The sequence below is a fragment of the Palaemon carinicauda genome, chromosome 38, assembly GCF_036898095.1.
Source record: "Palaemon carinicauda isolate YSFRI2023 chromosome 38, ASM3689809v2, whole genome shotgun sequence".
Lineage (NCBI taxonomy): Eukaryota > Metazoa > Arthropoda > Malacostraca > Decapoda > Palaemonidae > Palaemon > Palaemon carinicauda.
In genome coordinates, this window is record NC_090762.1 from 21,551,716 (window position 1) to 21,693,528 (window position 141,813).

The window sequence follows — 141,813 nt, forward strand, 5'->3', positions numbered from 1 at the left end:
AGCTGGTCTAACCTCAGAGTCCTTAATGAACAAGTAGCAGAAGGTTGAGGGCATTGTTACCCGGTTTTAGTCTGTATGAATGAAAAAGTATGTCTGGCCCTTACTTTTTTCTTCATCCTCCCCTCTCTTGGGGAAATCAGCATCCTGGGTTCTGTGCACAGCTGACCTCAAACCACTGCAGGTAAACCATGCTTCCTTGTGTTCCTAGTATTAAATAATGCTGTCGCGTCCCCCATACCCTGACGAGGTGGTATTGGGAACGTCCTAGCCTAGATTTCCATCTAAAGGACTTCAGGTCAACTTCCTAGGACGAGTCACACTTCTTTCCTTCACACGCTAGCATATGTAGGCCGCACGTCCTTGCGGAGCAAGGAACTTGCGAGGGGCAGGGACTCCTTTTCTCGAGTGTTACACACTCAGATCCTGAGTCCCCGGGCAAAGCCAAAACCAGTAAGGCTGGGACTTACCACCCTACCTAAGGGTTAAGTCACCCCATGTAAATAGCGTGGTTTGTATTTCGGTTACGGAACAAATGACAAATTCGGAGATAATTTGTATTTTTCCTAACCATACAAACCTTAGCTGTTTACACATACTTGCCCGCCAGCCCTGTCCCTTGTGAAGTCCTACCTCTAAGCAAAGTGAATCAGTTCACCGGTGTGAGAAGGGGGAGGGGTAGCTCGCTAACTAGCGAGGGGGTAGTTAACCCTCGTTAAAAATCTAATGGCTCGTCATTCAGCTACGCCGAAAGTAATGCCCAAATGTAAATTGCTAAGGTTTGTATGGTTAAGAAAAATACAAATTATCTCCGAATTTGTCATATTGGAATAAAAAAGAACATGACCGACTTAAAAGCCAGGTTCCTTTTTATGGAACACGCTGAAGAACATAGGGAATCTACTTTTATATATACTGATAGCTCCCAGTCTGATGTTGTCATTGAATTTGGAGTATATATTAGTACTTTTAATTGTAGAGGTGCACTTTTTCTAGCACTGTCTATATTTACTGCCCAACTATATGGCATACTAACTGCTAATGAAAAAATAGCATTGAAAGAGGAGGGCAATTTTGCCATTTTTAGTGATGCAAGAAGTGCCCTACAAGCTTTAGAAATTTTTAATTCGAGTAGAACTTCAGTTTTAAAGATTTTAGAATGACTTCTTCTTATTGGAGTGATTGGTATAACACTGATTTTCTTGCTGGGATCCAGCACACGTAGGTGTGTCTGGAAATGAGAAGGCAGATTTACTGGTAAAGAATGAAACCAAGAAGGTATCTCATTCTTTGTCATCTCCGCATTGGTCATACTCGGTTGACACTTGAGTTTCTGCTAACTGGCCCATAGCAGCCTTATTGCAATGACTTCAGTACCGTTGACAGTGAGGCACTTGTTGACTGAATGCCTCAGTTTTAGCACCTTAAAGAATAGATATGTTTGAGGCTCAGGGTGAGGATGGCAGGCATCCTTGCCAAGATTCTTAGACAGGATGTGTGTATTATGCCAGTGGTATTTTTAGATTTATTTCGGAAGCAGTTCTTCTGAAAGCTATAGAATTTTATAAGGGCATCTTCACTTTTTGTTTTAAATTTAATACTATTTTATTCTTTATTCATAACAAACTATATCGGCGATAATGACCTCCGATGTCCGGATGCCAGAGATTTCTAATTAAACCAATCAATCTATTAACCAACCAGCACTACCAAGATCCTTGTAAAAGTATCTTGAAATGGTCCCAATGCAGTACTATAAATGCTGATTTCATTTCAAAGACATTGAGCAAAAGCTTCTCTACTGCTGACCAGACAATTGATGCAACCATGTCTCCCGACCCTTCTTTCGATGCATCTGAGAAGAGTTGGCTCTCCAGGTGGAGAGTTCAATATGTCTCCCCTAACGAGTTTTTCTTCCTCCAGCCACCAGCAAGATTGTCCCATACCCACTGTCCCACTGGAACAGGATCCCTACTGATGTCAGTAGGGAAAGAGCTTCTCGAGTCAAGGTGACAGGGAGGACTGTGCCAATTTAGAATTGGAGGTAGTCTTGGCCAGAAATGGTTACACTACCTCTGAGCTTGCTGATGTGATCCTCTGACAGAAAGAATTGCTGTTGCTTTGTTTATCAGCAGGCCCAGATACTTGTACCTCATTTTGGGTGTGATATTCACCTTTTCCCAATTTATCACAATTGACAGATCTTGACTAGAGATAAAATTATCTTTATCTTGTATCAAGTGCCCCTCAGAGTAGTCCAAGAACCACCAATCTTCGTGATACTGATTAAGAAAATTGTTCCGAGTGGGTGGCCCCAAGCTGACACCAGAGTGAACATGCAAGTGAATTCCTGGAAGCGTTGCGCATTTTAAAACAAGTCTTGAACCCATACACCACTCCATTGAGGGAAAAGCAGAGGTATTCAAAAAGGATATATGGCCAAGGTACTTGGAAGTGCTCATCCTTCAGACCCAGTGAAAACATGAAATCTCCTTTTCTGATGGCAGTCTTTACAATTTCCATCCTAAACTCCAGTTGACTACTTTCTAGGTAGAATTGGCCATGGAAGCTGGGAGATCTATCTTAAATGACAGAGTATTCTTCTCCATCATCCCTTTGACCTCAGCTAACAAGGCCAGAGATTTTGGTGATGTTGGAGTTTAAGTTGAGAACTCGATTAGTCTACAAGATGAAGTGGATCAGTGCCTCCTTAAAAGGGTAGCACATACTACAGGGATCATTATGGGAGTTGAGGGTCTCGGGGCACAGGCATAGGGGACAACTTTTTAGGCCTTGTTGGCTTGGTTGAGCTAATATTTCTTAGGCCTCACTGGCACTAAGGACACCATGGGAGAAGTTGCATTGATACCGGCTCTTTCAGTCAGGTTACAGAAGGCCTACTTTAAAGACCTAAAGGCCACAACTTCAGGGTAGACTTTTTGGCAGCAGCATACATGGTTACTGTCGAGCTTTCAATGGTATTCTCTGGGAGGAACACCACCAAACTCCAAATCCTGAAGAACTCTCTTTTATACAGATAGGTTTCCTAACAATTGACAAGTAATTCCAGGCACTGAGCCGGGGCTATACAGTATATGTTAAAGTTTCAGGAGCTTGCTAAATTAGAGAGGTGAAGGAGCTATAAAGCTGCTTCTTCATTAGCTTACGTATTGCCTTGGATAAGGCTGAAGAATTCTTAAGCTTCCTCCTCTTCTCCAAAGGAAAAACTTGCCACTGGACACGAGACCACATCTACAAAGGGAGATGATTGCAGGAGCATGGTCCAATTCCAACTAGGGACAAATTACTCAATAAAAACTACTGTTAATATGCTAAACCATAACAATGAAATATGTGTAAGTGTAAACTCATTAAATTAAAAATAACACTCTATAATAATAGCACAACTACATTCCAGGGAAAGGGACAAGGCTGAGAGATTTGGACACTGATGCCATGATGCCAAGACAATTGACAAGAAGTGAAATGTTTGAGCATGTACAGCAAGTGCCTTCTCGTTATTGGTGGAATCAAGATTAGTCAGTTGGAAATGAAGCAACGTGTGAGTAAGGTTGTACTGAACAATTTATTTGCTTCTTATTTTTATTCAACATTTTTATGAATAGTACTTACCTGGCAGTTATATATATATAGCTTAAGTCTCTGACTTCCAGCAGAATTTATTCGAAAATCGCGGCAACAGCCTAGTGGTGGTTATGCGGTTAGGTGGTTAACAACCCTCGCAGGGTGGTACCTGGAATCATTCGTGTTTTTTGTTCCTCAGATTATCTCTGCCGGCCGAATCGACAACATTGTTGGTCCGCCATTAAGAGTTTTTCGAATCGCTTTCCCTACATTGCTGTTTTGGACTTCGTTTGGTGAAGTACACTGTGTATGTGCAAGTGATGTATGCAAGGTGAGGTTACCGAAAGTGTCTGTTGACCTTCACACAGTTTGTATGGGTTGCAGGGGGTTTGAATGTGCACTAAATAATAGGTGCAAGGAATGCAAGGGTTTAGATGAAGATGATTGGTTAGCTATGAAGCGCTATGTGCGCAAACTAGAACTCGATAGAGTTAGGAGAGCTAAATCAAAGTTAAAGTCTGCTAGTGAAGCTAGTTTAGATTTATCTATTGACCCTTTAATTGTTACCTCTTTGGAAGTTGTTCCTTCCCCGAAGGTAGTAACTCCTGCCCCTTCTACAGGATCTGCGACTGCAGATGACCCTCGGTATGCCAGGATGGCTGCTGAGTTGGAGGCCAATAAATTACAACTTGGGGCCTTTAAAGGTAAGGGTGAAAGTGATATTAGTGCTTGTGAAAGTGCAGTGGAGGTGGCGGCTGATCGAACCTGTCATACCCCTGAGTCTAGACCTCTACCAAACTCCCAGGACCAAGGGAGAAGGTACTTCGAAAACCGAAAGGGGGTGAGAGGTGCTTATCCTCAGTCAGTCGTCGGCTCAGACAGTCCTGTTGCGACCTCCCAGGCTGCTCTTGACCAACGTCTACCAGGATGTGAAAGCGTGGAGTCAGAAGAACACGCTCTCAAGAAGGTGCCCCTTATCTTCCTTCTATGGAACTGAAGGACTACCTCTGGCAATTAATTTACAGAAAATTCTGTCAAGACAACTTTGGAACTAAAAAGCGATTTTGACGAAGGAAAAATCTATTTCTGGGGAGAGACCTGTGACGCCCGGTGAAAAGTCCTTCTATCTAACTTTTCTGATATAAATCTTCCAAATATACTAGAGAAAAATAAAAGCATGGAATGCAGAGGTTACTACCCTCGCACGAGCACCTCGTGGGTGTCGTGTCTACATCGGGGGCATGTGTAAAACCACTATTCACAGGCTGTCTTCCAATTAGATAACTCCTTCATCAAAGGGAAGGGCCGTAACAATGACCCCAGAAACCACACTTGTACCACGCCACCGCCACCCACACGAACAGCCTCCAGGTCATCCTTCTGCAAGAACACATGGCTTGGCAAGGAAAGGGTGGGTCCGTACAAAAATAACCGGGAAGGGTTTCACCGGGCGTCACAGGTCTCTCCCCAGAAATAGATTTTTCCTTCGTCAAACCTGAGACGTAGGGGCAGTGCTAGTCGAGCCACTAGGAGCTCCAGGGAGGGGAGCCTTCTTGGGCTTCGATGATCTGGGTAGTGTAGGATTCTTACGAGTCCTCACTAAAGGTCTCTTCTGAGATTTGACCTTGGGAGGAACCGAGTGCGATCTCAGAGAGGATTCGCGGTTCCCTTCAAAACCTAGAAAGGAAGAATTATTAGAAGTTGAAGAAAAAGAGGGGCTAAGAAGAGAGGTCTTAGCGCCAGACCCACCTGCCTCACTTACCACCTTACCTGTTTCTGATTCGTCTAAAACCATGGGCTCTATGTCTAAGTTCAGAGCCGCAACATTGTCTTCAATGGGGTCCGGGTCGTCAGCGATGTCTGTATCCTGAACGAGATTGAGTTCTACGGTTTCCGCAATGTCGGCAATTATAGGGGCCGCCACTTCCCTAGGCACTGCTGCTGAAGATTTTGCGTTCGGGTAGATAAGATTACAATAATCTTCTGAGAGGACGTAGGGCTTCTTGGCCTTTACGTTACGGGCGAAGCCGCCTACCCACAATTTCAAAGTGGCTCTTGCTGAAGTTTTAGTCGCCTGGGAACTCTGAAAGGACGGGGATAAGGTTAGCAAACCCGAGGGACAAAATGCTGAATGAAACCGAAGATTCATAATAGAAGGCAAAGGAATGTAAATACAAAAATGACTGAAAGAGGCTCACCGAATCTGAAGCGAGGGTGGAGATAAGGTCATAACAGATAAGGCAGTTGTCAGGGTGCCATACAACAATATCTTCCATCTGAATCCCACAGTCAGCGTGGGACCGACAGACCGCATGTCCGCAAGGCTGTTGAAGGACGGCCGCGCAGGCTGTCATCCGGCAACGGACCACCTGTAAAAGGAATAGTCTATGAGCATCTACTGGTTTCTCTATACGGGGTCCCGGAGGGTCCGGGGCCTGCCAGTTAATAAAATAAAATGTATAGCCTTAGACTAAACATGCAGAGAACTGAGACTATTCCAAGAGCAATCCGGCAGAGCCGGGGATGAAAAAGGATGCAAAAAACAGTGATGAATAATTATAATCATAACCAGTTCCGGGGCCCCCGGGGCCGGGGAACAGGGTTGGTAAGTAAACTTAAAGTAACTTAAAGTAAACTTAAAGTAACTTAAGATACATCCTTAAAATACATAAATAGAGAACTCCAATTATGATCTAAAACTAATGTCTGAATGAATAGGGCTCCCGGAGGGAGGATATTAATCAAAACTGTGTCGGTGTCAACAGATCTTGTAGTTAAGAGCCCGGAGGCTCCGATATCTGATGACGGGAGGGTACAACGGGAGAGCGCGGGGGGAGCCAATGGAACCCTCACTACCCTACCGGAGGTACCGGGACGAAGGTAGAATATAATATAATGATATGGGATATTAATAAGTCCTATGCAGACGATAATAGCAGGAGGTACCGTAGGTGGGGACACTCCTAATATAAGTGCTCATTCTTACAACCATAGCTAAAAGCAAGGTTACACCAAGGTGCAGTTATACCGACTAATCACGTGTGATAGTCCCCGGTGGTCCCGGCCCTCCCCCTCCCCCGACCGAGGGCCAATCGGAGCGACGGGAGGGGGGGAGACAAAACCGCCCGGTATGAATGAGACTAAGTCACACCCCGTGGGTACACTCAGTCCTCAATATGTCGGAACGTTGAGGGAAGACTGAGGAACAAGCATACTTGACCCGTATGTCATAACCAACAACCATCGAGTGAGAGGAAGGGTGTACACTGGAGGAGGGGGGGAATGGAAAAGCCTCCCCAACCTGTGGGGGGGGGGTTATGGTACCGGGGAATCACCAGTGCGTAGTGGTAGACAGGGCTACCAACTGGAGATCCCCTCAACATGACATGAAAATCCCAAAAATATGATCATAACGGAGTAAAGCAATAAATATAATATCAATGCACAAATACATAAAAATAATTAATGAATTAAAAGTGAAATCACGTAAGTAAGGTTAGGCATGCAGAAATAATATGGCGAGAGAGGGACTCGGGCGAGTGGTAAGGGAGGAGCATGACGCCATCAGCAGATGGAAAGCAGGGGTACCAACCTAGTTACTGAAGCGGTAGATCGAACAGTAAAAACAAAAAAAAACAAAAACGCGAGAGTCCCACTCGAACCAAATGTAAAACTAGGTGGAGCGTAATAAAACTAAAAGGTTTAATAATAATAAGTGAGATGGTCGTCTTTAACGCTCCTAAAACTAGCGAAACAATCTCAATGGTGACGCTATCCACCAACATGCACGAATGCAGGCATACCAACATAACCTACTCCTGATGAAACGCTAACACTGATATCATAGGATAACATAAAATAAATGCTATATGAAAGCATAAAGTCGGTGTACTATATAAATGTAAGGAAAAAACTCCTAAAAGTTCGAACGAATATTAATGACGGACGAACTAACGAGAAAAAAGGGCAGAGACGAACTGTGAACAGTAAGAACGGGGACGCCGCTCATATATAAACACTTCTCAATTAATAAAAACAAAGTTTACACTGCCCAATCTCGCTAAAACTCATGGATAAAGTACTTAACTTCGATGGGGTATCTTGGGAATCGGCCATCGAGAGAAAGTTGATGATAAATCCAATGGTAAACACGAGAAAAAACATGTTGGACTTATACGCAACAGGTGCTAGAAAGGAGTGTTGGGCAAGCGTGGGTAGAGTTAGTAGTACTGGTCTGCGAGGCAGGGGAGGTTGAACTGCACCTCACTATTGAGGGATTTCGAAGAGAAGTCTAAATGGTACGAGACCTCTGGTATTTCGCCCCAGTCTATACCGACACCATTAGGCGAGCGAGCTAGTTCAACCTAGCATTCCTATACATTTTTTCTCTGGTAATATTAGCAGTTATATTCCTTAGAAATGGTGCATAAGGAGCAATTTCACTGGGCGGCACAGGGATTGAGCCCAGAAATAGATTTTTCCTTCGTCAAAATCCCTTTTTTGGGTCGACCTGTGACGGCCGGTGAAAATGTACCAGAGAATGCCTTCCAAGCCCCATAAAGTAATAACATAATGAGGAGAATACAATCATCATGTACAACAATAATATAATATAATAATGTAAGAAACGTCCAATTACCAACTAGCCAAATGACATAGGGAACGCAAGTCTAAATAACTAAGACGACAAGGAATCAACTAAAAAGGACCATTCCCTCAATACTCGAAAATCAAGTAATTTGGGCAACATTAAGAAAACAAAATCCTGCATGTTACCCAAATTGCATTAGACAGGTTATGGTGTGATATATAAAGCATTTGAATGTTACAGCTTAATGAAAGAGATAAAGAATGCGACTCGAAGATGACAAATGGGATTCTTGGATATCCTTCAACACTCATGATAAAGTATTTAATGCAATATGTAATATTATGAATATTAGAATAAATAATTTGAATATAGATGGTACTTAGTGTGATGGGGTACCTAAAGATCTCGATGTGTACAAACCTGAAGATTGGATAGATAAAGATATGAGAGATCGATGTGCTCTCCTGGAGAAACCCAAAACCACCAATGTGGCTTGTTACTCGATCAATAGTAGGTACAGGGAATTACTTTAGGATCTGTAAATTTCTTCAGAAGAAAGTAGGAACGATTGCACCTGGAGATATCTCATTAATGGAATTTATAGTTTTCTCATACATGCCAAATCATACACCCAATCCTCTATATTATCCAATTTAAAGACAAATAGCGAAAATATAAAGTTTTTAATAGTCATGAATTTACAGAAGAGGAGATACTGGCCATGTTTCCATTAAGTAAGGAAGGTGCATAAAGTTTCAGACACATTCATGATTATCCTTACTTTTCAGGATGCTCTGATGTACCTTTCCACATTGTGGTTAAAAATGAAAGGATTAAAGATTAACCTTTCAAAGAGAAGCCACTACAATGTTTCCATTGTTTCAAATTTGGACACCCTTCTAAAGTCTGCAAAAATGAAAAAAAGTGTAGCACCTGCTCCAAACATTACCATGGGCAGTGTACTCTTGAGGCCAGGTGTTTAAACTGTAATTTGTATTGTAAATCTACTGACAGGAGTTGCCAGAAATATAAATTAGAAGAGGCTGCCCTCAATAAATCCAGTATTGAACATATAAGTGCTGGGCATGCTAAGAGACCATTGAATAAATCAACAAGCTAGCTATTCCAAGGGACTGAAATCAGGAGGAAAAATGCTGTAGGAGACACCTACTATGAGATTCAGGGCCCCTGTAACACGGGTTTTTCGTAATAACTTTTTTTCTATGAATTTCATAAATATAACGCTTATTCAGAATGCACATTATATCTACACATAAATTTTGACTTTATTCTGCATTACGTAGGTTGAATAAATTTGGTACTTTATTAAGTAAAAGTGACGATTTTTGAAGACGGGCCAACTTACTCAGAGAAAAGGTTTCGAACGCACTCGTTACGTAACTTATGACGGCATTTCTTCTCTCTTTCTCGATCGATGATTGGTTATACGTAACGAAGGCTATACCTCTGTAACCAATAACACAAAAGTGTAAATAAAAGCAAAGCAGTACACCTTTATGAACTCTGAAACCTCTCCACTGAGAATTGTCATAATGAACAAACGAACAAAATATGTTGATAAATACAAAAACACTTTGATTATTTGTCTAACTCCCAAAATAAGTTTCCTAAGAAATTACAGTCTACTTTATAGGTCACAATCAGATTGACAAAGTGTATGGAATAGTTGGTAATTTTCAAAATCGTAGTAAACCAGCTTGATTTGATAACTGCTATATCCAATGTCAAGCAATTTTTATTCATTGTCTATCTACCTACCCATTTACTGTAAAAAAAAAAAAAAAGATAGCCGGTACCGTATTTTCGCTTTAAACCTTCACCAATAATTATCGTCAGAATGATGACTTCATGAGACTCCACCCACTTTGGCCTCGTTATGAATCAGGATAACACTGAAGGCTATCATGGGCATTGTTGGATCAGAAAATTCAAATTCTGGCTATAAAAACTCATTTCTCGAGTAGTTGTAAGAAGTGCTAAATGATCCTCAATGATCCCAGCAGTTGGCCTAAACGTTTAATTCGTGCATACTACTGTTGCGGCAGTACTGCTACAGTAGTATTACTACGCCAGCACTGATACCCCACCCACATCTATGTATTGTTCCGCCATTCATAAAGTCTTTGTCATGTTTTTTCACTGTGCAATAAGCCATGGCCTCTTCAGAAATTAAGTTCAACATTAGATGATAGGTTATTTCATTAAGCTGACAAATTATGGCAACTGGGTATGTTATTGCCGACGTTGAAGCTAAAGATAAAGTATGGTATCATTCCTTCATTGCATTATCATCTTTACTACTATTTGTTTTGCTACATGTAGTAAATATTTTAAAGGATAAATGAATTATGTTCACTTTACTTCTATAGATTCCCATTAGATTTACAAATAAAACTCCTAAAACTATTCATGATTTATTTACAAAATGCAGTCATGCCCAAAACATAGCCAGCACGTTCGTAGGGCCTAAGAAGAAGAAAAAAAATTATATCGGATGATCCGTTGGTCTGATGGAGATTTTAGCACAAAAATCTTATTTTAACAAAAAAAAGTTATATAAAGACACTTTACACACAATCTCTCTCTCTCTCTCTCTCTCTCTCTCTCTCTCTCTCTCTCTCTCTCTCTCTCTCTCTCTCTCTCTCTCTCTCTCTTGGTGGCATAGTGAATAGTTAATGGAAATGTTCAAAAGCCTGAATGACATTACAAGTATTATAATCATGTTACGCTAAATACAAATCAGACCATAAACATTGGATTTAAACTAGAAACTGAATAATTACCTATTCAGGCTATAATAGATATGGCCAAGGGCTTTCTCATGACTGTATAAAGTTGCAAGTCGTAAGACAAATGCAGGTTTGCAACCACGGGGGCAATTCCAAATGCTGTTAGCCATTCTTGACTGTTATGGGTTTCAGAGCAGATGGAAGAAGGTGAATGGGTGTCTGGTGGATGGGCGGGGCAAAATTTTGTCCAAAGGTGTTTACATTGCTTACGTAATGAATGTTTTCGACTCTTGGCTCGGTATCACTGGCCATGGCGTCGGCTGGATCATTTTTACTCTATAAAAATTAAAACCATCGGGTTTAGGTTATTGATAATGCTGACAAAATTTGTGTGTGGTTGTAAAATATACATATGTCAACTTTCAGCTACACCCGATGCTTTGATAAGGAGCAAAGTCCAAAAAACCGTGTTACAGAGGCCCTGAATCTCATAGTAGCCCACCTATTATAACTAGTACTTCACACACAAAAAAAAAGAAAATGCCATCTTCTGGTAACATGTTGCATGATGGGGCAAAAATATTGCTTCCTAAGGCTTTGCCCATCTCGATTAAACCTTTGTCCCCTATTATAAAGGAAAATACTAACACCACTCAGGCTCTTTGCCTGATTGATGCAGGTTTCACTTGAAACAAAAGTTATGAGGTACACCTGTAGTGGGGAAGATGTCGAAACCTGGTAAATCACTACCTCTTAATCGGAAAAGAGAGAGACCTCCATCTCTCGCCCCCTTCCAAAGTTAAAATATCAAATGGATATGTGTAGTTTGTTGATGTTTCAGATCAACAAAAAAACTACTTGCAGTAAATCGATAAAAAATTCAAGTTGAGGTCCACCATCCCCCTCAACAATTACTGTAGGTCAAAAGAACATGAAAAAGACAAATGTAAAACTTAATTTTTCAAGACAATCTTTTAAGAAGCCTACGGGAAATAATGTTGAACCCCCCTCCCTAAAAAAAAAGAAAATGCCAATGGGAAGACCTCATCCAAGATGTCTGTCAGAAATCAAACCAATTTTTTTTTTCCATTTTGCATTGGAATTGTCAGGATTTAAGGTCCAACAATGAAGAACTCAAGCTTCTATTTCATGAGCTGCTGCCCTCTTAATGAGAGAATGCCTAGATGAAGTCATTGAGCTTCAGCACGGCATTTCATCCCCGTGCTGAATCTTGGTGACGGGCAAGAGGGCTCTCGAACTTCAGGAAATTGCTCCCCCAATTCGAATCTAATTTTCTCTCTTTCATCTTTTTCTTTGCTTAATATTACTTCGACCTTCTCCTAATTTTATAAACTTTCTTTCATCTTGCTGTCCTATCTCTATGATTATTATCTTTCTTACTTATATATATATGTAGATGTATGCATATATATATATATTTATTTTATTTGTTCATTTATTTATTTATCAATTTTTTTTCTATTTTATTTAAATGGCGTGGATATTTCCACATTCGTTATTACTGCTTGCTTAGATGAATGGGAGAAGGGATCACGGTTGGGAGGTATTCGCATTCAAAGCTATATATGAGAGTATTGGATGATCTCAGCCATCTCAAAGATGGTTTGGACCTTTTTGGCGGAACTACTCTCAAGGGTTGGGTCATTGGAATCCAGGGGGATCCAATCCTTGAGGTGGGACTCTTGGCTTTTGGCCGTAAGCCCATCATTACAGATATGGGGAGGATGATTCCATATTACCTTGGTCTCAGTCCTAACAGGCGGGTTTAGCTTACACCTGTGCCTCTATATCTCTTTTGATGCTATCCTTCGGGTAGGGTATGGAGTGGACCATCTGGGAAGTATACTCTCATTGTGCCGATAGTGGAGAATACAAATTTCCTTTCCAACGTATGATACTTTCTTATAATTCTCAAGCAGGTAAACCAACAAAACAACAACAAAAAACATGAAATCCCACCCTTAAATATGGACCCTTCAAATACTGACTCCCCATCCCCTGGATTTGCTGACCCCCCCCCCCTCCCCCCGGCATTGTTGACGACTTCTGCTACTGTAATTAAGGAAAATTCTGTTGACGACCTTCGAACTAAAAAGGACCACTCTACTGATGTTAAAAAATCTAGCAATTTGGGTAACACAGGGAAACTACGATTCCTTCATGTTTCCCAAATCCCATTAGAGACAAATTAAGGGATTTTGACGAAGGAAAAATCTATTTCTGGGGAGAGACCTGTGACGCCCGGTGAAAAAAAGTCCTTCTTTGTACTTTTTCTGATATAAATAGATTTATATCAGAAAAAGTACAAAGAAGGACTTTTTCACCGGCCGTCACAGATAGACCCAGAAATGATGATATATATAGAGCATTTGAGTGCTATGGATTGATAAAGGAAATAAGGATGAGACTTGGAGATGAAAAATGGGACTCTTGGATATCTTTTGAAAGTCATGATGAAGCGTTTAATGCCATAAGTAATATTAGTAGTATCAAAATTAACGAATTGAACATCATGGGAGCTCTTTGTGATAAGGTCCCAAAGGAATTGGATGTGTACAAACCTGCTGATTGGTTTGAAAAAGATAGAAATGTACCCATGCCTTCACAGAGAAAACCCAAACCACCAATGTGGCTCTTAGCTGAACCTAAAGGGATAATAGGAAATTATTTTAAGATATGTAAGTTTATCCAAAAAAAAAAGTAGGAACCATAGCACCTGGAGATATATCTCGTTTTGGGAAGAATAGTTATCTCACCCATGCCAAATCTTCGACTCAATCTGCAATACTGTCTAACTTACAGACAGGCAGTGATGATATTACATTGGAAATGAAACCTCATCTAAATTTTAGTTATGGAAGGGGAGTGGTCTTTAATAAGGACCTGTACGAATTTACAGAGGAGGAGATACTTTCTATGTGTCCATTAAATGTATGGAAAAGGCATAAGGTTTCTGGAACTTCAATGATTATACTTACTTTCCAGGATGCTGATGTATCTTTCCATATTTTTATTGAAAATGAAAGGATTAAAGTTCGGCCTTTCAAACAAAAGCCCCTGCAATGTTTTAATTGTTTTAAATTTGGACACCCATCCAAAGTTTGCAAAAATGGAAAAATGTGTGGTATTTGCTCCAAAACTTATCATGGAGAATGTACACTTGAGGCCAGGTGTTCAAATTGCAATTTGAATCATAAATCAACTGATAGGAGATGCGAACTGTATAAGTTGGAGGAAGCTGCCCTAAACAAATCAAGTTTAGAACACATAAGTGTGGGACATGCAAAAAGACTTGAATAAATCAACCAGCTATGCAAAGGCCTTAAAATCAAAGGTAAATTTACCACAGGAGACAGCAACCCCACCTAGCACTACCAGTAATCCTAAGAAAAGAAATACAACCTCTGATAATAAAGTACTGCATGACAAAGTAATCATATTGCCTTCTGAGGCTCTGCCACAGCGTATTAAAAATGGGTCATTGCCCATTTCTGTACAGCCTTCGTCCCCCATTACCAACAATAGTACTAACCTCTCCCAGGCCATGTCCTTGCCTGATTTGATGGAGATGCCACCTCACACCAAATTACCAGGTGCACCTGTATTGGGGAAGGTGCAAAAACCTGGTAGCTCAAAACCTACTAATCGGAAAAGAGAGAGACCTCCATCTCTCTCGCCCCCTTCCATAAGAAATATAAAAATTACGACGTCAAATAAATATGATGATTTGCCTGTTGATATTTCTGATCTGGAAGTCAATTTAAATAAATTGGAAATTCAAGTGGAGGTCCACCAACCTCCTCAACAATCAGATCAAAAAGACAAAAAGAAAATCATAAATGCTAAACCCAATCTATCAAGACCCTCTTTAATAAAACCACCTAAAAATAGTGTTAGATCAAAAACTGCTAATGGGAAGACTCCATCCAAGGGGTCTACCAAATTATAAACCATAGTTTTTTCCTCTATTTTGCAATGGAATTGTCAGGGTTTAAGGGCCAAATATGAAGAACTTAAGCTCCTTATTCATAATTATTTGTCTACAGGAGAGCAAACTTGATCATAATACCCCTTGTCCTCGCGAATATATTAGTTATAGGACACCATATGATCACCAAGTGGGGAGCCATGGCGGAAGTCTCATATACGTTCGTCGAGATGTTCCCCAAGTTTCTCTGTCTATTCCTACACCTCTGCAGACAGTGGTTGTACAGATTGACATAGGGCGAAAATATACAATTAGTTCTCTGTACTTGCCTCCAAATGATAACATTTTGTATGATAACTTAGTGGAGGTGATTCAACAACTCCCTCAACCTTTTCTTTTACTTGGAGATTTGAATGGTAGACATCCTTTGTGGGTTGATGATTTAGCAAACACGAGGGGAAATATCATATCATCAATTGCAGAAAATGAAGATGTGGGACTCCTTAATACACGAGAGCCCACACACTTTCATGTCCAGACAGGTACCTTGTCATGTATTGACCTATCAATCGTAAGCTCTAATTGCCTTCTCGACTTCGATTGGAGAACATTAGACGATTGGCATACTAGTGATCATGCACCAATCATTATAAACACCAACAATGGTCCACCTTTACAGGGATCGCCACGATGGAATCTTGACAAGGCGGACTGGGATAAATTTCGTGACCTAAGCGAAATTGAGGGGGATGCAGGACAAGTTGAAAATATCAATGATGCCATAGACTTACTGAATGGAACTCTCCATACAGCAGGAATCAATTCAATTCCCAAAACAACAGGGTTATTCAAACGACGACCAGTCCCGTGGTGGTCCTCAGAACTAACTGCCCTCCACAGAGCCACAAGAAGATCTCTAACACGATTGCGTAGACGCAGAACTGATGAGAATTTAATTTTGTACAAGAAATGTAGAGCACAGTTCCGTCGTGCCATGAAAGAAGCAAGGCGCCAGTCATGGATGTCTTTTTGTTTCCTCCATTAACAGTAGAACCCCACCATCTTCTGTGTGGAGGAAAGTAAAAAAGATAGCTGGCAAATTCACCCCCAACCCACCACCAGTGTTGAAGGTGAATGGCCAGTATGTAACTGAAGCAAATGATGTTAGCAATGCCCTGGCTAATCATTTTTCAAATGTATCCAGCAAGTGTGAAGGAGCCCCTGGTCACCAGTATAGGAGCACTGAAGAAAAGAAAATTTTAAATTTTGCAACAAGAAGGGAAGAGTCGTATAATTCTCCTTTCACTGAAAGAGTATTTGATTCCGCACTAGCTCATTGCAATGATACAGCCCCTGGACCCGATGGAATTCCATATGCAATGATTAAACATGTACATTTTAATACAAAGCTATTTATTTTAAGCATTATTAATAGAATATGGCATGATCATAGTTACCCAAGTGTTTGAGAACTAGCCATTATTTTAGCCTATTTAAAACCCGGTAAAGACAAGTTTTTAGCAGCAAACTATCGTCCTATTGCATTGACATCTTGTTTATGTAAAATCATGGAGAAAATGGTCAATGCAAGGCTGATGTGGTACCTTGAAAAGAAAGGTATTTTATCACCGATTCAATGTGGATTCCGAAAAATGCACTCAACAACTGATGTGTTGATACGACTAGAGTCTTCTATTTGTGAAGCCTTTGCTTCCAAACAGCACCATGTTACAGTATTTTTTGACCTTGAAAAGGCATATGATACCACATGGAGATATGGTATTCTTAAAACCATTCATGAATTGGGATTGAGAGGGGAGCTGCCACTATTTATTCAGGCATTTCTTTCACGTAGAGTTTTTCAAGTGAGAGTGGGGGAAACTCTATCAGAGAGTAAGTGCCAGGAAGAAGGAGTTCCTCAGGGTAGTGTGCTGAGTGTAACCCTTTTTGCACTAGCAATTAATGGGATATCCTCAGCCATTCCCCAGGATGTTCTCTCAACATTATTTGTGGATGATCTCTCAATATCATTTGCTGGCACTAGAATGGCAATGGTTGAGAGAAAAATCCAACTCTCTATTGATAAAATTATCCAGTGGGCTGACATGAATGGATTTAAGTTCTCGACAAGTAAAACTACCATTGTCCATTTTTGTCGTATCCGGGGAGTACATCCAGACCCGGACATATACATTAAAGGTCAACGGATACCATGTGCAAGAGAAGCTAAATTTTTAGGTTTGATATTTGATTGTAGGCTTAAATGGGTTTCTCACTTAAAAGCATTAAAAGCTAAATGTGTTGAAGCTCTGAATATCTTAAAATTATTGTCCCATACATCGTGGGGGGGCAGACCGCAATACTATTTTAAAATTATACAAGGCCTTGATTTTTTCCAAAATTAGTTATGGTTGCGAGGTATATTCTTCAGCCACTCCAAGCCGGTTAAAAATATTAGACTCGATACATCATGCAGGTATTAGATTGTCTACTGGAGTTTTTAAAACCTCGCCTATCCCAAGTCTCCTTGTTGATGCTGGAGAGTTACCTCTAGACCTTTACCGAATGTCTTCCATTCTTCGGTATTGGTTTAGATTGCAAAGACTCCCTAACTCTCTAGCCTTTCAGACTGCAAGCCTTGTAAGACACGCATCATGCTTTGAGTTGCACCCAAAATCTCCTCAACCTTATGGCTTTCGGGTGAAACGATTATTAAATAGTCTGGATATAATTAGAAATAAGGTACTTCCATTCAAGGTATCATCAACGCCTCCATGGAAGTTACCCGAGATATCTTTTTGTAAATATTTTATTGGAGATAAGAAGAATATGTCAGACCTAGAAGCCAGGTCTCTTTTTAATGAACATGTTAAAGAACATAGAGGATCAACTTTTATCTATACTGATGGCTCCAAATCTGATGCTGGCATTGGATTTGGAGTACATAGTAATGGTTTTTTCTGGGTCGAACCTGTGACGGCCGGCGAAAAAGTCCTTCTTTGTACTTTTTCTGATATAAATCTTCCAAATATACCAGAGAAAATTAAAAGCATGGAATGCAGAGGTTACAACCCTCGCGCGAGCACCTTGTTGGTGTCGTATATCTAACAAGGGCGTTTGTAAAACACTATTCACAGGCTGTCTTCCATCCAGATAATCCCTTCATCAAAGGGGGAGGGCCGTGACAGGCCCTAGAGAATACAGTTGGGTTACCCTACCGACACCCACCACTCGCGCTCACTAGGTCATCCTTCTGTGTTGGACTTGCCAGCAAAGTTTATAAGTGTTTTGCCCAGTGTTTTTCGAAGTGATTGTCGTTTATTCAACATGACTGACGTTGATACTTCACCCTTACCAATGTTAAGTACCATAGTTTGTTTTGGCAGCTTTTGACAGTACCGGGCATTTGTTCTGTTTCCAATATGGTGGTTTTTAGTTTTGGAAGCGATTGTCTTGCCGAGGTATCGGCAGCCATTTTGGGTTATGTTCGCTTCGGTAAATATTCTAGTTAATTTTGCCCATCTGGTACTCTGTCATCTTGGTTATATCACTTACGTTTTATGGCCTTTTATTGTTATTAATTTTTGCTATGGTATTTATTTGCTTGCAAGTCCAATTTGGACCTACGAAGAATAGCGATTTAAAGAATAGCGAATTAAAGTTTAGCGATTTAGTCTGTTAGTTTGTTCTCGCCTCAGAGGCTTCGATTTAGACTATATCCTTGTTTTTTTTTTTTTTTTTTGTTACGTTATTCTTCGTTCTTGGTTATTACTAAGAAAAGCAATCAATTTTATTAATGTTCTTGTTTTATTGTGTGATGTTAGTTTTTTATTATGTAACCTTGAGAGCGAAAACAGAGACTGCTCGTTCCCTGTTCTACAGATATGAGTTATCCCTTCTCTCGTTTTCTTTGTTAGCTCGAGTAAGAGAGGTGAATTTCCCGTTCTCCGTTTTTATACGATCACGAGTTATTCAAGCCTCCTCTTAGTATCAGAGTTGATGATAGTACGTTTAATATTATAAACGTTTTTATTGATGTGGTTACTGTTAATATAGCTAACACTATTAATAGGTACGTTAGTATATGAGTCAATAATTGGGGTCGTTTTATACCGACACCCTTAGCTCCGAAGTTATGCTTAGCTCCGCCTTGAGTTATGCTCCGCTATATGGATACTCATTGGGTGAGAACTAGTTAACGTTCAGGAGCAGATTTTTGGAGTGCAACGGTGTAATCCGGCACTCGGACTCCGGCTGAAGCCTTTTACACACGAACCTTTGTCATGTTTGATCATAATTACACCGTTACGGCCGGCTTCACGGGAGATAACACAATCATTCATTGAGGTTAATGTTATCGTACCGGGAACGGTCACGATATCACGGTGACGGGCCTTTGCTACCGGATCTCCGGTACAAACAGAGATCAAGCAGACGGCCAGAACCGGAGTTAACAATGTGATACCGATGAAGACTTCACAGTTTCATTATTACGGTCCCTTTTTCATCGAATCTCCGGCTTCACTGGAGATAACACAAACATTCAGTATTAGAGAATGTTATCGTACCGCTGAGGATCACGTTTTCACGATGACGGACCTTTGTCACTAGTTCTCCGTTACAAACAGAGATCAATCAGACGATCAGAATCAGGGTATGAACCCCTTTTTCATAAATAATCACAATATCGTTATTACGATCCTTTTCATCGAATCTCCGGCTTAACCGGATATCGTACAGGCGATCAGCATTGAGGTTAATATTAGTTTTCCTCTGGTGTTCACGTTGTCACTATGACGGACCTTTGTACCGGGGATTGTTACCGGAGCTCCGTTACAGACAGAGCTCACTCAGACCACGGGTGGCCAATCTCTTGTTTTGCTGTAAAGGAAAGGATTTAACATGAATACAAAGTAAACTGTACTTACTTTAATGACCCTTTGAATTTGCATTGGTAATATTCATTTCTGGGTCGAACCTGTGACGGCCGGCGAAAAAGTCCTTCTTTGTACTTTTTCTGATATAAATCTTCCAAATATACCAGAGAAAATTAAAAGCATGGAATGCAGAGGTTACAACCCTCGCGCGAGCACCTTGTTGGTGTCGTATATCTAACAAGGGCGTTTGTAAAACACTATTCACAGGCTGTCTTCCATCCAGATAATCCCTTCATCAAAGGGGGAGGGCCGTGACAGGCCCTAGAGAATACAGTTGGGTTACCCTACCGACACCCACCACTCGCGCTCACTAGGTCATCCTTCTGTGTTGGACTTGCCAGCAAAGTTTATAAGTGTTTTGCCCAGTGTTTTTCGAAGTGATTGTCGTTTATTCAACATGACTGACGTTGATACTTCACCCTTACCAATGTTAAGTACCATAGTTTGTTTTGGCAGCTTTTGACAGTACCGGGCATTTGTTCTGTTTCCAATATGGTGGTTTTTAGTTTTGGAAGCGATTGTCTTGCCGAGGTATCGGCAGCCATTTTGGGTTATGTTCGCTTCGGTAAATATTCTAGTTAATTTTGCCCATCTGGTACTCTGTCATCTTGGTTATATCACTTACGTTTTATGGCCTTTTATTGTTATTAATTTTTGCTATGGTATTTATTTGCTTGCAAGTCCAATTTGGACCTACGAAGAATAGCGATTTAAAGAATAGCGAATTAAAGTTTAGCGATTTAGTCTGTTAGTTTGTTCTCGCCTCAGAGGCTTCGATTTAGACTATATCCTTGTTTTTTTTTTTTTTTTTGTTACGTTATTCTTCGTTCTTGGTTATTACTAAGAAAAGCAATCAATTTTATTAATGTTCTTGTTTTATTGTGTGATGTTAGTTTTTTATCATGTAACCTTGAGAGCGAAAACAGAGACTGCTCGTTCCCTGTTCTACAGATATGAGTTATCCCTTCTCTCGTTTTCTTTGTTAGCTCGAGTAAGAGAGGTGAATTTCCCGTTCTCCGTTTTTACACGATCACGAGTTATTCAAGCCTCCTCTTAGTATCAGAGTTGATGATAGTACGTTTAATATTATAAACGTTTTTATTGATGTGGTTACTGTTAATATAGCTAACACTATTAATAGGTACGTTAGTGTATGAGTCAATAATTGGGGTCGTTTTATACCGACACCCTTAGCTCCGAAGTTATGCTTAGCTCCGCCTTGAGTTATGCTCCGCTATATGGATACTCATTGGGTGAGAACTAGTTAACGTTCAGGAGCAGATTTTTGGAGTGCAACGGTGTAATCCGGCACTCGGACTCCGGCTGAAGCCTTTTACACACGAACCTTTGTCATGTTTGATCATAATTACACCGTTACGGCCGGCTTCACGGGAGATAACACAATCATTCATTGAGGTTAATGTTATCGTACCGGGAACGGTCACGATATCACGGTGACGGGCCTTTGCTACCGGATCTCCGGTACAAACATAGATCAAGCAGACGGCCAGAACCGGAGTTAACAATGTGATACCGATGAAGACTTCACAGTTTAATTATTACGGTCCATTTTTCATCGAATCTCCGGCTTCACTGGAGATAACACAAACATTCAGTATTAGAGAATGTTATCGTACCGCTGAGGATCACGTTTTCACGATGACGGACCTTTGTCACTAGTTCTCCGTTACAAACAGAGATCAATCAGACGATCAGAATCAGGGTATGAACCCCTTTTTCATAAATAATCACAATATCGTTATTACGATCCTTTTCATCGAATCTCCGGCTTAACCGGATATCGTACAGGCGATCAGCATTGAGGTTAATATTAGTTTTCCTCTGGTGTTCACGTTGTCACTATGACGGACCTTTGTACCGGGGATTGTTACCGGAGCTCCGTTACAGACAGAGCTCACTCAGACCACAGGTGGCCAATCTCTTGTTTTGCTGTAAAGGAAAGGATTTAACATGAATACAAAGTAAACTGTACTTACTTTAATGACACTTTGAATTTGCGTTGGTAATATTCATTAGTTATTCTTGAAAGTCCAAATAAAAATATATGAACATAACTATGCCTATATTTATGCATATATTTAATTCTAACTATGTATAAATATGGATAAATATCCATACAACATCGTGTTCAAATAGAAATAAATTGATTGTGCCTATATTTGTGCATATTCAATTCTAACTATACCTAAATATGAATAAATATTCATACAACATCGTGTTCATATAGAAATAAATTGATTATGCCTATATTTATACATATTCAATTCTAACTATGCCTAAATTTGAATAAATATCCATACAACATAGTGTTCAAATAGAAATAAGTTTCCACTCAGTACTGGGAACCAAACGTTGGCCCCTTCTAATGAAGGGCCGGGTCGAGACTAACCATGCCATGAGAGGCTATCTACTGTTCCTTGAAACTCTGGTCAGTGAACAGATGAATCAATAGAATACTAATAGCCAGTAAATAATGTTAGACCCGGTTCTGAACGTCTGAGTCAGGGGTGGCCAACCTGTGGCGGATGCGCCAACAGTGTCACATTTCATGAATACAAGTGTCGAACTATACCCCAAAAGATAGTACATTAAATGATTTTTCTTTAAAATTGATTTTTATGAGTTGTACAGTTGATCCCAGCCTGTGAATAGGATCACTAACCAAAGTTCAAGGAACATCCAGACTTATGTCCCCTTTCTTTTACAGAAGGTTCGCCTACATGGTTCCCGTCAGGATGATGATGAATCTCTCTGGCCTGCAAGAGAGGCTCTCCGCCCTTGGTTATCAAGGTTGGGAAGAAATGCTCCATCTAGAGGTCCCTATCTCCTCAGAGTGTCCTCTCTAAGGTTGGACGACGACCCCATGGACGGGCAGGTAGGTGGGGATGAATTTTGAGCCTTCAGCTTTGCAATTACCTACGTCACCGACCTAGGATCCTTAATGGATCCTGATGTTCATGTTACCCTGCATAAACCGTGACTGCTAAAAGCAACACATTCTAGGGAAAACCAAGGGGCTATGACGGAGCTCAAAAGTATGGTAGTGAGTCAGATCCGTTCAGGAACTCAGAAGTTTCCCCCTACAGCCCCGGGCATATCGAAGTAACCTCCTTCGATAAAAACAACGCATAGAGATTTGCCTTACATGTTCCATATATAGATGGTACATAAATCTGGATGGCATAGACATCCTCCCTCTGGGGGACCTAGAATTTACTCCCAGGTACTAGAATTCCCGTTCAACGGATTCATTCGATTGAAAGAGATTGCCTTGGTTAGGTTAGACAAGGTACCGAAGGTAACAGTATTATTTCCTAAAGGGCAGGCCCGATCTGTCTGGACCAGGATGTTGTCAGTCTGGAGGTTACGATAATTCCAAGATCTGCCCTTCCAATTTGACCTACACGTTTGATGGTCTGATCGGGTTAGTTGTGGGAAATACGTTCTGTCTGAGGCCTCTATCAGACAGGAATCGATAGTCGGTTACCCACTCGTCATCACAGCCTCCCTCCGATTCGACGTCTATGCATCCAAATCCCCCTCATCAGGTGGTCTACCTCACTGATTCCCCAGGTACACAGCCCAACCCCGTTGGGATGTTTTACCTGCATACAGCCCTAGATCCGAACCCTCAGGCTCCTCTCGTGGACACCAGAGAGGAAGCGACAGGAGTAGAAGACAGTCTCGCCATCGAGACGGACCTAGAAAAAAGGGGGCTCGGAGAAGGAAAGTACCTAGATTCACCCCCTCACAACGCGGTGGTCCCGGTAGGGGGTAGACTTTACCACTTTCGAGACCATTGGACCTTCGGTCTGTGGGCTCATAGCATAATCTCTAAAGGTTTGAGGTGAAAATGGCCACAAGGTCCTCCTCCTCCACCAGTGACCTTCTCCCAGAAATCCACTCCCATCCTGGAAGAGTACACCACAGGGTTACTCAAGAAGAAGCAATCAAACGGGATCGATCACTGAAGTTCCAAAGCCACCTGTTCACAATTCCGAAGAAAGGCTTGGCGGCATTGAGAGTGGACCTGGACTTGTCAAGCTAAACTCTTACATTCTCTGCGACAAGTTCCGGATGTTGACTATCTCTCAGGTACGGACCTTACTTCCCCGTAGGACCGTCACCACCTCTGTCGATCTTACCGACGACTATTATCTTGCGCCTTTAGCTCGAAACTTCTCTTCTTATCTGGGTTTCCGCCTAAGCAGGAAAGCCTTTGTGTTCAAGACATGCCCTTTGGCCTCAACATTGATCCCAGGATATTCACAAAACTAGGAGAGAGAGTGTTAGAACAACTCAGGAAACAAGAGATACAGATCATTGCTTATCTGGCCGGTTGGCTCATTTGGGCCCGGCCGGTCATAGAAGGCAACAGAGCTACGAAGGAATTATTCCAATTTCTCGACAACCTGTGATTTCGGGTCAATCTCCAAAAAATCTCGCCTGCAACCATCAGTCCGCTTAGAATGGTTAGCCATTCAGTGGGACCTTTCGAAGCACACGTTGTCTCTCCCTTCCAAAAGGTAAGAGGAATAGTTTCCAAGATCAAAAAAAAAAAAAAAAAAATTTTCTCAAACACAAACAGGTGTCCGAAGAGCCTTAGAAAGTATCCTCGGACTTTTCCAATTCACTTCAGTAACAGATCTAATAAAAGCCAAACTCAAAGACATCAATCGAGTTTGGAGAAAGAGAGCTACAGTACCTATAAGAGACATGGTCTCGAAGATCCCCTCTGTCTTGAAAATGAGACTACACCCATGGTCCGAACCGAAGGACCTCTCCAAATCGGTTCCTCTACAATTCCCACCTCCACAAGTGACATTCCATACAGCCGCGTCTCTAAGTGGATGGGGGGGATTACTCCGAACATCAGATGTTTCAGGTTCTTGGTCACTCTCCATGAAACAGTCCCATATCATTGTTCTCAAAGCCATGGCAGTGTTCTTGACCCTGAAGAGAGACTCTCCTCCGAGGTCGACCCACATCAGAGTAGTGTCAGACAGCACAGACGCAGTACACTACGTCAACAGGGGAGGATCCAAGTCACCCAACCTGAATCAGATCCTGGTCACTATCTTCGCCTGGGCAACAGAAGAGAACTGGTTCCTGTCAGCACCTCACCTAGCGGGAGGCCAGAATGTGAGAGCGGACTCACTATCCAGGACGGATCCACTGGAGTCAGAATGGTCTCTAGACATAATTTCATTCCGGTGGATACTCAGGCTCGTTCCAGGCCTCCAGGTAGATCTATTCGCAACTCAGATGAATCACTAACTTCCTTGTTATGTGACCCCAACCCTGGACCCTCGGGCTTATGCCATGGACGCATTACCCCGGGATTGGAACCATTAGAAGAAGGTTTCCCTATCTCCCCCAGGGAATCTTCTAAAAACTTTTACACAAACTACGCTCCTTCCCGGGCGCAGTGGCTTTAGTACCACCTCACTGGCCAAGAACAGTTGGTTTCCTCTCCTCCTCGAGTTGAAACTCAGTCCCATCCGGATCCCGTTCCTCAAACTGACCCGAGTATCCAAACTCACTGTGTCAGATTACTCAAGGATAGCCAAAACTCTAACTTTGTGGACTACAGGAAGTTGGCAGCTCGTAGAGATGCGAACATTGAACCGGAAACGATCTCTTCATCGAATGGGACAAAAAGGGACTCGACAATTCGCCAATATGATTCGGCCGTTAACAACTAGTAGGTCCCCTAAGAGTGCAGACCATACTCGTATGTCCCCGCATTTAGCCATCTCTTTCTTGAGGTTCCTATTTGACAAAGGCCTAACAGTTAGCACTTTAACCACCATCAAGTCAGCTTTGAAGAAGATCTACCTTGTTGGGTTCAACATTAACCTAGCTGATTCCTATTTCTCATCAACCCCAAAAACATGTGCTAGGCTTCTACCTTCGGTTCGGCCACAAAAGGACTCTTGGTCTCTGAACGGTGTTCTCAAACTTGCGATGGACACGGACAATGAATCCTGCTCTTATATCACTCTTCTTAGGAAGACTTTATTTCTAACGGCTATGGCTTCAGGTGATGGAACATCAGAACTAGCAGCTCTCACGAAACCCGGAAAACATAGATTTCCTCCCTTCAGCCGAAGTACTCCTTTCCAGACAAAGCTTCCCTAGCTAAAAAATGAGGATCCGCAAAATAGGTGCTCCTCTCGGAAGATTATTCTTCATCCCCAGGATTTTTCTCCGTGTACAGTCACACTCTCAAGCCCCTTTTTAGCTAGAACTGCCACCCGCTCGTCTGGCTCCTTGGTTATCAGGGAACAAGGAGGTACTATTTCCATTCACGGTATCAGGCAACAAATCCTCTACTTCATTAAACATACTAATCCGGAATCATTTCCCCAGGCTCATGATATAAGGACAGTAGATGCCTCCAACAATGATTTCCAGAACAGGGACTTTAATGATTTTAAAAAATATACGGGTTGGAAATCCCCTATGGTTGTCAAACGCCAATATCTAAAGATCTTACAGGCCCTTAAATACCCAACGATGGCAGAGGGGAGCCTTATCTCTCCCCATTAATCTCCTCTTCTTCCTTTCTTCCATCTCTTCTCTTCTCCCTCCTACCCGCCACTCACACCACGTCGCCGCTCTCTTTGGTAGTTCGTTAGCCCTATGATATTTGCCATGTTTAATTCCTATGGTTTAACTGTTATTGTAGTTACCGTTCCTTTAATGTTTAGATATACTTAGACATGTAAGGTTTGATGCCTTTTGCGATTCGACACTCAGTTGGTTCCTTGTCGTCATTATTTTTTAACCTTACGTTCCCTATGTCATTTGGCTGGTTGGTAATTGGACGATTACTTTATTATATCATAGTATTGTCGTACATGGTGATTGTATTCTCCTCATTATGTTATTAATTTATTGGGCTTGGAAGGCATTCTCTGGTACTTTTTCGCCGGCCGTCACAGGTTCGACCCAGAAAAGGGATTTTGACAAAGGAAAAATCTATTTCTGGGGAGAGACCTGTGACGCCCGGCGAAACCCTTCCCGATGATTTTTGTACGGACCCACCCTTTCCTTGCCAAGCCATATGTTCTTGCAGAAGGATGACCTAGTGAGCGCGAGTGGTGGGTGTCGGTAGGGTAACCCAACTGTATTCTCTAGGGCCTGTCACGGCCCTCCCCCTTTGATGAAGGGATTATCTGGATGGAAGACAGCCTGTGAATAGTGTTTTACAAACGCCCTTGTTAGATATACGACACCAACAAGGTGCTCGCGCGAGGGTTGTAACCTCTGCATTCCATGCTTTTAATTTTCTCTGGTATATTTGGAAGATTTATATCAGAAAAAGTACAAAGAAGGACTTTTTCGCCGGGCGTCACAGGTCTCTCCCCAGAAATAGATTTTTCCTTCGTCAAAATCCATTAATTGTAGAGGTGCACTTCCTCTGACCGCTTCCATATTTACTGCTGAACTGTATGGCATATTAACCGCTATTGAGAAAATAGCGTTGGAGAAGGAGGGTAATTTTACAATTTCTGGGGGGCCTGTGACGGCCGGTGAGAAAGGTCCTTTTTACAATTTTTAGTGATGCAAGGAGTGTCCTTCAAGCTATGGAAGTTTTTAATTCTAATAACCCTCTAGTTTGAAAGATTTTAGAATGGCTTTTCATTATTGGACGGAGAGGTATAACAGTTCAATTTTGTTGGGTTCCAGCACATGTAGGTGTGTCCGGGAATGAGAAGGCAGATTCACTGGCTAAGGAGGCTGCATCCGAATTGCTGCCAAGAAGGTATCCCATTCCCTGTAATGATTTCTTACCTGACATCAAGAAATTGGTTTGCAATAAATGGCAACAGCAATGGGATAGTCAAGATGGCAATAAAATGAGGGAAGTAACAAATGACATATCTCCTTGGAGGTATAATATGATGCCCCGAAAATGGGAGACGTCTCTTTGTCGTCTCCGTATTGGTCACACTCGGTTGACACACGAGTTTCTGCTGAAGGGCCAACACCAACCGTATTGTGACGACTGTTTAGTACCTCTAACAGTAAGGCATTTGTTGACCGAATGCCCCAATTATAACAACTTGCGGAATAGATATTTGTTTGAGGCTCGAGGCGAGGGTGGCAGGTTCATCCTTGCCAAGATTCTTGAAAATGATGTGTTCTACCATGCAAGTGGCATTTTTAGATTTATTTCAGAAGCAGGTCTTCTGAAAAATATCTAAATTTTATGACATTCAACTTTTATGATTTTAATTGAATACTCTTTTATTTTTTATTTTATTTTATTTTTTTATTTTTGTATACATAAATTAAATGTTACCGGCATCAATGACCTCAGATGTCAGGATGCCTGAAAACTTTAAATCAATCAATCAATCAATCATGAGCTGCTGCTTCTTCTTTGCATCTTTTCCCACTTTTATGTGGGGTCAATGTTTCTACCTTTGCCCCACACTTCATTGCCGGTTAATCCCTTTGATCGAAGGTCATCCTCAATACAGTCCATCCACCTTCACTTTGGTCTCCCTCTCCTTCTCCTTCCCAGTACCTCCATTTCCATCACTCTCCTGTAGACTTTTAATTCATGAGCATTTCCCCATCATTGTATGTCTACAGGAGAGCAAGATTGATAATACTACTCCATGTCCTCATGAATATCAACTATAGGACACCAATTGATCACAGAATAGGGAACCATGTTAGAAGTTTTAATATACATTTATCGAAATTTTCCCCAAATATCATTATCTATTCATACACCTTTTTGGGTAGTGATTGTTAAGATTGATATAGGTAGAACATATACAATTTGCTCTCTCTACCTGCCAACAAATGATATAACTTTGTATGATGATTTTGTAGAGGTGACTCGACAACTCCCTCAACCTTTTCTGTTACTTGGAGATTTGAATGGTAGACATCCTTTATGAGGCGATGGTTTAACAAACACGAGGGACAATATTATATTGTCAGTTGTGAAATATGATGTGGGACTACTTAATACAGGAGAGCCTGCACACTTTCATGTTCAGTCAGGTACCCTGTCATACCGTTCAATTGCAAGCTCCAACACTTCTCGAATTTGAATGGAGAAAGTTATATGATGGGTATATTAGTGATCACGCTCTAATTATGAATACAAACTTTAATCCATCCTAACAGAGATCACCACGATGGAACCTTGACAAGGCAGATAGGAATAGATTTCAGGAGCTATGTAAAATTGAAGGGAATGCAGAACAGTTTGAAAGTGTAGATGATGCCAAAGATTTACGGAATGGAACTCTACATACAGCAGGAGTCAATTCAATCTCCCAAACCACAGGTTTATTTAAACAATGACCAGTCCGTTGGTGGTCATCAAAACTGACTGCCCTACACAGAGCCACAAGAAGATTTTTAACTTGACTGAGCAGTTGCCATATTGCGGAGAATTTAATTGTGTACAAGAAATGTAGAGCACAGTTTCCATGGGCAAAGAAAGAAGCTAGGCGCCAGTCTTGGATATCTTTAGTTTCTTCAGTCAAGAGAAGAATGCCATCATCTTCTGTATGGAGGAAAGTATAAAAGATAGCAGGAAAATTTACCCCCAACCCACCATCAGTGTTGAAGGTGAATGGTCAGTATGTGACTGGAGCAACTGAGGTTAACAATACTCTGGCTGATAATTTCTCAAATATATCATGAAAAGTGTGAAGCAGTTCCTGGTCACCAGTATAGGAGCAGTGAAAAACAGAAAATTGCAAGTTTTGCAACAGGAAAGGAAGAATCTTGCTCTGCTCCTTTTACTGGAAAAGATTTTGATTCTGCACTTGTTACTTGTAATGATACAGCCCCTGAACCCGATGTAATTCCATGATCACTGATTAAACATGTACCTGTTAATAGTAAGTTATTTATTTTAAGCATTAATAACAGAATATTACTGGATTAAAGTTATCCAAGTATTTGGGAACTAACCTTTATTTTGCCATTTTTAAAACCTGGTAAGGATAAGTTTTTACCAGCAAACTATGGACCAATTACATAAATATCTTGTCTATGTAAGATCATGAAGATGGTCAATGCAAGACAGGTGTGTTCCTGGAGAAGAAAAGAATTTTATCAACTATCCAGTGTGGTTTTGGAAAAATCCACTTGAAAATTGATGTGTTGATATGACTGGAATCCTCTATTTGTGAAGCCTATGCCTCCAAACAGCATCATGTAATTTTTTGTTTTTTTACCTAGAAAAGGCATATGATACTGCATGGAAATATGGTATACTTAAAGCCATTCATAGTTTGGGATCGAGAGGAAAGCTACCATTGTTCATTCAAGCATTCATTTCACATAGATTTTTTCAAGGTAGAGTAGGTGGAACTCTGTCAGAGAGGAAATGTCAGGAAGGAGGAGTTCCCCAGGATAGTGTGCCAAGTTTCTCTTTTGTATTAGCCATTAATGGGATATCCTCCGTCTTTCCCCAAAGATATTCTCTCGACGCTCTTTGTAGATGATCTCTCCTCATTATTTGCCGGAAGTAGAATGGCAATGGTTGAAAGAAAACTAAAACTCTCGATTAACAAAATTATTCAGTGGGCCGATGTGAATGGATTACTGTTCAACAAGCAAAACTGTTATTCATTTCTGTCTTATTCGGGGAGTACATCCAGGCCTGGATTTGTACATCAAAGGTCAACGGATCTCATGTTTAAGTGAAGCTAGATTTTTAGGATTAATATCTGATTGCAGGCTGACTTGGATTCCTCACTTGAAAGCCTTAAAAGTAAGATGTCTTGAGGCTCCGAGTCTTTTAAAAGTTTTGTCCCATATATCATGGGACAGACCAGAAGACTCAAACTTATCAAAGCCTTTAATTTTTTTTAAAAATTAGCAATGGGAGTAAAATTTGCTCTTCAGCCACCCCAAGCCACTTAAAAGATTTGATTCTTTACACCAGAAGCCTATAGAACTTTGCCTATCCTAAGCCTCCTTGTTGATGCTGAAGAATTTCCTTTAGACCTTTATCGAGTCTTATTGTTCGCTATTGATTTAGGTTGCAAAGACTTCGTAATCTTTCAGCCCATCAGACTGCAAACATTGTAAGGCAACTCAGAATCTACTCAACCTTATGGTTTTTAGGTAAGATAATTATTATACAGCCATGATATAGTTAGAAGTAAGGTGTTTCCATTTAAGGTATCATCACCCCTCCATGGGAATTACCAGAGATATCTTTTTGTAAATATTTTATTAGAATAAGAAAGAACATGACCGACTTAAAAGCCAGGTTCCTTTTTATGGAACACGTTTAAGGAATCTACTTTTATATATACTGATAGCTCCCAGTCTGACGTTGGGATTGAATTTGGAGTATATATTAGTACTTTTAATTGTAGAGGTCCACTTTTTCTAGCACTGCTATATTTACTGCCCAACTATATATATGGCATACTAACCGCTAATGAAAAAATAGCATTGAAAGAGGAGGACAATTTTGCCATTTTTAGTGATGCAAGAAGTGCCCTACAAGCTTTAGAAATTTATAATTCGAGTAGCACTTTAGTTTTAAAGATTTAAGAATGACTTTTTATTATTCGAGTTATTGGTCTAACACTGTGATTTTCTTGCTGGGATCCAGCACACGTAGGTGTGTCTGGAAATGAGAAGGCAGATTTACTGGTAAAGAATGAAACCAAGAAGGTATCCCATTCTTTGTCGTCTCCGCATTGGTCATACTCGGTTGACACTCAAGTTTCTGCTAACTGGCCCATAGCAGCCTTATTGCAATGACTTCAGTACCGTTGATAGTGAGGCACTTGTTTACTGAATGCCTCAGTTTTAGCACCTTAAAGAATAGATAAGTTTGAGGCTCATGGTGAGGATGGCAGGCATCCTTGCCAAGGTTCTTTCTTAGACAGGATGTATTGTATTATGCCAGCGGTATTTTTAGATTTATTTCGGAAGCAGTTCTTCTGAAAGCTATAAAATTTTATAAGGGCATCTTCACTTTGTTTTAAATTTAATACTATTTTATTCTTTATTCATAACGGAACTATATCGGCGATAATGACCTCCGATGTCAGGATGCCAGAGAATTCTAAATCAACCAATTAATCAATCAACCAACCAAAGACATTGAGCAAAAGCTTCTCTACTGCTGACCAGACAATTGACGCAACCATGTCTCCCCACCCTTCTTTCGATGCATCTGGGAAGAGTTGGCTCTCCAGTGGTGGAGAGTTCAATATGTCTCCCCTAGCGAGGTTTTCTTCCTCCAGCCACCAGCAAGATTGTCCCATACCCACTGTCCCACTGGAACAGGATCCCTACTGATGTCAGTAGGGAATGAGCTTCTCGAGTCAAGGTGACAGGGAGGACTGTGCCAATTTATAATGAAGTAGTCTTGGCCAGAAATGATTACACCACCTCTGAGCTTGCTGATGTGATCCACTGCCAGGAAGACTTGCTGTTACTTTGTTTATCAGCAGGCCCAGATACTTGTACCTCATTTTGGGTGTGATATTCACCTTTTCCCAATTTATCACAATTGATAGATCATGACTCGAGATAAAATTATCTGTATCTTGTAGCAAGTGCCCCTCAGAGTAGTCCAAGAACCACCAATCTTCGTGATACTATACATTAAGAAAATTTTCAGAGTGGGTGGCCCCAAGCTGACACCAGAGTGAACATGCAAGTGACCTCCTGGAAGCATTGCGCATTTCAAAACAAGTCTTGAACCCATACACCACTCCATTGAGGGAAAAGCAGAGGTATTCAAAAAGGATATATGGCCAAGGTACTTGCAAGTGCTCCTCCTTCAGACCCAGTGAAACCACGAAATCTCCTTTTCTGATGGCAGTCTGAACAATTTCTATCCAAAACTTATTTTGGTGCACAAACTGGTTCAACTGAGCGAGATTGATGACTGGTTTCCAACTCCAGTTGACTACTTTCTAGGTAGAATTGACTATGGAAGCCGGGAGATTCATCTTAAATGACAGTACTGTATTCTTCTCCATCATCCCTTTGACCTCAGCCAACAAGGCCAGTGATTTTGGTGATGTTGGAGTTTAAGTTGAGAACGCAATTAGTCTACAAGATATTGGATCAGTGCCTCCCTGCCTCCCTAAAAGGGTAGCACGTACTACAGGGATCATTCAGGGAGTTCAGGGTCTTAGGGCACAGGTATAGGGGACAACTTTTTAGGCCTTGTTGGCATGGTTGAGCTAATATTTCTTAGGCCTCGCTGGCACTAAGGACACCATAGGAGAAGTTGCTTTGATACCAGCTCCTTCAGTAAGGACACCATCTGAGAAGTTGCTTTGATAACAGCTCCTTCAGTAAGGTTACAGAAGGCCTCCTTTAAAGACCTAAGGGCCACAACCTCTTTAAGGCAGACTTTATGGCAGCAGCATGCATGCATGGTTACTGGAGTGCTTTCAGTAGCATTCTCTGGGAGGAACACCACCAAACACCAAATCCTGAAAAACTCTGATAGGTTTCCTAACAATTGACAAGTAATTCCAGGCTATACAGTATATGTTAGTTTCAGGAGCTTGCTAAATTAGAGAGGTGAAGGAGCTATAAAACTTCTTAATTAGCTTGGGTATTGCCTGGGATAAGGCTGAAGAGTTCTCAAGCTTCCTCCTCTTCAAAGCGAACACTTGCCACTGGACACGAGACCACAATCTACAAAGGGAGATGATTGCAGGAGCATGGTCCAATCCCAACTAGGGACAAATTACTCAATAAAAACTACTGTTAACATGCTAAACCAAAACAATGAAGTATGTTCAAGTGTAAACTCATTAAATTAAAAATAACACTCTATAATAATAGCACAACTACATTCCAGGGAAAGGGACAAGGCTGTGAGTTTTGGACATTGATGCCATGATGCCAAGACAATCGACAAGAAGTGAAATGTTTGAGCAATGTACAGCTAGTGCCTTCTCGTTATTGGTGGAATCGAGATTAGTCATTTGGAAATGAAGTAACGTATGAGTAAGTTTGTACTGAACAATTTATTTGCTTCTTATTTTTAGCCAACATTTTAAAGTATTAAGGTAAAATGGAGTTTGGAACCATAACATAATTACACCATTTAAATGATTATCCTTTTAATAAATAGTTTGTACAATATTTTTGCATACAGGTAATTTTGGCAATCTTTATTACTTCAAGGCAGTTTTTTTCCATCATTACAGACTTGAGAAAGCTTTTAAATTCTATTTGCAATTTGTAGTAATATATATTAAGAACATTTTATAAACAATGTAGAATTTATAACAATGTTTTACATCATAAATAGCAAGGAGCTTAGTAATAACATGATGCATTATAAAAGAATTCTGAATTATAAAATAATTTGTAATCTTCTATTGTTACATTGTTGATTCCTAATCAAACTTTATTTCAATTGTTAATTGATTACATTTTTTTACTGTAATCATCATATGATTATAACTGCATTTTTAAAGTCATTTTTTCTATACAGTAGCTTTGAAATTAGAAAATTTCCATATGCCACTGAATATAAATTCATTTCAGAGTAAAACATTTTACAGTATACATTTCTTAGGTATTAAAAATTGATTCTATACTTAACACAATAAGTCTGTATCTTACAATGCTACTGTAGTTTGCCTTCACTATACCTATATACAGTAATTAAATATCTTAAGGGGAAGAAAAAATCTTTACATGAATATTTATGAAGGAAAAGTTTGTATAAAATTAATGTTAACAGTAAATCGGGGGAACAAGTATATACTGATCACAGTTCTCATGTCATTTATGTATTTCAAAGTAACCATACGTCAAACATAAAATTTCAATTGTCTATGACTTTTCATAAATAAATATATACTGTTGATACAATAAAATGCATAATTAATATTTAATAGAGGAACGAGAAAAATCATAATACAGTATAGGATCCATAATTGTCAATCTTAAAGATGAATAAATATAAAATTTAAATACCTAAAACCTTGGAAGTGTAATAAATGTTGGTCATGATATTGTTCGCCAAAAAAAATAAGACGCATTTAATAAAAATCACACAAAGAAGCCTATTTAAGCCCTCTATATCTTCAGTTTTTTCTTTTTCTTCTGAGGGGTGGTGGGTGTGTCATTTCCTTCCATCATTTCCTGAATTTTGGCTCTTCTTTCTTCCTGTTTTCTCAACTCTTCTTCCTCGAATTCCTCTTCTGTTTTTCCCTGTGTGCAGAACAGATATAAAATTGTAATTTTTAGCCAAAATTTTTGTTTTAAATAAGGTTAACATAAAAAATCCACTTATTAGATTAATCAACTAGTGTTAATTACTTTCTTTAAATGTAGTATGATTAATTCTGGGCAAGGCTAGCAAAAGAAAATAAGCAGAAGTCTATCACCCTGCTTTCGGCCTTAGATGAAATTTTTCCCCAATAGAGTAGTGGAGTTTAAATTTTTTTTTTTTTTTTTTTTTTTTTTTGCACTCAATTTTTATTTTCCTTATCAAGTGACTTTCTCATTACAAACTAACCTTAAACACATCATATAGTTTTGCATTTCCACAAAATTATTTTTGTAGCTCCTAGTAGGTATCCAAGTGACCAACTGCTTCACTTCTTTGTTAGCTGTCTTATGTAATTACTGTATTGCATGTATAGTGGAGCAATGTGATATTTACTGCAAAATACAAAAGATTATTTTCCCCTTTCTAATTTCCAACTTGATGACAAATGTAAAACCAATTTTTAATCTTTAAATTGCATATATTGTATTGTGATATCTAATTTATATGTATGTAATCTGGTTAACCCAAATTTTTACAGTACTGTAGTTTCAAAGTATTTTTTTAGCCTTTTTGTTACTAATCATCATCAAACTGACTTTCAATTGAATTTTATCAATTACACTAATGAGTTTTATGTGCTATGTCATTTAGTTTATTTCACTAGTATTGCATATATTTGCTATTTTTGAATTTCTGTAGGAATAAGACTAAAACTTGTAATTGATTGTGAATTATAACTGAAATAATGTACATTATGTTCATTTATAGATAACTACAAAAGTGGAAGTAGCAGCAGCCACAAGAAGAGAAAAAGTAATAGTAACAGCAAAATATAGCAACTGAAGCTACTAGTAGCCACAAATAGTTGCAGCAGCAGCCACTATGACTAATAGCAGAAGAAATAATCACAACTACAAGCAGCCACAAGTAATAACAGCAGCAAATACAGCCGCAACTATTATAGGTTTAAAGGCCGCTCGTGAATGGCAGAGGCAAGGGACAATGACATTGCCCAATCAAGCAGGACAATGCCCTTGACTGACCATGTATATGTATGATCAGTGCCCAAGCCCCTCTCCACCTAAGTGAGAGGACCAAGGAGGGCCAGGCAATGGCTACAGATGACACATCAAATAGACCTTATCCTTAGCTCATAAGGATGGTGAGGTTGCAGCGACCAAAGAAACTAACATGTTTGAGCAGGACTCGAACCCCAGTCTGGCGTTCACCAGTCGGCAACGTTACCACATCGGCCACCACAATACCACAACTACTGATAACCACAAGTAGCAGTAATAGCCATAACTAGTAGCCACAAATAGTAGCAACGGCAAAGGCCACAACAATTGGCAGTCACAAGAAGCAGACAGCAATTGCAATAACCAAAACTACTCGTAACGACGAGTGGAAACAATGAAAATGTCCATAGATACTAGCAGTGACAAGTAGCAATAACAAAAATTGCTATAATGACTAGTACCCACACATAACAGCAACAGTCCCACCTACTAGTAGCAACAAGTCGCATCAGCAACAATGGCCTTGACAACTAGTAGCTTCAAGTAGCAAAAGCAGTGGCAATGGCTGCACAAAATAGGACACAATTAGAAGCTGCCCTAACTAGTAGCCAAAAGTAGCAGCAGCGTCATTGGCCACACTGACTAGTAGCCTCAAGTAAATGCAGCAGCAGTAATGGCAACAAAGATTAGAAGCCACAAGTAGTAGCCACGGCAAATGGTAGCCACAAGTAACATCAGCAACAGCGACAATGGCCGCAAAGACTAGCAGCAGCAATGGCCACAAATAGTAGCCTCAAGTAGCAGAAGCAATGGTCACTATTAGCCTCAAGTAGCAGCAGCAATAGCTGCAACTATTATTAGCCTCAACTACCAGCAGCAATAGCTGTAACTATTATTAGCCTCAAGTAGCAAAATGAATGGCCATAATCAGTAGCAGTGTCAATGGCTGCAATGACTAATAGCCACAAGTAGCAGTATTAATGACTGAGACAACTAGTAGCCTCGAGTAGCAGGAACAACAATGGCTATAACTAGTACCCTCAAGTAGCAGCAATGACAATGGTCACAAGAACTAGAAACATCGAGTAGCATCAGCAGCAGTGCCCGTGACGTCCAGTAGCCTCAAGTAGCAGCTGCAGAAGGTTAATGGCGGTAACTAGTGTCCTCAAGTAGCAGCAATAGCTGTGAAAGCCAGTAACTTCAAGTAACAGTGGCAATGGCTTCAACAACTATTAACCTCATATGACAGTGGCAACATGAGCAATAGCCACGATGACTAATAGCCTCAGGTAGCAGCAGTGGCCGCAACAAATAGAAGCAGCGGAAAAGGCCGCAATGACTAGTAACCACCTTGTAGCAGCAACAATGCCAATACACAATGACTAGTAGTGGCTTCAAGTAGTTGCAATGGGTGCGACAACTAGTAACCTTAAGTAGCAGCCGCAGCAGCAACAATTGCCCTGACAAGTCGCCTCAAGTAACATCAGCAGCAATAGCCTCAAGCAGCAGCAGCAACCACAACTAGTAGAAGCAGCAGCAAACACAACTAGTAGCCTCAAGTAGCAGCAGCAGCAGCAACCACAACTAGGGGCCTCAAATAGCAGCAGCAGCAACCACAACTAGGGGCCTCAAGTAGTAGCAGCAGCAGCAGCAACCACAACTAGGGGCCTCAAGTAGTAGCAGCAGCAGCAACCACAACTAGGGGCCCCAAGTAGTAGCAGCAGCAGCAACCACAACTAGGGGCCACAAGTAGTAGCAGCAGCAGCAACCACAACTAGTAGCCTCAAGTAGTAGCAGCAGCAGCAACCTCAAATAGTAGCCTCAAGTAGTAGCAGCAGCAGCAACCTCAAATAGTAGCCTCAAGTAGTAGCAGCAGCAGCAACCTCAAATAGTAGCCTCAAGTAGTAGCAGCAGCAGCAACCTCAAATAGTAGCCTCAAGTAGTAGCAGCAGCAGCAACCTCAAATAGTAGCCTCAAGTAGTAGCAGCAGCAGCAATCAAAACTAGTAGCCTCAAGTAGTAGCAGCAGGATCAATCAAAACTAGTAGCCTCAAGTAGTAGCAGCAGGAGCAACCACAACTAGTAGTCTCAAGTAGTAGTAGCAGGAGCAACCACAACTAGCAGCCTCAAGTAGTAGCAGCAGGAGCAACCATAACTAGGAGCAACCACAACTAGCAGCAGCAACAACAACTAGTAGCCTCAAGCAGCGACCACAATTAGCAGCAGCAACCACAACTAGCAGCCTCAAGTAGTAGCAGAAGCAGCAGCAACCACAACTAGTAGCATCAGCAGCAACCACAAAAAGTGCAGGAGCAGACACAGCAACAACAACTAGTAGCCTCAAGCAGCGACCACAACTAGTAGTCTCAAGTAGTAGCAGCAGCAGCAACCACAAATAGTATCCTCAAGTAGCAGCAGCAGCAACCACAAATATTACCTCAAGCAACAACTAGTAGCCTCAAGTAGCAGCAGCCACAACTAGTAGCCTCGGGCAACATCAACAGCAGCCACAACTAGTAGCCTCAAGTAGCAGCAGCCACAACTGCTAGCCTCAAGTAGCAGCAGCCACAGCTAGCAGCCTCAAGTAGCAGCAACCACAACTAGTAGCCTCAAGTAGCCACAGCCACAACTAGTAGCAACCACAGCTAGTGGCCTCGAGTAGCAGCAGCAGCAACTCATAACTAGTGGCCTCGAGTAGCAGCAGCAGCAGCAACCATAACTAGTGGCCTCTAGTAGCAGCAGCAGCAGCAACCATAACTAGTGGCCTCGAGTAGCAGCAGCAGCATCAATCACAACTAGTGGCCTCGACTAGCAGCAGCAGCAGCAACCACAACTAGTAGCCTCGACTAGCAGCAGCAGCAGCAACTAATACTAGTAGCCTCAAGTAGCAGCAGCCACAACTAGTAGCCACAACTAGTAGCAGCCACAACTAGTAGCCTAAAGTAGCAGCAGCCACAACTAGTAGCCTCAAGTAGCAGCAGCCACAATTAGCAGCCTCAAGTAGCAGCAGCCACAACTAGTAGCATCAAGTAGCAGCAGCCACAACTAGTAGCCTCAAGTAGCAGCAACGACAGCTAGTGGCCTAAAGTAGCAGCAGCCACAACTAGTAGCCTCGGACAACATCAGCCACAACTAGTAGCCTCAAGTAGCAGCAGCCACAACTAGTAGCCTCAAGTGGCAGCAGCCACAACTAGTAGCAGCAACTATAACTAGTAGCCTCTAGTAGCAGCAACTACAACTAGTAGCCTCAGGTAGCAGCGGCAGCCACAACTAGTACTAGTAGCCTCATGTAGCAGCAGCCACAACTTGTAGCCTCAGGCAACATCAGCAGCAGCCACAACTAGTAGCCTCAAGTAGCAGCAACAACAACTAGTAGCCTCTAGTAGCAGTAACCACAGCTAGTGGCCTATAGTAGCAGCAGCCACAACTAGTAGCCTAAAGTAGCAACAGCCACAACTAGTAGCCTAAAGTAGCAGCAGCCACAACTAGTAGCCTCAGGCAACATCAGCAGCAATAAAACTAGTAGCCTCAAGTAGCAGCAGCAACAATACAACTAGCAGCCTCTAGTAGCAGCAGCAATACAACTAGCAGCCTCTAGTAGCAGCAGCAGCAGCAATACAACTAGTAGCCTCGAGCAGCAGCAATACAACTAGTTGCCTCGAGTAGCAGCAGCAGCAACTAGAAGCCTCGAGTAGCAGCAGCAGCCACAACTAGTAGCCTCAAGTAGCAGCAACCACAGCTAGTGGCCTAAAGTAGCAGCCACAACTAGTAGCCTCAGGCAACATCAGCAGCAGCCACAACTAGTAGCCTCAAGTAGCAGCAGCCACAACTAGTAGACTCAAGTAGCAGCAGCCACAACTAGTAGCCTCAAGTAGCAACAGCCACAACTAGTAGCCTCAAGTAGCAGCAGCCACAACTAGTAGCCTAGCAGTAGCAACTACAACTAGTAGCCTATAGTAGCAGCAGCAACTACAACTAGTAGCCTCTAGTAGCAGCAACAACTACAACTAGTAGCCTCTAGTAGCAGCAACTACAACTAGTAGCCTCTAGTAGCAGCAGCAACTACAACTAGTAGCCTCTAGTAGCAGCAGCCACAACAACTAGTAGCCTCTAGTAGCAGCAGCCACAACAACTAGTAGCCTCTAGTAGCAGCAGCCACAACAACTAGTAGCCTCTAGTAGCAGCAGCCACAACAACTAGTAGCCTCTAGTAGCAGCAGCCACAACAACTAGTAGCCTCAAGTAGCAGCAGCAACTACAACTAGTAGCCTCAAGTAGCAGCAGCCACAACTAGAGTAACCTCGGGCAACAGCAGCAGCAGCCACAACTAGTGTAGCCTCAAGTAGCAGCAACCACAGCTAGTGGCCTCTAGTAGCAGCAGCCACAACTAGTAGCCTAAAGTAGCAGCAGCCACAACTAGTAGCCTCGGGCAACATCAGCAGCAATAAAACTAGTAGCCTCGTAGCAGCAGCAGCAGCAATAAAACTAGTAGCCTCAAGTAGCAGCAGCAGCAATACAACTAGTAGCCTCGAGTAGCAGCAACCACAACTAGTAGCCTCGAGTAGCAGCAACCACAACTAGTAGCCTCGAGTAGCAGCAGCAGCAACTAGAAGCCTCGAGTAGCAGCAGCAGCAACTAGAAGCCTCGAGTAGTAGCAGCAGCAGCAACCACGACTAGAAGCCTCGAGTAGTAGCAGCAGCAGCAACCACGACTAGAAGCCTCGAGTAGCAGCAGCAGCAACCACGACTAGAAGCCTCGAGTAGCTACCACAACTAGTAGCAGCAACCACAACTAGTAGCCTCAAAGCAGCAGCAACAACCACAACTAGTAGCCTTAACCAGCAGCAGCAGCAATAAAACTAGTAGCAGCAGCAACCACAACTGGTAGCCTCGAGTAGGAGCAGCAACCACAACTGGTAGCCTCGAGTAGCAGCAGCCGCAACAAGGAGCCTCGAGTAGCAGCAGCCGCAACTAGTAGCCTCGAGTAGCAGCAGCCGCAACTAGTAGCCTCGAGTAGCAGCAGCAGCAGGCACATAAAAGCCTCATGTAGCCTCGCGCAGCAGCAGCCGCAACGAGTAGCCTCAAGTAATAGCAGCATCAGCGGGTATGGCTACAACTACTAGTAGCCTTAAATAGCAGCAATGGCAGTGACAACTAGTAACCTAAAGTAGCAACAATGGCTGCACCAACTCGTAGCCACTCAGCGGCAGAGACTGCAACAACTATTAGCCACAGGTAGCAGCACCGGCAAAGGTTGTGAAGACTAGTAGCCACAAGTAGCAGCAGCACCGGGAATGGCCACAGGAGTAAAAGGACTAGCAGAAGTGGCACCAGTTACTGTAGCAATAATTATAACAAATTATAATTGTTCTCCTTGCTACATTGGTAGCACAGAACCCAGCAGTGGAGATTATGAAACTATACACAATTCTGCAACCTCTTGATTGTGTATTAGAGCAAATAGCATTTATCTACTGCATGCCTACCTTACTGTTATTACTGTTCCACCTTTGCCTGCAGTTTCATAATATTCAGCCTTTGAGAAATCAATGTATAGTTCCTGTACCGTTGTTAACTCCAGATAAACCCTCTGTTCAGCAGCATATTATACTGTAGCTTCATCTGCCCTAATAGTCTCTTCGTCCCAACCTTTACAGCAGTTTAATAGGATTGATAGATTTGATAAGACTTTTTTAATTTTATAAACATAACCTTAAAAACTAATTAAAATATAATTTACAGAAAATTCACATACCTCCATCTGATTCATAATTTTTGCATTGTTTTTTATAGCTCCTTTCTGTCCTTTTTGCATGGTAACCTGATTGTTTTCAGGATTTCTGTGAATGAACCACAATTTTTCAAATATAATTAAAGTATGGTGATCCATTTTAGTGTTTTTAACAACCTTATCATAGAAAGTAAGTCTAGCATAATGTTTTTATGTATTTGTTATCATATATAAAATTGTGAAATGTATAATCATTCCCCATTGGGAAAATGGCCTAGTGATAAGACACCACCTGCTCAGCATATCAAAAAGTCAAACTATTGATCACCATAATTACTTAGTTATAAGAATCGTAAGGCAATTTTATTCAAGTTATCCTTCCGCTTTAAATTAATTTCTACCTTTACTTAACATACATCCAATCTTTTTCTTTCACTCTAATACATTTGATTTCTTCAACTTTCACCTAGCACTAATTTTCTACTAATATATTAAATAATGCTAATTAGAAAAAAAAACATTGAGAGTTTTTCATTGAGAAAAGACCCTTCAAGTAATGTTTTGAAAGTCTGGAATTTCGGTATATCTACTAAATCGGAGTACATGTGTCAGAATATGACATATCATTGTCCATCTCAATTCCCCCATAACATTATTTGTTAACCTTTAATCTCTCATTATCGAAATTATCAGTATAATTGTATGCTATGATTCATATTCTTAATTACAATATGGAAAAAAAATAAATAAATTCTAAAAACAACAAGGTTATAAATAAAGTACTTTAGTTTAAATATTCTTTTTCTTTAAGTCATATCTAAGAAAATCTTCAACATTTCAGTTACTTTAAGAATCTTTGCTACAAAAACTAATTAGCCTACACATGAACAGATAGCAATTACTGTATATTCAAACACCTTTAACAAAACAAATATAATCCTCACCTAATTTTCTGGAGACTAGCCATGATTTGCAGATATGAAAAAGACTGATCTTCTAAAATGGATGACAATCCTTTGTTCAACACAGCTTCTGCAGAAACTTGAATGGAAGAATCTTTATTCTTCAAAGATTTATTTGAAGCTTCTGCCAAAGAAAATGTACACATAACCCATTGCATTGTTATTCATATACACAAAATTCAATAAAAATGCTTAATATTTTCTGACCTGGCAAGAAGTCATATAAATTAAATCCTATATTTTAACTAAAGACCTAATAATCAAAATGTTTAAACTACAGCAAATCAAAGTGTCTAAAAAACCCTCTCTTCTTGTTTAGCCTAATGATGTGCTCAAAACGTAGAATTGGGGAAAATGGCTTTCATCTACTATTACTGTGTTGGAATCTTCTTAATCAGATTTTGTTAAAAATGATAGATGTCTTTGTTGCATTAATGATAGTTTTTAAAGTTCCCATTTGACCATAAAGGAGTTAGAATCTGACTAAATTGTTCATAAGATTTTACAGGGAGTATGCAATTCATATGTATAGTATTGTATCAACAATTTTGTATTACATATTTATCCTATCCTTTTATTACCTCTTGTATGATACATAGCAAGTGATCAGAACTTATTACGCCTTTATGAAGGCTAGGAGTGCATGTAGGGAGTTTGTGTTCGCTGCCGCAACGCTGAAACATGAGACAAGGAAGCTAATATCTTCCAACATCTGGGGTAAAGACCTCTTCCCAGATGAGGTAGTTAGGGAAGTGATTAGGAATGCCACCACGGAGAACGTAGGTCTTCTCCAAAAGTGGGGCATCCTTTCAAAGAGAAAGTCTTCCATGGTTGTGGTTCCCCAACCTAAAAGGAGGACGGGAAAGTCCAGAAATATACTTCGGGCTGTTCAACATCCCACAGCTGCAACGACCACGATGCCACAGGCAGGTGGTAAAAAATTTAATCCTACTGATAATTTGAAGCATAAGAGATGCTTCTGGTAGGAGGGAGGTTCCTTCAGGATCGTTGGACCTTTGATCCTTGGGTCCAAGGCCTAATCAAGATGGGACTACGATGGGAAGTAGAAATGTCTCCACCATCATTTCCTTAACTACTCCTAAAATACAAAACCCTCCTGGAGGAGTATACCTAAGAGCTCTAGAGCATACAGGTGGTAAGGAAACAATAGTCCATCATATTCCAGGGAAAGCTGTTTGGTGTTCATGAGAAGGACTCAAGAAATCTCAATAGTCATTCTGGACTTGTCGCCACTCAACAAGTTCAAATAAAACAGCAAGTTCAGAATGTTAATCGTTCTGAACATTTGGACCCTGTTTCAAAAAGGGGTGTTTGTAGTCTTGTCTAACCTGAAAAATGTCCCTTGGCAACTTCCAGCCAATCACCCCATCCCCTCCTATCTAGGATTCAAGTTACAGAAGGTAACATATATCCTAGGAAAGATGTGTCGGACTGAATACAGTCCTAAATATCTTCATAAGATTGGCAGACTTAGTCACGCAAAAACCAAGTCTAGAAATGGTTCAGGCAACAATGTACCTGGACGGGAAGTTGGGGTGGGCAGCACCCGAAGTGGCTGGTATATGAACATCCAAGGAGATGAACCGGTTCCCGGAACATCGCGTATGCAAGATAAGCCTCAAGAAGTCTCAATTCTCTCCAGCTCAAAGGTTTCAATGGCTGTAAAATCAATGAAGTCTGTGGTCACACCAACTCTCCTTTCCCATAGGAATATAGAATGAGATTGTAAGGTCAGTCAAGAGACTCGGGTAATCAGTCAGATTTCCAGGACGTTAACAAGGAGGAGTTCTGAACTTTCTCCAGTTCCCAATAGTGACAGAACCAGTGCACAGCTGAAAGATGCGTCAAGAGTCTGGAGAAGATACGCATCAAACGCTTGAAGAGATCTAAAAAGACCAATATAGGTCCTTCCTTAATCGCTTCTCTAACAAAGGTTAAAGTCCGAAAGTCCCAAGACCATGTTGGTCCTGTCATGAGTGGGGAAGCTCTCTCCACGCAGATCAGACTTCCTTCGACTGATCTGGGACACCGAAGCGATAATGAGACGTCGCAATCGACAATGCTTGAAAATGTCTCATGCGGTATAGATGATGTTAACCATCCTTTACTTAAAGGGATGGCACCTGTCAGCAGTTCATATACAACCGATCCACAATGTGACAGTGGATGCTCTATTTCGGCTCAAGCCGATAGAGTTAGAATGGTCCACGGACGCAGACCTATTCCCTCCCAGATGGGATCAAGTCCCAGAACTGCAAATCGACCTCTTCATCACGAGCGTCTTTAAGATACTACCTCGATATGTAGCCCGAGGATCCTCTAGTGGAGTTAACAGACATCATGTCTCTGGTATAGAAGAGATGGACTCAGATATCCTGGTTCATCCCATCCAATCGCCTGCTGAAGGTCCTCAACATGCTGAGATCCTTCCAAGGGGGAGTAGCTCTATTGGCTCCCAAGTAGCCCAAGAGCAATCTGTCCTCTTTAGTGAAGGAACTGAAGCTGAGGCTGGCCCTAGTTCTGAACCCAGAACTATGTCAGAGGGTTCAGAAGTTGATTGCCTTCGATTTATCACAGAGAACCCGAACCCTTCATTTAATGATTTCCCTGCCCTAGCGGTTAAGAAAAGATTTTGGATCTCAGAAGGCAGTTTAGAACTCTTAGAAGAATACAAGTCTAAGTCAACGAGAAGACAATACGAGTCTTCTTGGAAAAAATGGGTTGCTTTTGTTAAAGCAAAAGGACCGTATTTAATTTCGATGAACTTCTATCTGTCCTTCTTTGTCCACCTTCATAATCAAGGCCTGGCGGCCAACACGATAACTACGTGCAAATCAGCCTTGACTAGACCTCTTCTATATGCCTTTCAAGTAGATCTGTCGAATTAAATCTTTAATAAGATTCCGAAGGCATGTGCAAGGCTTAGGCCTGCACCACCACCAAAGCCCATCTCATGGTCGTTGGACAAGGTCCTACATTATGCCTCGTCTATGAACAATGAAGATTGTTCCCTTAAGGATCTAACTCAAAAGGTTATTTTTCTGTTCGCTATAGCCTCAGGGGCTAGAGTTAGTGAAATAGTGGCCCTATCTAGAGACGAGGGCCACATTCAGTTCACAGAAGCGGGAGAACAACCTCTTTCCTGATCCAACCTTTCTCACTAAGAACGAGCTACCCACTAAGAGGTGGGGTCCCTGGAGAATCTGCCCACTCAAGGAAGATGTCTCTTTATGTCCAGTAGAGTGTCTAAAGGTCTATCTTTGTAGAACTTCAGACTTCAGGGGAGGACAGCTTTTTAAAGGAGAAACCTCTGGATCAAAGTTATCCCTAAAACAACTGAGGGCGAAGCTCACCTACTTTATTCGTAGAGCAGATCCTGACAGTACTCCCGCAGGTCATGATCCGAGAAAAATTGCTTCATCACTGAACTTCTTTCAGTATATGGACTTTGAGCGTCTTCGTTCATTCACCGGATGGAAATCATCCAGAGTGTTTTACAAACACTTTGCTAAGCAGGTCCATGAACTGAAGCGTTATGAGGTGGCGGCAGGTAGCGTATTAAAACCTGCCATCTAATTCTGCGATGAACAGTTAATTGACTAAGACTGTCAATTAAAGGGAGAGGGGGTCATCACTTTTAGTGGGAACTCCTTTTGAATAAGTGTTACCATGGTGACACTTACTCTGTTCAAAATCCCAGGTGTGGAATTATACAGATAGCACAAGTGCAGTGTGTACGTAGTACACAGTGTTGATAGAATGTAATCGGTACAGAATTTACGAAGCAAAATTTTCTTATAAAATTTCTTCAATCAGAGAGTGGCACTCATCATTTCTTTTCCTTTCAAGAAAGAAATATAAATTCTGTATAGGTTACATGTATAATTCCGTTATCATGCTACATTCATTTAAGTCATTTAGTCATTTATTGGGAATAGTCTATTAGAATGTATTTGCGTCCTAATTCGCCCGACAATTGTATGTGTAAAATGCCAGAGTTCTTTAGCTTACTAAAGTAAGTATTCTTCATATAGTTGTAAGCTCAAACAATGATATATAAGAGAAACTGATATTGATTCGGCAATATATACAAACTATGAGACTGTTTGTATATTCAGTGTATACTTATGTTTGTTCATGTAATATATGCTAACCTTGAGGCCCCTTTTCTACTGTCTAGAATGACTCTTCCCTCTAGGGGGCAGGAAGCAGTAACATTGTTTATGATTAGTGATGATGACGAATAACGGTAACGTCATTTGTCTCAATTGGTCCATGTGACTATAGAAATGTTGTCCCAAGGTTAAGGCACTGATGAAAATCCACAGATACATTAATGTTCTGGTATGCTTCCATCAGGACGACATGGATTGAGCCCAAAAAACGGATTTTGAGGGAAGCGATAAATCTATTTTTGGGTGAGATGGCCATGTCGTCCTGATGGACCCACCCTTCTTTTCTAAAAAGAAAAGATCTTCACAGTATCCCTCCCGAAGTACTGTATCTGTAGCACCATGCTCAATGCTACAAGGAATGTTCGCCACCTTGGATATAGCGCTGTTGTGATACTCAATAGTATGAGAAGTAGGGTAACCTTGATACGGCTCCCCTTCTAATCTGCCACTTCCCCCTCGAAGCGTAAACGCTACTAGGGGTGCAGATTGCTATGTGGCGTGTCAAGAATACGTCCTCTGATATTATGCGATATCCTTGAGAGAAATTTAAGGATATTCGCGCCAGGAATTAGAATTCTGGATTCCTAAAGGTAAAATTCTCTGGGAATATCACTGTAGTACATATATCCCTTAGGAAGCTACTTATAGGAACTTCCATCAGGACGACATGGCCATCTCACCCAAAAATAGATTTTTCGCGACTATTGACTAAATAGAAAGGTTTACATATACTGAAAGACTATATTATGTACATAGATATTAGGTTACAATAAATAATTTCCCCATAACGAAAGATACGTCTATAATGAGAATTTTGTTAAACTCCAATTTCAGCAAGGTTCATTACTTTATAAAAGTATGTTTACTCATTAATCTTAAATGATCATGGGACAAAATATTTCTTAAATTTCCTTTTCTAGTGAAAAGTAATACTGTATATATTTACTTACTTGACTTCTTGTTATCGGGCAAAAGTTCTTCAAGTTGACGATTCTTATTCTCCAGTTCTTTAGTCAACTGATCTTTTATTAATCCCAAGTGATGACAATGAACCAATAATGGGATTGTCCAGTGGTGATAAAACTGAAATTACAAAAATCTTGAGGAAACAATATCACTTTTCATACAATTTAACTTCAATATGTAAAAAACTGATCAGTTCAATCAATAAAATTAATAAAACCTCAAATACATAAAATTCAGGCAATACAATTTTAAAGAATGTTTCTATACATACAAATTACATAAACTGAATGCCAAATTAGCAGACAATACAAGAACAAGCAGACCAATAGCTTACAAAAATAAGCGAACTAAAGCAAGAAAGTTGGGTACAGTTAGTCGCTGGAATTCCTGGCTCACCTCACTAAGGAAGTGGTGGACCCTGTCCCACCCTTACTGCACAGTAAGTTCTTGCGCATAGCCCTAACCCCCATGCACAGCGCAGTAAGAGTGTGAGAGTGAACTTCCTTAAAGCGAGGTGTGCCAGGAATTCCTGTATCCTACTGTACATATCAAAATACCATCTAAACCAAGCAAAATCATAGTTAGATTGCTTGATTGAGCCTTATTCTTTCTTTGCAAATCCTTTCCCTCTTTGGTTCTGACAACTGACCTGAGATATATACTAATCAAAATATATAGTGGGGAAACTCTCTTGTTAAAAATATTAAAAATTGATACTAAAAAGAGAAATTTAATTATCTACTAACTTTCATAACAACCCTCTTACATAGCATATATTTATCAGCTAATATATTGTGTTTAACAAAGTCAAAATATTCCTAGAAATGTCCTTTCAGTGGTTATGGCCATACTATATTGCTAAGTGAAGTTCTTCCACTCGAGTCAAACAAAAGGTCAAAAGTCTGTCACATTGTAAAAGTTCGAGAAACAACCCTCATTGACTTAAATATAATGAGGTTGTGGTTGGAAATGATGATGGCCCCTTACAGGATGAAAATGGCATAAAATCGCAGCTGCCGTGGGAGGTACTTCATTTAAAAGTACAGTACTAGCACTAGAGTTCTCAAGTCAAGAAGCACTAACATAAAAATGAATTGATCTACTTTGAGCAACGGCCAAATTTCTTTCAGCATTCTGGCTCATAAATTCTTTAAAACATAGGGACTCAGTCTAACCTAAAGAAAGATGCAAAGATGAATGAAATCCTTAAGTAGAGCTGACCGTAAATTGAACAACAGCATACAGAGCTGCTAAGAGTTAAAAGGACTCATTTAGCAAGCCCTTCAAAAGTCTACAATTCAGACTTGGGAAGAAATCTGTGAGCTTCCTTTTAACAACATAAAGAGAAACACTCCATTAACTGCACCTTCCAGACATAAAATATTATGACATTTGTATGCAGTATGAAAACACTAGCAAGAGCATTAATAACAACTAACCAATTCATCATCCAGACGTGTCATGTGAAACTCCCAAGAATACGACATATCATTAAGTTTGGAATTTATGGAAAGTTTAGCTTTCCCTCTGTTGTCTTCCCAGGATAAAATAGCAGTTTTCTTCATCTCTGATAGCACTAATCTTGAGAGCTCTATGATGCCAGCTTCAATACAAGATGCCCATTCCTGAAAATTTTAATTAAATACTATAAATAATTTGCTTTACAATCATTAAAGCCTAAAATGAATTTGCTTATGTGATAAATCTAATACTTTTTGTTGAATATCGATGCCTTATTGTTAATACACTTTAAATGCAGCAAGTAGCAAGATCACCTTGGAGGAATTTCCCCCATTCCACTCAATTTAGATTCAAAGTAGCATTTAACAAATGCTCAATGTATAACCTGAATTTCCTGAATTGAGTTGGAGCCTGCTTTACTAATATTTCATATGTTATATGCACAAACCTATTACTTTTTAAGGACTTTATTAGCGTTCTGGACAAAGGACGGTAAAAAAATGAAAAGCTTTTAGTCAAAAACCTCTACAAATTTTATACAATTTGTATTTTTCTAGCTATACAAAACAGTCATTTATATGGGTTACTCCTAGTTCCATTTTCTACAATAAAAAAATCAAAAGAAAATTGGTTTGATTGCATTATGCTCAAAACACTCCCCACAACACTTGAGGTGGGACCTTTGATAAATATCTCTGGTTTGTATAGCTAGGGAAAATACCAATTGTATAAAATCTGTAGCTTATCCATAGGCAGATACAAACTTCTGAGTCTTCTTAAGGCGAGAGGAAGCCTCCATGAAGTTAAGAGGTCTGCCCCTCCTCTCTAAAGATGCAATTGCTATAAGTAATAAGAAGAGATGAAAGTGATATGATCATCAAGTGTTGCTTACTATCAAAATTTCAGTACATCATTAAATACTCAACTTCAAGGCCATTTTATTTGCATAAAGGTGGATTCCAAGTGAAGGCTTCAAGTCCAATCAAGATCATCATCTGCCGTACTGACCATTACATACCCATAAGGTATGCAGATAATAACTAATGCCTGAGATGAAAGCAATTATGTGTCCCATAAGAGCAATCATTAAGAAATGGTTTATAAAAGGGATTCTTCTCTTCCAAATACCAGGTTTTAGAACTTGTGCTACAGAGTGGTTTTTGCAGAACGCTTGGGTTGCGACAAGCCAACATATATCAGGTGCTCAAGGGTAGACCCCTGGAGATGCTTCCACTAAGGATTTATAGGCTCGCATAATAGTTTCTATCAACTAGAAAGAAAGGGTGTTTCTGGATACTTTCTTTTTGGAGCAGCCAGTACTCACAAATAAATTGGAGGTTTTAGGCCCAGGATACTGTACTGCGTTCTTTTCAATATACTGTATAATATTTATGCACTGCAATTACGGGACATAGTAACATGTCATCCAGGTGCCTCTTTGAAAGACAAGATCGCGAAAGAGTCAAAGCTGAGATAGTTACCAACCTGATTCTAGGTTTTGGCCACAAATTCAGGAACAAGAGACAAAGATACTGTAGTCCTCTCCACCCTCTGGAATGTGACATAAGATGAGATAGACTATGTAATTTGCTTATTCTCTTGGCTGAAGCTAAGGCAAAGAGGAAGACTATCTTAAAGCTAAGGTCTCAAGGACATTATGCATTAGTTCGTAAGGGGCTTGTTTTAAGGCCCGTAGAACTTCAGTCACATCTCAGGAAGGGGGTTTGAGTTCTTGAGGAGGGTATGATTGCTTGAAACTCCTAATCAGACCTGAGAGTTCCCAAGGAGCGGAGAGATCAAGCCCTTTCAGTTTGTTATAACCTTGCTCAATGCTGAGTGGTAGCCTTTCATCACAGTGACCGAAAGAGCTTTCTTGTTCCTTTGGAACCCCAAAAAGTCTGCAATTAGGGGAATAGTAACTTTGAGTAGAGCAATATCCCCCCTATGATACCAATCACAGAAGATTTTCCACTTTACCTGGTAAACTTCTGCGGAAGACATTCAGAGATATCCAAAAAGCTGCTTCGCAGTTGGTCTTAAAAAGCTTTTCTTTTGGAGGAAACACTGGGATAGACTCCAGCTGTGAAGGAACAGGCAATGCATTGTAAGGGGGAATTTTCTTATGTGAGGTTGGCATAGGAGATTTGGCCATTCTGGAAGTTCTCTTGGATCTTCTGTGAGAAGTTCCAGCAGGTTTGAATACTATTCCGCTGCTGGCCACTTTGGGGTTACTAACGTTACTCTGACTACCTTGGATGTTTGGACTCTCCAAAATCCGATGAATCAGGCAGAATGGTGAAAAAGCATAAAAGGCTAGTCTGCCCCATGGGTGTTGGAATGCATCTTCCACCACTACAGCTTGGTCTGGGACTGGAAAGCAATGCACACTGAGTGTGTGACTCAGGTGAGTGGCGAACATGTCTAGAAACGGGGAACCCCATAAAGTCACAAGTCTCTTCACTGCTAGAGGAAGAAAAGAGACCATTCTGAACCAACTGTCATTTCTCAACGGCTCAGACAGCCTGCAGTGACGTTCCTCTTCCCGGGGATAAACCTCGCAGAGAGAGAGAAGGCATGGGACTGCTTCCACTTTATTATCTCCACTGCTAGATTGCATAGTAGGAGAGATGCTGCGCCTCCTTGTTTAGAGATGTAGGTCACCACCATTGAGTTGTCACTCACCAACTCCACGGAGTGACCTCTTAAGTCTTTGAGAAGTGGAATAACGCTAGCAGCGCTGCTTTCATTTCCAGGAAATTTATTTGAAAGTTCTTGTTCTCTTCTGACCATAGGTCCAAGATTTGCTACTTTCCTAGGTGACCATCCCACCCTTGGCGAGGAGCATCTGTGAACAGGAGGAATTGTGGTAGAGGAGCCTGAAAGGGGGAACGGTTCCTGGTAACAATTTCTCATCGTTCAGCCACCAAGGAGGTCTTTTACCATCTCCTGAGGTATTTGCAGCCGGATTGCAAAGTGGTCTGAAGTGTGTGACCATTGGTTCTTCAGGGTACACTGCATCAAGCGCAGATGCATTCTCCAAAAAGGGACAAGTTTCTCTGATGAGGAGAGATGGCCTAATAGCTTTTGCCAAGAGTGGGCAGGAAGGAGTTTCCCTTTCAGAAAGGTTGCTGCAAATACTCTGAACCTTGACATTCTGTTGGCTGATAGAAAGGCTCTGGCTTGAACCGAGTCCATGTCAAAGCCAAGATACCTGATGGGGTGTTGGGGGACGAGGCTAGACTTCTGCAGGTTCAAAGTGGATCCCTAACTCCTTGCACAGATTCAGGAGTAGGTCTCTGTGTTTTAACAGAAGAGCTTGGGATTTTACTAGGAAAAGCCAGTTGTCCAGGTATTTCAGGAGCCTGATGCCCATAGCATGAGCCCAGCCTGGGACAAGGGCAAAGATTTTGGTGAAGACCTGAGAGGCTGTTGATAGGCCGGAGCACAGCACCCTGAACTGAAAAATTTTGTTTTGAAAGGGAAACCTTAGAAACTTCCTGGACGTAGGATGGATGAGGGCCTAAAAGTAGTTGTCTTTCAGTAGCACTTAGCATTGTAAGGGTACATTGAAGGCGATGTGGATGTCTGATCACAGAGAGAGGAAGTAGGCATGTCTGACCTACTTCACAACCAGGAGTCTTGTGAGGAAGCTCTTTGAACAAGCATTATGTGTCATGTGCAGAAGTTGTCTAGCAATAAAGCATAATGTAACCAAACCAATTTTCTTTAGATTGTCTGGTCGTACAAAACGAAACTAGGAGTAACCAATATAAATGACACAAAGTTTGTATACACATAGGAATAGATGAATGATTAACTAGAGTAAGGGGAAAGGTATTCTCAATACAACAACAAGTCCTAACAAACAAGGAGGTATTCCTAGTAAAATCAGATTCCATACTTAGAAAGGAAGAATGAATTCCAAGGAATCTAAGCAAAGTATGATACCATATCAAACAAGGAATTTCCCCAAATTTTGGGGGGTAGCCGTCATCAAACAAATGAAACAAAAAAGGGGACCTCTCCTCTCTACGTTCCTCCCAGCCTGACAAGGGACTCAACCGAGTTCGGCTAGTACTGCTAGGGTGCCACAGCCCACCCTCCCCTGTTATCCACCACAGATGAAGCTTCATAACGCTAAATCCCCTACTGCTATTACCTCCGTGGTCAACCAAGGCAGCGGAGGAAGCAGCAGGGCCTACTGGAACTGTGTCACAATCGCTCGCCATTCATTCCTATTTCTAGCACGCTCTCTTGCCTCTCACATCTATACTCCTATCCCCCAGAGCTTCCTTCACTCCATCCATCCACCCAAACCTTGGCCTTCCTCTTGTACTTCTCCCATCAACTCTTGCATTCATCACCTTCTTTAGCAGACAGCCATTTTCCATCTCTCGACATGGCCAAACCACCTCAACACATTCATATCCACTCTAGCTGCTAACTCATTTCTTACACCCGTTCTCACCCTCACTACTTCGTTCCTAACCCTATCTACTCGAGATACACCAGCCATACTCCTTAGACACTTCATCTCAAACACATTCAATTTCTGTCTCTCCGTCACTTTCATTCCCCATAACTCCGATCCATACATCTCAGTTGGTACAATCACTTTCTCATACAGAACTCTCTTTACATTCATGCCCAACCCTCTATTGTTTACTGCTCCCTTAACTGCCCCCAACACTTTGCATCCTTCATTCACTCTCTGACGTACATCTCCTTCCACTCCACCATTTGCTGCAACAACAGACCCCAAGTACTTAAAACGATCCACCTCCTTGAGTAATTCTCCATTCAACATGACATTCAACCTTGCACCACCTTCCCTTCTTGTACATCTCATAACCTTACTCTTACCCACATTAACTCTCAACTTCCTTTTTTCACACACCCTTCCAAATTCTGTGACTAATAGGCCGATAAGCTTAGCAACTATAATTAGTACAGATTCTTATATTGAATATCTAGAAAACCTTATAAATTTTGAACAGTTTTATTTGTCCTTTTTAACATTCTACTTACATCTGCTTGATCCAAGATGTATTTGCTAGCCCTTTTCTCTCCCCATATGCCACAGCCATCTGTCAGCATCACAATATAACCCCTATCACTAGTGTCTGATTTGACCATCCATTGAGGACCAAGGATGGAGATAGGCTCCCAGGTAGCTGCTTCAACTCCCTTCCAACCCTCGATAGAAGACATCCTAAAAAAAACCGTTTCATGAAAATTTGTAATCCAGCATAATAGTAAAGGCATAACTAAATCCTAAAATCAATGCACAATTACTACACTTGTAAAATGTAATCTGAGAAACTTATCAAAATGCTTTTGACAAAATTTTCTAACCATTCAATATATGTAGGTCTTTCACTGATGAAAATACAACAATTCAAAGACAATCTTTCTACCATTCTAAGCAGATTCATTTTACAACACATACCAGTAACTACTGATCATCAGAATCTTTTAATTGAAATATCCTGATCACTAAAATTGGAGCAAAATATCCATGTAATTAACAACACTCTTAATAAAAAAAACTTTTAGCGCATTTATATAGCTTACGCAGTTTCTAGACAGTTCCATTTACATAACTGGTTTTTATAAAATCAAAACATATCCTAGTTTGCATATGCTCCTTACAAATATCACAAATATTAAGTTATTCTTATTTTTCCTGGCAATACAAAACTGAGTCCTTTAATAGTAGAAGTGTATACTTTTAGAGTAGCTGAAATTCAACTGTTCAGATTGAAACTCAAACTAGATAGTTACTGCTGGGTGGCAGGGAAGTTATCGCTTGCGGGATGGATGAAGTGGGAAGTATAACTTATAAGACTCAAGTTTGTGTAGTTAGGAAACATACAAAGTACTTTTAAAATTTGTGATTTTTTGCTACCTAAATACAATCCTGCGTCCTTTAATTAAAGACTCAGCGTTAAGAGGGAGGAAGACTCTATCACCAAAGTGTCAACTCCAATCCACTTCTTATGGCACTATTAGTAGGGTATGGGCTAGTACTGTACTGTCAAATAACAGGCAGCCATGGAAGAACCTTTATCCCTGTAGGATACCATGTTTGTAATGTTAGGCAATGCAATAGTAAATTGCTGGGTAGGCATTACTATCCATCCTTCCCCTCGTTAGAAGGATGAGGGAATGAACACTTCTATTTTAATTACAACAGAAAAGTAACCCAGTGATGCAGTTTACCTGCCACGTCATCCATTCTGGTGGCATAACAGAAACACACCTTTGCTTTGAAAAGATGTGCCCAATAGAAAAAATAAGACCTATCAGAGTGAAGAAAATATCTTCATCATATCACTAAAATATGCAGATGATACAACCTGGGTATCAAACAACCAAAATACTATCAGTGAAATAAAGATACAGTTCCACTTATGTTAGAATAATTTAATTTACAATAAAATAATAGCAAAATTACAGATTATGCAATTCTTTGCCTCCCAAGAGTTGATACACTACATAAACACTCTAAAACCAAATTACCTGACAAAGAAGAAAATGCAAAACTTATAAATTGCTAGGCAGCTACCTTGATAAATAAACTAACATACTGTAAAGAGAAAAGGCCTATTCAACATGAAAAGGCACTAAAGAATCTAAAACTCCAAACATCAGTCATATAGTTCAATTATATTCAGACTTAAATCTTTATTTCATGACTGTGCACTGTGGATATTAACATCGTCTATAGAAAAGAACATAGATGCCTTCCACAGTCATTAACTAAGATATGCCCAAAGACCCCACTAAGCAAAGAAGATCTCAAATGACAACTTGTACAAACTCTCCAAATCTGTACCAGAAAGAAAAACCATACAACAAAGAAGACTTTGCCTTTTGGGTCACACACTCAGATTGCTAGAGGAAATTCCAGCCCACAAGCTTTCATAGAAGCATTAAAGCAAGTGCTGTATGAAGGAAATGCAGCTGATCAAAACTAACACGGCTCACACTTGTCAAAAAAATATTTAGATAAAATAGACATAACAGCAAATGACAACATGCAAAAATCGCTGAAACAGCAAGTACCATGAGTGTCTGGAGTTGGACCAAATTGATTCTAAAAGATATGCATAATTGCAGTTAACCATCAGAGGACCAGTAGCATCTTCATGTGTCCATGATGATGATAACTTCATTTTCCTACCAGCCTACTTGATGTAAAAGTATGACTTCCATAACTCTGAATAGATGAGGTTCAGACCTTTCCAAGACACTGTATCATACAGAACAGAATTTGATAAGTCAGATAATCCACAGCTTCCTCCCTGTACTGTATTGTATATGCAAATACTGCACTATGTCACAAAATCTATTCATATCACATTTTGATCAAAAGGACAGAGCATCCTATACAGCACTGAGTTTCCGGGTAACCTAGTTTTTTTTGTTTATTTTTCATGCTGTATCAAGTGACAGGTTAACAGTATTTTATGCAACACTGAGTGTGTCAGGGTAACATACCTTAAAAGACCACTTCTACAATAACTATGTTACCAACATATTACATGATGTTAGGGTACAGTATCAAGACCTAGCCTAAAAAATAAGCTGTATTACAGTATACTGATTGCATTTTGGTTTATAATTAAGCAGTCCTTCTCTGATCTGAAGGAAGAAAATTATTGCATGAATAAATGTCTTATCCTCGATACCGGTATATCATTATATACTGTATATAAATTAAACCAGAAATGGCAAACTACCCTAACCTGAGCTTACCTACAGGATTGAACTTATGCAATTTGGGCCATACATCACCAGTAAACTCAGGGAAGCTACGCTATGCAGAGTGGGAAAGCAGTGGGACCTACAGGGTCATATACTACCCAAGCATATCTCCGGTAAAACCTTAGGAGCTATACAGCGAGATAAAAGTTACAAGAGGTTGGAAAACAAGAAGGAAGTAAGTAAGAGTAAATACATGCAGCTGGAACCAAAGGAAAGCTGCAAAGACCCTTCTGTAGTGCTCACATTGCACCATGTGAGGTGCACTGATAGACAAGCCCCTACGAAGCACTTCTAAAATAGACAAACAACCATTAACATAAAAAATTAAATTAGCATTGCATGTTAAACACTTACGTAAAATTATAGAATATTATAATAAATTGTTTGGTGAAAATAAGACTGTTACTTGGTGTATTTTGTGGCTTTGAAAGATTCTGATAATGATTTATGGTGTAAATCCTTAGTTTTATAGTAAGGGTGGGTGGACAACCATAATTGAAAAGCTATGGGTTTGCACCAGGTATCACCAACAATAATATTTGAAACACCTTAAAATACAGAACACTGCGTATCAGTCTTATTTTATGTTATTCAAATTACCGTTTCTAAGCTTTTTTTTTCTTTCAGTCATGGTAACAAACCAGTCATATTAATGAAAAAAGTTACATAACCAAAACCCACTAATAGTAACCAAACATGATGAAAGCACAAAAGTCTTTGTCTGCTAGGCCTTCCAGACACATAGAAAACATGAATTTTCAATCCTATTTTTTAAGCAGTCATTTGTGGCAGTGTCCATCTTACTAAGAAAACTTCCTTACTTTAAAAATTAGCGCACAGTATTTATCTGTATATTGGTATGCCAAGTTAACACTATTTAATAATTTATAGTTTTTTTTTTTTTTTTCTCCACCGTAGGTTGTGATTTAACATAATCTCACTGTTCCTTTGTTCTGGCAAGCGGAACATGTTTTTCTACGTGTGTTAGCCACAAGGGCTAGTACTTTGGCATTATTATAATTGTCTAATTTACCATTAATGCAATAGTTTCTTGCTGCACCATAGTTCACTGCATTACACTACAAATTTTAAATACAATTTGTATTTTTCTTAAGCCATACAAACATGGGTCATTTATATCGGGTAACTGCTAGTCATGTTTTCTACGACCGGCCAATCAAAGCAAAATAGGTTTGATTAGACCATGCTCACAGGTAGTTTGTTTTAGGCTTGTGATTTTTACTCTACTTCTGTCAGGGAGAAATCATCAAATCAGAGTTTTTCACACTTAACGCATCTCCAAGAGGCAGTTGCTCCAAGTATCTGGCCAAGATTGTATCGTGTCTTTTTAAGACAGAGTTCCCCCATAGAGGAATGGTCTGATGCAATAAAAATTCTAGTGCTTTTGTCCCTGATCATGATAATTCTTCAAATTGATGTGGGGGATTATGATCCTTAAGATCTTCCGTAGTCACATAGTGGGATGCTGTATTGTTCTAGACCAATGATTGAGTTATGAGTAGTTTTGGATTGCAGACACAGCTGCTATTTCCATGTTTATCATTTCTGAGCCTCAGAAAATGGAGGGGATGCAGATACAGTACGTCCTTCGTCTGGGCAGACGGAACTAATCTAGTCAAGTTCTAGTCCGTACTTGAGCTCAGGATTCCGTGCCTGTGACGGAAGCCTGTCTCCTGGTTTTTTTCTCAGTGACAGGTTTCTCTAGGGGAGATAGTCATATTCTCTAGGTGATGGATGAGACTCCTAATCCTCACAATTTAAGATGCCTCTGAAACTGACATAGGGGCTTCGTGAGGGCTTACCTTCAATGGGTTGGCACCTGTGTGTATAGCAGGGACCACCGTGGGGTTAACAATGGTATTGTATTGTCAAATATTTGAGAAGAATTACTCATCTCATTTCGAACGTCCTTCCTTTCTTTAGACGTATACACATCAAGACAAGATAAAAAGGTTGAGAGAGGTCTGGGGAAACTTTCTTCAAGGCTCAACATTGGGGGCCAAAATATGGGCTTCCTTTTCCAGATTCGGTCTAATAAGCAAAATAGATTTCTCTACTGGGAGGCCTCTGTGTCGTCTTCAACATGAGGCTCGTCAAAGCTTCTCCATAGGGCAGCTGTTTGGGCCACATTCTGGATTTTTTCTTGAGGATATCTTAACCTGGTTGGGTTCCGGAGAAAACATCTCCACCATTAAACTACTGTATTGGCATATGATCCGTCATTGCAGGGGGGGGGGGGGGATGATAACCTGGAATGAACTGTAAACTTATCCTGTTATTATCTTTATTACTAGCTAAGCTACAAACCCAGTTGGAAAAGCAAGATGCTATAAGCCCAACAGCTCTCACAGGTAAAAATAGCCCAGTCAGGAAAGGAAATAAGGAAATAAATACTGTAAACTATAAGAGAAATAATGAACAATTAAAATAAAATATTTTAAAAACAGTAACAACAACAAAACATATGTTCATATACAAACTATAAAAAGGGTTATGTTAGCCTCTTCAACATAAAAACATTTGCTGCAAGTTTAAACTTTTGAAGTTCTACCGATTCAACTAACCGATTAGGAAGATCATTTCCCACCTTGGTCATAGCTGGAATAAAACTTCTAAAATACTGTGTACAGTAGTATTGAGCCTCATGAGGGAGAAGGCCTGACTATTAGAAGAAATTTCCTCGTGCGCAAAAAAGTTGGCGTGTGTACCGATGTGATCACGTGCAGAAATGGCACCGTGTACAGCTTCATCTGACTAAACAATGATCCGAACTGAATCATGAAAAACAGTAGTTTCCGTTTCAGTCCTACTCGACTTCCCTACTCTAAAAGGCATGGCAAGAGAAGGTAAATTAAAAGGAATGCATAATTTTGGGAAGCTTTGGGGTGTGGATGCAGCTGACACAGTCAGACCACCCTTATCATAAGCATTTAAAGAGTTCTTAAGACTCTGTAGAGGAGAATTAAACTTAGGACCTCCATAATTATTAGGAAAACTTACTTCGTGAGAATGTGATACGGATTACAAACTTTTCTCTTCCAGCACAGTTGTTTCATGAATCAGGGGGAAAGCTGTCTTAACTCTAGAGTCCCTCCAACAGGAATGTCTCTCTGAACAACCATGTTCAAACTCCATAATTATGGTTGATGTGCTGGGACCTGGCTCAAGGCAAGAATCTTTAACAAGTGCTGGCTCAAGGTCTCGCTGAGCATAGTTGACGCTCTTTTGAATATTATTGGTGTCATCTATTTTAGATATAGTTTCAAGGAATTCACAATATGAAATACTAAAGGGAGGTTTTTGTTTCATAGGAGGAGATTTGTCTCTAACTCCTGTTGGGAGGAGACGCTGTAGAGTATAAATCTCCTTACAGTACTTACATGGTGATTACCTTAACATATCTTGTCTATGCAAAAGGGACAAAAAGGATGTGTGTATATATCTGACCAGCTCATAAGGATGCCACAATGGTTGCTATCCCGTCCTAGGCAAGAATGTAAATACAGAGATTTCCTAAATATGAAGCACTCACTCGAAACTCGCAGATAATGAATATTAACGCAAGTGACTGTAAATTAAAAAAAGACAAGTCAAGCACACCAAACATCAAAACGGTAAGCGAAATGAATACAAAAGGCTCGATCGTAGAGAGGAAGTGAGATCACAACTTCTCCTGCAGTGTTGTGGGAAAGTGATGTAAGCAAGAGTCCTCTTGCTCCATGTGTAATGGTTGTCCAGCAACAAAGCATGGTGCAATCAAACCAATTTTTCTTTGGCTGCCCAGTAGTAGTAAACATGACTAGTAGTTATTCCATTTAAAGAACTCAAAAGTTTGTATCCGTGTAGGAACAAATTACAGTACTGTATCTCATTGCTCCTATGTTATAGCAAGAGGAACATGTTTTGCTACATGCATTGGTCCGACTGGTTTATATCTATAATCATTTATAACATTTTTACTTTAATTAAGATCAACCAAATATATGTTCAAAATCAATCTTGCTTCTCTTAAATTGATAAAACAGAACAATAACAAAAGAAATCTCATTTTCACCTTAATACTTGCTAAATTCGGGACAGAACCATTTGTACGATAGCTACTTTGCTATGTATATTATTCAAAAATGCTATTTGAAGGGCAGGCTGTAAACTGACAGCATTCCTGGAATTATTCAAATGTGTTTAACCGCTCAATATACGTGATTCCACAAGTCCTGGTCTGTCCCAACACTACTCCGCTAATTCCTGGTCCATCTAACCTACAACATCAAAAGTTGTGCCTTACAAAGAAGATACCACTTGAAGATTTTGACTTCAGTGACCAAGTAATGATGGTGCCGTTGCACAGGATACGAATCATCCCAGAAGCTGAACCTGAAGTAATGTAAGTAGTTATATTTGTTTCATGTGTGTATGATGACAGCCGACAGAGAATACGGCAATGTAAGGGGATCGCAGGAACGCGTCCCCCATTAGGTAGGGACTAAGAATACGGAAATGTAACGGGGGTTGCAGGGAGGGCATTAGCCCCAACATCAGGTAGGGCCATGGCTGTTAGGTTAGGTGGAAGCATTTAGGTTAGGTGGAAGCATTTAGGTTAGGTGGTGTTCTTGTGTAGAGGTTTTGCAGAACAAAAGACAGTTTTTGTAGTACAGTGACCACTCTTACGAATGGCTAATAAACAGGAAGAAATTCCCGTTATCCATGGACATGGGAAGACCTGGCTGCTGATCTACAAAGGCTCCTATATGTATGATGAACGCAGACTAAAAATATGGCAGTCTATGAGCTAATGGCCCCCAATAGTTAAAAACTAAGTCATCTTATGCTAAAATTGCCTCCAAAATTACTACTCCCCAATTGAAACGAAGATTAAAATCTTACTGACCACTAGATACAGGCCTAGCCTATAGTAATCTAGAAATTCACTTACCTAGCTTAGTAAATTAGATAATTTGTAAGGTGGGCTCTGTAGTGTAACCTATAGCATTATTACTACCAGTATATTAGTCTATTAATATGTTACACTCACTTCTTCCAAAAATAGTCGGCTACAAAACAGACCAACCAAATAGGCTAGAGTTTACCGGTATCGCTAATTACTGTAATTGTTTAGAGATAAAACTCTGGATTGTCAAATTGCATTTGATTTAAATTGATTTCTGCTCTCTTGTTCTACAAGAAACACCGTGCAACATAAGGCAACAAATCCATCACTAACGGGTCATGAAGACTTTTAGTTAAACACAAGTAACAGGTTATTCCATTATCAACTAAAATGATGTAATCATAAAACCTAAATTCAAGTCTTCTTGTTTGTTTACATGCTGTCAAGTTCCTCTGGTAGTGCAATGCGTTCGGCCTAAATAAATTTAGATACTGATCTTTTGTTATTTAGGTTTTGCCTAATAAGATAACAAAAAATAAATAAAATATTTTAATATAATTTTCAAAAAATGAACATAATTAAATCATATCTAATAATATTCTCTATTTTCATTATAAAATTTCAACAATAGTAAAATCTACATACAGGAATCGAACATACATTAGTATTATGATTTTTGGTCTCTAATGTGACAGACATAAATATTACTGAACGCAACTCAATCTCAAGAAGACCTAAGAAGAAGAAAATCATGAAGGAATAGATTCAATATTTTTATTAACTCGTATTAATTTTCTTCTTGTAAGTATAAACTAGTGCGTTTTACAGGGTTAAACGTTCATGAATAGCAAAATTGAAATGGTGGCCTAGCTTAATATCAAGTGATGAAATATAGAGAAAATAAGCAAAGTCGGATCCTTTTCCTGAAGTGAAAATGCTTTCTAATAATTCGTTCTCTCTTAAACAACCAGTTTTATGCACAATTTACTACGTCTAATAATAAATTAGATAGTCAAAGTACGGTGATTATTGTAAAGATCATACGCTTGGTCTGAAGGACAGCATCCTACACGAGAGTAGATCTACTACAGTAGGTTAAGCAGTGATGCAGCATCCTGTACACCTCTCGTTTGTTTGCAGATTCGGGTGGGGCTAATAGGTATCACGACTAAATTAACTACATTAGTATTCACAAAATGAGTTCTGTAAGAGTTATTGGGAATAGTATTATCTATGTTCTAGGGATGCAAATGGAGCCTTTGTAGTTTATGGGGACATGCCGAGAAAAATGCACAGCAACTAACCCAAACTTCCCCCCCCCTAACCTGACCTACAAGCCCTGTCTTCACCTTCCTAATGACCTACCGGGGGGGCTAACGCCCTCCTGCGACCCTCCAACCACTGTCGCTATCATACAAACCCCACAAACTCAACCTAACCGAACCTAGTAGTTCCCAGGTCACAACCCCTAGCTGGGGGCAAGCCCCCAGACCCCCTTCTTGGGCTGAACTTAGAAAATATAAAATAACTTCATATTATGGTATATCGGATCATAGTAGAGCACATCTTCCCCATAAGGAAAAACGATTGGGCTAGTAATAAGAAAGATATCGCCCTGTCCCGATCAACTACATTCACCCCGAACCCTGTGATACCTGACGGTAATTCTCTTGTAATATCACTCAGAAATATTATACAGTAGGAAGCTGCCGGAAGGACCTTCCATCAGGACAACATGGCTATCTCACCCAAAAATAGATTTTTCCTACGTCAAAATCCGTTTATTTAATTGGCTTTGCTGTGTCCTTTTAGCCCTAAGCTGCACATACCTTCTAACCTTCACTTCCATTTGGGTAGAGTGTAAAACCTTGGGTCAACAACTTTTTGTCCACCATAATACTTGGCTAATGCGCGTAGCGCAACATGTACCACTTGCCAGATCAGAAGAGCAATAAAATAACGTTTAAATGAAAGCGTAGCGAGCCACGGCGAAGCGAAGAACAATAAAAGAGTAAATAGCGTAGTTCCTTAACCAACATGTTCGAAGATACAATAAAATATGGGTGACGACGATATGAAGGATTCTCATTTTTTATGCGAGCAGCAGGCCTGGTAGCCCGACGATCTACACGTGTACCCTTCGTTCCCAATTATTTTCATTCATGTTTCGGTCAAACCTCTTTATTGTCATTATCCCCCAGTTCACTTGGGCACTGAATGGCCTGTCTAGCCCCAGTACTCAGCCATGTAACCTAAATTCATATATTCAATCCAGTCCAGTCCCTTAAGTCTGGGTGCGTTACTTTAGATTGAATTTGGAATACTGACATCAGATCGACCAAGACTTCTTGTTTCCGACCTTTCAGTATTCTATGCACACCATTCTTTATTAATAATTCAAAGGTTCAGATGGGTATGGCGTTACCAGTGACCATTTTGGAGATTGGTCCATATTGTTGATCGTGAGAATCAGGGTGGCCATTCAATGTCAAGATGCAACTGGAAGAACACTTTACCTGTATAGTACATACTATCGAACAGAAGTCAAAAAGATTGACAAAAACAATAATTCCTAGGAAACATTCTAACTCGGCTCAAGTTATTACTGTACTGTACAATACTTGTTTTACATTTCCAAGGAAGGATTTTGAGATAATTGTTACTAGCATGGTGGTGGTGTATATAATAGTTAAAAAGAGTAACAGCAAGGTTCTCTATCCCTTTTCTACCAAATTCTAGCCTCCATGTATCAATACTGTATCAGCTTCTTGCATTTGATTTACAGTATACAATTGTTGCCTACTGTACAGTGATTTAAATTTTCTCAAATAATGTAATACAGTTCAACTATGGTAAAATAATTTTGAAGTTTGAGTTAAAATTTTCTTTTCCTTAACAGGTTTTTCATTGGAAGATGATGGGATCTCTTCGTAAAAATTCATTTTTAATGGGTGTGGTGGTAGCGTCATTCACGTGGGTCATAATCTTATATTTATATTTCACCCTCATTCAGGTAAGTGTTCAGGACCCTTAGTATATTTTAGCTTGTTTGTTAAGTTTTCCCTTTATATGGTTAGTATTTAATATGAGCTCTCAATGTTCTTTTCTGTTTTATGTACTCTGCTTCAGATCTTTCTTATGGTTGTCTGGGTCTCCTGCTCATCTTCATCCTGCTAGCTAATTTGAATATTATGTTTTGACAAACTGTGCCTCATCTTTTTTTAGCCCTAACCATCTAACGGCATTTTTCTAACACAAGATATTGCTTCTTTCCATAATTTCATTTGTACTGTATTGGGCAGTCTCTTCACGTTTTCCGGGTTGCTACAGTTTTTGTTTTCTTGTTGTCCTTAATATTTTCCTCACAGTTTGATATTCCTTTAAAGTGACAGAAATTTTCTACTTCTAAATTTTACTCTATCCCCCCCCCCCCACATCATATATTTATTCCCCTCTCTTCTATATTTGCTTTTGTAGGGTATTATTCTTATGAAAAAAAATCTTTAACTTCATATATGTTTTGCAATCCTGAGTCTCTTTTGGTTGTATTTGGTACAATGAGCATAGTCCAAAATCCCACCATTTTGCATGACCTCATTTTATTACTTTTTTTATTGCATATTTTCCAGTAACAAGCTTTCTTTTGCTTATTTTGCTATGTTCTATTGTATATTTCATGTATGGTTTGCATTCGTGGAAAATTAAAATGGCTTCAACTCATTATTTCTGTCATTTACTGTAATGTCCTATTTTTTATTTCCAAGTAAATTGAGTATAAAATTATGTACCTGGTTAAAACTATCAAATAAAAACCAATAAACTTAATTCCATAGGAGTTGCATAGAATTTTGATGTCACAAAAATATGAAATAGCACAGTATTTTACTTAGAAGGTAAAACAACTCAATTTCATGAAAAGTTTGTCTAATTTAAATCTATTGATATATGTTTCTGAGCGCAAAACCTGAGCATAATATATTTTTACATATAAACCAAAATTAATAAAAATGATTACTAGTTTTATGCAAAGGCCCAATTGTATATTTCTTAATGAAATATTGTGTTTACATGTTGCATACACTTTTTTTATTTCCTCAGGAAACTAAGCTTACTCATAGTTCATCAGAAAGGGAAGGCAAAGAGCTTGGCTTGCCGAGTCATGTAGATGTTCTCGAACAGAAGAGCTGGAATAGAGATAAAACTCAGGGACCTGGAAATCCAAAGCGAAAAATTATTGATGTCGACTCTTTAAGACCTCTTAGAAATGACATTGAAGATCTGAAATCTGCAGGTAGATTGAAGGATATTGACTTTGCGCACAATAAGAGATTTGATGAAAGTTTTGTTAAACGAAAGAAATACAGGAATCAACTGTTGCAAAAAGGAGAACTTAGTGCCCACCCAAATGATGAAAAAACTCAGCCAGAAACCCCTGATGATCAAGCTATTTTAGCAGAGATTAGTCTGGTCAAAACAAAGGAAGACCAAGAGGTAAGAACTTATTATAAGATCACTATTACAAGCATGCTACTGTAGATTTCATTGACCTTATTTTGTGTCAGAGCAGCAATGGTTTACTGTAACTGTGCAGCCTACATTACAGTATTATGATTATACAATTGTTGTCAAAATTCATAGACCTGCTCTCAGATAAGCTGTACTTTTCACTAATAGATGCCAATTATTCTTCTTGTGTAAAATTGAATTTATTCCCAGACTTAGCATTTAATGATTTTGCTACACACAAATTTGATTATTCACAGGAGTACCATGGAATTGAATCACATTATTCAGTGCCTATATGCAAAATATGTTCTGGTGGAATACTTTTGTATTACATAAGGGCCAGAAAATTCACTTATACTGTATTCTATAACAGAATGAATTTAACCTTCGCCTTTGCTGTTATATAACCGAGTATGCTGTTTATTGATTCATTATTAGATGGAGAGGATTAACCAGCCCAATGAGTCAAGCTGGAATCTTACTGAGCTGGCCCAATTCAGAGTATATTTCGCTGTACAGTATTTGGCCTTGCATACAGTAACTCGATGCTTTTATGTCTTTTCACTTAAGCTGCATTCACTTCTATATAACTGTCAATTCAACTCGGCAAAAAAAAAAAAAAGCACCGAGTTACAAAAGTCCAATGTATAGCACAGTATACTCAGCCTTTTAAGAGGGCAAAAGCAAGTGAACACAAACAATTATATTAGTGAATCTTCAAGCCCATGAGTAAAAGTGGTTTTTTGTACTTCTATTTGGTGTAATATTACAGTGAATGTCTAGTTATATAAGGAAAAAGAGGGTTGGTAATATCATTAGTGGTGCAGCTAAAATATCAGGGGGTTTTACTATATGCTGGTGTGTCTATTACCTGATCCCCACAAATGGGAAAATCTGGCTATACTGCACTGTTAGGATAAATATTTTCTATACATTGATATAATGGAAAAGCTCCTGAAATATCCAAATGTTCTAAGAAAGTTACCTATATGTTTCAAAAAAAGTATGGTTGGGCAAAAGTTTATTGTACAGTAGATAGACAAAAATCATTGCCGAACGATATGGTTTGAGAATCACCAATTTCAACTAAAGATATGTGGAAAGAGGTTTCCTGGCAGGTCTTATGTGCTTAATGAGAGTAATCCAAATAATCACATTTAAAAATAAACATATAACCCACCATACTGCTGAATGGCTTTCAAGGCCCAAGTACAAGACCATATGACTAACATTCTTTAAATCAATTCATTCACTTGTCAGTTGCCTCATATATGTACTGTAGAATTAGAAGATTGAGAATGGCCAAAATAGTTTTAATGAATGGGGTGAAGACAAGAACTTATGGAACTATAAAAATCCATCCATATACCAAGGCACTTCCCCCAATTTTGGGGGGTAGCCGACACCAACAATGAAACAAAACAAAACGGGGACCTCTACTCTCTATGTTCCTTCAGCCTAATCAGGGACTCAACCAAGTTCAGCTGGTACTGCTAGGGTGCCACAGCCCAACCTCCCACATTTCCACCACAGATGAAGCTTCATAATGCTGACTCCCCTACTGCTGCTACCTCCGCGGTCATCTAAGGCACTGGAGGAAGCAGCAGGGCCTACTGGAACTGCGTCACAATCGCTCGCCATTCATTCCTATTTCTAGCACGCTCTCTTGCCTCTCTCACATCTATCCTCCTATCACCCAGAGCTTTCTTCACACCATCCATCCACCCAAACTTTGGCCTTCCTCTTGTACTTCTCCCATCAACTCTTGCATTCATCACCTTCTTTAGCAGACAACCATTTTCCATTCTCTCAACATGGCCAAACCCCCTCAACACATTCATATCCACTCTAGCCGCTAACTCATTTCTTACACCCGTTCTCTCCCTCACCACTTCGTTCCTAACCCTATCTACTCGAGATACACCAGCCATACTCCTGAGACACTTCATCTCAAACACATTCAATTTCTGTCTCTCCATCACTTTCATTCCCCACAACTCAGATCCATACATCACAGTTGGTACAATCACTTTCTCATATAGAACTCTCTTTACATTCATGCCCAACCCTCTATTTTTTACTACTCCCTTAACTGCCCCCAACACTTTGCAACCTTCATTCACTCTCTGACGTACATCTGCTTCCACTCCACCATTTGCTGCAACAATAGACCCCAAGTACTTAAACTGATCCACCTCCTCAAGTAACTCTCCATTCAACATGACATTCAACCTTGCACCACCTTCCCTTCTCGTATATCTCATAATCTTACTCTTACCCACATTAACTCTCAACTTCCTTCTCTCACACACCCTTCCAAATTCTGTCACTAGTCGGTCAAGCTTCTCTTCTGTGTCTGCAACCAGTACAGTATCATCTGCAAACAACAACTGATTTACCTCTCATTCATGGTCATTCTCGTCTACCAGTTTTAATCCTCGTCCAAGCACTCGAGCATTCACCTCTCTCACCACTCCATCAACATACAAGTTAAACAACCACGGCGACATGACACATCCTTGTCTCAGCCCCACTCTCACCGGAAACCAATCACTCACTTAATTTCCTATTCTAACACATGCTTTACTACCTTTGTAGAAACTTTTCACTGCTTGCAACAACCTTCCACCAACTCCATATAACCTCATCGCATTCCACATTGCTTCCCTATCAACTCTATCATATGCTTTCTCCAGATCCATAAACGCAACATACACCTCCTTATCTTTTGCTAAATATTTCTCGCATATCTGCCTAACTGTAAAAATCTGATTCATACAACCCCTACCTCTTCTAAAATCACCCTGTACTTCCAAGATTGCATTCTCTGTTTTATCCTTAATCCTATTAATCAATACTCTACCATACACTTTTCCAACTACACTCAGCAAACTAATACCTCTTGAATTACAACACTCATGCACATCTCCCTTACCCTTATATAGTGGTACAATACATGCACAAACCCAATCTACTGGTACCATTGACAGCACAAAACACATAATAAATAATCTCACCAACCATTCAAGTACAGTCACACCCCCTTCCTTCAACATCTCAGCTTTCACACCATCCATACCAGATGCTTTTCCTACTCTCGTTTCATCTAGTGCTCTCCTCACTTCATCTATTGTAATCTCTCTCTCATTCTCATCTCCCATCACTGGCACCTCAACACTTGGAACAGCAATTATATCTGCCTCCCTATTATCCTCAACATTCAGCAAACTTTCAAAATATTCCGCCCACCTTTTCCTTGCCTCCTCTCCTTTTAACAACCTTCCATTTCCATCTTTCACTGTCTCTTCAATTCTTGCGCCAGCCTTCCTTACTCTCTTCACTTCTTTCCAAAACTTCCTCTTATTCTCTTCATATGACTGACCCAATCCCTGACCCCACCTCAAGTCAGCTGCCCTCTTTGCCTCACGTACCTTGTGCTTTACTTCCACATTTTTCTCTCTATATTTTTCATACTTCTCTATACTATTACTCTGCAGCCATTCTTCAAAAGCCCTCTTTTTCTTTTCCACTTTTACCTTCACTCCTTCATTCCACCATTCACTGCCCTTCCTCATGCTGCCTCCAACAACCTTCTTGCCACATACATCACTTGCAATCCCAACAAAATTTTCTTTTACTAACTTCCACTCCTCTAAATTACCAGTTTCTCTTACTCTCACCTCGTCATATGCCATTTTCAACCTTTCCTGATATTTACTTTTTACCCCCGGTTTTATTAGCTCTTCAATCCTCACTACCTCCCTTTTACATCCACCTACTCTATTCCCCCACTCTTTTACTACAACTAATTTTCCTTCCACCAAATAATGATCAGACATACCGTTAGCCATACCCCTAAACACGTGCACGTCTTTCAATCTTCCAAACATTCTTTTAGTTATCAACACATAATCCATTAATGCCCTTTCTACTACTCTTCCATTTGCCACTCTTACCCATGTATACTTATTTTTATCTTTCGTTTTAAAGAAGCTAGCACTTATTACCATCTCTTGTTCAACACACATGTCTACCAGTCTCTCACCACTCTCATTTTCACCTGGTACGCCATACTTCCCAATGACACCTTCTACCTCTCCAGCGCCCACTCTAGCATTTAAGTCACCCATAACAACTACATAATTCCTTCTACCCAGTCCTTCTACACACCTAGTTAATTCATTCCAGAACTCATTCCGCTCTTCTTCACTTTTTTCACTACCTGGCCCATACGCACTGACAAACGCCCAACATTCCTTACCCAACCTAACCCTTACCCACATTAACCTAGATGATATCTCCTTCCATTCCACTACTTTACCTGTCATCCATTCACTCAGCAATAACGCCACACCCTCTCTCGCTCTTCCCCTTTCAATCCCAGACACTCTACCAGACATTTCACCAAACATCACTTCACCTTTTCCTTTCATCTTTGTCTCACACAAGGCCAATACATCCATCCTTCTACTTCTAAACATACTTCCAATCTCACATATTTTACTCTCTATCGTACTACATCCACGCACATTCAAACACCCCAAAACTAGAGTGCGGGGAGCAGTCACTCTCCCCCCAGCTCCATCTCCTTGTCGATGTCTCGCAGGAATTTATACAGGAGAGGGGGTTCCCAGCCCCCTCGTCCCGTCCCGTCCCGTCACCTCTTACGACACGCAGGGATAACGTTGGCGCTATTCTAATTTTTATATGCCCCTGCGGCCACAGGGGGCTGTATAAAAAAAAATACAGTACAGTATATCTAATTTCTTAGAATCAGATTCAGCATGCTGATCTAAGTGATCATACTAAGAAAATTTTCAACATCACTTAATACCCAAAATTGTATTAACAGTGAAAATTTTAATTATATTTTTATTTAAAACATATAAGAATTTAACTGAAGAGGAAACAAAACTTGGGCAAAAACTTTCAACTACTAAGTTGCTGGGTCCCCATTCAATTACAGTACAATACATCTTAGTTGATAGATTATGATTAATAAAATAATGAAATTAGTGCAGTTGAGCATAATAGACTCGGGATCAGAAGGCAGAAGTAATTTAGGAATAAATCATAAGCAAATGAAGGATATAGAATAACAGTAGACTAGAGAACGTTGCTGATATGAAAAAGTAACAGAATGACTGGCATCTAGAGAAACACAACTAATAAAGGTAGAGGCAGCATGTGTTACACAATCAACAGCAAAATAGACACTCTTGTAAACAATAGGCTGGAATTAATTTTATGCAGACATAGATAAATGCTGGAAGTTTGGCTAACAGAACTGTATTACACACAATGTAGAGTGAAAACTATATTATTTCCAAGAATCTTACCTCTAAATAGAACAAGTGGAAGGGCCAACTTAACAACCTGTGAATGAAAATAGAAAAGGCCTCCCTCCTTCATACCTTCCCTCATCCATACTAAGCTGCTAAAGCAATCATTAGTTACTATGCAGCAACTTTAATGTTGATTGGGTTTGTTCTATGCTATTTAGTTATTCCCAAGGCATATCCAACAAATTTTGGTGGCTTTGAAAACTAAGGCCTCAAATGAATATTTGAAGTTACCTGGCAAGACAGGATTAGGAATGAAACTATTAGAGGGATTACCCGAGTGTCATATGGGGATGAGATCATGGTGTGGAATAGAGAGATGCTTTGGGCATGATCTTCACACTCTCCCAGAGAGATTAAGTCAAACTTTTAACTGGGCTCCACAAAGCACTAGAAGACTTGAAAGACCCAAGCCTGCATGACTGAGCATGAAGTAGGAGATGATGTATGGAGAAGTATTGATTCAAAAGTTCAAGATAAGAGTCAACTAGTGATATCTGACCGAGGCCCTTTGAATCAAGAGGCGTAGATGATGAAAGCTAATTATTCTCCATGATATTACTGCAAATGTAAAGGGAAAGCTAAATGTTTCCCAAATTACCCAGAAAAGGTTGCTTAATTTCAGTGAGATTAGAAAAAGTCCACAGTAAATCAGTACTATAAAGCAATTCATACTGTTTTACATGAAAGAATACCTTTTGATCTTCAGTAGAGTACTGCACTGTAGTTTCTTGCACCATAAATAGTTTGTACAGTACTAAACTTTTGTAATAATAACTGAACTTGTATATACAGTTATCAATAAATCAGGTACACTAGTTATCAATAAATCAGGCAGTTGTTTTTAAACATTAAATTTTCAGTGTTGTCAATGTCCACTTTGTAAACATTGAATCACTAATTAACTTTCAATTGCACGGATCATCATATCAGTTATGTATCGTATACATATGATGTTTTATATATCTTTCTAAACACAGTATCAAGTATGCCTATACTACTGTAATAATGCCAGAAAGCACAACTTATTTAGCAGTTGATATTTCTCTAACTTTACTTATTTTCTCAGGAAAAAGAGAAGGGGTATCGCCTTCATGCCTTCAATACACTTATATCAACTCGCCTATCACTGCATCGTCCAGTTCCAGACACCAGGAATAAAAAGTATTGTATTCTTTTATTTGAAATTTTGTGAAATTTTTATTGTTTAACAGAATAAACCTATAGTCCATTTATTTTAGCGATGCATATTTGCACCAACTCGCAGCGGTGCCCTTTTAGCTGAGGAAAGTTTCCGGATCGCTGATTGGTTGGACGAGATAATTCCAACCAATCAGCGATCACGAAACTTTTCCGAGCTAAAAGGGCACCGCTGCGAGTCGGTACAAATATGCATCGCTAAAAGAAATGGACTATAGTAATCTCTGACCCAATTTTGTTCTGTTAATACAAACTATTGCCTTACATAGGCTTGCTTAAACATGCTTTCGCCCTCTGATCCATTTGGAATCCTTCCAAGTGATGTATTTAGGCTTTATCTAATGGCACATACTGACCAAATAGCACATTACTGCTTGTGGAAATGATCTTGCAATTGTTAACTATCTAGTCATGCACTTTTCTTCTTTCAGATGCAAAGATATTGTTTATCCATCCTTGTTACCACCTGCATCTATTATTGTCTGCTTCTATCGTGAAGACCATTCTGCACTGTTGAGAACTGTGTATTCAATTCTAGATAGAACACCAGCAAATTACTTACATGAATTACTTCTCATAGATGACACTGATGAAGGTAATTTGGTAATATTAATTTATGGACTTCGCACAAGTTTATTTGTTAAATGTGATAGCAGTTTGAGATCTTGAATGAGAAAAAATCCTGGGGGCTTTATAACTAGTATACCAACTTCTCAAGAGTTCTGTATGTTGGTATGTTTATCAACTGGAATCTGCTAGAAGCTCTTTGAAATTTACTTTAACCAAACTTATAACTGGACTGAAAAACAATCCAAGCTTGTAACCCAACTGAAAAGCAATGCATTTAAACTATTATCAGCTATTTATTTCTCTCTTTGAACATACAGTATTATAGTACTGTACTCTACTTTGAATAATAGAATGTTCACCATCCTGTGCCCTTCTAAATAAATTTGTCTTCAGGTGCTGGAAAATTTTTTGTTACCAAACTAATTAAATAAATCATTAGAGAGCTTTAATTTTCAGAAAAATATCATACAGAGGTGATTAAGGAAATGAAAGACATCAGTGAGAAGATTCGTGTAATAAAAACTCCAGAAAGAGAAGGCCTTATTAGAGCCCGAGTGTTTGGAGCAAGGCATGCAAGTGGTCAGGTATGTCATAGCTTTATACTGTATTTGTGATAGCAACTTAGGTTGATGCAGATAACTGTAGACATAATAGAAGAGATTTTAGTGCTGCCTTTGACATGGGACACAAGATGTTGAACTTAGGTAGTGGGAGCCAATCTCTTTGGTTCATGTGATTAGGAGTAATGCTGGTGTATATTAAACCTAGAATTTACACACACTGGAAATAAAAGCAATGTTATTATTCCCTTTATTAGTTTTGATTTGAAATTTAGTTAATTTTTTCGAGTTTTATTTTTGGTCTAAATTCTGTAATTTTTCATGTTTAAAAAAAAATGTTATGCAAAATTTTGCAAGGTTATGTTACTCATTGTAAATTCCCTGTAATATGGGGCTTCTTAGTCTGTACGACATATTGGGTCTTGGTAAATATTCTACCATTAAAACTAGCAACTTTGTTGAGATATTGGTTATTGAAAGATTAGAATGAATTGAATAGGCATTAAACTACAGTATAATTACATTGCACTTTAAATTGCAGTGAACACTTCATAGAATAAATTTTATATTGGAGAATATTTTTTAGTCTTGAATTATCTTATATATGAAAAAGACATGTTAACACAAAAATGTTGATTGTTGCTCAGATATTTTACTTTCCCCTTTTACTACTCAAGAATTTGGAATTTCAGGTACTACTCTTTTTAGACAGTCATGTAGAGGTCAACGTTGGCTGGATAGAACCACTGCTGGCAAGAGTGAAAGAAAATCGAACTCATGTTGTCACCCCCATCATAGATGTTATTTCTCCAGACACATTTCAGGTAAGGGTCTTGCTAGCGTGGCCCTATAGATGGAGTGCCACCCACTTTATGCATTGTATTGTATTATTTCCTGCCCTTTATCTATTATTTTGGTTTCCTTTGGTGTAGTCCCATCTATATGTTAATTTTATTATCATTATTATTGTTGTAGCTCAAGTTGAAAGGAGGCTATAAAGTAGTCAGTGGGAACCATCCTATGGTGTAGTAGTAAAAGGTGCTTATAGGTTTATTTTTTTATCAATTTAATTTTTTCCAATTTTTTATTATTATCTGTATTTTATTTAATACATAGTTTTAAATATTTAACTTAGCCGGTGAATATATAATAGCTGCAACTCTGTTGCTCGACAGACACATACATAAAAAAACTCGCGAGCGATCGCTATGCAGGTTGCGGGTGTGCCCACCAGCGCCAACTGTCGGCCAGATACCACTCTCGATGTAAACAAAACCTTCAATTTCTTCTCTGTCGACGTGTCGACAAGACGTACTTTTACTCGCTGTAGAACCTGGAGTTTTCTCAACATTTTGGTGAAGTACTTCATTTTGGTTTGAGCTTTCGCAGTGCAGGTGTTTTATCTTCATCTTAAATCTTGAACTCGTTTTTGGATTGATTTAATTTTTGATGACAAAGAGAGTATGGACTTTCTTTGACTTTTAAATGGCCGACCCTTCCCTTAGACGGAAGTGTGTTTAGGCTTTTAGCAATTATCTTATCACGTTATAAATTAATTATAGATTTTCCTCTATATATTTTATATCTCACCGCCTTTATTAGGCCTCTTCGATTAACTTTCCATTTATAATAAACATAAAAATAAATTTTTAATGATTTGTTTATTTGCGACCTTTCCTGAGAGTAGGCGGTCCTAACTTGGAAACCGAAGTTAAACAACGTTGAGCCCTTTCAATCGTAAATAGCTTTTAAAGAGCTAATGATTTAAAACTTTTTAAATGAATATTTTTTAATAGATATTTTATGAAAGATTTTCTTTGAATAGTCTTCGTACTGTTTCAAAGATGAACTAACGTTCAGTTTATTTATGCTACGCAGTTTGCGCTCTATCGTTACGATAGAGAGAGAGAGAGTATCACGGTTTCACTTTGCAGAAAGAGTAAATCGATTCTGACGTTTTGTTCATTCTTCTTTCAAAGCTTAAATGTTTTAAATTCTATTTTAAAGGAACTTTTTATTTGAAAAACCTTTCAGTTTTTTCCTTTGGTCAAATAACATGTTTTTTTGACGAAACGTAATTGGGCTCTTCTCTTAGGTGCGAAATCAAGAGAGAGAGAGAGAGATAGAGACGGAGGGAGAGAGAGGAGAGAAAACATTCCGTTCAAGCGGGTAACGTTGTTCTCGAGTTACTCTCATCCCTAGTCTCTGTACGGGGAGAAAGGTTAAAACGTTTTTAGTTTTTTATTCTCGTCCCCAGGCAATGTACGGTGAGAGATTGAAAACGTAGTTTTGAATGAACTAGTGTTTAGTCTCTTCCCCAGCCACTGAATTTTTTATCTTAAAAGATGTTTACTGTTTTTTGCTGGTATTAATGTGCTTGCATTATACGACTGATTTCGCTATTACTACCTTTTGATGAGGGTAGAATTGCGTGCTTCAGGTAAAAATCAGTAAAAGTTTCGATTTCAGTGAAATAAGTGCAAAACAGAAAATCGTAGTGATAAAGTGATATTGCGCAAAGTGTTATCAGTGTTGCGACCGAGGGTTCGTCTGTTCGTGCCTGTCGTTCACCTAGTCCGGGACCTCTTGCAAGCTCCCAAGCCCAGGGAAGAAGTAATGTCGTACGACTTATGGGTTCGAGAGGCCTTGATCAGCGAACAGACGTTCCCTCTATGGTATCGGGTGTATCTTACCAAGATCTCCCCTACCATAAGGCGAGAGAGACAATTTTCTCCTCGTCATCCGAAGGCTTTTCGCATAAGAAACCTGAAACAAGGTTTCGAGGCCCTTAAGCGAAAGTCAGTCCTTTCAGGACAGGTCCAGCATCCTGGTTGTAGCCATTAGGACAGCTCTGACCCTATGCAGTCATCGGAAGACTGCTCGCCGCCTAACAAAAGCGTAACACAGACTCCGAGAGTCTTTTTGTTGGCAAGGTTTTGCGGTCACAGACGTTACCCTCGTCTCTTACCGCAACCATTTCCGTTGATCCTAAATGGGTTGTACGGCAAGATATGCAGAATAAGCTTGCCTCCCTTATGGAAGACTATTCTGCCGATAAGTCCGTTGAGCCTAGCCGTTTATCTCATCGAGATCCTGGCTTTCAGCCACCCTAACGTTCCTTTGTGCGTCCTGTTGACGTTGGCGTAGCTAAGTCACGTCAGTCAGGTTGTTTAGAACCACACTCGATGCGGTCTCGTGTGGATTTTCAGCCACATTTGGACGTTAGGCCACTTGCTGATGCTCCTGTTGACGTTCAGGACGTTCGCTAACAATCGGAGTCGACTTGTTTTGACGCTGAGCGTCAACCTCCGCATTCTAGAGTTGTTTTGACTGCTCAGTCTAGGCGGTCAAAGCAGTCTCGAGTGGACGCTGTGCGTCCTCATGCACCTGTTGTTGTTGACAGTTCACAGACTGTCAAGCAGTTACATGACGTTGCGTCCTGGTCTCTCACACCTGTTGTTGTTGACAGTTCACAGACTGTCAAGCAGTTACATGATGTTGCGTCCTGGTCCGCTACTAATGCACCAGTGCGTGTGGACTCTGCTTGTTAAGCATTGCCACCACGGTAGGTCTCTCCCTTGCTTGAGACTCAGCTATTATCGGACAAGGTCCTTCAGATGAGGAAGTTGCTGTTCCCCCTCCTACTGATATTCCCTTGAGGACTCTGTCAGACGGAGAGGAGCCTAAAGCTGCTTAGCCCTCTATGGACTTTAAATAAATCATGCTGATTTTTAAGGATCTTTGTCCGGATCTTTTTGTAACTGCTGCTCCTCGTTCGCCTAAACGTCAGAGCTTACACTAGGCCTAGCTACTTCGAAGCCGTTGTTTTATAAGCTAGTGCTCTCTCGCTCTCCTAGAGAGCTTTACGTTTGCTAGGCGACTGGTTTATCACCAGGAGGAGTTTGGGGGATACAGCCTTTGCTTTCCCTTCTTTTAAAACAGGCTTATAGAGCGAGAGTCTGATATGACACGAGAGAAGTTCTCGGCTTGGGAGTTCCTGCCTCTGCCCAGATAGACTTCTCAAACCTCATAGACTCTCCCTGGCGCCTGGCCATGAGACGCTCCAAGATTTTACAGGTCAACTTCACAGCTGTTTTCTAGCCTTTGAAGTTTTGCTGTACAATTATGTCATGCATAAACAAGGCTTTCAGGGATGGCTCCAATGATCTGACAGCCACGTTCTCTGCAGGAACAAGTCCCTCAGGGATGGCTCCATGATTTGGCAGCCATGTTCACTGCAGGAGTACGCAAGAGGCAAGTGCGCTCAATGTGTTCATTGTCAAGACAAACTTCACGATGAAGTCTACCAGGCTGTCTTGACAGCATTTATGGAAGGCGACTGGATGGTCTCTCTCGACCTTCAGGAGGCATACTTCCACATTCCTATACACCCGGATTCCCAACCGTTTCTGAGGTTTGTTTACAGGAATGTGGGGTACCAGTTTCGAGCTATCGGGGATCCGAACCTCCCTGTACTTGGACGACTGGCTTCTCAGAGCATCGTCCAGCCTTCGCTGTCTGCAGGATCTACATTGGACGTTGAGTCTGGCCAGGGAGTTGGGACTTGTGGTCAACCTAAAAGTCCCAACTGATCCCATCCCAGATTATTCTATTTTTGGGGATGGAGATTCGCAGTGAAGCCCTGCTCGAAGTCCAACTAATGCTGAAAAGAAAAGGTTTATTCAGTCAGAAGTTGGAACAGTCTCGTAGGGACTCTCTCATCCCTGGAGCAGTTTGTCTCACTAGGGAGACTACCCCTTCTGCCTCTCCGGTTCCATCTAGCCTCTCACTGGAACTAGGACAAGACATTACAGACGGTATCATTCCCAGTCTCCGAACCAATAAAGGCATACCTGAAATGGTGGGACAGCAATATCAGTCTGAGAGAGGGACTATCCCTAGCAGTCAAGAACCCAAACCACGTGTTGTCCTCAGACGCGTCGGGTTTGGGTTGGGTGCGACCCTGGACGGTCGGGAATGCGCGGGTCTGTGGACCTCAAGTCAGAAGAGCATGCACATCATCGGCAAGGAGCTATTAGCAGTCCACTTGGCCTTGATGATATTAGGAAGCGTCTTCGACTCTAAGTGGTAGAGGTCAACTCAGACAACACCACAACTTTGGCGTACATCTCCAAGCAAGGAGGCACACACTCCTTCACGCTGCTCGAGATCGCAAGGGACCTTCTCTTATGGTCTAGAATTCGAGGCATCTCCCTGTTGACGAGATTCATCCAGGGGGACTTGAACGTCTTGGCAGACTGTCTCAGTCGGAGGGGTCAGGTGATACCCACGGAATGGACCCTCCACAAGGACGTGGGCAAGAGTCTTTGGGCTTCTTGGGGTCAACCAACCATAGACCTCTTTGCCTCCTCGTTGACCAAAAGGTTACCAATCTTTTGCTCTCCAGTCCTAGATACAGAAGCAATTTACATAGACGCTTTTCTACTGGATTGGTCTTTTATGGACTTATATGCATTCCCACCATTCAAGATAGTCAACAAAGTACTGCAGAAGTTCGCCTCTCACGGAGGGACAAGGTTGACGTTGGTTGCTACCCTCTGTCCCGTGAGAGAGTGGTTCACCGAGGTACTTCAATGGCTGGTAGACTTTCCAAGAAGTCTTCCTCTAAGGGTAGATCTGTTACGTCAGCCCCACGTAAAGAATGTCCATCAAAGCCTCCCCGCTCTTCGTCTGACTTCCTTCACACTATCGAAAGACTCTCAAGAGCTAGAGTTTTTTCGAAGGAGGCAGTCAGTGCGATTGCAAGAGCTAGGAGAGCTTCTACCATTAGAGTATACCAGTCGAAGTGGGAAGTCTTTCGAGACTGGTGCAAGTCAGCATCTGTGTCCTCGTCCAGTACCTCTGTAGCCCAAATCGCAGATTTTCTTTTACATCTGAGAAAGGTTCGCTCCCTTTCAGCTCCCACGATTAAGGGCTACAGGAGCATGTTGGCTTTGGTCTTTCGACATAGAGGCTTAGATCTTTCCAACAATGAAGATCTCCAAGATCTCCTTAAGTCTGTCGAGACCTCTAAGGAACGTCGTTTGGCAACTCCTGGATGGAACTTAGACGTGGTCCTAATGTTCCTCATGTCAGACAGGTTTGAGCCATTACATTCAGCCTCCCTGAAGGATCTCACCCTCAAGACACTTTTCCTAGTGTGCTTGGCTTCGGCTAAAAGGGTCAGTGAACTTCATGCCTTCAGTAAGAACATCGGCTTTTCTACAGAAAAAAGCCACTTGTTCACTTCAACTTGGTTTCCTGGCCAAAAATGAACTGCCTTCTCGTCCTTGACCTAAATCTTTTGATATTCCTTGCTTATCAGAGATCGTAGGCAACGAACTGGAAAGAGTATTATGTCCTGTTAGAGCTCTTAAGTTCGATCTAACTCGTATTAAGTCATTACGAGGGAAATCTGAGGCATTATGGTGCTCAGTTAAGAGACCTTCATTGCCTATGTCAAAGAATTCTTTGTCATATTTTATCAGATTTTTTTAATACGAGAAGCTCATTCTCACTTGAATGAGAAAGACCGATGTTTGCTTAAGGTTAAGACGCACGAAGTTAGAGATATAGCAACCTCCGTGGCCTTCAAGCAAAATAAATCTCTGCAAAGTATTATGGACGCGACTTCTTGGAGAAACAAGTCAGTGTTCGCGTCATTTTACTTAAAAGATGTCCAGACTCTTTACGAGGACTGCTACACACTGGGTCCATTCGTTGCAGCGAGTGCAGTAGTGGGTGAGGGTTCTACCACTACACTTCCCTAATTCCAATATCCTTTTAATCTGTCTCTTGAAATGTTTTTAATATTGTTTTATGGGTTGTTCGGAAGGCTAAGAAGCCTTTCGCATCCTGATTGATTTGGCGGGTGGTCAAAGTCATTTCTTGAGAGTGCCCAGATTAGGGGTTTGATGAGGTCCTGTTGTATGGGTTGCAACCCTTGATACTTCAGCTCCTGGGAGTCTTTCAGCATCCTAAGAGGATCGCTGGGCTTCGTGAGGAAGACAGACTAATAAGGCAGAGTAATCGTCTAAGTCAACTTCCTCACCAGGTACCTATTTATTTTGGTTTTGTTATATTGATAACTGCCAAAATGAAAAAACTCTTAGCTTATACGCTGTAAACATAATTAACTCTGGTCTCTACCCACCTCCTTGGGTGTGAATCAGCTATTATATATTCACCGGCTAAGTTAAATATTTAAAAATGATATTTTAATTATAAAATAAATTTTTGAATATACTTACCCGGTGAATATATAAATTAAACGACCCTCCCTTCCTCCCCAATAGAGACACAGTGGGATGAGAAGAAACTGAAGGTTTTGTTTACATCGAGAGTGGTATCTGGCCGACAGTTGGCGCTGGTGGGCACACCCGCAACCTGCATAGCGATCGCTCGCGAGTTTTTTTATGTATGTGTCTGTCGAGCAACAGAGTTGCAGCTATTATATATTCACTGGGTAAGTATATTCAAAAATTTATTTTATAATTAAAATATCATATTATTTTAAGAATTTAATTTTGCTTTAACCATAATAAATATTTATTTTCTACAGTATACTGCATCTCCTCTTGTCCGTGGGGGCTTTAACTGGGGACTTCATTTCAAGTGGGATAGCATTCCACAATCATACTTTAGTGATAAAAGTAACTTTGTAAAACCTATCAGGTAAGTTTCTACAGTACTCTCATTTTGTATATTTGTCTATAAAAACTTCCCTGACTATTTTGTGTTTGAAATATATTGGTATTTTAATGAAAAAAAAAAAAATGTTTCAGTGTTCTTGTGCACTGTACTTATATTGTAACATGTCATGATAAAGTTTTGTGTTGAACTTTGATGTAGTTCATTGTGAACTGAACTTTATTTTGTAATTGGTAGTTTAGTTCTTTTATATTGCTACTATTAAATGACATTTGCTTGTTTTTATTTTTCTTTCCAGGTCTCCAACAATGGCTGGAGGACTTTTTGCTATTGATCGCAATTATTTTAAGGAGCTAGGAGAATATGATAAAGGAATGGATGTATGGGGAGGAGAAAATTTAGAGATGTCATTTAGGGTAAGTTGAGACCATCTTAACACAAATTGTTGATTTTATAAAATATAAGTTTCATTTTAATTCCAGTAGTTGTGGGTTTTCTTTAAATTTAATGCAAAGACTGGCAAGCATACATGTGATATAAAAAAAATTTAGGCAAACTTGCCTTGGTAAACTATCTTTGTTATTTTATAAATGGAATTTGCAAGGTTAATGCTACTTGATCTATGGTTAACCTTCCACTAGTCACACAGATTTAGTATGATACCTGGCATATAGCCTTAAAACTGTATGCTTGAGAGTGAGATGGTGCTGTGAAATTTTGTTGCTTAACATGAGCCTTTCTGACAAAGATCCTACAGTCTAGCATTAGGGACTGCAAGGAATCTTTAAATACACTAAAGATTTTTTAAGTTTTAAATTCTTGCACAAGTATGAAACTCGTGTATCTATATAAAATTTTTAATCCATTTAAATTCAGATATACATAATATTTTTATTTAGTTCCTTTATGGAAAATTCATACTTCATAGAAGTTACTTTTGTATTTAACCTAACTTTTGATAATGAGCTCTTATACATATTGTCGTTTAAATATCACAAATTCCAAAAGTAATTTGTATTTTTCCAAACTATACAAAAACGAGTCCTTTAATAGGAATTGGACTTCAGCGAAGCTGGAACAGCCGTTGAACTTCTAATGAGGTAAGCATAGTTGTTAGAGGGTGAAGGGTAGTTCCCACCCACCAACTAGGTGAAGCAACCTTCCCTGTGAGTGTTAATAGGACTTGCAGTGTGATTCAGATGGTCAATGAAAGTTAACAGTATTTGGGTTTTTATTAGGAAATATACAAATTACTTTAATGATTTGTGATTTGTTTCCACTTGCTTACAAACCATTGTCCTTCAACGGCAGGTTTGTCTTATGCAGGGCAGAAGTCCCTATAAAGTAATCTGGCTGGGGAAATGTAAATGCACTTTTGTTTTAGAAAACTGTGAATGTTATGACTCCTGTCAACAACCCAACAATCTGAGCATGAAGAAGATGCAAGTAATAGGCTATGTCCCAACCAGATGGCAGGTAGGCAGTTGCAGAAGAACCTATATCCTAAGGATATGATGTCTGCATGTATGAGAAGTGGTTTGTATTCATTCCGTCCTTTCTACCCTTATGGGTAGGTTTGCCAAGGCACCAGCTACTTGTTGAGATACTACTGGTAGAGAGTTATAGGGTCCCTTGACTGGCCAGACGGTACTGCATTGAATCCCTCTCTCTGGTTATGGCTCAGTTTTACTTTGCCTGCACATATGCCTAATACTCTGGCCTATTCTTACCACATTCTCCTCCGCCCTTATACACCCGACAACACTGAGATTACCAAAGAATTCTTCTCTTAAGGGTTAACTACTGCACTTTGTTCCGTGGCTACTTTCCACTTGGTAAGGGTATAAGAGACTTGTCAGCTATGGTAAGCAGCTCTTCTCTACAAAGACCACTCCAAAATCAAACCATTGTTTTCTAGTATTGAGATGTGCCATAGCCTCTGTACAAGTATTCTCTTGCTTGAGGATACACTCAGGCACACTATTCTATTTATTACCTCTCCTCACTGACCTGTTTTCCCTGTTGAAGCCCTTTGGCTTATGGCATCCTGCTTTCCTAATTAAGGTTGTAGCTTAGGTAGTAATAATAATAATAACATACAGTCAAATGCAAAATGGCACGAATGCTGTTCCCTAAGGTAGTTTACCTTGAAGTCCAAGGACTTAATATGCTCCCAAGGGTCGTCGTCTTCGTCGTCATCGGCGCCCACTCGTGTCCGAGTATTGGGTTCTGTCGTTAGCCATCAGCCTCCTATCAGAAGAAGGGTGGAGGAAACGACAGAATGCCAGTAGCTGGGTATATTGTTTTGGGTGGTCGTGGCTTTGCAACGGCCACTCACACACACTTGGCCCACATCGTTTTCACCGCGGCTCAAGACATATGAGACAGGCGGCTTCTTCGATGTTGGTTGCATCGGGCTGTCGGGTTCTTGTTATGTCAAGGCCCGCCTTGTTGCCTGCCCGATAGGCATTGCCCTCTTCCGCCGGCGCTGGGAAGCTCTGCCGTTTGGGTCTTGTTTGGTTTGATTTTGGAGTTTTCCTTCTCCTAGCCTTTGCCTATCTGAAATAAAGGAGAAGGCCTATAGGGGTCCAGTCTTGGTCTGGTCTCTCAGAACTGGCCTTAGCAGTATGGTTGAGCCTGCCAGGGTGGATAAACTACCCCACCGCCATTGCCCAGCCCATCATTGAGACACTCAAGCCCCTCTACTGCAGCAAAGTGCTGGACCATCAGAGGGGTCCCAAGGGTAGTGGGAAGTGAAAATTGTTGAGCTTTTCCAGAGACTTGCACCATGGATAGGTTCTTCCTAAAGGCTAGTGTGGAGCTGATAACCCTGACTTCGTGAGCTTTCACCTTGGGAGGCTCATCTGATGATTCGCGGGGAGCAGGTTATGCGAGCCTGATGGTCTCATGAAGTTGAAACTAAATACTGTTCTTGGATACCTCTTTCTTCACCCTACCGTAGTCCAAGGAATATTCTCTGCAGCTCTGGTCTAAGGCATTGTGATCTCTTTCGGTAACACTGTTGCTCCCTCTCACTACAGAGAAGCAAGTCATCCCAATTGCTAGTAACATCGTAGGAAAAAGTAATGGATAAGGACTTAAACTGGAAATCATGAACAGCTGGGTTCTGGGTCTTCACCATAAGCTCCAGGACAAACCTACAGTATATAAGACCTTCGTCCATCCCTTCGACTGACTCGTAACATACAAGATCCCATGAAGCTCACCTACTCTCTTCCCAAAGGCCAAGGCTAGCAGTAAGGCAATCCCTAGGGTCAGATCCTGTCCCACTCTCTCCTCAAGTATTCATACAGAGAGCACTCGAGAGAGCCGGGAGCTCTTGTGACCTCCCACTCTGGAGGTCCGAGTTTTCGAGTAGCACAAGATAGCTCAAAGCTTCTCATGATCATAGATGATTCCCATTAAGATTAAAGGTTTAAGCTCTATAGTGAAGACCTGGCTCAAGGCCAAGGTATATCCTTTTATCACAGTGACATAGTTCCCCTAATGAAGGTAAACAAAGAAATCAGTAATCAATTCAGACCGGACAAGTATCCCATCTACGACACTAATAATAGAAGACTGCCTGCTTTCCCTGATAGACAGCTGCAAAGGACCTTTGTGGATATCCAGACATCTCCCGTGCAATACCTCGTGAAAAGCCTTTCTGTCTGAGGAGATACTGGACAGTCACCACCTGTAAAGTAACAGGGATGCCACCAAGTTTTGGTACTTTTGCAGATGGGGCTGACAGAGGAGATTGATCCACTGGGGTAGTTCTCTCAAAACCTCAATGAGGAGTAGCCATGCCCCCTGCAGGAGACATACAGCTGATGCGGATCCACCTTTGGGTTGCTCATGTACTGGCCAGACTTACCAGGGCAAAGCCACATATCTGCCCGTGGAGTCATCATCAAGTACAAACACGTTGAAAACAGAAAAGAAAAAGCATTAAACACCCAAGATGCAGGATGCAGAGAGGTACAGTACATCAGCACAAAACTTCAGACAAAGTCATAGTGAGGGTTACTCCAGTTGGTGGGTGTGCGGGGCCTACCCTCTACCTGCCATCAACTATGTTTACCTCTTTAAAAGTTTAACACCCATTCAAGCTTCACTGAAATCTTACTTTTATTAAAGGATGTTGGTGTAATATTGTAGGAACAAGCAAGTCTCTTTTATAATATTTTTATTTTAAGTCTCAAATGGTAAAACCTTTAAAAGTGGAAATGCACCTTAAATTGGGCATACAACCATAAGTTATGTGCCTTATCTTGAAATTATTATCTATGTTAATCCTTTTTCATCAGACCAATTACATGTATCTTATATTAACTCTAATTTCCTTTTTGCTGTAGATATGGACCTGTGGTGGTAGCCTTGAAATAGTTCCATGTTCCCGAGTTGGTCACATTTTCAGAAGGAGACGTCCATATGGCGGTCCTGGTGGTCAGGACTCTCTGCTTAAAAACTCTTTAAGAGTAGCACATGTCTGGCTAGATGAATTTAAGGTAAAGTGTATAACTATTGTCTCCTACGAAAATTAGTTTAAGTATGGTTGATATCTTCATTTGACTTCATTCATTATTGTTTACAAAAGACTCATTACATAAAAACAAAATATTATGTGAATGATTTTACAACTTTTTTTGTACATCTGTTATTGTGGATGTTTAATGTGTAAAGTGTTGTATATAAAATATAATTGACATTCAGTCCTAAAATCCTAGAGAATAATGTATTATTATTGTGAAAAACAAGATGCAACCCTAGTTGGATAAGTAGAATGCTAGAAGCAAAGCAGCCATAGTAGGACGAAGATTTTGGTACAAAGGGAGAGTCAAGAAATATATATAGCAGCTGAGAAACATAAGATGCTGTTTTAGAATGGTTTGATAAAATTATGTCCCTTACAAGTGGTGCTGAAACAAGGAAACAATGTAATACTATCAGCTGCACCAATTATAAAAATATCTAACAGATAAGTATCAAGTGTGATTAAAGCCATAGGATCAATTATGCCACAAAGTATAAGAAATGTTAAAATAAATTGTTTCAACATGAAGTACTTAACTCGAACTACTTTCTTAGGAGTATCTGGGATCTCCTCCCATCCGACCAGAATTTTGTGTAGTTTACCCTACTCCCATTTTCTATACGGGGTATCTCTGGCGGAGGGATACATGCCCAGAGACGACCCGGGGTCAGAGAGCATGCTTGCTCAGGCTTCGCTCTCCACTAAGTTTCTGGTTGCGTCGGCGTTAACACCCCAACGCTCTCTTTAAACCCAGTGCGACCCTTTGTGTCCCCGATCCCTTTGTGTCTCACGCGGTCCCCACGTTGTCCCTTTGTGTGTTTCCCTATCCTTTCCCTCTGTGTTCCTGTGTCTCGTGGTGTATTACTAGTGCGTTATGGAGTATCCCCATCGTTGCCCTGGGCCTGTAGCCGAGAAATCGTGTGGCGCTTTCCTCTCTAAGCCCGAAGTTGACCCGCACTCCTTGTGATCGTCGTGTAGGGGCAGTATGTGTTCCCCTACAGCCACGTGTCCGGAGTGCAAGTCCTGGAATGAAGTGAAGTGGGTGCGGTACGGCACTAAGAAGAAGGCATCTCGTCGGTCCCCTAGGAAGTCCAGCGTCGCTTCGCCCCTCGCTTCGCCTGGCGTACCGTCGGACAGAGTCTCTCTGCTGTCTTCCCCTACCCAGAGTAAGGGTCGAGGTAAGTCTGTTGCGGGGAAGCGGCCTATGGCCCTTCCCCAGGAGTCTGAATTACCGGACAGTGGGATTGTCTTCGGTCCAGGCAAGTGGGGGGCCTGAGGAGGGGCAGGTGTGTATCCGGAGGACGGAGCCCTGGTGAAAGCAGGTCCCGTCTCTTCGGACGATCCGATGTGGGGAAATACGGTAAGTGTCTCTTCTCCAGTCTCGTGGGCAGGTTTTTCAGGTGGGTCAGCAGCCGAGGGTGCCACCGAGAAGGACGACTCGCCGCCATCAGACGCCCTAGGGTGGGCACCTCCGAAGACGCCCTTCATATCGCCCCTGAGGACAGAAGAGGATTTTGAGACCTGGTTCCCCAGCGAGGAGCTCCCCTGCTCCCCTCTAACACCTTTAGCTTCGTTCCCGGCAGACTTCATGGAGCCTTCTTCGCCGGCCGAACCCCATGCAGAACCACCAGCAACGCGGCAAGTCTCAGCCCCTCCAACAAGGTCTTACAGGTCTTCGGGCTCCTCGGTAGAGGCCTACTCTTTCTCGTCAGAAGACGGAGACCTGAGGGACCATAGGAGACGACGAGATAGATCCCGCAGGAGAAGATCTCGATCGCGCTCTCATTCACGCTCTCGCCACGGGAGGAGACGTTCCAGGTCCCCGAGGAGGAAGTTCAGGAGAAGTCTTTCGCAAGAAGAGGAATGGGTACGAGTCTCCATTCCCCGTAGCCAACTCCTGGGAGTTGCAGCAGTCGCGGGCACCTTGGGATGGCGTCCCAGGCCCCGCTCACCAGTAGGATTGGTCGACAAAAGGAGGTATGACCGACGGAGGGACTCGTCGCATCAGGCACCAAGGGACAGGCATAAGTCCGCGAAGGTTCCGTCTCCACCCGCCCAGCGGGGAGAGTCGCCCCTTCGGTCTGGCAGCCGCGTCCCGGCCTCTAGATCGTCGTTGAGTCGTCCGGAACGGGAGAAGCACCTTTCCTCGACGGGCAAGCCCACAGACCCATGGTCCGTCAGTAGAAGAGATAGGACCAGGACGGAGTCCTCCATTCCAGTGGCGATGCCCATCCTACTACCTGAAGAGAAGGAACTGGACCACTCCAGAAGGATGCCTCCTCCCCGTGCGGCTCCCCCCGTCGGAGGTCCTTCGTCACGAGAACTGAGTCCCCCATCGGAGAAGGTGGAAGACGGAGAAGAAGGTTCGCCAGCGGAGGTCTCTGCATACGGGAGGGTGATAGGCCTCATCCGGCGGCACCATAGACTGGACGAACCTGAGCCCTCTACTGATGAGGTCTGCCTCTCAAGCCTCAACAGATTGGTGGATGCGCCTGTGCAGCAGAGGCCCTTGCTAGCCCTCCCTTTGGCAAGGGATGTGAAGCTGGGACTGGCGCATTGAGCAAGGTCGTGGCCAACTATGCTGAAGCCCCCAAAAACCAGAGCGCGTCTAGACTCCTCCAGGGCCTGAAGACGCAGTCCCAGTTCTACCTCCCTGAAGGACACCACATGGGGGCCTGCGCAGTAGAACCGGCAGTCGCCATCTTGGGACAGGGTGCAGCGGAGGAGAGAGCTACCATGGCACCGGTTTGTTTCTCCCCCGCAGAGACTGCCATGATGGAGGAGCTGTCTAGGGACTTGATTCACGTATCATCCTGGCTGGATTGGTGGGCCTCCACGCTGGTAGGATTCCAGTCAGCGCATGATCTCGCAGTTCCGGAAATTCAGGCGTTGCTGAAGGAGCTGATTAGCTCGGGAGGTAAGGCCCTGAAGTTCCTTTCCCATCAGTCGATAACGCAAACTGCCAACTGGATTCTGAGGAAGAGGGACACAGTGCTCAGCAGGCTTGTAAGGAGGCTCCCCGACAGGGAAGCGAGATCCCTGAGGAGCCTTCCACTGTGGGACGACTCGGTTTTCCCCCTCAAGGAAGTGGAAGAGACAGTGGAGAGGGTGAGGAAACTATAGGGTGTGGCGGAACCCAGGCCCCCACATGCAAGATGACTGACCCATAGGAGAGCTCCGTCTGACGTCCCTCTCCCTCCTCGCCCCTCGTCTAACCAGCCCAGGAGGGACACCCCTTCTGCATCCTGGCAGCAACCCTCGCAGCCCTCCCGTAGGGGAACGTCGGCTGCACAGTCAGCATTTAGGCCAGCCTATTCAGCTGCCAGAAGAGGTTGATCGGGCCGCGCCTCTCGAAGGAGATAGGGAGAGAGGACCCCTACTCCTGCCGAAGCCTCAGGTGGGGGGATGCTTCAAACATTCTTGGCAAGCATGGCGGGACCACGGATCGAACCCATAGACCGTGACAGTCCTGAAAGAAGGTTACAGGTTGCACTTCCTCGTGGACACCCCCCCCCCCCCCCCCCCCCCCCGATACCAGATCAACAGGCGGAATGGTTGGCACCGAAGGACCCCTTTAGAAGGACGGCCCTACAAGAAGAGGTCTCTGCTATGCTAGCGAAAGGGGCAATGGAACCGGTCAAAGACCAACCTTGGTGAATTTTTGTACAGAGAACATTGTCACTAAGTTTCTTTAATGCAATATCATGGTAACTTCTTAGATGAAGTAATTTGTAGTATTTTCAAATGATATAAAATGGATTTCTTTACAGAAAGATATGGCAAATTCGGAGGTAATTTGTATTTTTCTTAATGATATAAACCTGGAGCTACTTATAGGGGTATTAAATGCTGTCTGAGCAAAGGTCTGCAGTAGTAATTTCTGTCTTCTGCAAGTGTTTTAAATGCTATGGATGCTGTCTGAGCAAAGATCTGGCAGTAATTTTAGAATTCTTGAAGCATTTTAAAAGTTATAGATATTGTCTGACCAAAGATCTGGCAGTAATTTTAGTCGTCTGGAATCTTTTTAAACGTTATAGATTCAGCCCGAGTGTAGATCTGGTTGTAATTTTATTTTTCTGAAGTGTTTTAAACGTTACTGATGCTGTCTGAGCAAAGATCTGGAAGTAATTTCAATCTTCTGGAAGCGTTTTAATGTTATAAACACTGTCTGAGCAAAGGTCTGGTAGTAATTTCCTAACGATATAAACCTGAAGCTATTTATAGGGGTATTACTTGCAGCAAAGCTGAAAAACAAGCCATAAGATTTTTAGCGTGGGATAACAACCCAACCCACCAATTAGCAGAGGGGATGGGGGTATGCCGGCTACCCGGCCCACTCACACTCCTGGGCTGAGCACCCACTTTGTTTGCAGGCAGGTCTTCTTGGGAGATAGGTGCTGGAAGGCTTTATATTCTATATAAATAACTCCAGGTTTGTATCATTAGAAAAAATACAAATTGCCTCCAAATTTGTCATTTGTTCCGTTATTCTTTACAAACCTTTGCTATTTAGAGGGGTGACTTACCTTTAGGAGGGTGGAAGGCCGCACCAACTGGCTTTTGGCATCAACCCGTGGTTTTTTCCGTACGATATGAGATCCTAACTGGTAGGGACATTTGCACCTCACTGAAAATATTGTACTATGCATGACTAGCGGTCTCCGCAAGCTGTGTATTTGTAATACTAGCCATGTGACTAGCCTATGTGAGATTTCTCGGAGTCTCTATGGGGGGCTTCACTTGCGGACCAGAAACGACCACCCACAGGAGAGACTTGACTTGGACTTTGCTCCACCCCCGATGGAAGAGTAGGCTCAGCATGGGGGGGAGCTCCTTCTTTGACGTCAGCAACAGTACCAGGAAAAGGAAAATGCAGAGACCCTTCATCTGACAGAGTAGTCAAAACTCCAGGGTTGCCACAGGCAGCAATCATCAGCAACAGGTTCACAATCTGAGGAAGCCGGTGCCTGCTTCATGTCAGCACCTAGTTGGAGAAGTTCCAACAACAACTCCTTCAACAGGGGACCAGCCAGACTTAGAAAATATTAGAAAAAGCAGGCGCTCCCCAAGGGTAGGGACAAAACTGCTTCTCCAGGGAGGGGCAAAACCATTTCTCCAGAGGAAGTGGTTTTGTCCCTTGATTCCCGGGGTACCCCCATCAAGGAGGAGCTTCGGGAAGAGATCTGGGTCTCAAAGAAGAAGTCCAAGGTTTCTTAAACTTGGAGGAAGACCTCGAAAGCAAAGAATCTCTCGGAGTTCAACTTGCGCCTACACCCAAACCTCTCCCACTGGGAGGCAGACACTCGATAGTGGTGATGTCCTGGTCATAACGCCGGCCTCTATAAGATAGACAAAAGTGGTGTGGGTCCATCTCTATGGAGAACATAAAGGTACTGCAGATGCGGTCCTCAGGTCCAGAACAGGTATGCATGAGGCTGGTAAGTAAGTCACAAGCAATCTGAAAAGAGAAAGAAAGAAATTATTAAGTTTGCAGTTAACAGCAAGTCAAAATTTCAAGGAGGAGTAGAGAGACAACATCCGTTCTCCATTGAGCCAAGAGCAAAGTGGGTGCTCAACCCCGGTGTATGAGTGAGCGAGATAGCTTGCTACCCCCCTCCCCTCCTGCCAATTAGGGGGTTTCATGGTTATCCGTCGCTAAAAGTCTTATGGCTCGTCTTTCAGCTTCGCTGAAAGTAATACTCTTATAAATAGCGAAGGTTTGTACAGTATAGAGTAACGGAACAAATTATCATATGAGCATTTATAAATGAATGATTGATATTAAAAAATTTTAGATTTCTTTAGCAGTAGAAATAACGATGGAAAATTGTTGACAACCTTAATGTGCCATAAATTTGTACTGAACAGGAATAGTATAGAGCAAAATCCCACTAACCATAAATAATTTCAAACCTTTGCGCTGTGTTTTAAGGACCATTATTATATATTGATCCACTATTACAGTATATATTAACCTTTTATCCATTATGATTCAGGAATACTATTCTCTAGATGACATTTTTTTAAAATTACCTTTTAATTACAGGAGAATTTCTTTCGTATTCGGCCCGATGCAAGGAAAATTGAATATGGCGACATCTCAGATAGAGTCAAGTTACGAGCAGACTTGAAATGCAAGCCATTTTCTTGGTACTTGAAAAATGTTTATCCAGAACTGCCGGGACCTGGTGAAGAAAATAAAGTAGAAAATGAAATTGGACATGGAATAGGGGACAAGAGGCAGTTCCTTCCTTGGAATAAAAGATTGAGAAATTATACTAATAAATGGCAGGTGAGACATTGTATGTGCAAGATATTATTTCTATGAACCTCCACTGATGTTCATATTGCTTTCATCTCCGGAAGCTTTGTTATGTCGACGTTACTCTTGAGAAGTGAAAAATTACCAGTTTTCCTTCCTTCCAATATACAGATGCCTCAGTAAACATGGAGGCTAACAGCATCTACTGATAGTAAGATGCTGCTTACGTCTCATAGTCTTTTTCAGTCTCAACATCAACTTGGAACAAATTATGCTTGTGTTCCAGATTGTCAGGATCTTGGTGGGGGGGGGGAATTTTAATGAAGTGTTATACCAGTTTTGTTAGCAACTGCAGCATAGCTGTGCAAAGGAATTGTTTTTGAGTGATCATGGTCTGCATTGTCTCATGCCGGTGACTATTTTTCTTTAATTTAGAGAATCATCGTGAGGAGTTTAATGGCCTCACTGTTCCTCCTTGGAAAGTGCAATTAGCCCTCCGTCATTGCGGGGTTTAGGTAACAGATACACCCGCGAAGAGCGAAAAACAGTGTAATATTGGTGCCCTTAGGTCAATGAACTCTTCCCTAACCAACTAACCACTGCCTATGTGCAGTCCCCTAACAACACAAATAACGCAATACAGTACCTTGTTTTCGTTTAGTTCAGTAGTTGTACTGTTTGGTTTTATTACAGTAATTGTACAATTAAGTACTGTACAAACTTATTTTTTTTCATCCTTTCCCCAATAAATCCTAAGTCATCTATAACACTAAATAAAATACTGTACTTTTAATTAGCATTTTAATCTTTTCATAATTCCAAATACTTTAAATTTAACTATTAAATTTAATATTAAGCTTAATGTTATATAAATTATATTGGTAAGTTTAATTTTTGCTTTAATATAATTTTCCTCAAAGCTCTCATTACTTTAAATTTATTATCCCTAAAATTTATTTTCCTTCCTTTCATTGTTTTTATTTATTCATTTACTTATTATTTCACATTAATATTATTGATTCCTTTCTGCATAATAAATTACAAGGATTTTAGTATAGATAATTAAAAATAAAAGATAGTAAGATATTTAATTTTCTATTCTTCCTTTTTTCTGTTTGCTTTTCATTTCTATTATTCACACATTTCTATTGTTCATTTCAGTCCATGTATATTCCTTATACCCTTTCTTATTGCGTATCATCCTCATTCCCTTTTTTCAGTTGTTTCCCGCAATATTTTATGTTACTGTAATTTTATTTAAGGAGCACAACTTTCCCCATTAAAACAATGTTATTTTGGGGGTACCCAAAACTACATTTTACTTTTTTGTTTCTCAATCAATTTCTTCCATTTAAAAAAAATTGAAAGATATAATTTCCTTTACAAAAACTTAGAAATTAGAAATCATAACTTTCTTAATTTGTATTATTACATTGATATACAAGTGACACTTTCAATTGTGACTATTTTTCATATGGAAGTTTTTCAATTTAAAAAAAGTGACTATCAAAATTGTAGGCAATAGAATTCCCTATCTTTTCATGGTGGAATGACAACAGTCTGTCAATATTAAAAAAAATAGATGCAATATTTCTTTAAAAATTAGCTTCAAACTTTTTTTGAGAGATTTTTTATTATGTATAAGAATGAGCTTTTAGCCGTAATTTTCATCACCACTTTGGGATCATAAGGACATAATTATCAAATTTCAGGGTTACTTACTAACCAGTGGAGAGCCCTCTTCCTCAAATACACTTAACCCTTTCACTTGGATATAGAGACTGTGCATGTAAGAACACGACGAATACTGCGCGGAATGTCAGTAAATGGAAATAATGACAGTAGGCTGACTTTTACTCGTGAAAACAATGAAATATACCCATATGAAATATATAAGACATGAAGATGATATTTTGTAAAAATGATAGTAGAGAAAAAAGGAATACAATAAGAAAAACTAATCTCATCATGTGTCAACTTGAATTACTGGTAAAAAGTTTTGCTTACGTTGTGAGTGGGAGTCAGAGTCACAGAATTGAAGAACACTACATATGTAATATCTGTGACATGATTGCATATGCCAACATAGAAATACAATAAAATAGACCTTTCATAATCGTGAATAATGACTAGAATCGCAAGTATTTCAGTTGGTGGTGGCAGGGCGAGATGCAAGGATGCCTACTTCACTAAGCGGTGCGTATCAGGGGGTTTGAGTAATGCATCAGGAGGGAATGTCACCATTTGCCAGAGAGCGTGGTGTGATTCTACTGTGGTAACTTAAAAACAGATAAATAGCTCTTACACAATGAAAAATAAAGGCTAGAATCCCAAAGACTTCATTGGATGACTGAAAAGGAGGGGGGCTAATATTAGGGAGAGGAGATTTTTTAGTTTAATTTCCAGAGTGTGAACTGTGTGTGATATACGAATATGTCCTATACTCTTATGGAGGATATAGGAGTAATTTTAACCTCCATATGGTTTATATTTGAAGGTTTTAATGATGATAATAATAATAATAATAATGACGTTGCTGGACGTCACCGTCTGTATCGCCGGGTATGTTTTTGACGTATGACAGTCATCGTAGCGACGGGGTCACTAGAAGTTACATGTACCAAATGCGCACAAATGAATAAGGCGTGGCAAGTGATTCTCGTCTGTATATTTTTCTAGGCATATATTTCCAGTTTACTAGTACTGTATTTGGGAGGGCATTTAAGAAACATTTGACTAGTTTCTTGCAAATTATGTCAGGAAGTAAATAAGCTTTATCAAAAACAGAATACTCAAGCATTTCTAATTAAAGAAGCTGATTATTTTAATATATTGTGTTAGGAACATTTAATGAATACTGTGCAGTACTGTAGGAATGAGGGGGACTAGTCATTTCTTTGATGGTTTATGTGGTGTTTTGCATTGGTTGATTTTAATGTTTTATTTGAGGCTTAACCACTCACTTTTCCAAAACATTTTATTAATCCTCCAACAAATAGAATGTAAAAAACAAAATCTGTTCTGAATACTTCAATGTTTTTGCCTAGTTGTCACTTTAGTTTTAAGACAAAATTAAACAGTGATAGGTTAAGTACAGGATCATCACCTTGTCTTTTAGCCAGTTGTAATTTATAGTACCCTACCCCCAGTACAGGTATGGCAAACTTAAATCAACTGGCTCCTTGAAGTGCCCAGTACACACCATTCAAGAAATATTTGAGCTCGCCATATGAATGTTTAATTTGTTATTAAATAAACCTTTCATCTTTTTAACATTTAAAGGTATTAATATTTTTAACCATATTGTCAACTGGAGATCCAGAAAATTTTTGCTTCATGATTTTGTATATTTTTCCAGATGAGGTTAAGTGGAACTAACTTTTGCATAGAGTCAGAAGATGATCCTTCTGTGAAGGGATCAAGATTAGTTATCTCAGAATGTGCAGAAATGAACCGCCAGATCTTTTACCAGACGGACCATAACGAGTTAGTTATTGCAAAATTACTTTGCCTAGAAGCTGCAGAAAGATTGCCTCGCTTAGGCAAATGCCACGAAATGGGAGGTTCACAGGAATGGAAGATTAGTGAACAGGTATTTATAAAAATTCTAGGTTTTGAATTTGAAAAAGTCACTTTACGTTCTGTAATTATCCGAGACTCTGTTGTTGAAAAGAACATTCTAGCTCATATTATAAGATGCCAGAGGAAATTAAAGAAAGTACTTAGAAGCACTAATCATTTAGGAGACCATTATACCAGTACCATTTACCAAAAGTCATTTAAAAAGGGAGTTTTGTATTTCAGAGATACTTTTGTTTGCTAAGCAAATTTAGGATTACTGAATTAAAATTACTGTATAGAAATGGTCAACATTGTCTAAAAACTTATTTGTAAATACAGTGCTTATATTACAGAGGGGTTGTATTCTTAATATGTCTGTAACATTAGTTATTTAAGAATTACATTATGGAAAAGGTTAAGTTCCATAGAGAAATTTAACTGCTGTGGCTATTTGCCTTTAATCAAACAAAGATATTTAATTGTGGTAAAGTATTTTAGTATATTCACTTTCCTTTACACAATTTTATTAGTAAAACCAATTCCATCAACACCTCTCACAGCAAGCTACTGAATGCCCTATTTAACCCTGGAAAATGCTAGCAACTAAATTAAAAATGTAATAATTAATTTTATGACTTAGCTCATAATGTTTACTATAAAAAACTTAAGCATACTTTTCTTTTGCAGGCTTAAATATTTGAGAGTTTTCTCAAATATCTTATGTGTTATCATTTGCCTGAATTTCAATCTTACTAAGGTTATCTATGCTCTGTCTCTTCATTTTTGTCAATTTTCAAACATTTTTGACATTTACACTTGTTCAAAATAGTTTCAGTTTATTTGGGAAGTTCCCAGGTTTCTGCTGCATAGAGTATTAACAAACCTTCATTGTGTGCAAACATAAATACATACACTTTCTTATTCTGTTTATCAATTCTCTGTCAATCTTTATCCAAACTGGAGTTAATCTATAATTGGAAGGGTAATTGAGTGGTAATCTCTTTGTACTTCACCAATTTATATAATATCTGTGGAAGGATATAAAGTTTAACATACAGGAGAAGATACTAGCAGAAATGGGGTTAGGAATTAGTCTCTATATAGATTTACAGGAAAATGTCACAAAGGTCTTGCATATCAGTGAGGTCAGGCCTTAAAGTTTGTGAAATATAAGAGAGTATGGCATATTGTCACCTGGGGATTAATGCTTATGTAAGAAATAGTTCTGGTCACCAATGAATACAAGGGGGGTGAGGGGAATTTTAGAAGAAATAAGGAAGGTAAAAGATTCTTGGAATTAGCAGTAGGTACGAATCTGATAGTCATGAATACACAGTTTGAGAATAGAAGAATTCATTTGGTAATGTATATAAGTGGGCAAAAGGAGAAATTGACTAAGACGACAAGAAAATCATGAAGGATTGTAAGACTATTCCAAATGAATCCATGAGAGGTCAACATAACTGGTAGTGGTATATTTTCAATATTAATCTTACCCGATGATCATGTAGCTGTCAACTCCGTTGCCCGACAGAATTCTACGGACGGGATACGCCAGCGATCGCTATACAGGAGGGGGGTGTACTCACCAGCGCCATCTGTGGTCAGGTACTCCAGTACTTCTTGTCAACACCACCTCAATTTTTCCTCTGTCGTGCCGCCGGCAAGACCTACATGGATACGCTGTTGATTTTGGAGTCTTTGTTCACGGTTTTGGTGAAGTATTTGCTCTAAAATTTAGCCTTCGCTGTACAGGAAGCTTTTCCCTTAGCTTAGATAGCTTTTGGAATTAAATTGATTTATTGGTTAACGATCTTTGCTTTACTTTGGAATTCCCCCTTGACTGTTCTCTAAATTCAAGATGTCCGACCACTCTCAAGCTCCTAAATTTAGGCGATGTAGTGTTAGGACTTGTAATAGGCGTCTTCCGAAGGCCTCTGTTGATCCTCACACCGTTTGTTCCGACTGTAGGGGAAAATCCTGTCAGTTGGAAGATCGATGTGGGGAATGTGCTGGGCTTTCGGAATTCGAATTTAATGAATTCCTCAAATATACAACTAGGTTAGAGAGGGAGAGAGTTAGGAGGAGTTCTTCTCGCTCTTTGGTTTATTCCTCCCCCCATGACCCTCAACCTTTTCCTTCCCCTGTGGTGGTGACCCCCGAACCTGCTACGAGTGCTCAGCCTGATATGACGGATATGTTACGTGCCATTCAGGCTCTTGGTGATAAGGTGGAGTCGTTAGTTAGTGACCACAATCTTCTCTTGGCAGATGTCAAGGAACTTAAAGTGAAGAGTGCAGTGGGAAGTGTTAGTGCCAGTGCTGTGCCTAGTGTCAGTGTCAGTGTTGCGCATGAGGATACTTCTGTGCGTGCCAGTCGTCCTCCCAGTCCGGGACCTCTTGCAAGCTCCCAAGCCCAGGGGAGAAGCAACGTCGAAGGGCAAAAGGGTTCGGCAGGCCTTGATCGGCGCACAGTTGTATCCTCAGTGGTTGCGGGCGTATCTGATAGAGATCGTCACTTCCACTCCCAGACGAATGAGCCCTTAAATTCCTCGTCTGCGGAAGAGGTTTCCAGGAGGAAACGGTGGACCCAGGTCTCACGACCTCTCAAACGTAAGGTCCCTTCCGAGCTAGTCCAACGGCCCAGGTGTAGCCACTGGGCCAGTTCGGACTCGCCGCAGTCATCTGATGACTGCACACCTCCTAAGAGAGGTAGAGCGGTGCCTCAACAGGCCTCTGCTCCAACTTCTGTGGACCCCAAGTGGTCTATGCAGCAGACTATGCAGTCTCAGCTTGCGGCTTTGATGCAGGAGTATCAGGCAGAGAAGGTTAACACACCTCCTCCTGCGAGCGCTCCTCCACCTCTGCGCAGTCCTCCCTGCCAGACGCATGTTCTTGAGGCTCCTCCTGCTTCCATGCGTGAGCTGCCGCATCGGGAGTTGCCAGGTTCCAGCACTATGCAGCAACCTCCTCTACCCATGAGGCAGGAGCCTCATGCTATGCGGCAACCTCCTCAACCCTTGAGGCAGGAGCCTCATGCTATGTGGCAACCTCCTCTACCCATGAGGCAGCAGCCTCATGCTATGCGGCAACCTCCTCAACCCTTGAGGCAGGAGCCTCACTCTGCGCAGCAACCTCCTCAACCCTTGAGGCAGGCGCAACCCTTGAGGCAGGAGCCTCATGCTATGAGGCAGCCTCCTCAACGCATGCAGCACGAGCCTCTTACCATGCAGCAGCCGCATTCTTCGCAGCATGAACCTCATCCCATACAGCATGAGCCGCATACCATGCAGCATGAGCCTCATGCCTTCCAGCATTCGCTTCTGACCACGCTTGCTCCTCAGACCACCGCAGAACCTCCCTCACTCCAGCCTCCTGCCTTTGTCATTGCCAGCCCTCAGTCTCTTCAGCAGAGGCATGATGATGGATCCGCAAGTGCGCATGCACCCGTTCTGCAGGATTCAGCCATTCAGCCTGCCGCTCTACCTTTATCTCTCGCTACTCAACTCTCAGGCGATGAGGTTTCTGAGGATGAAGCTGCTCATCTGGATGATCCTACATCTGATGTGGAAGGACACAAGTCGTCGCCGCCTTCTTTAGACTTTCGCAAGGTCCTGGCTCTGTTCAGAGAGTTGTACCCTGAACACTTCGTATCTGCAACCCCTCGTTCTCCTCCATCCGAGTTTTCTCTAGGCATGCAGCCTACTACGTCTGCCTACACCAAGCTTGTCCTCGCCAGATCATCAAGGAGAGCTTTGAGGGTTTTAGGGGATTGGTTGCAGTCCAAGCAGCAACTGGGAAGGACCTCTTTTGTGTTTCCTCCTCCTAAGCTGGCTTCTAAGTCGGGCGTCTGGTATGCCACGGGAGAGGAACCTGGCTTGGGGGTTCCTGCCTCTGCCCAGGCCGACTTCTCAAGTTTGGTTGACTCTCCCCGCAGGTCGGCTATGAGACGCTCGAAGGTCTGCTGGACCTTTTCTGATCTGGACCACTTGATGAAGGGAGTCTTTCGCGCCTTCGAAATTTTTAACTTCCTCGATTGGTGCCTGGGGGCCTTAAGCAGGAAGACTGCTCCTTCTGACAAAGACTCGGCCATGCTGATCATGTCCAGTATGGACAAAGCAATTCGCGATGGTTCTGGCGAACTTGCGTCTATTTTTGTCTCAGGAGTCCTCAAGAAAAGGGAACATCTATGCTCCTACTTATCGACTGGTATCACCCCTTGCCAGAGGTCAGAGTTGCTGTTTGCTCCTCTCTCCAAGTTCCTGTTTCCGGAGGAGTTAATCAAGGAGATGGCTGCGGCTCTTATCCAGAAAGATACGCATGACCTCATGGCCTCTTCAGCACGTAAGGCTAAAACCTTACCTTCCGTGCCGAGATCTTACCGCACCCCTGTGGCTGATACACCTGCTACCAGATTCATTCCGCCCTTTCGTGGCAGAGCCTCCAGTAGAGGAAGTACCCGTGCAGACAGTCACCGGGGCAAGTCCAAGAAAGGTGCCAAGTCCACGAAAAGCAAGCTTTGACTTCCTTCCTCTCCAGACAGCTGTAGGAGCCAGACTCAAGACCTTCTGGCAAGCCTGGGAGAGCAGAGGTGCAGACGCTCAGTCTGTCAAGTGGCTAAGGGAGGGTTACAGAATTCCGTTCTGCCGCAATCCCCCTCTGACCACATCTCCCATCAACCTCTCTCCCAACTACAAGGAGAAGGACAAGAGGCTAGCGTTACATCAAGAGGTGTCGCTCCTGCTACAGAAGGAGGCAGTGGTGATAGTCCGGGACCATCAATCCCCGGGCTTTTACAACCGTCTCTTCCTGGTGGCCAAGAAGACAGGAGGTTGGAGACCGGTGCTGGACGTCAGTGCGCTCAATGCTTATGTCACCAAGCAGACGTTCACAATGGAGACGACGAAGTCGGTCCTAGCAGCGGTCAGGCAGGAGGACTGGATGGTCTCGTTAGATCTGAAAGACGCCTACTTTCACGTTCCCATCCATCCAGACTCCCAACCTTTTCTGAGATTCGTCTTTGGAGAGGTTGTGTACCAGTTCCAAGCCCTGTGCTTTGGCCTGAGCACGGCACCTCTTGTGTTTACGCGACTGATGAGGAATATTGCGAAATTCCTTCACTTGGCAGACATCAGAGCCTCCCTTTATTTAGACGACTGGCTTTTAAGAGCTCCCACAAGTCGTCGCTGTCTGGAGAGTCTCAGATGGACTTTGGATTTGACCAAGGAACTGGGCCTCTTGGTCAATTTAGAGAAGTCCCAGCTCGTTCCTTCCCAAACCATCGTTTACCTGGGTATGGAGATTCAGAGTCGAGCTTTTCGGGCTTTTCCGTCGGCCCCAAGAATCAACCAAGCCCTGGAGTGCATCCTGAGCATGCTGAGGAGGAACCGATGCTCGGTGAGGCAGTGGATGAGTCTAACAGGGACTCTTTCATCGCTAGCCCTGTTCATCGAGTTAGGGAGACTCCACCTCCGCCCCCTTCAGTACCATCTGGCAGCTCACTGGAACAAGGATATGACGCTCGAGACGGTCTCTATTCCTGTTTCCAAAGAGATGAGGGCTACTCTAAAGTGGTGGAAGAACAGCATTCTTCTCAAGGAGGGTCTCTCGTTAGCTGTTCAGACCCCCGACCATCATCTCTACTCGGACGCATCAGACTCGGGCTGGGGCGCGACATTGGACGGACAGGAATGCTCGGGGACATGGAACCAGGAACAGGAAACGCTTCATATCAATTGCAAGGAGTTGTTGGCGGTTCATCTGGCCTTAATGAACTTCAAGTCCCTCCAGCTAAACAAGGTGGTGGAGGTGAACTCCGACAACACCACAGCCTTGGCATACATCTCCAAGAAGGGAGGGACTCATTCGAGGAAGCTGTTCGAGATCGCAAGGGACCTCCTCATTTGGTCAAAAAGTCGAAAGCTCACGCTGGTAACGAGGTTCATTCAGGGCGATATGAATGTGACGGCAGATCGCCTCAGCCGGAAGGGTCAAGTCATCCCCACAGAGTGGACCCTTCACAAGAACGTGTGCAACAGACTTTGGGCCCTGTGGGGGCAGCCAACTATAGATCTGTTCGCTACCTCGATGACCAAGAGGCTCCCATTGTACTGTTCCCCGATTCCAGACCCGGCAGCAGTTCACGTGGATGCCTTTCTGCTGGACTGGTCCCACCTCGACCTGTATGCATTCCCGCCGTTCAAGATCATCAACAGGGTTCTTCAGAAGTTCGTCTCTCACAAAGGGACACGGCTGACGTTGGTTGCTCCCCTTTGGCCTGCAAGAGAATGGTTCACAGAGGTACTGCAATGGCTGGTCGACGTTCCCAGGACTCTCCCTCTAAGAGTGGACCTTCTGCGTCAACCTCACGTAAAGAAGGTACACCCAAGCCTCCACGCTCTTCGTCTAACTGCCTTCAGACTATCGAAAGACTCTCAAGAGCTAGAGGCTTTTCGAAGGAGGCAGCCAGAGCGATTGCCAGAGCAAGGAGGATATCCACTCGCAGTCTATCAATCTAAGTGGGAAGTCTTCCGAAGCTGGTGCAGAGCCAATGCAGTTTCCTCTACCAGTACCACTGTAACCCAAGTTGCTGACTTCCTGTTACATCTAAGGAATATTAGATCTCTATCAGCTCCTACGATCAAGGGGTACAGAAGTATGTTGGCAGCGGTTTTCCGCCACAGAGGCTTGGATCTTTCCACCAACAAAGATCTGCAGGACATCCTTAGGTCTTTTGAGACCTCTAAAGAACGTCGGTTGTCCACTCCAGGCTGGAATCTAGACGTGGTCCTAAGGTTCCTTATGTCATCTAGATTTGAACCTCTCCAGTCAGCCTCTTTCAAGGACCTCACTCTAAAAACTCTTTTCCTCGTTTGCCTGGCAACAGCCAAAAGAGTAAGTGAGATTCACGCCTTCAGCAGGAACATAGGTTTCACATCTGAAACGGCTACATGTTCCTTGCAGCTCGGTTTTTTGGCTAAAAACGAGCTTCCTTCATGTCCTTGGCCTAAATCGTTCGAAATACCTAGCCTTTCCAACATGGTGGGTAACGAACGGGAGAGAGTACTTTGCCCTGTCAGAGCTCTTAAGTACTATCTTAAAAGGTCAAAACCCTTGCGAGGACAATCGGAGGCCTTATGGTGTGCTATTAAGAAACCTTCACTGCCTATGTCTAAGAACGCAGTTTCTTACTACATAAGGCTTCTGATTAGAGAAGCTCATTCTCATATGAAGGAAGAAGACCTTGCTTTGCTGAAGGTAAGGACACATGAAGTGAGAGCTGTGGCTACTTCAGTGGCCTTCAAACAGAACCGTTCTCTGCAGAGTGTTATGGATGCAACCTATTGGAGGAGCAAGTCAGTGTTTGCATCATTCTATCTCAAAGATGTCCAGTCTCTTTACGAGAACTGCTACACCCTGGGACCATTCGTAGCAGCGAGTGCAGTAGTAGGTGAGGGCTCAGCCACTACATTCCCATAATCCCATAACCTTTTTAACCTTTCTCTTGAATACTTTTATTGTTGTTTTGGGTTGTACGGTCGGCTAAGAAGCCTTCCGCATCCTAGTTGATTTGGCGGGTGGTCAATTCTTTCTTGAGAAGCGCCTAGGTTAGAGGTTGTGATGAGGTCCTTTAGTATGGGTTGCAGCCCTTTATACTTCAGCACCTAAGAGTCGTTCAGCATCCTAAGAGGACCGCTGCGCTCAGTAAGGAAGACGTACTTATTAAAGGCAGAGTAATGGTTCAAGTCGACTTCCTTACCAGGTACTTATCGATTTTATTTGTTATTTTGAATAACTAATAAAAATGAAATACGGGATACTTAGCTTCTTGATTAACATGTATACTGGTTTTCACCCACCTCCCTGGGTGTGAATCAGCTACATGATCATCGGGTAAGATTAATATTGAAAAATGTTATTTTCATTAGTAAAATAAATTTTTGAATATACTTACCTGATGATCATGATTTAATTGACCCACCCTTCCTCCCCATAGAGAACCAGTGGACCGAGGAAAAAATTGAGGTGGTGTTGACAAGAAGTACTGGAGTACCTGACCACAGATGGCGCTGGTGAGTACACCCCCCTCCTGTATAGCGATCGCTGGCGTATCCCGTCCGTAGAATTCTGTCGGGCAACGGAGTTGACAGCTACATGATCATCGGGTAAGTATATTCAAAAATTTATTTTACTAATGAAAATAACATTTTTGGGCTGAAAGCAATAAGGAAAAGAAAAGCCCCAGTGAGTAATAGGAGCCTCAAAACTTTGAAGTTGAAATGGGAGAAGGGAAGAGAGTTCAGAAGTATGGTGGAAAGAGCCAGAGAAGAGGTACAATAAATGTAAATGGAATGTCAGAATCACCAAAAGAGATATGTGATGCTATGAAAGAGATTGAGGTACCAGCAGCAGCAGAGGTGCGTGGGAGGTCAAGCTGTAAGCAGCGACAGGAAAAAGAAACATAGTGGTGGAATTAAGAGGTTTAAAAATCTGGAAGGGAAAGACTATAGCCAGAAGAGGATGGGAAGAAGATAGCAACTATCAAACAAGAGAAGAATATAGAAAGACAAAAGGGAAATCAGTGATTGGTAGCAATTGCAAGAAGAGGACCCAGGAGAGAGTGGTATGAGATGATGGGGACACTGGAGGGAGAAAAGATATTCTACAGAATTGCAGAAGCTAGAAAAAAAAATTCAGACAGGATGTAGGAGAGGTAGGTATTATTAAAGATGGAAATGGAAATATCTTAATTGAGGAAAAGGAAGGCAAGAGATGATGAAAAGCCTATTGTTTACGATTATTCAATACTGGGAAGGATTGTGAAGAACAGGAAAATGTTCATCCAGTAAAATGACCAGCAGCACACATTAGTGAATGTTGTCAAGGATGCTATAAAGAAAGGAAAAGTAAATAATGCTGTAGGAAAGTCAGAGGTAACAATAGAAAGGATTAGGACGTTGGGAAATCTAGGCAAAGAGTGGGTGTACACACTATTGAAAAAAATCTGGTGTGTAGAGAAAATGACCAGGGACAGGAAAGATAGTTGGATGATTAAATTGTATAAACAAGGAGACTTTTGGAGTCTGGATTCAAGATACTAGGAAGAATAATAGAATGAAGGTTAGTAGAGTTGCTAAATATACATGAGCAGTAATTTGGGTTTATGAAATGAATGTGCAGAGTGGACGCTATTTTATAGTATCTAATAATAAAGTTCACGTGTTTTGGGGATCTTGAAAAGGCATATGACTAGGTACCTAGAGAAAGTTAGGATCTATTGGTGTGAGAAAGAGAGGAGTAATGGATTAGTTTATAAGGTTAGTGAGGATGATATAAAAGTGAGCAAGAATCACAGTACAGTACGGGCAAAATGTGTGGAGACAGAGGCTCTCCCTGTGTAGATTGGCCTCCATCAGGGATCAGTTCAAAGTCTATTCTTATTTCTCATCATTATAGACACTTCAGACATCTGAATTAAGGAACAACTAGAAATTATTGGAACTGATGTTTGTGGAGGATTTAGTCAATATAGCAAAAGTAGAAGATAAACTGCAAGAAAGGCTTTTAACAAGGAAAAGATCCTAATTGAAGGTGAACATTGGAAAGACAGAGCTAATGATTAGTTCTAGAAAAGGACATGAAGTGGAAGGCAGACCAGTGCTAAAACAAGATAATGAATTTAACTAATAATAAATAATAGCAGAGGAGGGAGGTACAGTACTAAGAAAGCAATGAAATTAGCATAGAAAATATGGAAAGAAGTAACTGTTATAGTTTTGGACAGTAAAATGCCATCAAGGCTCAAAATCAAGATTTACAAGTTATGAGGCAGAAACGTAAGAGGAGGAACTGTTGAAAAGAACAGATGAAGATAGCGAGATGGATTGCTGGAATACCACTATTGGAAAGGAGGGAGAGTCAAGACATAACAAGAATGTTTGGTATACGTTATGTAAAGGAGAAGGCTAGGAAAGCTCGTCTAAGATACCATGGCCATGCAATAAGAAGAGAGTAAGTAGAATCATTCAAGATAGTGAAGAACATGCCAGTGAGGGACATTAATGGATCACATGGATGGATGTGGTGAGGAAGGACTTGGGGAAGATGCAAGAAATAGAAATAGATGGAAAATGTTGACGGATGTGGTGAGGAAGGACTTGGGGAAGATGCAAGAAATAGAAATAGATGGAAAATGTTGACTGAAGCAGCCAACCCTGCAATACAGTGGGATTAATATGGTTGAAAGAAGAGGAAAAATAGTGATTTGAACGCTCTAGGTATTAAACTACAATAAATATTCAAGAAAAGAAACTAAACAGCAATATATTATAATTATTGGCAAAGCTACAACCTTGGTTGCAAAAGCAGGATGTTACAACAGGAAAGCCAGCCCAGTGAGAAAAGGAAAAACAAAAAGCTATAGCCTATATGCGAGGTAATGAATAAAAAATATCTTAAGATAATTCCACTATCTGGTCACAACTGGAATGAAAATTCTAGTACTGTATACAGTACTGTGTAGTTTTGAGCCTTATAATAGAAAAGGCAAGATTGATGAATTAACTCATACCTAGTACTGTACTACATACAGGATGGTACAGGATGGAATTAGCTGAATGCATAGGATGGTCAGAATTATAAAAAAACCTTATGCAACATGCACATAGAACTAACTGAATGATAAATATCCTGATTGGAAAAATATTTAATAATACTCAAAACAAGACAGAATGAATAAATGAACATATTTCCTTTGGCTCGATTGAACATAAAAAAAAAAATCTTCAAAAGACTTTTACACCAAGCCAAATTTTTTTGCAATTTAAGATGAAACAGACCGAATGTGCTTCTCAAAAGTAAATTTGCAATCAAGAACCACTTTGAAATTTAGAAAAGCTGCATATAGTTAAAGACACATTTTAATCAAATTATCTAATGTTGAGGACTCACTGTCCTCTACCTATTTTTCTAGAAAATTATTTGCTTCAGACAGCATTATCATGAGAGATGGATGGGATTAAAATTTCAAGGGGACCAAGATAGAAGATCTGGATGTATTGGTTTCACCAAGGTTTTGCCAATTCATAGGAGTTGGAAGGGGCTTTTAATATTATTTTAACACTTCAATAGTCCTTTTGTAAGAAAATGTTATTTTCCTTAGTAAAATAAATTTTTGAATATACTTACCCGATGATCATGTAGCTGCAACTCTGTTGCCCGACAGAAAAAACCTAAGGTCGGGATACGCCAGCGATCGCTATACAGGTGGGGGTGTACAACAACAGCGCCATCTGTCGAGTAGGTACTCAGGTACTTCTTGTCAACAAGAACCAATTTTCTCCTCGGTCCACTGGGTCTCTATGGGGAGGAAGGGAGGGTCCTTAAATTCATGATCATCGGGTAAGTATATTCAAAAATTTATTTTACTAAGGAAAATAACATTTTTCAATATTACAGTAATCTTACCCGATGATCATGTAGCTGATTCACACCCAGGGGGGTGGGTGGAGACCAGCATACATGTTAACATTAGAAGCTAAGTATCCCGTATTTCATTTTAGCAGTTATTCAAAATAACAAACATAAAATAAATAAGTACCTGGTAAGGAAGTCGACTTGAACCATTACTCTGCCTTTTTAAGTACGTCTTCCTTACTGAGCCTAGCGATCCTCTTAGGATGCTGAGCGACTCCTAGGTGCTGAAGTATGAAGGGCTGCAACCCATACTAAAGGACCTCATCACAACCTCTAATCTAGGCGGTTCTCAAGAAAGAATTTGACCACCCGCCAAATCAACCAGGATGCGAAAGGCTTCTTAGCCTTCCGTACAACCCAAAAACAACAATAAAAAGCATTTCAAGAGAAAGATTAAAAAAGGTTATGGGATTATGGGAATGTAGTGGTTGAGCCCTCACCTACTACTGCACTCGCTGCTATGAATGGTCCCAGGGTGTAGCAGTTCTCGTAAAGAGACTGGACATCTTTAAGGTAAAATGATGCGAACACTGACTTGCTTCTCCAATAGGTTGCATCCATTACACTCTGCAGAGATCGGTTCTGTTTGAAGGCCACTGAAGTAGCGACAGCTCTAACTTCATGTGTCCTTACCTTCAGCAAAGCATGGTCTTCCTCCTTCAGATGAGAATGGGCCTCTCTAATCAAAAGCCTGATGTAATAAGAAACTGCGTTCTTAGACATCGGTAAAGCAGGTTTCTTAATAGAACACCATAAAGCTTCTGATTGTCCTCGTAATGGCTTTGTACGTCTTAAATAGTACTTAAGAGCTCTTACTGGGCATAGTACTCTCTCTTGTTCGTTTCCAACCAAGTTGGACAGGCTTGGGATCTCGAACGACTTGGGCCAAGGACGAGAAGGAAGCTCGTTTTTAGCTAAAAAACCAAGCTGTAAGGAACATGTAGCCGTTTCAGATGTAAAACCTATGTTCCTGCTGAAGGCGTGAATCTCACTGACTCTTTTAGCTGTTGCTAAGCAAACGAGGAAAAGAGTCTTCAAAGTGAGATCTTTAAAAGAGGCTGATTGAAGCGGTTCGAACCTTGCTGACATCAGGAACCTTAAAACCACGTCTAGGTTCCAACCTGGTGTGGCTAACCGACGCTCCTTTGAGGTCTCAAAAGACTTAAGGAGGTCCTGTAGATCTTTGTTGGTGGAAAGATCTAAGCCTCTGTGGCGGAAGACTGCTGCCAACATGCTTCTGTAACCTTTGATCGTAGGAGCTGATAGGGATCTTACATTCCTTAGATGTAAAAGGAAGTCAGCTATCTGCGTTACAGAGGTACTGGTTGAGGAAACTGAATTCGCCTTGCACCAGCTTCGGAAGACTTCCCATTTTGACTGGTAGACCTTGAGAGTGGATGTCCTCCTTGCTCTGGCAATCGCTCTGGCTGCCTCCTTCGAAAAGCCTCTAGCTCTTGAGAGTCTTTCGATAGTCTGAAGGCAGTCAGACGAAGAGCGTGGAGGCTTGGGTGTACCTTCTTTACGTGCGGCTGACGCAGAAGGTCCACTCTTAGAGGAAGAGTCCTGGGAACGTCCACTAGCCATTGCAGTACCTCGGTGAACCATTCTCTCGCGGGCCAGAGGGGAGCAACCAACGTCAACCGTGTCCCTTCGTGAGAGGCGAACTTCTGCAGTACCTTGTTGACAATCTTGAACGGAGGGAACGCATACAGGTCTAGATGGGACCAATCCAGAAGAAAGGCATCTACGTGAACTGCTGCTGGGTCCGGAATCGGTGAGCAATAATTTGGGAGCCTCTTGGTCATCGAGGTAGCGAACAGATCTATGGTGGGCTGACCCCACAGGGCCCATAGTCTGCTGCAAACATTCTTGTGAAGGGTCCACTCTGTGGGGATGACCTGACCCTTCCGGCTGAGGCGGTCTGCCATGACATTCATGTCGCCTTGAATGAACCTCGTTACCAGCGATATCTTTCGATCTCTTGACCAGGTGAGGAGGTCCCTTGCGATCTCGAACAACTTCCTCGAATGAGTCCCTCCTTGCTTGGAGATGTACGCCAAGGCTGTAGTGTTGTCGGAGTTCACCTCCACCACCTTGCCTAGAAGGAGGGACTTGAAGCTTCTCAAGGCCAGATGAACTGCCAATAGCTCCTTGCAGTTGATGTGAAGTGTTCTTTGATCCGGATTCCACGTGCCCGAGCATTCCCGTCCGTCCAGTGTCGCACCCCAGCCCGTGTCCGATGCGTCCGAGAAGAGAAGGTGGTCGGGGGTCTGAACAGCCAATGGTAGACCTTCCTTGAGAAGAATGCTGTTCTTCCACCACGTCAGCGCAGACTTCATCTCTTCGGATATAGGAACTGAGACCGCTTCTAGCGTCATGTCCTTTCTCCAGTGAGCAGCTAGATGATACTGAAGGGGGCGGAGGTGGAGTCTCCCTAACGCGATGAACTGGGCCAGCGATGAAAGCGTCCCTGTTAGACTCATCCACTGCCTGACTGAACATCGGTTCCTTCTCAGCATGCTCTGGATGCATTCTTGGGCTTGACTGATTCTGGGGGCCGACGGAAAAGCCCGAAAAGCTCGACTCTGAATCTCCATACCTAGATAGACAATAGTTTGGGATGGGACGAGTTGGGACTTCTCTATATTGACCAGGAGACCCAATTCCTTGGTCAGATCCATAGTCCATTTGAGATTCTCCAGACAGCGACGACTTGACGGAGCTCTTAAAAGCCAGTCGTCCAAATAGAGGGAGGCTCTGATGTCTGCCAAATGCAGGAATTTGGCAATATTCCTCATCAGTTTGGTAAACACTAGAGGTGCCGTGCTTAGGCCAAAGCACAGGGCTTGGAACTGGAAAACGACCTTTCCAAAGACGAACCTTAGGAAAGGTTGGGAGTCTGGATGGACGGGGACGTGAAAGTACGCGTCTTTTAGGTCCAACGAGACCATCCAGTCTTCCTTCCTGACCGATGCTAGCACCGACTTCGTCGTCTCCATGGTGAACATCTGCTTGGTGACAAAAGCATTGAGAGCACTGACGTCCAGCACCGGTCTCCACCCTCCTGTCTTCTTCGCTACCAAGAAGAGACGGTTGTAGAAGCCCGGGGATTGATGGTCCCGGACTATGACTACCGCTCCCTTTTGTAGCAAGAGAGACACCTCTTGCTGTAAAGCTAGCCTCTTGTCCTCCTCTTTGTAGTTGGGAGAGAGGTTGATGGGAGTAGTTGCTAGAGGGGGATTGCGCAAGAACGGAATCCTGTACCCCTCTCTTAGCAACTTCACAGACTGAGCGTCTGCACCTCTGTTCTCCCAAGCCTGCCAGTAGTTCTTGAGCCTGGCTCCCACTGCTGTCTGGAGAGGTAGGCAGTCAGATTCTGCCTTTTGAGGACTTGGAACCCTTCTTCTTTTTGCCACGTTGACTGTCGGCACGGGTACCTCCTCTGCTGGAGGTTCTGCCACGAAAGGGCGGGATGAACCTAGACGCTGGTGTGTCCATCCTAGGTCTAGGCACGGAAGGTAAAGCTGTGACTTTACGTGCGGAAGACGCCACCAGGTCATGGGTATCCTTCCGGATCAACGAGGCAGCAATCCCCTTGATCAGCTCTTCCGGAAAGAGACACTTGGAAAGCGGAGCAAACATCAACTCCGACTTCTGGCATGGTGTGAACCCCGCAGACAAGAAGGAGCAAAGGTGATCTCGCTTCTTAAGCACTCCGGACACGTACGAAGCCGCAAGCTCGCCAGACCCATCCCGAATGGCTTTGTCCATGCATGACATGATAAGCATGGCAGAGTCCTTATCCGAAGGGGAGGTCTTTCTGCTTAACGCTCCCAAACACCAGTCCAGGAAGTTGAAGATCTCAAAAGCACGAAAAACTCCCTTCAACAGATGGTCCATGTCCGAAAAGGTCCAGCAAATCTTGGAGCGTCTCATAGCCAGCCTGCGGGGAGAGTCAACCAGACTTGAGAAGTCGCCCTGGGCAGAGGCAGGAACTCCCAAGCCGGGTTCCTCTCCCGTGGCATACCAGACGCTAGATTTGGAAGCAAGCTTGGTAGGAGGAAAGATGAAGGCTGTCTTCCCAAGTTGCTTCTTGGACTGCAACCACTCTCCCAGTACCCTTAAAGCTCTCTTGGATGAGCGCGCGAGTACGAGTTTCGTAAAGGCAGGAGCTGCTGACTGCATGCCTAAAGCGAACTCAGAGGGAGGTGAGCGCGGGGTTGCAAACACAAACTGGTCCGGATACAACTCCCTAAACAGGGCAAGGACTTTCCTAAAGTCTAAGGAGGGAGGCGTAGACTTGGGTTCTTCTATGTCGGAGTGCGGATCGTCCAAATGCGCAGCTTCGTCGTCATCAGATACTCCTTCATCCGAATGCTGAGGAGGAAGCGGCAAAGGTGGAGAAGAAAGCTGAACGGCTGAATCCGGCAGCACGGGTGCATGCGTAGCTGCACTGGATCCAACATCATGCCGCTGCTGGTCAGTCTGAGAGCTGGCAACAACAAAAGCGGAGTGCTGGTGCGTGGGAGGGACTGCCGTGGGTTGCGGAGACTGCCACATTGCGTCAAAACACGGCAGCTTGACAGCACCTTCCCACTGCTGATGCGGTAGCTCACGCATGTCAACGGAGGGTGCCGCATGTCGGCTAACGTCAACATGCGTCTGGCAGGGTCGACTGCGCATCGGTGGTGGAGCTCTCACAGGCGGAGTGTGGGAGCAGGCAGCCGCAGTATCTGCTGAGCGCACAACCGTGGCAGGTTGTAGGTTAACAGGTGCAGTGTCAACCTTCTCAGCACGATACTCCTGCATGAAGGAAGCAAGCTGAGACTGCATAGTCTGCAGCATAGACCACTTAGGGTCTACCGTGGTTGGTGCGGCAACAGACGGAGTGATTGCCTGCTGCGGAACCACTCTACCTCTCTTGGGAGGTGTGCAGTCTTCGGAAGACTGCGGCGAGTCCGAACTGACCCAGTGGCTACACCTGGGCCGTTGGACTCGCTCGGAAGGGACCTTGCGCTTGAGAGGTCGTGAGACCTTGGTCCAACGTTTCTTCCTAGAAACTTCTTCCACAGACAAGGAATGAATGGGCTCACTCGTCTGTTTGTGGATGGGACGATCTCTGTAAGATACGTCCGCAACCACTGAGGGTACATCCGTACGCTGATCAAGGCCTGTCGAACCCTTTGGTCCTTCGACATTGCTTCTCCCCTGGGCTTGGGAGCTTGCAAGAGGTCCCGGACTGGGAGGACGACTGGCACGAACAGATGCACCCTCATGCGTAACACTAACACTGACACTTTTCACCGCACTTGCACTCACTACACTTCCCACTGCACTTTTCTCTTTCAACTCTTTGACATCGGCCAAAAGTTGATTCCGATCATTAGCTAATGACTCCACTCTGTCACCAAGAGCCTGAATGGCACGCATCATGTCCGCCATCGAGGGTTGAGCACTAGTAGCAGGGTCGGGAGTCACCACTACAGGGGAAGGAATAGGTTGAGGGGCATGGGGAGAGGAAAAATCAAAAGAGCGAGACGAACTCCTCCTGATCCTATCCTTCTCTAGCCTACGTGCATTCTTAAGGAATTCATTAAAATCGAATTCCGAAAGCCCAGCGCATTCCTCACATCGATCTTCCAATTGACAGGATTTACCCCTACAATTGGAACAAACGGTGTGAGGATCAATAGAGGCCTTCGGAAGACGCCTAAAACAGTCCCTAGCGCTACACTGCCTGTACTTAGGGACTTGAGAATGGTCAGACATCTTGAATTAGCCAAGGGGGGAATCCAAAATCTATCAAAGTCGTCACCAATTAATCCAAAACTAATCAAAAAAGCTTGATAAGTTAATGATAATAACTCCTGTACAGCGAAAGCTAATATCTAGAGAGAATACATCACCAAAAAGCGTGAAATCAACTCCAGAAACAACAGCGTATCCAAGTAGGTCTTGCCGGTGGCACGACAGAGGAAAAATTGGTTCTTGTTGACAAGAAGTACCTGAGTACCTACTCGACAGATGGCGCTGTTGTTGTACACCCCCACCTGTATAGCGATCGCTGGCGTATCCCGACCTTAGGTTTTTTCTGTCGGGCAACAGAGTTGCAGCTACATGATCATCGGGTAAGATTAATATTGAAAAACAGATTTTATCAATAGCTTAGTACAATTACCCAATAACTAGCCAGCTGCATACCAAACATATTTCACTCAAGTATGAATTCAAAGAGAAAGCATTTAAATCATGTAAATCTAAACTATACCTTGAATTTTACTGATATCACTCAATAACAATCCATGCAAGTGCAACACACACACACACTCTCTCTCTCTCTCTCTCTCTCTCTCTCTCTCTCTCTCTCTCTCTCTCTCTCTCTCTCTCTCTCTCTCTCTCTCTCTCTCTCTCTCTCATCTATATATTTAGATTTATTTATTCATCTCTACTGTATATGTATAGGTACTGTATTTCTACTGTATTGGTATTAAGTACTGTATTATTATAAAAAATATAATGATCATCATAGAAGTTGATATGAATCCTACATTCATTCTAATCAGATCAGTCATTGTTAAGTTTTTATTCCAAGAAAGTATTGTGGAGTAATCAAATATTCAACTTCCACAGAGAGGTGTTGCTCTATACAACATGGCTATTGGACTGTGTTTGGCAGTCCAAGAGAAGAGATCAGGATCAGTGGTTGTCATGGCTATGTGCACTACACCAGACTTGGCAACGTGGGATTTAATCGATGTGTGAAATTTCCGTTCCATGGCATGTTATTTCATTATAAGCTGGCGTTGGTTAATTTCTCCCCATTACTTTAGTTGGATCAGTACAAAGTAATTTTTCAGTTTTACCTGTGAATTCTGTATATCTGTGATATGGGTCATTAGCAAGATGTTGTCTCAAACTTTGTGATGAAAATTTCTTTGTTGTACAATATTGTATAATTTAATTTTTTTTTTTCTTTCAAAATTATCAGCATCCCATTTTAGCATCTTGATAATTAATAGATAAAAGTCAGTTTTAAAGGCCTGTGATGTGATTACTTTGCTGCTCGTGATATTGTTTTTACGATATTTTGAAGTTAGTTTTATTGTCTCTAGGCAATTTATATAATTTTAATTAGTATCAAGGCAATTGATATCCATTACTTTCAATTAGTCATCTGTGTTTTCTATAACCTTGGTTATTAGCATCAATTTTATCAGTACTGTAGGTATAATACCTTAGTAATTGAATGTATTTTTATGAATAATTTTATATAGCTATTTAAACCTGTAATAGGATACAAGCTATAAGAAAAAAAATCTCTCAAGAAGAGTGAAACCATCACAATTTAAGTTGTATGTGGTGATTGTCCTCAATGTTACTCATTGGTTTCATTATGGTAAGGAATGAAAGTATTTTTATTCATTCATTATGCTAAAAAATTAACTTTTATGTCTGAATTTGCTATTTTAGCATTGCACAAGCTTGCTTTGCTACAGTCTGTATATGGAAGCTTCAGTACAGTAGAGTGCTTTATAGGGCAGCTATTATAGCATGAACATTAGTGCGTTAATTTTTACCATGATTTGCCTTAAGAATTTATTGTCAGGTGCTTTAAAGAATCGTCAGAAGTCTTCCTTTAAGTGAAGGATGGACGATGGTATTTAAATGGAGACAAGCAATTATATTTACACATAGATTTAAGAACTGGTAAGTAAACAGAGATTTGATGAGTTGTTATTAAACAAATATTCTATTTCTTAGTCAAACGATAATTCATTTGTTTTTGTAGTTCAACAAAGTGAAGTAAAACTTCAGTTTTATTTGAAAGTCAATAGTTAAGTTACCTCTTCTAGGACTTCACGAATCCTAAACACTCCATTCAATGCCCCTCTTGATTGTGTGACTGATATGCATAGTTCTATGCAAGGAATGTGGACTAGTCTAGTATTTCATAATATATACTTTTACAAACACTGAATTCACATGGTGCTCAATATACTCCCTGGCTACAATATAAGGACAACTGACATACCTGGTTACAGTGTAAGGATGGCTGGCATGAATTACATCCATTCACCCATCCGTGGATTCCAAGAAAGCTATTTCTTATACTAAGCCTATAACAAATATATTATATATAATAATATAATATTATTATTATTACTTGCTAAGCTACAACCCTAGTTGGAAAAGCAGGATGCTATAAGCCCAGGGGTTCCAACAATGAAAATAATCCAGTGAGGAAAAGAAACCAGGAAAAATGAAATATCTTGAGAACAGTAACATTATTAAAATGAATATCTATATAAACTATAAAAACTAACAAAATAAGAAGAGGAAGAGTAATAAGATAGAATATTGTGCCTGCGTGTACCCTCAAGCAAGAGAACTCTAACCAAGACAGTGGAAGGCCATGGTACAAAGGCTATGACATTACCCAAGACTATAGAACAATGGTTTGATTTTGGACTAACCTTCTCCTAGAAGAGCTGCTTACCATAGCTAAAGAGTCTCTTCTACCCTTATTAAGAGGAAAGTAGCCACTGATAAGTTACAGTGCAGTAGTTAACCCCTTGATAGAAGAAGAATTGTTTGGTGTATGAGGACAGGAGAATATGTAAAGAATAGGCCAGACTATTCGGTCTGTGTGTGTGCATAGGCAAAGGGAAAATGAACCGTTACCAGAGAGAAGGATCCAATGTAATATTGATGTAATACTGTCTGACCAGTCAAAGGGCCCCATAACTCTCTAGCAGTAGTATCTCGACAGTGGCTGGTGCACTGGCCAACCTACTACCTATAATTATGTGCTGGAGGATTGTTATTTTAAGGAATTTTTTTAATTCATTTCAAGCAAGTATGGTTTTCCCTCAATAGTGTTATTATTGCACTTAATAAGTTCCTGGCTCCTCAAGGGTTAATGCTGTCATGCACCTCACACAGTGTACTGCAATCATTACTTAAGGATCTTCACATCATTCTTTTGGCCCCTGGCTTTTTGTAGTTGCTTTTTATTCTTCTAATTAACCTTGATTCCAGCTTCCTTTCTTCCTCTTGCTTTCCAAACCTCTTCTATCATATACTTCATAGCATAACTGTAGGATTTTCACAGTTGTATTTTGGTGCCGAATGGTTTCCCAGGCCTCAATGTGCTTCATAGCCCAAAATCATTAATTCAAGAGTTCTTGGCATCTTAATTTTGGATGGGAATGTAACTGTTTCAGTCAGCTTGACCTTGAGGGTAAATAGGGTATCCAGGGATGATGGCATAGGCTATTCCCAGGTAACTACTTTTGGTTCCTTTTGGCTCTAAAACACTGGTGATGACTAAAACTCTCAGATGTGGTGGACACTCAAAGTTTGTGCATAATCCCATACATTGCATTTGGTCAGTAGGCCATCTTTTGTCTTTGTAACTGTATCTGTGTCCTACAACACACTCCTCACAGTTTACTGAAATCACAAGGTTTTGTTTACATGATCAAAACTCCCTGTCCTTAAGAACATTGGGTTATTTTGCAAATGCCGAAACCATGACCAATCTTCATTCCGCTTTGCTAACTCTTTAGTTTCTCTTGCAGCTTAATTCTCACTCCCAAATTGTGATTCAGGGTAATAAATGCATTACAGAGTCAAATTGATTATAGTAACCCAATTTTACAATTATTGTCATGCCTCTAACATTTCTGGAACCGAGAGGCCATAGATAGTCATATGACATTCTGTCAAATCTCTCAACAAATTAAGTGTATGTAGTCAGGATTGAAGTGTGTAGAACGTATTAAGACCCATGACTTAAGATAATGGTTTTGTAGTCAATAGGCAACCATTATTATTTTAAAACTGATATATGAAATTGAAACCTAATAAATAATACTCAAGATTAATCCAAACACAATGTAGGTAAATGGAAAAATGTATGATTAAATATGAACTTAACTATTGACTTGACCGATAGTAGTTTATGGAAATTTTAAAAGCTGTAGTAATTTGGAAATATGACAAGAGGTGAATGAAATTATTAACAAGTTGTAGTTAAATAGGAATTAAAAATTTTTATTTTAATGGGAAATTTAACAAGTTTTAGTTAAATTGAAATTAAACTAAGTTTAATGTATTATAGTTTAGTGCACATTTAAATTGTAATATTTAACCTGTATAGGGTTGTGGTAGCCTTTTAGAAATGTCGCGGCCTAGCGATCTGCTGGACTTAGGGGTATAAAGGCTGGTGGGTTTGGGGGAGCCTATAGGTCTACCTGCCGAGTCATCAGCAGCCATTGCCTAGCCTTCCCTGGTCCTTGTTTGGATGGAGAGGGCTTGGGTGCTGACTTATGTATGTTTGGTCAGTCTCTAGGGCATTGTCACTGTCCCTTACCTCTGCCATTAATAAGCGACCTTTAAACCTTTTAAATAAGTGAGATTGATAAGGAGAGTACCAATATTTTAATAAGGAGAGTTTATTGTCTCAAATTAGCTAAGTTTATCACCATCATCTCATTTTGTCCACAAATGGGATTGTATAATTTACTGTGATGTAATTGCCGTACAGATACTGTTACACTATTGCAAATATCAGTCATAAATAACATATCAAAGTAAATTTATATTATATGTATGTGATCCTATGATTTATTGTATGTAATCCAATGATTTATGCTGATATTTTAGAGATACATAAACACTAGACTGATATCTATCGATTTATTTCATAATGTTAACTGGGACTGTGTAATGATGTATTCTTATTGACTGTAAGGTTTGAGTGTATTGTGACTGCAAAGTCACGCCAGGATTCTCAGAGCTCACCATTTTTCTAATGCTATATATTTATACAGTATTTATAAAGGAATTGCAAAGGTACCTTATTAACTTTGCTTTCCATTCTGTTAGGCATTCTATAGCACGGATGTTTGAAGTTTTTTATTTTTTTTATTTCTGGCTCAGGAGAGACTTGGCCAAAAGCTTCATTTCCCAAAGTGTCTTAGGGTAGATGAGAGCAAGCCTTGATTAATTTTATATTTATACTGAACTATTCATGAAGTGCGTGCTTTTGTCTTTTCAAATTAATTAAGTCGGCATTTTTATCAAAGTTACCCAAATAAGGGGATGCCATATCAGTTCATAATATCATGATTAATGTATTATATAGAGAAGAAATGTCAGTAGAAAAGTTATTTCTAAAATATAAAGTATTATGCAATAATACCACACACTGGGTACACTAATTTAAAGGATGTCAAGAAAATTATTAATGTACGCCAATTTGAATTTGGAGCCTGGTGATGTGGCAATTTGTATTAGGGATGGAGTAATTTGCAAATTCTAGATACAAAATATACAATGTTTAATTTGTACATTCACTTGTAAAATGGCTTCATAGTACAATCACTAAAGAAAAGAAGTACATCAAGTTAGATTTGCTCTAGCAAGGGGCTGGTGATATACTGTAAAAGGAATACTGGAATATTTTCCTGAACTGTTCCTTCATATTTTTCCTCATATTTAATTAAATTGTAAAACTACATATCCATAATTTTGTCTTCCATTGGAGACACTTGAACTTACAATTATGTCTCTAGCACAGTATGTTAACAATTTTCTATCTCAGTTCATGTATAATTGTAATCGTAGTGAAAGTATTTTTTTTTTCAACATTTTGTGATTTACTAGGCAGCTTTTTTAAAAAAAAGTGTTTCAGAATGCAAGGCTGTGTTTTTTCAACTGTATTCTTCTGCTCGTCTTAATGTTCTATCTGATGAATACTAGCTATGGGAGTCTTCCATAAAGCAAATTTTCAACAATTGTAATTCAAGTGAGAAATAAGCAAGGTGATGAAAGATATTACGTTCATGTTATTAGTTTTTACTTCCATGATCAGTTGTAAAATTTCAAGATCACCTATTTTTTATATTTAAAGAAGGATCGAACAATTTACTTTTTTATTTGCATCACAAATTGTTGCTTTATGCAATTCACACAAAGTGTAAAAATAAAGCTTTTTGTATATAATCTTGAAATATATGAAAAAACTTCAAGACCTTCCATAATTAAAATGAATTAATGTATACTGTACTCTTATTTTACTGTAAAATCATACTTATCAAGCCAGCTACCAAAACTGAATGACAAGAAATGCATTGTAATTGCATTCGCAATGTTTTTTGTATTTGTGAATACAGAATAAAATCTCAATTCTATGGCCAAGGTTTTGAGAGATTATTCTGATATTTATGAGAAATCTTTAAAATTATATGTATTTTCCTAGTCATATAAACCCATGTCCTTTAATGGGGGAGACTGTCTCAGCACAAGCTGAAATCAGTCGTTAAAGTTGGATGACAATTGGTTGTCCAGCTGGTGGGAGTGTGGGGTGAGGACTTTTGCCCCCATTCCAGGCAAAGACCCCTCATTTATGACCTATCAGCCCAAGAGAGAGGTTTGATGAGGAGGGAAGTTGGATTAAAGGGCTCAGGTTTATATGCCTAGGAAAAAAAAGAGAGATTACTCTTAAAATTTGTCATATGTTCCTGAGCATAGTACAAACCCTCATCCTTTAATTAGGGAGACTCACTGCTTGGTGGTTTGGAAGTCCCTTTGAACCAAAACTGGAAGGTTCATTTTCATCCCTGGTAGTGATCAGTGATGAAAGATATCTATAGAAGACTGGTAGGACCTGGGCTATACATGTATCTGATTAAAGCTGGAGATCCCTTTCCCACAAAGGGGATGTTAGTTGAAAACTAATAAAGATTAATGGATTGGTATAAGTTCCACAACCCCCCCCTCACTTGTAGAGATTACAAAAGAATGAAGGAGAATACCCAGTCACACTGCTGTTCATTCCAGACTTACATCTACATGTTACCATGTACAAGATGCATCATTGTCCTGTGAGGGAGCTGGGCTGGATACACAACTACTTGAGCAGCCACCACAAGTCCAAGCACAAATGAGTCAAGGGACTTGCAAGTATACCTGTTTAAAATACTTGGCCCACTGAAAGGTTTTTACTAAAGCTCAACAACCCTGACTTGGTGAGCTCTGGTCATAGCTGGCGCCTTGACTCGCTAGTCAAGCGAGGTGTATACTCTATGGATATTCTCACGAAGCCAGAAAGGGAGTTCGTCAATACCTTTCTTGGCCCTGCCATTGCTAAAATAAAAAGTTTCTGACCTTCAAGCTTGAGATGTCGTTTCCTTTTCTGATAGCACCGCAGACCCCTCCTCTTGATCACCACCCAATGACTCCCAAAATGAGGGGATGGAAAAGAACTCAAACCTGGGTTCCTGTGCTGCTGAGTTTTGGCCATCAAGTCCAACTCAAAAATGGTGACCATAAAAGAGAGAGCGCGCAACTCTCTCCCTCTCTTTGACAATGCTAGAGTTAGCATAAATATAGTCTTGAGAGTTGAATCCCTGTCCGATAACCTCTTCGATGGCTCGAACAGAGTACGTGCAAGAGCCTTTAAAACCAAGGTCCTGTAGAATTCATGGGCCCTGCAAGAACCTTGGTTGGGCCAGACTGCTTGAATCCCTTCACGAGCCTAGACCACTCCCAGGAAGCGGAGAGGTCTATACCTTTCAATCGAAAGATCATACTCAAGGTCGAGCCGTAGCCTTTGACAGCCATGATTGAGAGGAGCTTCTCTCAGCGAAGAAAGACAATAAAATCCGTGATCTTTGCAAAAGCTGCTCCAACCGGAGAAGTATCGCTTCTACGACACTAATCACAGAAGATGGTTCCCTAAGCTTGGTAGACAGTTATAGAGGTCCTCCGTAGATATCCGGGCATTTCTTGTGCCAAGCCTTGCAAAAAGCCTTTTTCTCAGATGAGATGCTGGATAGTCTCCACCTGTGAAGAGCAAAGTACTCCACGTCTTGGTGGTACATCTGCAGGTGCGGTTGACCGAGAGAGAGTGGGCAAGCAGATTGGGATACAACTCGGTCTGAGGCCACCTGATCTGGGAGTCACCATGGACATCCCGAGTCCTGGCATAATCAACACTATTGATTACCTGCTGGATCAGCCTGAAGATGGAAAGGCATAAACATCCTGGTGATTGCATGAGTGTGTTGGAAAAAATCTTTAAACATCGCCCATGGGTCTGGAATGGGTGAGTAAAACACTGGATCTTCCAATTGTGCCATGTGGCAAACAGGTCAATCCCTGAGAACCCCTCCAGAGCAAGAAACCTTCTGCTACCAGAGGATTTAGAGACCAATCTGCTTCTATAACCTGGCCTGGCAACCAAGTATGTCTGCTATTACCTTCATCTTGCCTGGAATGTATCTTTTTGACAACTTCATGGCATGAAACACCACCCAGAAGTGAATATGCTACTGTTGAAATGCTACCAGTAGAGAGTTATAGGGTACTTTGACTGGCCAGACAGTACTGCACTGGAGCCTTCTGTCAGCTTACGGTTCACTTTCCCTTTGCCTACACATACACCGAATAGCCTGGCCTATTCTTTACAGAATCTCCTCTGTCCTCATAAACCTGACAACACTGAGATTACCAAACAATTCGTCTTCACCCAAGGGGTTAACTACTGCACTGTAATTGTTCAGTGGCTACTTTCCTCTTGGTAAGGGTAGAAGAGACTTTACAGTAGTTATGGTAAGCAGCTCTTCTAGGAGAAGGACACTCCAAAATCAAACCATTGTTCTCTAGTCTTGGTTAGTGCCATAGCCTCTGTACCATGGCCTTCCACTGTCTTAGGTTAGAGTTCTCTTGCTCGAAGGTACACACGGGCACACACACACTATCTAATTTCTCTTCCTCTTGTTTTGTTAAGTTTTTATAGTTTATATAGTTAATATTTATTTCAATGTTATTACTGTTATAAATATTTTATTTTTCCTGGTTTCCTTTCCTCACTGGGCTATTTTCCCTGTATGAGCCCCTGGGCTTAAAGCATCCTACTTTTCCAACTAGGGTTGTAGCGTAGCAAGTAATAATAATAATATTAATTAGGTCGCAAAGAGGGTGCGAGCCATGCCCCCTTGCTTGTTGATGTAACACACTACTGTATAGTGGTGTTGTTGCTCATCCACAGAACTGCCTCCTCCAATATTCTTGAAATGCTTGCAATCCTAGGAAGGCTGATTGCATCTTGAGGATATTGAGGTGCATATATCCTTCTCCTTTGGTCCATGCCCCAAAGACACCCAGGTGTGCTCCCCCCTTCCCTCAACGCATTCGTAAACAGTTGCATGTTTGGAGGAGGAGAGTTGAGTGGAGCTCCAATGGTGAGGTTACTGTCGTCAAGCCACCAGGCCAGATGATCCTGAACCTCATGTCCCACTGGAGCAGGAAGGAACAGGAGATCCTTATTAGCTAAGCAATAATCCATCAGATGCCACTGAAGAGATCTCTAGTGAAGGCATCTGTGATGAAGAAGTTACTCCAATGAAGATGGATGACCAAGAAAACATTATAAGCTCCCTGAGCCTGTTGATGTGATCGTCTGTTGAAAAGACTTCTCCCAGAATTACCGCCATCCCCAGATTGCGTCAAAACACTAGAATTCGATCTTGCTCCTGAAGCAACTGCCTATCCAAGAAGATTGGGATCAATCAAACGTCGAGATACATCAACAGACTTATCCCTCGTAAATTGGCCCAAGTGCCTGCAAAGGTGAATACAGTACCTGCATGAACACCTAAGGAGCTGTACCCAGACTTTAGCACTGAGACTTGAACTGGTACATCATACCATAAAGGGAAAAGCAGATACTTTTGAGGAAACTGATGAAATGGGATTTTTAAGTATGCATACTTTAGGTCTACCAAAAGCACAAAGTATCTCTCTCTGACAGAAGACAGCATAGATTCTACTGTCTCCATCCTGAATTCCATTTGACAAACAACTTGTTCATGGGAGAGTGGTAAATGACCAGCCTCCCACCACCAGTTGCCTTCTCCACTGGGAAGAGCAGACTGTATTAACCCAGAAATTCTGCTCGAATGACTTCAAGCAGTTTCCTCTATAATATCCCTTTCACCTCTGCCCACAAGGCCAGGGCTTAAGCAGATGTTGGATGGTTCATCATTATCATCTCCTACGCCTATTGACGCAAAGGGCGTTGGTTAGATTTCACCAGTCGTCTTGATCTTGAACTAATAAATTAATACTTCTCCATTCATCATCTCCTACTTCACACTTCATACATATTATCTATATTTTACATATAATTACCATAACTTAAGAGCCTAAAAATCAGAAGAAAAATTGTATTACTGGAATTATGAAATGATGAATTTCATGTTACAACACGAAGATATCTATACAAGAAGTACAGCAATCATATATAAACAGTGAGAAAATTCCGACTTGGACAAGGAGACCACATCTCCTAAATTATTCACAGGATGTCAGGAATTATGTTTAGGAATAGAAGGATGGATACATTGGCTTTGAGTGAAACAAAGATAAAGGGAAGGGTGAAGTGATGTTTGGTGAAGTGACTGGTAGAGTGTCTGGGATTGAAAGGGGAAGAGCAAGAGAAGGTGTGGCTTTATTGCTGAATGAACGGTTGACAGGTAAAGTAGTGGAATGGAAGGACATATCATCTAGGTTAATGTGCTTAAGGGCTAGGTTGGGTAGGGAATATTGAGCTTTTGTTAGTGCATATGGGCCAGGTTGTGAGAAAAGTCCCGAAACGAATTAACTATGTGAGTAGAAGGAATTGTGTAGTTGTCATGGGTGACTTAAATGCTAGAGTGGTCGCTGGAGAGGTAGAAGGTGTCATTGGGAAGTATGGCATACCAGGTGAAAATGAGAGGGGTGAGAGACTAGTAGATATGTGTGTTGAGCAAGAGATGGTGATAAGTAATAGCTTTTTTAAAAAGAAAGATAAAAATAAGTATACATGGGTAAGAGTGGCAAATGGAAGAGTAGTAGAAAGGGCATTAATGGATTATGTGTTGATAACTAAAATAATGTTTGGAAGATTGAAAGACGTGCACGTGTTTAGGGGTATGGCTAACGGTATGTCTGATCATTTTTTGGTGGAAGGAAAATTAGTTGTAGTAAAAGAGTGGGGGGATGTAAAAGGGAGCTAGTGAGGGTTGAAGAGTTAATAGAACTTGAGGTAAAAAGTAAATGTCAAGAAAGGTTGAAAATGGCATATGACAGAGTGAAAGAGAGAGAAACTGGTAATTTAGAGGAGTGGAAGTTTGTAAAAAAAAATTTAGTTAGGATTTCAAGTGATGTGTGTGGCAAGAAGATTGTTGGAGGCAGCATGAGGAAGCGTAGTGAATAGTGGAATGAAGGGGTGAAGGTAAAAGTGGAAGAGAAAAAGAGGGCATTTGACGAATGGCTGCAGAGTAATAGTGTAGAGAAGTATGAAAGATATATAGAGAAAAATGTGGAAGTCAAGCACAAGGTAACTGAGGCAAAAAGGTAGGGTCAGAGATTAGGTCGTTCATATGAAGAGAATAAGTAGTAGTTTTGGAAAGAAGTGAAAAGAGTAAAAAAGGCTGGTTCGAGGATTGAAGAGACAGTGAAAGATGGAAATGGAAGGTTGTTAAAAGGAGAGGAGGCAAGGAAAAGGTGGGTGGAATATTTTGAAAGTTTACTGAATGTTGAGGATAATAGGGAGGCAGATATAATTGCTGTTGCAGGTGTTGAGGTGCCAGTGATGGGAGATGAGAATGAGAGAGAGATTACAAGAGAGGAAGTGAGGAGAGCACTAGATGAAACGAGAGTAGGAAAAGCACCTGGTATGGATGGTGTGAGAACTGAGATGTTAAAGGAAGGGGGTGTGTCTGTACTTGAATGGTTGGTGAGATTGTTTAATATGTCTTCTATGTTGTCAATGGTGCAAGTAGATTGGGTTTGTGCATGCATTGCACCCCTATATAAGGGTAAGGGAAATGTGCATGAGTGTTGTAGTTCAAGGGGTATTAGTTTGTTGAGTGTGGTTTAAAAAATGTATGGTAGAGTACTGATTAATAGGATTAAAGATAAAACAGAGAATGCAATCTTAGAAGTACAGGGTGGTTTTAGAAGAGGTAGGGGATGTATGAATCAGATTTTTACAATTAGGCAGATATGCGAGAAATATTAAGCAAAAGGTGAGGAGGTGTATAGTGTGCTTATGAATCTGGAGGAAACGTATGATCGAGTTGATAGGGAAGAGATGTGGAATATGATGAGGTTATATGAAATTAATGGAAGGTTGTTGCAAGCAGTGAAAGGTTTCTACAAAGGTAGTAGGTAGTTAGGATAGGAAATGAAGTGAGCGATTGGTTTCCCATTGAGAGTGGGCTGAGACAAGGATATGTGATGTCACCATGGTTGTTTAACCTGTATGTTGATGGAGTGGGGGGAGAGGTGAATGCTTGATTGCTTGGACGAGGATTGAAACTGATAGATGAGAATGATCATGAATGGGAGATAAATCATGTTGTTTACGGATGATACTGTACTGGTTGCAGACTTGGAGGTGAAACTTGGCCGATTAGAGACAGAATTTGGAAGGGTATGTGAGAGAAGGAAGATGAGAGTTAATGTGGATAACAGCAAGGTTATGAGATGTACGAGAAGGGAAGGTGGTGCGAGGTTGAATGTCATGTTGAATGGAGAGTTACTTGAGGAAGTAGATCAGTTTAAGTACTTGGGGTCTGTTGTTGCAGCAAATGGTGAAGTGGAAGCAGATGTACGTCAGGGAGTGAATGAAGGATGCAAAGTGTTGGGGGCAGGGAAGAGAGTGGTAAAGAATAGAGGGTTAGGCATGAATGTAAAGTGAGTTCTGTATGAGAAAATGATTGTACCAACTGTGATGTATGAATCGGAGTTGTGGGGAATGAAAGTGATGGAGAGACAGAAATTGAATGCGTTTGAGATGAAGTGTTTAAGGAGTATGACTGGTGTATCTCGAGTAGATAGGGTTAGAAACAAAGTAGTGAGGGTGAGAACAGGTGTAAGAAATTATTTAGCAGCTAGAATAGATATGAATGTGTTGAGGTGGTTTAGCCATGTTGAGAGAATGGAAAATGGCTGTCTGCTAAAGAAGGTGATGAATGCAAGAGTTGATGGGAGAAGTACAAGAGGAGGGCCAATGTTTGGGTGGATGGATGGAGTGAAGAAAGCTCTGGGTGATAGGAGGATAGATGTGAGAGAGGCAAGAGAGCATGCTAGAAATAGGAATGAATGGTGAGCGATTGTGACGCAGTTCCGGTAGGCTCTGCTGCTTCCTCCAGTCGTCTTGGATGACCGCGGAGGTAGTAGCAGTAGGGGATTCAGCATTATGAAGCTTCATCTGTGGTGGATAACGGGGGAGGGTGGGCTGTGGCACCCTAGCAGTACCAGCCAAACTCGGTATAGTCTCTCGTCATTTGTTTGATGTCAGCTACCGCCCAAAATTGGGGCAAGTACCTTGGTATATAGATAGATGTCTAGAAGTAGTATTTAAAAATTTAGATTGGGAAAATGTAGGAATTAATATCAAAGGTGAATACCTTAACAACTTGAGATGATATGGTTGTGTTTAGTGAAACATAGGAGAAATTACAAAAGATGATAGAAGATTTAAATAGAGAAAGCAAAAATTTAAGAAAGTGAATATAAGCAAAATTAGGATGATGCTCAATGAAAATGCAGAGACAACAAATAAGAGTTATAGACGAGTGAATTCAATTGAATATTATGTTAGTTTTGCTCATATTAATTTTCAGCCCTACATTTCTGTTTTTTTCTATTTAAATTTTCTACTATCTTTTGCAATTCATTCCATGGTTCACTAGACAGAACTAAGTCATCTGCAAATCTTAAGTTGATAAGGTATTCCCCATTAATGTTAATTCCTGCATTTGCTTTTTCAATCTTTAGTCCCCCACCCGAAAGAAAAAACAAAAAACGATCCTACTCCCATGGTACATGTAACAAGGGACACTTCATAAAGGTGTCCGGTAATTTGCTCGAAAACAAAATCCTCAAAATCAATTGCTTGATAAATTATTCCTCGAAAGACAGATTTCTCGAAAGCAAATGCCTTCGAGTATTTTGATTACGAGCAACAGAACTGGAAAAAGAAACAGATTGCTTGAAAATAAAAGCAACTGGTTGGTTATATAAAGAATTCAAACTAAAATTCACAAATCTATCTGTCTTTACAATAAAAAAGCAAAAAAAAAAAAAAAAAACATTTGTTTGCTACTAAAATTCTTAAAAATCATTTTTCTTTTCGATTGAAAAGGAAATAAAACATTTGCTCGCTAGCTAGTGTATCAATATGTAATATTGCGAGAAACGCTTCTTAAATATTCTTCAACATTTCCCATGTGCACAATCCCGGTATTTTCTTGTTTCCAGGTGCATTAGCACATTGCACTTTCTTTCCTTTTTCGTTTTCTTCAAAACTTGAATCCATCTTGATGGTTCGGTTTTCCAGAAATAATTATGAACTACGACTAAAATTAAGAAGGTTTAGAAAACAAAGTCATTAACGGTTAAGATAATGATACTCATCAATAGTTTTTAACGCTTAAGTATTTTTATTGAATTAAAATAAGGTTTACATAATGAAGTCATTAACAGCTAAGATAAAGTTGTTTATAGAATGTGAATCGGATTTCGAGTAGTTTAAAGAGTGAATATCGGCTTTCGGGCAATCTGTCTTTCGATTAATTGATAGTTCGAGAAATAATTATCCGAGCAATTGATTTCGAGCAATTTCCCTGAAACCCTTTACAAAGGGTTGATATACTGCCACTAGAGAACTATGGGGTCCTTTGACTGGCCAGACAGCACTACATTGGATCCTTCTCTCTGGTTACGGTTCACTTTCCCTTTGCCTACTCATATACCGACTAGTCTGGCCTATTCTTTACAGATTCTCCTCTGTCCTCATACACCTGACAACACAGATTACCAAAAAAATTTTCTTCACCCAAGGGGTTAACTACTGCACAGTAATTGGTCAGTGGCTACTTTCCTCTTGGTAAGGGTAGAGGAGACACTTTAGCTATGGTAAGCAGCTCTTCTAGGAGAAGGCCACTCCAGAATCAAACCATTATTCTCTAGTCTTGGGTAGTGCTATAGCTTCTGTACCATGGTCTTCCACTGTCTTGGGTTAGAGTTCTCTTGCTCGAGGGAACACTCGGGCACACTATTCTATCTAATTTCTCTTCCTCTTGGTTTGTTAAATTATTTAAAGTTGATATATGAAATATTTATTTCAATGTTGTTACTGTTCTTAAAATAATTTATTTTTGTTTCCTTTCCTCACTGGGCTATTTTCCCTGTTGGGGCCCCAAGGCTTATAGCATCCTGCTTTTCCAATTAGGGTTGTAGCTTAGCAATTAATAATAATAATAATAATAATAATAATAATAGGACCCACGATTATTATTATTACTACTATTATTATTTGCTAAGCTGTAACCCTAGTTGTAAAAACAGGATGCTATAAGCCCAGGGGCTCCAACAGGGATAACAGCCCAGCGAGGAAAGGAAACAAGGAAAAAATTAATTGTTTTAAGAACAGCAACAATCTTAAGATAAGTATTTCCTATATAAACTATAAAAACTTTAACAAAACAAGGAGGAGAAACAAGAGAGAACAGTGTGCCCGAGTGTACCCTCAAGCAAGAGGACTCTAGGCCAAGGCAGTGGAAGACCATGGTTTAGAGGTTATGGCACTACCCAAGACTAGACACCAAAGGTTTGATTTCGGAGTGTCCTTCTCCTAGAAGACCTGCTTACCATAGCTGAAGAGTCCCTTCTACCCTTACCAAGAGGAAAGTAGCCACTGACCAATTACAGTGCAATAGTTAACCCCTTGAGAGAAGAAAATGTTTTTGGTAATCTCAGTGTTGTCAGGTGCATGAGGACAGAGGAGAAAGTCTAAAGAATAGACCAGACTATTCAGTGTGTGTGTGTAGGCAAAGGGAAAAATGAACCGTGACCAGATAGAAGAATCCAATGTAGTACTGTCTGGCCAGTCAAAGGACCCCATAACTCTCTAACGGTAGTATCTCAATGTACAATGTATTTGCTGCCAACATGAAATAGTGTAAATTTAGGATTTTTAATCCTATGGTTGAGTTCCAACAATCCAACTCTTTGCTTTTAGAATATTGGCATATTATATATATATATATATATATATATATATATATATATATATATATATATATATATATATATATATATATATATGTATATATATATATATATATATATATATATATATATATATATATATATATATATATATATGTATATATATATATATGTATATATATACATATATATGTATATACATGTATATACATGTATATATATATATATATATATATATATATATATATATATATATATGTGTGTGTGTGTGTGTGTGTGTGTGTGTGTGTGTGTGTGTGTGTGTGTGTGTATTATCATCATCATCTCTTACGCCTATTGACGCAAAGGGCCTAGGTTAGATTTCACCAGTCGTCTCTATCTTGAGCTAATAAATCAATACTACTCTATTATTATGATTATCATTATTAACTAAGCTACAACCCTAGTTGGAAAAGCAAGATACTATAAGCCCAAGGGCTCCATCGGGGAAAAATAGCTCAGTGAGGAAAGGAAATAAGGAAATAAATAAACCATATAAGAAGTAATGAAAAAATAAAATAAAATATTTTAAAAATATTAACACTGAAACAGATATTTAATATATAAACTATAAAAGGACTTATGTAAGCCTGTTCAACATAAAAAAAATTTGCTGCGAGTTTGAACTTTTGAAGTTCTACTGATTCAACTATGCGATTAATAATATCATTCCACAACTTGGTCACAACGGAAATAAAACTTCTAGAGTACTATGTAATATTGAGTCTCGTGATGGAGAAGGCCTGACTATTAGAATTAACTGCATAACTAGTATTTCGAACAGGATGGAACTTTCCGGGAAGATCTGTATATAGAGGATGGTCAGAATTATAGAAAGTCTTATGCAACATGCATAATGAGCTAACTGAACGACGGTGCCAAAGATTAATATCTAGATCAGGAATAAGAAATTTAATAGACCGTAAGTTCCTGTCCAAAAATTAAGATGAGAGTCAGCAGCTGAAGACCAGACAGGAGGACAATACTCGAAATAAGGTAAAATTAAAGAATTAAAACGCTTCTTCAGAATAGATTGATCACCAAAAACCTTGAGAGACTTTCTCAATAAGCCAATTTTATGTGCAATTAAGGAAGACACAGACCTAATGTGTTTCTCAAAAGTAAATTTGCTGTCCAAAATAACATTCAAGAGATGGAATTGATGCAAAGAGAGTAACATCATCTGCATATAAAACAAGCTTGTTTTCTAGACCAAACCAACCACATGTCATGTGTATACATCATACATATACCAAGGCACTTCCTCCAATTTTGGGGAGTAGCCGACATCAAACAAATTAAAAAAAAAAAAAAAAAAAAAAAAAAAAAAAAGGAACCTTTCTGCTCTACACTCATACCAGCCTAGTTCAGCTGTACTGCTAGGGTGCCACAGCCCACCCTATCCCGTTATCCACCACAGATGAAGCTTCATAACGCTGAATCCCCTACTGCTGCTACCTCCGCGGTCATCCAAGGCGACTGGAGGAAGCAGCAGGGCCTACCGGAACTGCGTCACAATCGCTCGCCATTCACTCCTATTTCTAGCACACACTCTTGCCTCTCTCACATCCATCCTCCTATCACCCAGAGCTTTTTTCACTCCATCCATCCATCCAAACCTTGACCTTCCTCTTGTACTTCTCCCAACAACTCTTGCATTCATCACCTTCTTTAGTAAACAGCCATTTTCCATTCTCTCAACATGACCAAACCACCTCAACACATTCGTATCCACTCTAGCTGCTAACTCATTACATACACCCATTCTCACCCTCACTACTTCGTTCCTAATCCTTTCTACCCGAGATACACCAGCTATACTCCTCAGACACTTCATCTCAAACACATTCAATTTCTGTCTCTTCGTCACTTTCATTCCCCACAAGGTAGTAGGTTGGCCAGGGCACCAGCCACCCGTTGAGATACTACCACTAGAGAGTTATGGGGTCTTTTGACTGGCCAGACAGTACTACATTGGATCCTCCTCTCTGGTTACGGTTCATTTTCCCTTTGCCTACATACACACTGAATAGTCTGGCATATTCTTTACATATTCTCCTCTATCCTCATACACCTGACAACACAGATTACCAAACAATTCTTCATCACCCAAGGGGTTACTGCACTGTAATGGTTCAGTGCCACTTTCCTCTTGGTAAGGGTAGAAGAGACTCTTTAGCTATGGTAAGCAGCTCTTCTAGGAGAAGGACACTCCAAAATCAAACCACTGTTCTCTAGTCTTAGGTAGTGCCATAGCCTCTGTACCATGGCCTTTCACTGTCTTGGGTTAGAGTTCTCTTGCTTGAGGGTACACTCGAGCACACTCTCCTATCTTATTTCTCTTCCTCTTGTTTTGTTAAAGTTTTTATAGTTTATATAGGAGATATTTATTGTTGTTACTCTTCTTAGAATATTTTATTTTCCTTTTTTCCTTTCTGCACTGAGCTATTTTCCCTGTTGGAGCCCCTGGGCTTATAGCATACTGCTTTTCCAACTAGGGTTGTAGCTTAGTAAGTAATAATAATAATAATAATAATAACTCCCGATCTATACATCACAGTTGGTACAATCACTTTCTCATACAGAACTCTCTTTACATTCATGCCCAACCTTCTATTCTTTACCACTCCCTTCACTGCCCCCAACACTTTGCATCCTTCAATCACTCCCTAACATACATCTGCTTCTACTCCACCATTTGCTGCAACAACAGACCCCAAGTACTTAAACTGATCCACTTCCTCAAGTAACTCTCCATTCAACATGACAATCAACCTCACACCACCTTCCCTTCTCGTACTTCTCATAACCTTGCTGTTACCCAAATTAACTCTCAACTTCCTTCTCTCACATACCCTTCCAAATTCTGTCACTAATCGGCTAAGCTTCTCTTCCGAGTCTGCTTGAGAATATTAAGAAATTATCATATGTTGAAAATGAATTTTGCATTCTCCACTATCAGCCGAGCGAGAGTAGGTTATAATTCCCAGATGATCTTTTCCATATCCTACCCGTGGGATAGCACCAGAATATATATAGAGCCACAGGTGTAAGGTAAACCCACCTGTTAGAACTGAGATTAAGAAAATATGGAATCATTCTCCCCATCCTCAAATAGTTGGGAGTGGGTGGGTCGTTTTTTAGGTAGTAGAATCGAATGCCTAATGACATAATACCTAAGGACAGAATACCCAAGGACAAAATGCCTTATTCCTCAACACGGACAAAATGCCTAACAGACATAATGCCTAATAGACAAAAAGTCTAATATACAAAATGCCTAAAGGAAAAAACGCCTTCCAAGCAAAATGATCTTATTTAGCATTTTTAAACAAATTATTCGAGATTAGTAAAGACCTTACAGTTAAAACCCATATAACTACCCAGCAAGCTGTTGTTCAGTTTACTTTTCTTTTTGCACTTTGAAAGGCAGAAAAAACTTACAATTTTTTTCCATAAATAAATTTCTTGATCAATTATTTCAATTTTTGTAAGAAACCATTCAGTCCAAAATGGAAATCATCACTAGTAACAAAGGAGGAAAAATCTAATATTTGAAAGATAAGCATACATCGTTAACAGGAGAAAAGAAGGACGTATATATTGGAGGTGTGAAAAACGTGCTTTGTGTAGTGCCAGTTTAACTTGTAATAATTTGATTGACAAAAAAAACTCTAACAATCATTCACATCCACCAGATGAACCACGCACGAGTGCTTTGAAAGTCATGGAAAATATGAAAGACCACGCTCTTGAATCTGATGAAGCTACATTTTCAACAAAGACGCCCAACCTCTGATGTTCAAATGTGGAATGTGTACCACAGAATAGAATAAAATTTGCCAAGAACTACGAACTCTAGAAGGATGGCACCATGCTTTTAACAAGAGTTTCAATTACTCACCCAACTCTTTCTGAGCTTGTTAAAAAAAATTAAAAGTGAACAAGCAAATGTTGAAAAAGTTAATAAGAAATATATTCGAGTAAATGAATGGATCAAGAAAATTCATGCAACTTACAATAAAGATGAAGGTTTATCCTATCTAAGAGCTATGGCACGTATTTTTTTTTAATTTTCTTCAATTCTGGTGAATTACCTATTCATGATAAGATAAATTTATATTCATTCTGGTTTATGTTTTTTTAAGAAAACTAAGATTATTTAGTCTGTATTATGTTTTTAGAGTAATTGTTTAATAGAAATACTTTTGTTATAAGTTTTTCTCTCTATCCTTGAGTCACTTGGATATTTCATATCTTATAAACATGTTATCTATAAGTCCTCTTCAATGCCAAATATATGCTAGACAAACTCCAACAAAGAGTCATTGAATTTCTTAGCAGTATGAAGTAAACTAAGCAGCCTTGGCCGAAGTCAGTACTCTACAGAGTGCTAAGCTATCTAGTTCACATTTTTTACCCCTTTTTAGATGTTTTGTCCATTAGGCATTATGTCTGTTAGGCATTTTGTCCGTGTTGAGAAATTAGGCAATTTGTCCTTAGGAATTCTGTCCTTAGGCATTCTCTCTGCTCACGGGTTTTTATCATCATTAATGTATATAGTATGAGAAGAAGATGGATGTGGCAGAGATGAGAATGTTGAGATGGATGTGTGGGGTGACAAGAAGAGATAAGATACGGAATGAGGTAATTAGGGGTACCACAGGAGTTAGAAAACTATCAGATAAGATCCAAGAAAGTAGACTGAGGTGGTATGGTCATGTCATGAGAAGAGATGAACAGTATATTGGGAGGAGAGTAATGAAAATGGAGGTACAGGGAACGAGAAGGAGAGGGAGACCAAAGCGAAGGTGGATGGACTGTATCAAGGATGACCTTCGATTAAAGGGATTAACCGGTGATGAGGTATGGGACAGAGGTAGATGGAGAAAGCTGACCAGAAACATCGACCACACATAAAAGTGGGAAAAGATGTAGACAAAGAAGAAGAAGAAGAAGAATTGTATATAGTATTAAAAGTAATGGGCAATGAACACTACTCTGAGGAACACCAGACATCACATTCCTATACTCACTATTATTATTATTATTATTATTATTATTATTATTATTATTATTATTATTATTATTATTATTATTATTACCAGCCAAGCTACAACCCTAGTTGGAAAAGCAAGATGATATAAGCCCAAGGGCTCCAATAGGGAAAAATACCCCAGTGAAGAAAGGAAATAAGGAAATAAATAAATGATGGGAACAAATTAACAATAGATCATTCCAAAAACAGTAACAACATCAAAATAGATATCTCATATATAAACTATTAACATCAAAAACAGATAAGTCATATATAAACTATAAAAGGACTCATGTCAGCCTGGTCAACATAAAAACATTTGCTCCAACTTTGAACGTTTGAAGTTCTACTGATTGAACTACCCGATTAGGAAGATCATTCTACAACTTGGTAACAGCTGGAATAAAACTTCTAGAATACTGTGTAGTATTGAACCTCATGATGGAGAAAGCCTGGCTATTAGAATAAACTGCCTGCCTAGTATTACGAACAGGATAATATTGTCCAGGGAGATCTGAATGTAAAGGATGGTCAGAGTTATGAAAAATCTTATGCAACATGCATAATGAACTAATTGAGCGACGGTGCCAGAGATTAATATCTAGATCAGGAATGAGAAATTTAATAGACCGTAAGTTTCTGTCCAACAAATTAAGATGAGAATCAGCAGCTGAAGACCAGACAGGAGAACAATACTCAAAACAAGATTGAATGAAAATATTAAAACACTTCTTCAGAATAGATTGATCACCGAAAATCTTAAAAGACGTTCTCAATAAGCCAATTTTTTGTGCAATTGAAGAAGACACAGACCTAATGTGTTTCTCAAAAGTAAATTTGCTGTCGAGAATCACACCTAAAATTTTAAAAGTCGTACAAATTTAAAGAAACATTGTCAATACTGAGATCCGGATGTTGAGGAGCCACCGTCCTTGACCTACTTACAATCATACTTTGAGTGTTGTTAGGATTCAACTTCATACCCCATAATTTGCACCATGCACTAATTTTAGCTAAATCTCTATTAAGGGATTCACCAACCCCAGATCTACATTCAGGGGATGGAATAGATGCAAAGAGAGTAGTATCATCTGCATATGCAACAAGCTTATTTTCTAGACCAAACCACATGTCATGTGTATATAGTATGAAAAGTAATGGGCCAAGAACACTACCCTGTGGAACACCGGATATCACATTTCTATACTCACTATGGTGCCAATCAACAACTCTTTGAGATCTATTACTTAAAAAATCAATAATAATGCTAAGAAACGACCCACGCACTCCCAACTTTTTGAGTTTGAAAACAAGGGCCTCATGATTAACACGGTCAAAGGCAGCACTAAAATCAAAGCCAATCATATGAACTTCCTGACCACAATCAAGGGATTTCTGTACGGCATATGGTGCCCTTCAACAACAACTCTGCGATCTAATACTTAAATATTTAACAATGATGCTAAAAAACTACCCACCCACTCCCAACTATTTGAGGATGGGGAGAATGATTCCATATTTTCTTAATCTCAGTTCTAACAGGTGGGTTTACCTTACACCTGTGGCTCTATATATATTCTGGTGCTATCCCACGGGTAGCATATGGAAAAGACCATCTGGGAATTATAACCTACTCTCGCTCGGCCGATAGTGGAGAATACAAAATTCATTTCCAACATATGATAATTTCTTAATATTCTCAAGCATGTAAACCAACCAAACAAACAACAAAAAATAAAACGCCATCCTTAACTATGGACCCTTCGAAAAATGACGCCCCATCCCCAGGATATGCTGATTCCCCCACCCCCCACACCGTTGACCACCTCTGGCAATTCATTTAAAGAAAATTCTGTTGACTTCGGAACTGAAAAATATTATTCTTCCAATACTCGAAAATCAGTATTTTGGGCAACACAGGAAAACTGAAAATCCTGCATGTTACCTAAATTACATTAGACACAGATTATTATGTTCTATATAAAGCATTTGAATGTTACAGCTTAATCAGAGATAAGGATGTGACTCGTAGATGACAAATGGGGTTCTTGAATATCCTTTGACACTCACAATGAAGCATTTAATGCAATCTGTAATATTATGAATATTCATCATCATCATCTCCTCCTACACTTATTGACGCAAAGGGTCTCGGTTAAATTTTGCCACTCATCTCTATCTTGGGCTTTTGATTCAATACTTCTCCATTCATCATCTCCTACTTCACGCTTCATAGTCCTCAGCCATGTAGGCCTGGGTCTTCCTACTCTTCTAGTGCCTTACGGAGTCCAACTAAACGTTTGGTGAACTAATCTCTCTTGGGGAGTGTGAAGAGCAGGCCCAAAACTTCTCCATCTACCCCTCATCATGATCTTATTCACATATGGCACTCGAGTAATCTCTCAGTTTCATTTCTAATCCTGTCCTGCTATTTATCTCCTAATATTCTTCTGAGGGCTTTGTTCTCAAATTTATAAAATCTATTTATGATAGTTTCATTGTCATACCATGACTCAAAGTCCATATAGTAACACCAATCTCACTAAACTGATTTGTAGTCTGACTTTTATATGTAATTTTAAGCGATTTGATTTCCAAATTTTACTTAACATAGTCATTGTCTGGTTTGCTTTTTCAATATTTCACTAAACCCTAATTCTAAAGACTCTGTATTGGAGATCATTATTCCTATATACTTAAATGATTCCTCCTCATTAATCCTTTCTCCTTCCAATGATATTCCATCTTCCATTGCACATTCCATTCGCATCATCTCTGTCTTTCTTCTATTTTTCTTGAGCCCAACTTCATGTGATATTCCATGTATTCTCGTAAGCATGCATTACAGATCCTGTGGTGTTCTGCTAACAAGGACAGAATCATCAGCATACTCTAGGTCTGCTAATTTCTTATTATGAATCCAGTACAATCGTTCACCATCTCCAACTGTTCTATGCAATACAAAATCCATGCGGAGGATAAACAATATAGGTGACAGCAGATTCCCTTGGAGTACCCGGCTGTTCACAGGAAATTTGTTTGATAGGACTGCAATAACATTAACTTTGCGTTTGCTATGCTCATAAAAAGACTTAATCAAATTAATATTAGAATTAATAATTTGAATATAAAAGGTGCTCAGTGTGATGGGGTACCTAAAGATCTCAATGTATACAAACCTGAAGATTAGATAGATAAAGATATAGAGGTGGTTGTGCCCTCCCAAAGAAACCCAAAACAATCAATGTGCCTTGTTGCTCAATCAATAAGGGTACAGAAAATTACTTTAGGATCTGTAAATTTCCTTAGAAGAATTCACACCTGGAGATATATCTTTAGTTATGGAAGGGGAGTAGTTTTTAATAGAGTCTTATATGAATTTACAGAAGAGGAGATACTGGCCATATGTCCATTAACAGTGTAGAAGGTGTATAAGGTTCCTGGGACATCAATGTTTATCCTTACTTTCTAGAATGTTGATGTACCTTTTCACATTGTGATTGAAAATGACAGGATTGAAGTCTGACCTTCCAAACCGAAACCACTACAATGTTTTAATAGTTTCAAATTTGGACCCCCTTCTAAAGTCTGCAAAAATAAAAAAAATGTGTAGCACTAGCTCCAAACATTACTATGGAAAGGTTACACTTGAGGCTAGGTGCTTAAACTGTAATTTGAATCGTAAATCTGACAAGAGTTGCCAGCAAAAGTTATAATAGGCTGCCCTCAATAAATCAACAAGCTATGCCAAGGCACTAAAATCTGGAGGAAAATGCAGCAGGAGCCGGCTCATCTAGTTCACCTATTACTGCCAGTAGTTCCCCAAAAAAGAAATACTCCATCCTCTGGTAACATGCGGCATGATAGGGCAAGAATATCACCTCCTAAGGCTTTGCCCACCTCTATTAAACAAACCTTTGTCCGCCATTACAAAGGAAAATACTAACCTCTCACAGGCTCCATCTTAGCCTGATTTGATGATGGAGGTTTCACTTAAAACCGAGTTATCAGGTACACCTGTAATGGGGAAGATGCCAAACCTGATATATCACCACCTCTTAATCAGAAAAGAGAGAAAGATCTCCATCTCTCTTACCCCTTTCCATTAAGAACACCAAAGTTGTGATATCAAATAGATATGATGTTTTGTCTCTTTATATTTTAGATCAACAAGAAAACAACTTAAATCAATCAAAAATTGAAATTGGGGTCCCCCTCCCCTCAACAATTAGGTCAAAAGAAAATGAAAAAGGCAAATGTAAAACTGAATTTATCAAGACCCTCTTTTAGGAAGCCTATAGGAAATAATGTTAAACCAAAAACTGCCAATGGGAAGACCTCATCCAATATGTCTTTCAGAAAATAACCCATAGTTTTCTCCTCCATTTTGCAATAAAATTATCAGGGTTTAAGGGACAAATATTAAGAACTTAAACTCCTAATTCATGAGCATTCCCCCATAATTGTATGTCTACAGGAGAGCAAGCTTGATAATAATACTCCATGTCCTCGTGAATATATTAGCCATAGGACACCATATGATCACCGAGTAGGATACCATGACGGAAGTCTTATATATTTGTCGAATGTCCCCCGAATATCTTTGTCTATCTATACACCTCTGCAGGCAGTGACTGTACAGATTGATATAGGGAGAAATTATACAATTTTCTCTCTGTTCTTGCCTCCAAATGATAACATTTTGTATGATAACTTAGTAGAGATGATTCAACAACTCCCTCAACCTTTTCTTTTGCTTGAAGATTTGAATGGTAGACATTCTTTTTAGGGCCATGTATTAGCAAACACGATGGGGAATATTATACCATCAATTGTGGAAAATAAAGATGTGGGACTTCTTAATACAGCAGAGCCAAAATGCTTTGATGTTCAGACAGGTACCATGACATGCATTGACCTTTCAATTGCAAGCTTCAACTGCTTTCTCGATTTTGAATAGAGAACGTAAGACGATTGGCATACTAGTGATCCTGCTCCAATGATTATAAAAACAAACAATAATCCACCCTTACAGAGATCGCCACGATGGAACCTTGAAAAGGCAGATTGGAATAGATTTCGGGAGCAAAGTGAAATTGAAGGGAATGCAGAACAGTTTTAAAGTGAAGATGATGCCATAGACTTACTAAAAGGAGATCAACACACAGCAGGAGTCAATTCTATTATCAAATCCACAGGTTTATTTAAATGGAGACCAGTCCCTCGGTGGTCATCAGAACTAACTGCCTTGCACAGAGCCACAAGATGATCTTTAACTCGACTGCACAGACCCCATACTGAGGAGAAAATAAGTATATACAATAAATGTAGAGCACAATTGTAGCGTGCAATGAAAGAAGCTAAGCACCCCTCTTGGATATCTTCTATTTCCTCAGTCAACAGTAGAACACTATCGTCTTCTGTATGGAGGAAAGTAAAAAAGATAGGCAAATTTACCCCCAACCTACTACCAGTGTTGAATGGTCAGTATGTAACTGGAGGATCTGAGATTAGCAATATCCTGATTGATCATTTATCATGAAAGTGTAAAGCAGCTCCTGGTCACCAGTATTGGAGCACTGAAGAAAATAAAATTTCAAATTTTGCAACAAGGAAGAATTTTACAATGCTGCTTTTACTGAAAGAGAATTTTACTCCGGATGTGCTACTTATAATGATATAGCCCCTGGACCCGATGCAAAATTCCACATGCAATGATTAAACATGTACCCAATTTATTTATTCTAATCATTATTAACTATTGACCAATTGCATTGACATCTTGTCTATGTAAGATCATAGAGAAGATGGTCTATGCAAGACTGGTGTGGTACGTACCTGAAGAAGAAAAGTATTTCACCACCTATCCAGTGTGGTTTTAGAAATGTGCACTCAACTGATGTGTTGGCACAACTGGAATCCTCTATTTGTTAAACCCTTGCCTCCAAACAGCACCATACGTCTATTTCTTTTCTTTTTTCAAACCTTAAAAAGGCATATGATACTGTATGGAGATATGGTAAACTTAAAACAATTCATAATTTGGGATAGAGAGGAGAGCTACCATTGTTTATTCAATCATTCATTTTACATAGATTTTTTCAAGTTAAAGTAGGTGAAACTGTCAGAGAAGATATGTCAGGAAGAAGTTCGCCAGGGTAGTGTGCCGAGTGTAACCTTAATGTCAGTTGCACCCAAAATCTCCTCAACATTTTGTTTTCAGGTGAAACAATTATTAAACAGTCTTGATATAGTTAGAAGTAAGGAGCTTCCAATTAAGATAACATCAACCCCTTCATGGAAATTACCAAAGATATCTTTTTTAAAGATTTCATTGATATAAAAAAGAACATGACTGACTTAGACGCCAGGTCGCTTTTTATGGAACACGTTGAAGAACATGGGGAATCTACTTTTGTGCATACTGATGGCTCCAAATCTGATGGTAATGTTGGATTTGAAGTATATAGTAGTGCTTTTAATTGTAGGGGTGCACTTCCTCTATTATCTTCCATATTTACTGCCGAATTATTTGGCATACTAACCGCTATTGATAAAATAGCGTTAGAATAGAAGGGCTATTTTACCATCTTTAGTAATGCAAAGAGCGTCCTTCAAGTTTCAGAGGTTTTTAATTCCAGTAACCCTTTAGTTTTAAAGGTTTTACAATGGCTTTTTATTATTGGACAGAGGTACAACAGTTCGATTTTGCTGGGTTCCGCCACAGTAGGTTTGTCTGGAATTGAGTTGCTACTTAGAAGATATCCCATTTTCTGTGATGATTGTTTACCCAGCATTGAAGAATTTCATTTATAATAATTGGCAACAGCGCTGGGATGGTTTAGTTGATAAGAAGAGAAATAACGAAAGTTATATCTCCTTGGAGATATAAAACGATACCCC

At 40.6% G+C, this 141,813-nt stretch overlaps 2 protein-coding genes across 8 annotated transcripts; one reads left to right on the forward strand and one right to left on the reverse strand.

Moving 5' to 3' along the window:
* Positions 1 to 33,909: 33,909 nt before the first annotated feature.
* On the reverse strand, positions 33,910 to 92,637 carry LOC137630445 (uncharacterized). Of its 7 annotated transcripts, XM_068361917.1 has the most exons (8): positions 92,499 to 92,637; positions 66,254 to 66,284; positions 54,450 to 54,633; positions 49,400 to 49,585; positions 47,945 to 48,077; positions 42,781 to 42,922; positions 41,861 to 41,945; positions 33,910 to 35,028 (listed from the first exon to the last, which is right to left on the reverse strand). In XM_068361917.1, exons 2-8 carry the CDS (start codon positions 66,259 to 66,261, stop codon positions 34,894 to 34,896), a joined length of 873 nt encoding a protein of 290 aa, XP_068218018.1. In that variant the 5' UTR covers positions 66,262 to 66,284; positions 92,499 to 92,637; the 3' UTR covers positions 33,910 to 34,893. The 7 variants fall into 7 exon arrangements, with proteins under 7 accessions (XP_068218018.1, XP_068218019.1, XP_068218024.1 ...); XM_068361918.1 differs by lacking the exon at positions 66,254 to 66,284 and having other exon boundaries at positions 92,499 to 92,636; XM_068361923.1 differs by lacking the exons at positions 66,254 to 66,284; positions 92,499 to 92,637 and adding an exon at positions 62,434 to 62,458.
* LOC137630444 (polypeptide N-acetylgalactosaminyltransferase 11-like) lies at positions 62,788 to 119,810 on the forward strand. Its single transcript, XM_068361916.1, has 13 exons — positions 62,788 to 62,901; positions 65,000 to 65,113; positions 66,199 to 66,591; positions 73,018 to 73,112; positions 73,580 to 73,743; positions 74,175 to 74,302; positions 74,971 to 75,102; positions 81,840 to 81,952; positions 82,227 to 82,344; positions 86,287 to 86,439; positions 92,512 to 92,757; positions 96,086 to 96,319; positions 114,393 to 119,810. The coding sequence occupies exons 2-13, from the start codon at positions 65,015 to 65,017 to the stop codon at positions 114,522 to 114,524; spliced, it is 2,007 nt and encodes a 668-aa protein (XP_068218017.1). The 5' UTR covers positions 62,788 to 62,901; positions 65,000 to 65,014; the 3' UTR covers positions 114,525 to 119,810.
* Positions 119,811 to 141,813: the final 22,003 nt, after the last annotated feature.

Bases quoted from the DNA above. Each gene is read 5' to 3' on its own strand.
- LOC137630444 (XM_068361916.1), top strand. From the start codon at position 65,015: ATGATGGGATCTCTTCGTAAAAATTCATTTTTAATGGGTGTGGTGGTA. The intron at 81,953-82,226 runs GTAAGTTTCTAC...TTTTCTTTCCAG, and splicing joins AACTTTGTAAAACCTATCAG to GTCTCCAACAATGGCTGGAG. The intron at 96,320-114,392 runs GTATTTATAAAA...CAACTTCCACAG, and splicing joins AATGGAAGATTAGTGAACAG to AGAGGTGTTGCTCTATACAA.
- LOC137630445 (XM_068361917.1), bottom strand. The intron at 48,078-49,399 runs GTTAGTTGTTAT...TTGTAATTTCAG, and splicing joins CACGTCTGGATGATGAATTG to TTTTATCACCACTGGACAAT. The intron at 35,029-41,860 runs GTATGTGAATTT...TTCTGCACACAG, and splicing joins AAATTATGAATCAGATGGAG to GGAAAAACAGAAGAGGAATT.